The sequence below is a fragment of the Carassius carassius genome, chromosome 6 (assembly GCF_963082965.1).
Source record: "Carassius carassius chromosome 6, fCarCar2.1, whole genome shotgun sequence".
NCBI lineage: Eukaryota > Metazoa > Chordata > Actinopteri > Cypriniformes > Cyprinidae > Carassius > Carassius carassius.
Genome location: NC_081760.1, coordinates 32,448,477 through 32,592,655, shown reverse-complemented (window position 1 = coordinate 32,592,655; position 144,179 = coordinate 32,448,477). Strand labels below are relative to the sequence as shown.

Genomic DNA, 144,179 nt, shown 5'->3' with positions numbered 1-144,179 from the left:
TTAACTCTGCAGATAATGAGGCCACCAGGAACAGAGGCTCATTATTATTCGTAGACACCCACACAGTGCAAGAAAACACACTCACACAAGCACACACTAGAAAAGTATCATCATATTTCTGTTTAAAAAAGGGCAATCCCTGCTTTGCTCTGGGAAATAAATTTATCCTGGAATAGAAGGCATGACAGATGATCATTTTGGCTCCATTGTTAGTTAACAGACATGAAGAGAATAATTGCAGACCCAGGATCTGAAGTTACTGGATTACAGTCCTGATCTTTCACAGCTGTCCCACTGAGCAGGACACTGACGGCTGATTCTGTAAATAGCAGAACTATGAGAACTGCACAAAATTAGTGCTTCCAAATTAAACTGTAACACAGAATGAAAAGGTATGAAATGATTTTTTTTTTAATTTCATATATTCCTCAATACCTACTAAACTAGGGGGCCTTAGTTAACTTTCAAGAGCTACAAGGTGACTTAAAATGAGACAAAACAAGTATTAAATAATAATAAAAGCTTTAATAGTAATCAAGATTAGGTTATTGTTTTGTTTCGGAACCAAGGATTTGTCTTGGAAAACTCGGATATAAGAGGGAATTTTAAAAGTGTAATTTCTAGACCTGAATAAAGTCATACAAATTAATAAGATCTTACAACTGAAATCATTATTATTTTCCAAACACTGAAATATTTTACTTGGTATAAATTGTGAGTAAATTATTCTTAAAAAGTCCTTTCCTGTGATCTTTATCCAGCAATTCACAATGTTCAAAAGGAGTAGGAACCCTGAAGAACATTCGTCTCTTGAAACCGGAATTAACACTATTTTAATTTATTGATGAGTAAAGTTTGAAAACAAGCAGCTTTATCATTATTATAAAGCTTTTATCTGATGTACCAGATGAAAAAGAAAAAAAATGCACACATCCAGCAAAAGCTCAATCTGGATGCTCAATCACAAAAATCAGAAAAAGCTGGCACAGTAGAACTCCAAAAGTAGAAAAATAATGGAATGCATGTTTCAACCATCAGTGACATTTCTAGCCATGTGGTCAGACGAAGAGCTGTTCAGTGTTCACTCTCAGTGATGCTGTAATTCTTCATACCTGCTGTATCCCAGCTGTCTGCAGGCTACAGAGCCCAGCTGAGAATCCCAGCCCTCGAAGCACACAGTCCTCCATGAGCCACTACTGAACACCTGCAGCACAGAGCTCCTGCCACTCACACGCACTGAGAGTGAGAGAGAGAGAGATTACGCTCAGGTTTTGAGGATTTTGAAAGATCTGCTCATAAGGATAAAATTGGTGTCAACGTTGATTGTATATTTCTTTTTCTTTGCAATCATTTTGAATATGGATCACCAGAAACGTGTACTGAAACAATAAATATCGTCGATTTCATGTTGATTTTAAGGCCAAGAAGAGATAGATAGGTTCAACCCACCACAGCTGAGCTCATCTTCTCCATCTCCACAGTCCTCGACTCCATCACACACAGCATGTCTGCTGATACACTGAACCGACGACAAGCACCGAAACTTTCCTGAGCAGCTCTTCAGACCCACTGGAGAAAAAGAGATCAATGTATGATGGTGACAAACACACACACACACACACACACACACACACACACACCTCTAAAAGAAGTTGAAACATCCATCTGTTAGCAGTGAGCTGTTGTCATAGAGCAGGGTGGAGTTCATGAAACATTTACAGTTCCCGCTGCTCAGGATGAGTTTGATAAGTGAGGAGGATACTTACCTTCACACATACGTACACACACGTTGGGTTTCCATGTTTTATGGGGACATTCCAGACATAGATATAATTTCCCTAAACCTACTCCTCACACAAAATTGCATTTTTAGATTTTCAAAAACCTTTTATCATTCTGTATGATTTATAAGCTTGTTTCCTTATGGGAACTGAAAAAGCTCAAAAGGTATGGTATTACTATCCTTCTGGGGACAATTTGTCTCCATAACGTAGGGAATACCAGGTGTACACACACACACACACACACACACACACACACACACTTTCCTGTCATGGTGGGGAGTTTGTTTTACTTCTATTGTCTGTATACTGAGCTAATGATATTTTCCTTTCACTAAGCATACACCTGACCATTTCTGCATTTTTACCCAAAAACCCAAATTGATGTTAATAGCATTTGTGCTGCTTAATATTTTATGGAAACTGTAATGAAAGTGAAAGTGACGTGACATTCAGCCAAGTATGATGACCCATACTCAGAATTTGTGCTCTGCATTTAACCCATCCGAAGTGCACACACACACACAGAGCAGCGAACACACACACACACACTGTGAACACACACCCGGAGCAGTGGGCAGCCATTTATGCTGCGGAGCCCGGGGAGCAGTTGGGGGTTTGATGCCTTGCTCAAGGGCACCTAAGTCATGTTATTGCCAGCCCGAGATTCGAACCCACAACCCTAGGGTTAGGAGTCAAACTCTCCTAACCCTAGGGTTGTGGGTTCAAATCTCGGGATATACATCTACATATAACATTTTGTAGCCAGATTATAAGACAGCAAACAGATTCACCTCCCAAACCTATTCCTAGAACCAAAATCAAGAAAGTTAGCAAACCCAAGATGATGAGCAGAGCCAGCAATCTGCGAGACACATACGGCCAACACAGAGACTTCAAATCTGACAGTCTTTCTCCTGAGACACAGAGAGAGAGGGAAAGAGACGGGTGAATATAATCAGTCTGCTAAAGGCCAGTGTTGCCGGCGGAGGAAAACTGATTAGATCACTGTTAGCACCTCAAGTATCTGTCCTTTAACCCCTGTGTAACTGGCCATTTAAACAATGTGCTGAAGCCATTTCAGATTGTACTTACACAGTGTGACACACCAAGAAAGCTTGCTTACTGTCCAAGAAGGGCTGGACCTTGATGACGGTCACACCTGGGCTGGGTGGGATCTGAATTTTCTGGACTTTATAGACAGGCAGTGGAGCAGACACCACAGTGGGTAGCTCAACGGGGATGTGAAGTAGAAGTGACTGGAACGACTGTTTTGACAAGACTTAGGTCTCTGCAGAGCAAACGTTTATAAACTTGTGGGTGTTTTCAAACTGCTGGGTGTTTCTAAATCATGCAATCAAAATGATCCCCCTTACCCAACCCCACCCCTAAACCTAACATCACTATTACGTCAGTCAATCAGGTATCATGGTCTAAAAACACCCTGATCTAACTCCCATTACTTTCCTGCAGAGACCTATACTTGGTTTTGACTGCTGAAGGAACTCACATTGAATGTGGTGGGCTTCTCGACTACAGGAAGCTCCTCTTCTGTGACAGAGACTAACTCAAGAGCGCCAAATTCAGTGCCGTCCTCTACCAGGTTCTGAGATTGTGTGAGAACAAAAGTAGGAGACCCTTATAGATTATATCAAGGGATACATGATACACCTAAAAGTTTAGAATAATTCTTTTTTTTATGATTTTGAAAGAAGCTAGATATGCTCATCAAGGCTGCATTTATTTGATTAAAAATACAGTAAAAAGTCAGAATGTTAGCATAGACGTTGGAATGGGGGGCGGGGGGGGGGGGGCTTTCCCCCACCCCTCTAGGAGTCAGCCAGCTGTTTTTTTCGTTGTTTTTGTTTTCCGTTTATATATATATATTATAAATACAGAATCTGAATTCAAATGTGTTTGATTTAAGCCTACATTTCAAAATTGTGTGTAATAAAATTATATTGCGCATACAGCTCGACTAATATGATCGTTATAAAGGTGTTTAAACAACAATACACTTCCACTTGCATGTTCCAAAATGTTGTGAAAATAAAACAGCTCGCCCTCGTTCATTACAGGGGTTCTATTTAATTTCCATTTGTGCATTTCATTCATTGCACCTTGACACCAGTTCAAAACTAAGTCCCAAAAGTCTGTGTAAGAAGCATAGCACGTACAGACTCCTTGTAGGCCTATGATTCGCTCTTTTGTTGTCCTGTTTTCTTTCAGGATCAATAATACAACAAATGAAAGCTTTGATCTGTATTTCCGACTGATGAGAACTATGCATATACGTTCATAAATCAGTCAATTTTATTATGAGATATTTTATTCTAATATGATCAGTGACTCAAGCACTGATGGACCAAAGAGCGCGCATTTCGACATTTGCTGTAAAAACTTGAAATATAAATTCTCAGAAAATGCATTTAATACCAATATATTGAAACATCTGTTTATATACTCCATTAATAAAGGACTCAAGACATTGGAAAAATATGAGTCCACATGCGTTTTATATTTAATATGAGGGAAATATACATGCATGCATGCGTCACACAAAAAATCTTTAACTTTTAGGTAGCAAAATGTTTTTTAGTAATTCTGTCAATTACACTAAGGTTATTACATTGCTTGCTATATATTTGCTTCTTGTTTATTAAATACGGCAATTGATTGATAAAACATTGATCAAAATTAAGATACAATTTATACAAAACGAATATCTTTTAAAAAGAGTTTTCTATAAAAACTCAATCGTCTATAAGTTGTTATTAAGTTGTTTTCTCGTCGTCAAAATCATGTTTTACCAAAAACAGCGCCGTTGCTAGGAGGGCGCCAGCGCCTCTGCCTTTCAGAGCCTATGCCTCGCGAGTGGATGATAGCCCTGAAGACGCTTAGCAATGATATACCTTTAGTGATAGTATACCTTTAGTTAAGTTATACCTTAAGAGTCTTCGTAGCGCGCTAAGAGACAATGTTATCGGAAACGCAGTCCAGGTATGATGCGTTTCATGCGTAATGGAGATTCCAAAGCGCTCTTCTTTGGTCAGAACCATGGAGAGCGATCACGGATAGGTCTGTCCAATACACCCAAACTTTTAACAATGCAACAAAATATTTAAAGAGCATCCAGCTATTAAAATCTATATTATGTAAACGCACAGATAATATAACAGTATAGGCTATATTAGTCAATATTTTTTTTATTAGGTTAAGCAGTGATTGGATAACTTTTTTTTATTTTTTTTATTTAACATTTTTTATTTAAAGGCCCACCCACAATTGGTCTGGTCCATCCAAAACTGGAATCCTGGCGCCGTGCCTGGGCCACACTGAGCTGTGCGTAACGCCCACAGACATGAAGTGAACGAGACAGAGGCTGTCCTGTACTGTCTGAAATGGTTAACTCTGTGGCAATGCGTGTGCAAAACAGATTTAACTAATCATAAAATCAATCAGGATACATAACAGGATACATAACACCCTACTATAGGCCTACACTAACAGACCACTCCCCCCCAAGAATCCCGCCCCCCCCTCACAAAATAGTTCCCACGTCCCTGAATGTTAGAATTCAAATTAACGGTTTTCTATTGGAATAGAAAATGTAATTTATTCCTGTGAAATGCAAAGCTGAATTTTCCGCATCATTACTCCAGTCTTCCGTGTCACATGATCCTTCAGAAATCATTCTGATATGCTGCTTTGCTGCTCAGGAAATATTTCTTATCATCTTTCAAGCTGAAAACAGTTCTGTTCATTCTTTGATGAAAACAACTTTCAAAACAACAGTGTTTATTTGAAATAAAAATAATGTGTAACATTATAAATTAAAAAACAATAATTAATGATGATGATGTTTTTGGTGATGATTAAAGGAAAAATGTTGAAGTGTTCAGCAATAAAATTAATTTAAAAAAAAAGTCTTGTTAAAAGATTTAAATTCTTGAAAAAAGAAATGCTGCTGTAAGTTGTTTGGCATGATATATTATTGTTTAGCATATTAAAAAAATAAGCAGTGAGGCTATTTTGTTTTGAAATATTAGTAATAAATGTCCACCAAACCCATTTTGCTGTGACTAGAAACCCACCTTTAGTTAGTTAGTTAAACCAATAACTACTTAAAACTTTGATATTTACATGAAAAGTCATGCTTCATTAAAAGATGAAAAAGAAAGATATTAGCACAAAAAAATACTGGGGAAAAAATGTTTGAAAGCATAATGACCAAGTTGTACATGCAAGTGTATTCATTGCTTAATGACAAAAAAGTGAGCGCATGATGGATAGCATGAGACCGGAGGAAATTGTGGGAGCTGCTGTGATAGAGCCACCTTGTCAACCTTAATTAAATTAAAAAGTGTCTGAAACAAAAGGACACCCACAAACACTATGACATGACATACTGCTGGTCGTGTTCCTTACCCTCTCCTGACCGCTTCCTCCTTCTGAAACGGGCCGCGCCGTCTCTCCTGCTGTCTGGGACGAAGCCATGACTGCTCTCATCTTCTCATCTTCACTCCATCTGGGATGACAGTGACAGCGATCCACTTAGGAAGTGAAAAAGTGAAGTTGTCAATGGGAATCCTAAGCCCACGGTCTGTTTAATCTTTGTCAGAAAGAATGAAGAATGAATTACATCCAGCGAGTCCAAATCCAAGCAACCGCCTGTGAAATTAGCTTTTGTGAAATCGAAAAATGAAGGGGCTAATCTGAAGGTGACTTACTAGAGCGCTACAGATCTGTCCTTCTGAGTGACTTCATATCTTATACTTGTTCCTCTCTGTCTGTCTCTCTGTCTGTCTCTCTCTGTCTGTCTCTCTCTCTCTGTCACACCTGCTCTTGAGCTCTAGGTGACACCTGAGCAGGTGTGCAGCATTGTTTTGTCATGTCACTACAGCTGTGGATCAGGTAATGCTGGTCAGTCTCAGCTTCTGAGTTCCGGACACTGAAAGGTCAGGCAGGAGCGCCAAGCATGAAAAGGTCATCAGTCTTTAGACGGTTCCCTTACTGATCCTTCAGGGCCATAATTATATTCATCAAGGACCATGTAGTTTCTAGATATATGATATCTGAACCTATATGTATATATGTGTTCAGACATTTTCCACTACTCTAACGTATAGCCGAGACTGAAAGACGTATTCTTTTTTTTTTTAAATGGTGAAAATATCCACAGTTATATTCATTTTTTTCTTTTATTGACTTATTTTAAATTATAATAATAAAAAAATATTTTTTATGGGCTTAAAGTAAAATATATCTAGGTTTTCAGATAATTATTTTCAGAAACTATTTTGTTCATAAAGGACATCAATTAGTTATTATTATATATATATATATATACATTGAAATGCCCTTGAAAAGGAAAAGCAAAAATATTTATACATAAAAAATATTTATACATAAGTAAAAATAATACAAAATATTATACATAATAAAATGCAATTTAAAAACCTATTTTATGACTGAACAATTTCAATTTCTGAAAATTCATCATGATATTTAGGCTTAAAGTAAAAAATGTCTAGATGTTGGGAGACTGATAAATTTAAAAAAAGGTTTTGTTAAAAGACTAGAATTTAGAAAGAAAGAAAGACATGTTATTTAGTACAATCTACTACTGCTTAGCATAATAAAAAATAAGCAGTGTGAGGCTCTATTAGTAATAAATCTCCACCAAATCAAAGCCAGCGTTTAGTGTAATGCAGGAAGCCATTTTAATTCAATAAATACCTGTTTGAAAGCTTAATGATTAAATTGTACACTCAAGCGTATTCAAGGTGTAGGGAAATGTGTTTTAGTACTTTTAACTTCATGGTCATAAAAACAAGAAATCGTTGGATTAAATCAGTCTAATACATGCGTTTCTGATTCGTAAACCTGCACTGTCTCTTTCTCACCAGCAGGTGCCACTAAAGTGCTTGAGTGCGTCACGCTTCATTGGTCGGGCTTCATGAGTCAGCGCCTTCTCGATTGTTAGTAGGGATGGGCGATACCACACTTTTAGGATTCGATACGATACCGATACTTTTTCTTGCATTTTCATCGATACCGATACCGATACCGTTCATTTCTTATTGGCAATTTTTGTCAGTAAAAATATTATTACATTTAAGACAAATCACATGACAAATACGGACCATTTATACAAAATTTATTATGGTCAATACATAAAATAAAAATTAAAATAAATAACATAAATATGAATGAAATAAATTAAATATGAACAAAAACATACACATTTTCACTTTTCTTATTTCTCAAAAAAAAGAAAAAAAAGATCAATCTTGGTAGAAAAAGCTAAAAGGAAAAAAAAAAAAAAAAAAACCCCGAATACATCATAACAATGTTATGTTTCGAGCCTCTTTGTAGAAGTAAACATGTAACACTTCACTGAATCAAAAACATGACGTCATAAAGATCATGATAAACTAGGATTTACTTATCCTATAAACCTGCATAACAAAGACAGTTGTTCCCTGAGAAAATGAACTTGGAAAAATGAACTAGAAAACTGTCTGACACCATCACGCTTTTAGTGCACTCAAGATATGTCGTCACACTTTACTGAAGTTTTAGATTGCTGTTCAGAAAAAGTATCATATTCACATTTTTTGCTTTAAGACGATTACGCCTCTGGCTGATTATTTCTCCGGCCTTAGACGGCTTTTTGTGCTTGCTCGTACAGTTTGGGAATTTCACCTGTCATCATGGATTTCCGACAAGGGATCTGGTATCGGGGATCCACCACCTTCATAAAATGCCGGAAACCTTGATCCTCTACCATTGAAATGGGTTGTAAGTTGTAAGCACGTGCTCTTTGATACTCACCTGAAAAGGATAAATTTTTCACGTCACTTTCCAATTAACTGTCATATCTGAAGCTGCAGAAGTTTGTGATATATAATTAATGAAATATGAAATTATGGTTTCCAAATGTAAGAAATCATGTTACAGATTAAAACCAATATCCCAACATCATAGTTTTTAATATTTTCTTTTCAATGGAAAAAATAAAACTGTCATGCAAAGATGAAAAATCCCCCAAATTGTATCTCATATTTTCTTATCTTGTTTTAATACTCTGAGCCAGCAATTTTCAACTTCTGTAAATTCCCCTTTAAGGTGTGGAAATTATTTGAATTTCAGATAATTATTTAAACAAAATATTCAGTAAACATTACTAAAAACCAAGACCTAGGCTAATCAACAACTAGACAGTAACGTTACTGGATATACTTATCCCCTTCACCTGAAGTGTCTGTTAAAATTAGATTGTGATTGTAATATTTATAGACTTTATCACTCCACTGTCAAGTCTGTACCTGGATACACTTGGCTATTTTGCAGACTCTCGTGCAGGGTCTTCTGCCGGACTGCGGGTGGTGCAGGAGACTGGACTTTCACAGCAGCCTCTGCCTGTCTTTTTTCAAGCTCACTGTGGGTCTCGGGGTGCGTCGTCTTTAGATGTTTGAATAAATTGCTTGTGTTGCTGCTGTGGGAAACTTTTTTATCACACACTTGGCACCTTGCCGTGAGTTTATCGACTGGTGAAAAATAACACCACACCACGCTTCGTTTTTTGTCTGCCATATTATATGCTTCTTAGTTCAACTTCTTTCCCTCCGACTCCCGCTTTCGTGCTGGGCTGGTGGCCTTGGCTGGCTCAGCTGTGTGTGTGTGTGTGTGTGTGTCGTTGTCGGCTGTGACGCTCAACAATGACGCTCGCTCATTCGCTCGTCTCCTGTCACGTGACATGGACCAGCTCAATACGCCGCCACTGGTACAGCCAGGGGTGTCCCGGCACATAGTAATTTAAGGAAGTACTCCAAAACAGCTGAAAGTGATACATATTACAATTAGTGATACAATTATAATTTTTTAGTTTATATCGATATTTTTTTAAGGAAATCGATGCCAAATGAGTAGCGCGAGGATATCGATCTATCGATACTACAGGATCGATACGCCCATCCCTAATTGTTAGGGGTTAAGTGGGCTCTGTTGCAGTGATGATTCACGTTTGTGTGATAAAGGAACCGATTTTTACGCAGTTGTAATCCGGTCTCGCGCGCAGTCACGACTACTGGATAATATGAGATGCGTTTGACTCAGCAGCAACACCGTGACCGATGAAAAAACTGCATAGGCCAAATATAAAGTGGCATTTATAGTTTCAAAACTTCACTAACTGTTGCCTCCAGTGGAAACACTGAGGTGTTTAATTAAACTAAATCCAGATCATTCACATTCAGCCGTGAACAACACACTGACCAGTGGTCTGATAATGGTTTGTTGTTGTACTGCCAAAATATGTAAATTATTCATCTCTCAATGAAAAAAAGTAACATGACAATTATATTAGGATTCTTTATGTTCAAAAATAATATCTGTAACCCTGACGAATGCATTATTTTAATATGAGAAACAGTACAGCCTTGAAATTATTTTTTTCAATAACTATTAACTGATCACTTATTAAAATATTTAAAAATAAATATTGGAGTCCATATGTGAGAGTGTGTTTCCTACTTACACTTTAACATACACACACACACCCCATCTGGAAAACTACCTTAAGGGCAATTCAAAAGTGGCTAATAAAAAAAATAAAATAAATAATATAAGAGATAATATTTAAAACACCTTAGGTAATATGAAAATAGTGTGAAGTGACATTCAGCCAAGTATGGTGACCCATACTCAGAATTTGTGCTCTGCATTTAACCCATCCGAAATGCACACACACAGAGCAGTGAACACACACACACACTGTGAGCACACACCCGGAGCAGTGGGCAGCCATTTATGCTGCGGCACCCGGGGAGCAGTTGGGGGTTCGATGCCTTGCTCAAGGGCACCTAAGTCATGTTATTGAAGGTGGAGAGAGAACTGTACATGCACTCCCCCCACCCACAATTCCTGCCGGCCCGGGACTCGAACTGACAACCTTTCGATTGGGAGTCCGACTCTCTAACCATTAGGCCACGACTTCCCTTTAAATAGTGTTTTTCACTCTAAAAAAAAGAAAATGTTTACAATTAGGATTAGTGCTAGTCGCTCAGTATTAACATCAATATTGTTTTTATATTATACTTTATTAAATTTACTTAAAATCAGTAAAGCTTTGACAACAAAATTACAAATGCACCATGACCTGAAGGTAGACATTTTTATAATTATACTAAAAAGGCCTTTTACCTTCTAGAAAAGCGCAATTATAATGTATTTGGTGGTTTAGGCGACTCGAGGGAAACTAAACGACAACATTTTAATTAAAACTATTGATTAAATAAAAGAATAAAGCAACAGAATTAATTCCCCTTGGATAGACAGAATTCAAATTCAGAAAAAGGATAGACATCACAGGTCGCCGACAGCGGTGACGTCAAACATTACTCACTCGCGGCTTGACGTCATCGCTGATATACGCTAATGATTAGAGGAATCTAGAGCGCTTCTTTGTGTAGAAGGACCCCACTTCCGCAACACGACAGACTTCGGTTTATTGCGCTAATGCATCGCTGTATAACAGGTCATTCCTTAAGGTGTGCACAAACTACAAAAATAAGTGAAAGGCAACAAATACATACATTTATCTCTTTAATATAATTGCAACATCTGTTGATACCCATAATTCCCGATACAGTCTGGATTTATTGAGGCTTCTCCTGGGTTTACGTGATAGATTCATGATGATTTGATCAGCCCATTCTTCTCTACCTGAATGCATGGTAAATATAGCCACGGTTTCGAACGCCGTCGTGATGTCACTCAGTGGACTTTAGGTGCCCCCTCAGGATGCCTGAGTAGATGCGCTCGCCGCCAATAAGCGTCTCCGGTGTGAATGTCCTTCATTTCTCTGGTTGCCTAGAGAACTTGCCATCACGGATCCCAATTTGGATGTGAAAAGGGGAAGAGAAGCGCCTCTCCGGTTCGCCGCTGCCCCTCAATCGCGTGACATTCTGGAGCGTCTAAAAGCGCTTTAACTGCGCGCGACATGGAGTGCCGAGTTCTGTCGATCCAGAGTCACGTCGTGAGAGGATACGTGGGAAATAAATCCGCGTCCTTCCCGTTACAGGTGAGCAGCGTTCCTCGGAGGCTCGCGGCACAGTACACTCGTGATTATTATAGTGCATGCCAGGCTTGCTGCTGGTGAAAGGGAAGGTCACATGGTTAGTGTTTCCTTGCATACTGTTCTTGTGCAATTTGAGATATTTATGTAGTGAATTTCCCTCATCCCGAGTCTAGACGGTTCATTCCCAGAACTTGACACCTTGATTAAAATATGTTGCTAATTGTAACTTGTCTAATTGATTGCCACAGAAACTATTAAAGCAGGCTCATTAGGTTTTGAACGGCTCCAGCTGTCATACCTTCATTTGCTCGAGCCCTTCTTCTGCACGCTCGCGCTGACTTACGTCTCCGAGACTGACGTCACAGCCGGGTGGCTCAATTCCAGCAAAATCGTGACTTTTTTATCAAAGGCTTTTCCAGCCGCGTCTAAAACCCACGCTCGTGCTTCCTGCATTTTAATGTTTCATCTTTAAACCTCTGATTGTTTCAGTGACAGAGAGTGCTGTTTTAGATTAGATTACCCTCGTGTTTTGGAATTGTCTTTATATTTGAGTTCCTATGCAAACACCCCAAATCTGTACACGGGAATGCTATTAATAGAACTAATACTAATTATAAGTGAAGTCAACCTTTTTATTTGACCTCAAAATATGTTCCTGTGATTATCTGACATGACCATATTCTAGTATCAGACGAAAGCTTGAAGTTTTCTGGCTCATTTGCATAATGCATCATCTTTTGAGCTCTTGAACATGAAACCAACTATGCCTGTGTTATTAGTGTGATCATTTAGGAAGCTATTGAGTTTTTAAAAGCATATATTAGACACCTAAACTTTATTAATCATAGTTCATTTTTACAATGGATTGAATCTAGCAGGATAGAAAAGTTGTTAAGGTTGCCCATAATAACCATATGAATGTCGAATATGAATGACCCCAAATGTAATGCTATGACTCTTTGTGTAATGCTATGACTCATAAAAGCAACTAATATGCATGTGTTATGTAGGAAGTTAAAAGCATATGCTAGACTTTCAAATATGTGGTGGTCAAGCTCAGACACTTAAAACGGGATATAGCTAGATTATGAACACATTGGATGGAGCCTAGCAGAATCGTAACTGTGTTAAAGTTACCAGGTGCTCAAAAAGGACTGACAGTTGATTTTGATGTTTAACCATTTGATAAAATCATATTGTGTAAGAATAGTATATATTCTTATTCTGAATATCACAGGCTCTTGTGTTATTACATTGAGTACTTTATGTATCTGTGTCACTGTCTGAACAAACTTCTTTTCATGTGTGTGTGTGTGTGTGTGTGTGTGTGTGTGTGTGTGTGTGTCAGGTCTTGGGGTTTGAGGTGGACTCGATCAACTCTGTTCAGTTCTCCAATCACACAGGTAGGCTGACACAAACATTCTGCTGATTTTTGGAGAACAGCTTGTCACAGTGATACAGTGTCATTAGAAAGCATTTTAGATCAAAGTAATTGTGTGGTCAAAGAGTCTCAGTATATTTGTTACTATGATGTCACACATGCACTGATGAATTTAATGTGTTACTGTATGATGTCACCGATCCTTTAAAACATTTCCATGTTCCATGTTTTGATTGAAACCTTTTTTTTTTCTTCTTCTTCTTTTTTTGAATTGTCCCTTTAAAGAAGTCTGTGTGAGAAAGAAAAATGTATATAGTACTAGAAAAGTTCCCTCTGGTGACACAGAACTGGTATGTATGCACAGGTGACACATGTTTATTTGTCACTGCTAAACATCCCAACACAATTTCTGGATCAGCTCCTTATAAACGCATCCCATTTCAAAGCACATAGGTAGAATAACCCCTACTGGCCTCAGATCAGTGGTCTAAACAACACGTGGCACAACCTGCTGTAGACTGTTGCCCTGTGACCGGCCTCCCTCTCTGCTTGGCTGCTTTCTTCTCAGGGCTCTAGTGATGTCTTTAGACACTTGAGTTGGGTTTTTCAAAAGCATTTAAGCCTATAGACAGAGGGACACAGACTCATGCGCTGCTGGCTTATGAAGTTTTTCCTAACCAGCAGCTAACCGAGTACCAGGAGTCGCTGTGGAGAGCTTCTTATCGGGATTAGTGAAGTTGTAGTATGTAGAATGAGTCTTCAGCAGTACTGTGGTTTCAGCACACATGGCTAATTGAAGTCATGGGTAACTGGTTTAGAGTGAGTGGATGGGCAGTTTGAAGGGGTAGGACATCTGAAAAATGTCCTTGATAACTTTTTTTTTGGGGGGGGGGGTCCATGTTGTTACATCAAGCTAAAGAAAACAAAGCTACTTCAGCATTTCATTTTTTTTTATTATTCGAAAATGTTTAATTTATCCTTTTATAAAATTTGATTGATAATTTAGGGTAGGAATGCAATATATTGGCACCATGTGGGTCATTTGATGGCCAATGTTAGATATTTCCCCACTCTACTATTATGAGCACTTTTTTTTTTAATTCAAAGATGATTTTTTTTTCTATAGCACATTTTGAAAGGAATATTTGTCCATCTTCCGCTGCTCACTTTGATTACACCACTAAATAGTAAAATAGTTTTTTAGTGGTGTAATCAAAGTGAGCAGTGGAAGATTTTTTGATATATTTACATTAAAAAAGGAGATATTATAGATTCACTATATAAGCCATTTATTGGTTATTAACCATAACAAAGACAGTTCAAAAGTTTGCAATCTGTAAGATGTTTGCTTTGTTTTTGAAAGATGTCTCTTATGCTTACCAAGGCTGCTTTTATTCAATAAAAAAAAATAAAAAAAACAGTAATATTGTGAAATATTACAATTTAAAAGAACTGTTTTTCAAATTTAATGTATTTAAAAATGTATTAATTTACTTTATTTTCAGCATCCATTAATCTTCTATGTCACACGGTCATTTCGAAATTATTCTAATATGCTGATTTAGGGCTCAAGAAACATTTCTTATTATGCTAAATGTTTTTGAAGTGAAGACTATAATAATAAAAAATGAAAAGTTAATTATTTTCTGCCTGTTGATGTGACAGCAAGGAGATCTCCAAACTGGACCATCCCTCTAGCACTTCATAGTTTGACCTTGGATATATTTTTTACAGGTTATGATGATCTCTGTTCAAGAACATCAATGGGCACTGCAAAGCCTTATGGGAAGAAACAGCATGCACCTCATGCGGCATCTTCTCAATGCTTTCCCTGATCGTGATTTAGTATGTAATCGAGTATCTGCATGATACGTGTGGGTGAAGTGACTGAGATTAGAGGTTTTGTGGTTCCAGCCGAGAGGCTTTGCAGAGTTGCGACAGCAGAAAATGATGACGACAGACACCCATCTTATCAAAGATTTCCCTTTGCAGTCATCCTCTCCCCATAACACACACACATATCAAGGCTACAATGATGCGTCTTTTTCATCCAGCCCCTCAGGCTTTCCTCTGTCCTGTTTCTTAGCAACTAGAAACATACCATGTGACATGCTCGGTGACTCACCTGAATTGTGACATCACAGCTCCCGCGGCAACAGCAATGGTGTCTGATGAAGCGGTGGCGCTTCTGTCCGTAGCCCATAGATATGTGAGAGCAGACAGATGACCAGACGAGGAAGTGACATGTGACCAAACAAGATCTTCATGCTCGTAGCATCTCAAACGTCAGCGGCCGCTCTGCATCACTGCTGGATTTTGAATCTGATTTCTGTGTATTTGATCTGTGATCTGTCTTGATTCAGGGTACTCTTACTGGAAGGGACATGTCTTGGCTGCAGATGAGCTTCATGTCCTGTATGAAGGGATCAAACTCAACAACGTCAACCACTACGACTATGTACTTACAGGTCAGTTCTTTGACTGCCATTCATGCCAATGCATCTCTGTTTGACACGCTACTGTGGATTATTTGCATGCTTAGTAATTTATTGAAAAATATGGAATGATGTAATTCTGTGATGGCATAAAGCAATGCACACAGGCCGTAGTGGGACCCTAGAGGCCCTGGGACAGCCCAGCACCATATCTTAAGGTCATAATATCATAGAGAGGAATATCATAGAGGGCCTATATTATGAACTAGTGAGAGTGGGAGAAAGTGCATGAACAGTTTACATTTCAGTTGATTTAATTTCATTGCTGATATTTTGCAAATATACACATTTTACATATTTGTAAAATATTTTCATACAAATTTATTTTTACAATTTTATTTTGTGTTCATAAAAAAATGTTTGTATAGTTTTTGTCCAATATTTCACGTTTTGCATAATTTGACAAAATTACAACTTGATTTAAGATATTTGTAATATTTATCACTATCATGTTTCATATTTAATCTCAAGCATTGTAACCATGTACACAAAATTTTGATATATCTTGATATCTTTTTTCTATATATATTTTGATATCAAAATTGTTGGTTTTGGATGACACCACAGCTATACAAACTTTAAAAATATATATATTTTAAATACACTACCATTCAAAAGTTTGGGTTTTTTGAAAGAAATCTCTTACACTCATCAAGACTACATTTATTTAATCAAAAATACTGTTGAACTGTAATATTGTGAAATATTATCCCAATTTAAATAACTCTGTTTTATTTTTAGATATTAAAAAATCCTGTAATGGAAAAGCTGATTTTCAAGCTGATTGTCACATGATCTTTCAGAAATCATCTGATATGCTGATTTGCTTCTCAAGAAACATTTCTTATTATTATCAGTGCTAAAACAGTTGTGCAGCTCAATATCTTTGTGGAAACTTAATGTATTTTATGATAGATTTTCCTAGCTTAGACTTTAAAGTCTGGAACAAGGGTAAAATAATAAAATATATAAAGACATGTCAAAAAGTTTACAGTTTTAAAATGTTCAAATTAGATTTATAAAAAATCGAGCTGGTATGTAAAACATGCCAGGCACTGAAGAAGCTCAAATTCAACATTGTGGCATTGAGTATCTCATTGGCAAACCCCCATTTTTTTCAGAAAATCGAATAATCTAGTTGATTTGTTTGTATTGTGCATCCAGTAGGTTTGTGTCATATTGTCTAGAGTCAGAGAGGAAGTGAACACATCTCTCTCTCCTCCTCTAACAACGCCGGGGGACTCTAGAGGACACAGGGTCATAGAGCTGAGACTGAGAGAAATCCTGTGCTCTGTTGAGGGTGTTAGCGAGCGAGACGTCTCTGGTGCATGGGCTCTCCTTTACCATCACCTTGAGAAGAGAAGGAAGAGTGGAAAGCACACAATGGCTAAAGGGGAAAAGGGGAAAATGAGAACATAGGAATAGAGAGCCATGTGAGACCTTTTCACACATTTTTAAACAGTAAAAATAAATTTAGCTCCATCTGAACATAAATAAGATATATAACATGCATATGTATCGGGATTAAATGTAAATAGCTTTAGTTGTTTTGTGGGTTTTTTGTGTGTGCGCTTCTGTTCAAAATATTTGGGTCAGATTTAATTTTAATTGAAAGAAATGAATGCTTCTTTTTTTGCAAGGATGCATTAAATTGATAGTTTGTTGCAGAAGATTTCTATTCTATATAAATGTTCTATTGAACTTTATATTCATCGACAAAAACATGAAGCAGCTCAAACTTTTTCAACATTGATGATAAGAAGTGTTTTTTGAGCCGCAAATCAACATATCAGAATGATTTCTGAAGGATCATGTGACACTGAAGACTGGAGTAATGATGCTGAAAACTCAGCTTTGCATCACAGGAATAATTTATATTTTTAAATATATTAAAATGGAAAACAATCATTTCAATAAGTGTATTAACATTTCACAGTATTACTGTTTTTTTATTCGAATAAATCAGCCTTTGTGCGCATAAGAGACTTCATGTACTGACCCCAAACTGCAGTATCTTTACTTTTAACATCAAAACCAGACCATTTCTAAATCTCAAGAAAAAGTGCTTCTCTTGTACTGATGGTTTAATAAAAAAAAAAATGAATTGATTTTGGAGGTATGAAATTAAAATAATTTCTTCAAGAATTTATGGCAAAAGCAGCATAATTCTGACACTGTTTCACCCACAAATTCTCTGTATTGTAGTAATAACCACAGGTGGCCTGTATCGTTAAAAGATTGTATCCACCTCACTGGTTTTAAAATGCTCAGGCTCAAAGAATGAGAATGACCCAAGACTGATCCTCGTGCTTGTGCTGAGCGGTCAGTTTTTAGTTTTTTTGAAGGAACTTTTTGATCTGGGATGAATGGAGTCAAAGATCAAGAGTAAGATGCTGGTAAAAAAAACCAGAGTACTGATCAAAGGTTTCCTCTCTTCATTACTGCAGGTTACAATAGAGATACATCGTTTCTGGAGATGGTCGTTGACATTGTTCAAGAGCTGAAGAGGGCCAATCCTAACCTTGTATATGGTGAGTGTTTTTCATCCTAGGTTAACAAAAGCTACAGATGAGAGTGTGTTTATATAATACCATCAAAAATGTTGGGATCAGTAAGATTTTTTAAAAGAAATTAATACTTTTATTCTGCCACGATGCGTTGCATTGCTCAAAAGGGACATTAAAGACATTTAAAATGTCACAAAAGATTTCTATTTCAAATAAATGCTGTTCTTTTGAACTTTATTGTTGATCAAAGACTCAAAATGTATCGGTTTCTACAAAAATATTTAGCAGCACTGCTGTTTTCTACGTTGATGATAATAATAAATGTTTCTTGAGCAGCAGATCATCATATCAGAATGATCTCTGAAGGATCATGTGACTGTGAAGACTGAAGGAATGATGCTCAGAATTCAGCTTTGCATCAGAAGAATAAATTACATTTTATGTCATATTCAAAATTCTAATATGCCTTGTTTTTTTGATCAAATAAATGCAGCTTTGGCACATTAATGTACAACTTGTTTTACTCTGTTTTTCTCAGTTTGTGATCCTGTCTTAGGTGACCATGGTTCAATGGTAAGTTAACTCGTTCAGTTGTTTTGTCTTCTGACCCATTCTCTTCATTATATAGGAAGTAGAATTTGGAAAAATGGTGACATGTATTTTTAATATTACTCTTTGTCTTTTGCAGTATGTTCCTCAGAATCTCCATCCTGTGTATAAGAATAAAGTGGTGCCTGTGGCCGATATCATCACACCCAACCAGTTTGAGGCTGAGTGAGTAGAATACCTCCTCTCAACAGCTTTGTGTGTGTTATTTTGTGATTGGCTGATGTCAAACCTCTAGCCCCTCACCTGCTTCAGCGTGACAGAAGAGTGATGTTGTTGTTCCCTCTAGTGGTCAGCTGTGGATTTAGCCATAAATCTTCAGTGCCTCACAGCTGTTCACATCACGCTGATGTGCAATCTACACTTCTTACTCCATCTTCTTTATTCCAGGTTGTTGACAGGGAAGAATATCAGCACAGAGAAAGACGCTGTTGAGGTGAGGTTAAATACATCATGCCCTCATAATAGCCTTAAAAATGGGAGGCAGAAATAAATGTCTAATTATAAATGGTATGCACTAGCAGCAAATGATACACACACCCCAAATTTCCTAAATTAATTGTATTTTTATTATTATTATTATTATTAATAGTAGTAGTAATTCAGTTAATGATTTTATTATTATCATCTTATTATATATTATATTTTATTTATGTTATTGTATTATCATTGAATATTTAGTAATAATACAGGTCATTTTTAAATATTTTTAATTAAAATAATTATTAATATTGTCAGTAATGTTTTAAAACTATTGTTTTATTGTTTTTTTTATTATTATAAGTAGTAGTAGTAATACAATTAATGTTATCTTATTATATATATATTATATTTATCTTTTATTACTGTATTATTATCACTGAATATTTAGTAATAATACAGATGATTTTAAAACACTGTTAATTAAAATTATTATTATTGTCAATAATAATGTTTTAAAATTATTGTTTTATTACTACCTTATCCTAATATATTCTTCTTCTACTTCTTCTTCTTCTTCTTATTATTATTATTACTGTTATGTACTGTAAATAATATTAATAATGATTATAATTGTTGTTGTTGTTGATAATATAAACAAGAACAATAATAAAAATATTTTAAAGTGGCTGTTATTATAATATTATCTAATTATATACTAAAATATATAATTAATAATAGTAGTAATATTAATTTAAAATCATTATCCGTATCTGCTAATATATTATTATTATTATTATTATTATTATTATTATTATTATTATTAATAGTAGTAGTAATTCAGTTAATGATTTTATTATTATCATCTTATTATATATTATATTTTATTTATATGTTATTGTATTATCATTGAATATTTAGTAATAATACAGGTCATTTTTAAATATTTTTAATTAAAATAATTATTAATATTGTCAGTAATGTTTTAAAACTATTGTTTTATTGTTTTTTTTATTATTATAAGTAGTAGTAGTAATACAATTAATGTTATCTTATTATATATATATTATATTTATCTTTTATTACTGTATTATTATCACTGAATATTTAGTAATAATACAGATGATTTTAAAACACTGTTAATTAAAATTATTATTATTGTCAATAATAATGTTTTAAAATTATTGTTTTATAACTACCTTATCCTAATATATTCTTCTTCTACTTCTTCTTCTTATTATTATTATTATTATTACTGTTATGTACTGTAAATAATATTAATAATGATTATAATTGTTGTTGTTGTTGATAATATAAACAAGAACAATAATAAAAATATTTTAAAGTGGCTGTTATTATAATATTATCTAATTATATACTAAAATATATAATTAATAATAGTAGTAATATTAATTTAAAATCATTATCCGTATCTGCTAATATATTATTATTATTATTATTATTATTATTATTATTATTATTATTATTATTATTATTATTATTATATTACAGTCATTTAAATCATTATAATAATAATGAATATAATAAACTTTTGAAAATTCAAACAAAGTACATTTTTGCTCACGTGTTACTGGCCCCCGATCAAGGTCTCTGACTGTGTGTGTGTGTGTGTTCAGGTGATGGACCTGCTGCATAAGATGGGTCCAGACACCGTGGTCATCACCAGCTCTGATCTGCCCCCTCGTCTCGGAGACAGATTCCTGGTGTCTTTCGGCAGTCAGCGCATTTGTAAGTGTGTGTGCTTCCTGTTCAACTCAAAATTGCTTTGTCATGAATTTATTGGAATGCATATGAATTAAGATATTTGTAAATTTATTGTGTAGCCTAGTGGTTAAAGATCAGGGCTGGTTCATGAATGATAAGTTCTTGTGGAGAAATAACCATGTTTCTGCAGTGATGCCGGACGGTTCAAGGAAGACCCAGCGGATCCGAATAGAGGTGCCGAAGGTGGACGCCGTGTTCGTGGGGACCGGTGATCTGTTTGCTGCTATGCTGTTGGCCTGGACTCACCATTACCCAACAGACCTGAAAGTACAGCATATTAAATCAATATGCAATAAATGCATCACAGTGATCCTGCAGCATAGTCTCTTTCTCACTGTTATTCTGTTCTTCGCAGACAGCATGTGAGAAGACGTTCTCCGTCATGCACCATGTCATTCAGAGGACTATATCTTATGCCCATGGTAAAACACCAGCTAAAAGTTGTTTATTTTATATGTATATGCATGGAGTAGGGTTGTCAATATAACATTTTCAGCATCAGGTGATACCAACAACAAAAACTAATATATTACTGAACACACTCTTGTATGTTAAAGGGTTAAATAATTTAGCATTAACAAATTTAAGCCTTCAAGTACTTTTAATTTAAGTAAACTAAATTTTCCAGTAATTAAGTCAATAATAAAACAAAAATACAAATAAATAAGCAATGCTCAATGTTTTTCAGGTATCTTGCAACAATATGAAGTAATGAAATCCATTAAATAATTGGAGGGGGGGGGGTATATTTTTAATTGTATTCTATATTTTTCGATATAGAATTTAATATTTCATATTTTTTTAACTATTAAAGTGATAAAATCTTGATCACAACATAGAAAATTTGTTTGGTTAACAGTTGGCCATTGAAAAGTCTTAGCATGTATTTCATACCTCACTACCATTTTTATTTATATACACTAACTACCGTTTGGGGTCAGTAGGATTTTTTTTGTAAAGAAAATAATATTTATAATTAGCAAGAACCCATTAAATTGATCAAAAGTGACTGTAAAGTCATTTATAATGTTACAAAATATTTCAAATAATGAACTTTATAGTCATCAAGGAATCTTGAAAACAATACATCACAGTTTCCAGAAAAATATTAAGCTGCACATCTGTTTTCAACATTGATGATAATAAGACATTTTTGTTGAGCAGCAGATCAGCATATCAGAATGATTTCTGAAGGATCATGTGACACTGAAGACTGGAGTAATGATGCTGAAAATTCAGCTTTACATCACAGGAATGAATGAATTTTTTCACAATATTGTCTAGTTTTTACTGGGGGATTTTAACCAAATAAATGTAGCCTTGGTGAGCATGAAAGGCTTCTTTCAAAAACATGACAATATCTTACCGACCCCTAACTTTAAGCAGTAGTGTATGTAAACGAATGAGTCACAGTAAGCTTGTTTCATTGAAATGCTTTCCTCTCTCTCTCTCTCTCTCTCTCTCTCTCTCTCTCTCTCGTATTTTCAGAGATGGCAGGTCCTGGTAGAAGACCGAGCCCTTCCCAGCTGGAGTTACGGATGGTCCAGAGTAAAGCTGACATCGAGGATCCAGCCATAGTCATTGAGGCCACTGTTATATAGAGCCGCCACATGCCACATCTCATCCACACATCTCACCCTCCGCTCACAACTGCACAATGTATAGATGTTGTACATTTTGATATGTAATGTGACATTGCCTTAGAATCTCAGCTAGAGCACAACAGTTCCATTTGAAGAGATTCAGCAGGGTACAGCCAAACAAGCGAGAGGGAGAGGGAGAGAGCCATCGCGCTCCTACAGAGTGTAATGCAGAGAAAAGAGAAGGGAAGAAGAGAGTGGGAGAGATGATCAGCCCTCTCTCATTCACACTTTCTTTGTGCATCTTCACCATCTCTGTCTCTCTCTTTCTCTCAAAGCTCCTCAAGAACTCCGGTTCGTCCTGCACATAAAGCCCAGTCACTGACATTTCCAGACCAGGTCAGTTATATAACTAAACTGCCATTGATCTAGCGAGGACCAAAATTAATAATTAACATTAATATAGGTGTGTCGCTTTGGACACACTATCATTTTTAAATCAGAGCAGTTCAGTAACAAACACAGAAAATAAAACCTAGATGGTCGAGTCTCACAAAAACTGTCTGGGTCATATTTGAGCCCAGAATCAAAAGATCAAATTAAGATATTTATTGCATAAAGGAAAACAAAGGATCATTTTAATTATATATTATTTGTTATTTTCTATTTTTATATATATATTGTTGCCAGACAGGATGAAGAAATTTTTTTTTTCATTGATGAAATGTGATTATTTATCACATTGCAAACAATGTTGGTACTAAACATAGATTTTCTTTATGCAAAATATAACTCTGTGCTTTTATCTTTTGAGTTGGGTGTTTAGTATGACTTTGACTTTTCTTTGTGAGATTTACCCAGAAAGCCTTGCTAACTCGGTTCTTGATAAGATACCCAAATCTGGAAAAGATGTGTTGTAGCCAACCTCGAAAATGAAGAAGTACATTGTCTAAAATGTGTATTTTATTGTTCATTTCTTTGTGACTATATTCTTCCGAAAAGGGAGATTTTATTGAAGAGATGCACTGCTGTATTTTGTGACTTTTTGATGTTTTTGGTGAGAGATACTGTAATGATTTTTGGCCTTGCTCAATGTATGATTTAATTCTCGTTCCATTGAATTCATTTTACATCGAGCATTTATAAATGCGGAAGTCTGAGCATTTCACTTCATGTTTGTTTGTTTGTCAGTGAAACTAACATTTTCATGTCATTTGCTTTTTACTGATTGTATTTGCATTGATAATCTACTTGTTTTTACAAGCAGAAGAGACTTTAAAGTAGTTTTACATTTTTATTTGATAGTATTTTCATATCTTAAAAGGAAAAGACTTGTATGAAGTTCGGGGGAACTTCTTAAAATGCCTTGATTAACAGTAGCTGTGTGTGTGCTAGTCTGGTGACCTGCGCCTGCTTCTCTCTCTCTGTGTCAGAGAACATGGTGTCTCTCGGTTACAATGCTGTGAAAGATAATAAAAGGCAGATGAGTTATATATTTAATCAGACTTGTTCTCCTTTGTTTCGTCTTCGACTAATGCTCTTCCAAAACTAGTCACATTTCTTTCATCCATCTTTTCATCCTCTGATCATTTCTGAGTTCCATTCGTATTGTAAACACTCAAAACTCCTTCTGACGGAATCTCACGAAAACATACCCATGTCACATTTAACTCCAAAGTCAAAAGAGAAAAAGAAGAGGGAACAAAAAAGACCGAGAAAAGGCAAAAAAAACTTTCACTTGAAGATACAAAGCCTATTTTAGGACCATTATATTTTGGGGGGATTTGTAACATTGTTTTTGGTGTCAATTTTGCACATTTTATTGCAATACAATAATCGATTACATTTAAATCAGCATGAATTAGTTCGACAAAAAAATTATTTATTTATTATTTTATTTTTTTGCATTACCGAAATGATACATTTAATTGTGATGGAAATAGTTTTAGAATTTAAAAAAAAGTAATAGCTGAAGTTAGACAGCATTTCAGGCCTACAAAGTGCTCAGAAAATCCATGTTTTTATTTTATGTACATATTTTTTTTTCTTTTTTTTAAGTAAATTCATATCTCTTGTTTATTTTTATTTTTCTTTTTTCTTTTGGAGTGAAATATGACCCAAGATATGTTCTTTACTGAGATTCATCTCTCTTCATCTACTCGGCTTCTAGCTATTCATCTTATTTTCCTTAGCAAAAAAAACAAAACAAAAGATGGCCATGTGCAGGACTAATCAGGGGTCAGCAGCAGTGGTCTGAGGGACATGTGCTTCAGCTTTTCATTAGTTACTGAGCTGTAATCGAACTTCTTATGTGTATTTGTACATTGTGTATATGTACGTGTGAATGACAAAAGAGTGGCTCTGCTGTGAGTGTGTGAGGATTTGTGTTCCCTGAATAAACGGAGGAGGGAAGGAAAATAAGAAAAGCCAAGTCTAGTCTTTGTCAGTAAAGACAGTGAGGTGGTACACGGATGATCATGACACCACTGAATAAATGCTACTGGTACCATTCACTAATGCCACTTGTTCAAGGGCACCTAAACAGCTTTAGTTTAGAGCAAAATGTCCACTTCTGCATGATGCTTTGGTTAACCTCATCGTTTGCAGTTAAATGTTAATGTTAACTTTATTTAAAGCGAAAGTATGTACGTTTATATACCTTGAAATATCGGTTTCAAAATCATTCTGATGGTAAGCGGACTCTTAATAAGGCGAATCGCTTCCTCCCAAACATCGGTTCTGTGTACATTTGATGAGCAGGTACGGATTCCCGCGAAAATTGCTTTACAGCACCAACAAATACACAAAACTACATACAGTTGCTTTAAATATACCAGCAACATGCTTGCAATGAAAGCACACTTGTGCTTATTGGTTATTGATAAACGAGTGTGTCCTGAAAACCCAGTCAGAACATCATACTGACTAAAAAGAAAAACCCACTCTATTAGTGGGCAGCCAAATATTCGTTATCACAGTGATGTCTAGTGCATTCCCTGAGGGAAGTGTTGTCAGGAACTGCATTTTTTTTTGTTTGTTCTGTATACATAATGTTTGTAAATTATAGAAATTGTGTGCTGTCTGTTGTAAGACTGTGGGTCAAAGATGACCAAATGACGCTGAGCTCCTTCTATTGGATGGAGCTTCTATCATCTGAGAAAAACTAGTCCACTTCCATTATTTAGGCCATAAACAAATATAGGTCCCCTAATGCCATTTTGTTTTTGAACTGATGTCCTGACTCCATGATACGGTTAAATAGCTTGGACCTATAAGTATATGTCTTCATATAGTTCACAGAGTTTTGTATAATCAGCTGCCTTCCATTACAAGGCTTTCAATGCCTTACAGCATGAACAAAAAAGCATTTCAGGCCTACTAGTGCTCAAAAAACCCAGCTATTCTTCACGTTAGATGTGACTTCCATTGCTCTGCCTGTTTCAGTGAGTGCAGGTGTATTATTTAATTTGTTTCATTTCATTTTGACATAGAATAGTTTCCGAGGATGTTTTCGTAATGTAGGATGAAACATCTTTAGAAAATGATGGAATTTGACAGAAATGAGTCATTGTGTCTTGGTCTCTCAGTGTGGATCTTTATTTCATCTGTAAAATGAGTGTTTAAAATCACTGTGCTTGCTGTCCACAACAGTACTGTTTAATAGAAGATTCTACAGCAAGAGTACATGAGAACACACTTGAAATGTGTGACAGAACGCCAAATATGAATTTCAGTGATATCATAATAGACAGTTTGACGTGCTGCCAGGGCAACAATTGCAAACACTTCTCTGTAAATATGTCTGTCTCTCTTAACAGTACTAATAGTGTCAGTGCTTCATGATTCATTTTGATTCCCTCTCTGTTGAAATGGTTGGTATAGTATCAGAAATCATACTTGTCTGTTTTTTTATGTTCTCTCTTTGATTTTCCATTCTGAACGGGGTCAGAAAAAAAAATAAACAATAAATGTTTGGTAAAGTTTTTAGTGCTTTGTTTTCATATACTGAATATTTTATATTATATATAACAATAAAGATTGTAGTGTACAAATCCACATTTATATTGTATGTATGTTATATAATGCAATAAAGGAAAACAAAGTATTATATTAGATTTTGAATGTGTGTTTCAATCTTTGTTGTTGTCATAATGGTGTAGTGTATATACAGTATGCTATTCTTTTTCATGTGTATATACTCACAAATTCTCATTATTAAAATCAGTGTAAAGACATGATGCCACAAAAATCAGACTAAATCATGCCTGCTCTAAGCCACTGTGCAAATGCATAATGCCTCTGTGCAGTAAATGCATGGAATAAATGCAACTGCTGCACCGCCTTTGAGGCAAAGTACATTTTAAAGAAGACAAACTGAATGTCTAAAACACTTACAAATGTGTTTTGTAATCTTTATCGATTAGGTAGGTCAGCGTCTTACAGGAGGCTGAGAGGAGCGGTGGAACTACTAAACGCCATTGTTTCCAGTCGAAGAGGAGAGGTAATCGGACAGGAAGTCCCACGACTAGATGCAATGTGTGTCTGTATGATGTGTGTGTGTCGTGCGTGGATAGATAACGACACGTCTGTGCAGCAGCCCAGAGACTTTTAGATACCAGTTTCCGACAACATTGTCATATTACATCGCATTAAGCCGACGAGCACGAATCCTCTACGCAGATCCACTGATGACATTTAAGCAGGTAATGCACGCGCTAGATGATGACTGTACTCTTAACCCGATTAATAAGCGTTCTGACTGCTGTTGTTAACGCTGACAGGCGGTTACATGCGTCCATTGCATAATCATGTGTTTTCTCCCTTTATTTGATTGTTTTGCACCTGTATTGAGTGTATGTTTTGGTGTTGTGCACGGGCTCGAGGTTTCCCCTGTGCTGCAGTGGCAGGTGTTCTGCCGAATTTCGACTCCCTGCTAGTATTCGACTGCCCTCCGCGTGCACGCGCATGGCGTCATTTGTTGGTGCTTCAAAATAATTTGAATTTATATTAATTTCATTGTATTTATTATGTAGTTACTACATCCTTATGTGGACAAACATTATTTGTAGAATTTGTTAAAAACTGTGATTTGTTTTATATTTATGATATCCAATTTAACGACGAATACAATTAAATAAATGAATAAAAAAATAATAATAATAAACTCCTGCTCCGTTTGCTCCGTAAAAAAAATTATATATATTTTCCACCCAAGTTGCGCCATAGAACATTTAAGAGAACTAATTGGAAGCTTCATAAGACACCTTTTTTTCACCTGGATTCCAATGTTGAAGGATTTGATGATTTTACTAACCAAATACAATGGAACATTTATTCCCATGTGTAATTTCTGTTAGTGCAGTATAATCCCATGTGTAATCAATTCTGCTTATTTCTGTACATATATTATTCTAGTTTCTGCTGCATATTAATCCCTGCCATAGCATAGCAAATGTAAATCCATTATACAACAATACACCTGCTGAAATTGTTGCACTGCCCAGATCCACCGTATAGGTTCACAAGCACATCACATTCACGCTGGTGATATCTGGCTATGATACAATGGAAAGTGTTTGCAGAGCAGATACAGAGACAGATACAGAGTGTTTGATGAAAAATTGTGACTTAAGCTTCAAAGTCTCTTATGATCGGTCACCTTTATATATCTATATATGATAAACAGATATTTACAAAAATATTGTAAAATGTCATCATTACAATACAAAATAAATATTTTAGGTTTGATGTATTTCAAATGTAATGGTTTCCTGTGATCAAAGCTGAGTTTGCAGCATCATAACTCCAGTCTTCAGTGTCACATGATCCTTCAGAAATCATTCTGATATGCTGATTTGCTGCTCAAAAAAATAAAATAAAAATATCATTATCAATGTTGAAAACAGCTGTGTAGCTTATTTGTGTGGAAATCGTGATACATTTGACTTCCATTATTCTTTGAATAGTACTGTCTTTTATGATAAATTCAGTCTATCAAATATATTTTAATGTATATTAAAAAACTTTCACAAGAAATACTCAATTTTTTGTCTGCAAATAAATACGTTAATTTAAATTATTTGTCAATTCCCAAAGACCCATTACTCAAGTTTTAAAGCTGACATTTCCTCAGTGTGCTCATATTGAACTGATTTTGCATACAGTCCTACACATGGATCCTGTTATTTGCAGCCAAGTAATAGATTACAAAACCTATGGCTCATATGATGCAACTCTGCTCTGAACATTGCAGACATTTTTAAGTTATTCGTCATTAAAAAAAAAAAAAAGTTAAGTATATTCTCACTACATATAACAAACAATGTTTATCCACATAAGAATTAATTAACTACATTAGATACTATTAAATGAAAATGAAAGGGCAACACAAATAAATATTAAATTCATTTTGCCGCACGATTTCAGCAAATGCATGTGTGTGCGGAGGGCTGTCGGATTCTGGCAGGGAGTCGAAATTCAGCACTACACGGGTTTATAGGAACCGCATGTTTCGGGCACTTCATATAGCTCGCTGGTTAGAAACCAATGTTTGACAGCGCACAGAACACCCATTTAAGATTGTCCTCCATTTGCATGAGCTGAAGTTTATCTTGTTCAATCAGCAGTCATGTGCATTTGAATGGCTTTAGAATTGTTGAAGATAAATGGTGTTTATGACTCGTTTGCCGTGTGTCATTCCCGACCTGCGTGCACGTCATTGTGGTGTGATCATGGGGGCTACTAGAGTTCAGATGCAGTGCTGGGCGGTTGCCTTCAGTTTAGTTGATGAGTGGTTTTTACTCATGAACAGTGGTTAATATTTGTCAAGTTTTTGTACTGAACACCTTACTTAAATAATCTTCCAAATCAAGCCACTGTTGTAGCATACTACCTTTATTAATTTTGCCATATTGAAAGTGAAAGTGAAAGAGACGTGACATTCAGCCAAGTATGGTGACCCATACTCAGAATTTGTGCTCTGCATTTAACCCATCCGAAGTGCACACACACAGAGTAGTGAACTCACACACACACTGTGAACACACACCATGAGCAGTGGGCAGCCATTTATGCTGCGGCGCCCGGGGAGCAGTTGGGGGTTCAGTGCCTTTCTCAAGGGCACCGAAGTCGTGGTATTGAAGGTGGAGAGAGAACTGTACATGCACTCCCCCCACCCACAATTCCTGCCAACCCGAGACTCGAACTCACAACCTTTCGATTGCCAGTCCGACTCTCTAACCATTAGGCCACGACTTCCCGAATAGCTGGGTTTTTTGAGCACTAGTAGGCCTGAAATGCTTTTTTGTTCATGCTTTAAGGCATTGAAAGCCTTGTAATGGAAGGCAGCTGATTATACAAAACTCTGTGAACTATATGAAGACATATACTTATAGGTCCAAGCGATTTAACCGTATCATGGAGTCAGGACATCAGTTCAAAAACAAAACGGCATTAGGGGACCTATATTTGTTTATTTGTTATATTGCTGGAATAGAAATAGTATGCTATTCAGCCAGTGTTTCCTACACTACTTGAATGTACAGCAAAACCAGAGTTGCCCGATTCAAGAACCAAACACTCTTCTGCATCATTTCTTAATAGTCAATCAGAAACAAACAGCACAAGTAGTGTAATCTGATTCATTCCAAACAGGTGAAGGTGCGCTCACATTTCTTGTTCGTCGTCGTCATTAACAGTTCTTTCTAATACGTCTAGAAGTCTGTCTAAAAATCGGATAGAACAGTTGAACAAAATGAATTTGCTCACTATAAAGATGTTATTGGATCCGCTCATTTTGACCAGGTTCGATTAGAAAGCACATGTAAATAAAGTTGTTTAGAATAAATGTATAGTTTTTTTTACATTTTAGTACTTTTTGTTTGTGCCAGAACAATGTGTAATTGCTTATCATTGGGAGTATTTTTAAATGGGATATACATTTTTTTTAAATTCTTTTATGTCACAGTATAACCATGACACTGCTCTGTTTCAATCCTTTCTAACCCTACCTTAAATCCGATACAGGTTGTTAATTAAACCTAACACTGTTACTTTGCGCCTGAGGTAGATAACAGCAGCCCAATCCACCATCTTGATTGGTGGCATGTAGTCATATTATTTTTGTCGTCAACTTTATTTTTTGTGATTAGAATGTTGGACAGAGCAGAGGTTTGTAACTGTGACGCCTCGACATTATCCTCTTAACAGCTCCCTGCTTCCTTTGGACAGCAAACAGAGCATTTATCTTCTGGTTTGTAAAAAGGGCTTGACTGACATGCACCATAATGGCTTTGGTTTTGTTTATTTCAGCCACCACAGGAGGTTTTTTTGTGTGTGCTGTGGAGGGGGTTGTTTTGTTTCTTATATGGCCGTTGGTCTGTTTCAGGCTAGTCGGGTCGGGGAGGTTTGAGATATTAAGGAAGTAATGTTTTAGTGCGGGCGATAGAAACCGTATCAATTGATGTCATCAAACACTGTAAGTGGATCAGTGGTGAGAATAATGTGCTGTTATATGCCTTTTTTACGTTAATTTTTAAAGATTATTTGCAATATACTATGTCTGTATTTTAGGAAAGTAACTGAGTTGGAAATCTCCTCACCACAGCAGGATTCATCCAAATGCTGTTGATTTGCTGCTGCATTGATCACAATGTTGGAAAGACCACAAGAGATGAGGTTGTGATTGGGAGGGAAGGAAAACCAGTAATGTTGTGCAGTACAGTAAATAGTGGATTGTACAGTACCGTTAAGTTTTGAGTCTGCAGTGGTTCATTCTTCTGATAATATCTATTTCTCGAGATCGGTGAGCAGACTGTTGAATAAGTTACAGGTTCATCTGTGTAATTTTAACTTAATTTAAAAAAAATCTAGTTTATCATCGAGACGAAGCTGTTATTTATAGTGCATTATGGGATTTGTAGTTCATTATTCAGATGTTTTTTGTTTTTTTTTAGCCAATCGCTGGTTGACTTTCCAAACAGTGCGAGAAGGGTCTGGCTGCAGACTTGCACTTGCACTCTCAGACACTTGTGCTTCCGCTAGCGACCTCACTTGCAGTCTTTATTTGTTTAATTTTGTTCTATTTATTGATAACTTTTTGTTTAAATCTTTCAACATTTTACAACAGTAGCCAGGTGGTGAAGACAAGAAAAAAGAAACTAAATTACAATGTCACTTGCAATCGCTACTTGCTCTCTCCGCTACCTGTGACGTCACTTGCAATCAACACAAATCTTGCGTGTTGCCAATGGAGACAAGACGCTGTGGTGGTGATTAAACGATTAAAACTAAATTAGTAGGCCTACTACTATAATGTACAGGGTCCTGCAAGAAAAAGACAAGACCGGCAAATCCGTGGCCACAGAACAGCAGAATATGAACGCAATGCACAAAGACTTTCGTTAAGCGTTTTCCTCCTGTAGAAAAAAACAAACACTTAATATGGCATAATGTATTAGGATACGTTAAGTTCAATTAAAAGACCAAATTCGATATAGTTATTATTTAATGTACTTACAAGGCTAGCAGATGAACACAATGCAAACGCTTAATGTGGCCTAATAACAGACTAAGATGATAAAGACAATTCAGTAGGCCTAGCCTATATGTCTTGTTGTTGACTCAATGTATATACAGACCAGCAAATATGAATGTGCATTATGAAATGCATTAAGTTATTTTAAAAGGATCAACTCCGTACAGGCAAGCAGACGAGTACAGAACGCAGTGCGTTAAATTCTACATTAAACGTATTCCTCCTATAGAAAATCATTATAAATATTATAAATAAAACACATAATGTAGCTTAATGGACAAAGACAGTGATGTATACGAGTTGTAGACAGTTTATTCGATATGGAAAAATGCTTAACGTGAAACTTTGCGCGTTGCGTTTATTCACCACCACAGCGTCTTGTCTCCATTGGCAACACGCACGATTTGTGTCGATTGCAAGTGTCGCAGGAACAGAGAGTGCAAGTAGCGATTGCAAGTGACATTGTAATTTAGTTTATTTTTTCTTGTCTTCGCCACCTGGCTACTGTTATAAAATGTTGGGAAATTAAAACAAAAAGTAAAAAAAAATTCAATAAAATAAAAAATAAAGACTGCAAGTGATGTCACTAGCGGAAGTGCAAGAGTGGAAGTCTGAGAGTGCAAGTGCAAGTCTGCAGCAAGACCCTCTTGAACAGTGCAGACATTGTAGCCCAGTTGTGGTAAGGAAACCTATTTAGAAAATGTCACCTTTAAAAAATTCTTGCATGGCTGTGGAATTCCTGGAAAGCCCTTTTTGCAGCATTCATTTCAGTTCAGTGATAAGCCACTGTAGCTGGCAAGTTGCCAAAAGTGAGCATATGCATGGTCAGGTAACAAGATAGTTTGTTTGTAAATGCCAGTGTGTGGGTGCTAATTGGCATATGTTGTTGTGCTCGTACAAAGGTTTAGGCCTATGTGTGAGACTCCGGGTGTACGAGGACTGAAAGCACACTGCACTGGCCCACTGAGAATTATTGACCACTGAGTTCCTTATAATGATGGTAATGTTCAGTCTGGCAAAGCTAGAGACCTAAAGCACAATTCCTGCCTGTTGTTAATGTTAATCATTTCTATGCATTTTTGATGAGTTTGTAGAATTTGCTGAGACACAGTAGCAAAGTTAACTGTCATTTTCTATTAAATATGCAAGTCAGTAACAAAGGGGAGCTCTTGTATAAATTGCAGTTGAAAGGATATAAATGTATGTACAGAAGAATATTTATAATAAAGTTTGGGGAAAAGCAAATGTTTCTGGTGGTTGAAATTTGGAATGATAATGTCTTTGTTCTTTCAACGCATAAAAAGTTTTGTGAACTGTTTATTGTTCTGTCAAGAATGTATCAAGTTCCCAGTATTTATAAAAAAAAATTCCACCATTGCATTTCTTTTTAACTAGAGGACAACTTAAAGGAGTAGTTTACCCAAGACTACAACAGTTAAAGTAGTCCTTATTTACTCACCCTCCTGTCATTTCCAACCTGTATGATTGATTTACTTTTCTTCTGTGGACCCAAAATCTGTGGCAGCTGTACTTATGAATCAATATCTTTGTTTGTGTTATAACATGAGGATGAGGAAATGATGACTTAAAATATAATTTTAGGTTGAATTATTGATTTGATTTTGGTTGATTTCACCAGTTGTTTAAATGATTTTTAGAAGTGTTTGTTTATTTGTATGTATATTTAAGATACTGATTAGATTATAGATTTAGACATCTTGACCTCAGCTACAGTTCGGTAAGCTGCTTTGGTCTAATATGGCTCATAATGTATGGGTTTTATGCTACACACCTTATCAGGCGAAGTCTTTAAAAGATATTGAAGAAGGCACTTTAGGACAGGACATTGCACATTCAAGAATGTGTGGACTCTCTGAAAGGGTTTTCCCATTGATTACAGAACAGCAACAAAAGATCAACTCACATCACACAAACTATAATTACCCCTAGTTTCACATTTTGATTCATTGCTGCAACATTTAATATAACTTGCAAGTATGGCTCTTTTGCTCCTTTCTGTCCTCACATTTCCCAGGTGGTCATCACATCAGAAAGGTGATTATTCATAGTCTTCTTTTCTCCAAGTATGGATTTAGGAGCACCAAGGTATTTTCCATGAGTCTTTCATTTGAGAAACCACCATCATTGCACATAAATTGGATGCAGTTATGCTGACCTCTCTGAAATTGGAAGAATTGAGGAATCGGAGTTATAATGCAGGGATCACCTGCATGGTGTAATAAAAGACAGACGAACATAGATGACAGAAGAAATAATGAGATGAAAGAGAGCAACAGAAGCAGAACATGTATAAAATAAAAAAGGAAGCGCTCTAAGGACTCTGTTTTGTGATGTGTAAGCCTGTAGCACATTCTGTTCTCCGTCTGTGCCAGTAATGCAGTTGTGCATTCATGACTTTGGGCTACAACCTGCCTGATCTTCTCTGTCACCACCTCATCTAAACTGGATTTAGGGCCTTTTCGACCTTGGATACCAAGAACGAGTCCAGCATGCTACAGCACCCACTAGTCGCCAAAACCACTACCGAAACATATCATGCCTCCTTGTACAAGATTTTTTAAATGCCAGAGAGGGGCCTTGTCCCTAGAGGCTCCTCCTGGTGGCTAAAGGAAGTCACCACTGTCCTGTCCCACTTAGCTCAATCCTGAAGTTGATGTAAATGCGATGTGACACATCCAGGGTGCTGCTCCATTGTGCTAATCATTGGTAATCTGATCCAGAGGAGATTAGAGGAGAGGAGGGAACACAGGATGCTAACCAGAACTGTTTTGAATTTGGGCCAGCAATTCACGTTGGAGTACAGCATCGGAAAACTCGCTTTTTACATCCGCTGGTGTGTGGTTTTGAGTGGTGCATCCACCTTTATAGGCTCTAGTTTTGATCCTGCTTGCATCATCATAAAAGTGCTCTCCTTCTGTGGGATTAGCTTTAGCATGTGGTTGTAGGCAAAGCGAGACCTGGCGCCTCGTTCAGCTTTTTAAAAGGATTTCTTTGACAAATACTTTCAGGAGCACTTTCTGTACTTTCATTCACCTGTCTCCAAGCTTGTCGAGACCAGAACCACCTGCCCATTTTTGAACGAAGCCAGAGGCGGCTAATTTCATAATTATTCTGCTTTGAAGGCCCATCACCAGAAGCGGAGATGCTGAACCAGGGGGCTGTGATGATCTTCACAGGGATCTGTGGGGCGTTAGTGGTCATGGCAGTGGCCTACTATGCCTACTGGTGAGTCCAGCTAACGGTTATCCAAAGCAACAGTGGATTGGTTAGGCCACCTGCAGCTTATGTAATGGGTTATTGGATGGGACACAGGCAGAGGTCAAAAGAGAGACTCCTTGGCTAAGACTTTAATTTGTTAGTTTGTAGTTATTTGCACACCTGTCATGTTTGAGGGAGTTTGGGCACTATGGTCACACCCTGTTGCTCTGTTGTCTCTAGAACGACTGAAAGGCCACATGGTGTCGTCTTTGTTTATCTGTATATTCTTTTCTTTAAAACTTCTCAGAGTGTCATACAGGCTGATAGCAAATGTGCCTTTTGTGTAAAAACCACCCTTTTGTGGGAAAATTGAATTTCCCCATAAATCAGAAATGGTATCTCATAATAATCTGTTCAGGATTGTACTCCAAAGTGACATCACTTTGAATAGGCCCCGCCCACTACTGGTAACGATACTGTGCAATGTCTTGTGAGCGTGACTGTTGCTGTGTCCAAAACCACTCCCTATCCACTATATAGTGCACTATATCGGGTGTTAGCCATTTTATAGTGCTGTCCGAATTCTGAGTGAACGACTTCATTCCCTACATTCTGCCAGTACTTTTTACCCACAGTTCATTCTGATTTCGAGTGTACAACCGATGTACACTTGCTGAAGCACTATTTCCCACAATCCAATGCGGAGAACCGGCGAGCTGGAAGTGAGAGCGCGAGCGAGCGAGTTTGGATGGGAGATGACGTTTACATCTTTATTATTTCCGTTTTAACGTTTTTTCATACATTATTATATTAAAATGTTATGTAGGCAACGAATCAGTTTATTATTTTACTAATTTACTGAGGTGGCATCGTTGTTAACTTACAAAAATTAGGATAATTTGGTGGATATTTTAAAAATGTTCATTAATCTCAGTAGTGTTTTCGTTCTGATGTAAAATTAACGGTTGCCTGAGGGTGCTCTACAACCATCTTATCTGCTCAAAACGCTGCTTGAGCGAGTGTCAAGATAATACAAATAATGCATAATTATGAACGTGTTTATTTTTTTTCTCAGTATTTTAATAGCATTTAATGATTATAAACATAAGTGTTACAAACAATTTTATTATATACCATTGATGAAACCACAGCTGACGCGGAGGTATGTATAATTGCAATATAAAGTTATTTTGAGTAAATAAATAAATTTTACATTTAAATAAATTTATGCATTTAGCAGACGCTTTTATTCAAAGCGACTTACATTGCATTCAGGCTAACAATTTTCTTCTAACATGTGTTCCCTGGGATTCGAACCCCCAACATTGCTCTTGCTAACATAATGCTCTACCACTTGAAGTACAGGAACATTATATGTATATAATGGCGTATTATTGCGATTAATATTATTTTCTAAAATTAGGTACATGTAATATAAAAAAGTAAAAATATAAAAGTACATATGACAATGTTTTTGCAACAGTTTTTTTTTTTAAGTTAAAGCTAATTTCACACAGAGCACACAGTGAATATGACGGGAATACGACATAGCGGCCAACTGGATATAGTGCATCATAGTTTGAAATCAAGGATTTAAAGTTTGTCAGTTGTGCAGACCATTGAACAGGCTACAAATGAACATATCGAAATATCGACCTTGTCGAAATGTTACTAAATTTCTAGGTGTCTGTATTGCAAATGGTTTGGTGGAGAAAGCGGCATGTACTATGAAGTGTGTCTTAGCCTCTTTCACACAGAGATTCTGGAAAATATTCGGATATTGTGTCCCTCGATTTGTACCGGGATTGTTTGATTTTGGTTCATTCACACTGTCAATGATTTTCCGGAATCCGCGTGCATTCACACACACCCCATAAAGACACATGACATTATGATGTGACCTGTAATGTGAAAAGCTTTCTACTAAGCTGTCGAACAACCTCCGCTTTAGAGCAGATAGTGAGGAGCTCACTGATCAATGCTTCATTTCAGTTTGCACAGACTTTTTTTTTTCTTTGTAAATGTTTATCTGCCTTCAAAACACCCAGTAAAAGAGTCGCACAATAACATGCGTCATCCGTCCGACACACCATTGGCCCTGCCTTTTGTTCACACAGAGCTCGTTCCAGGACTGATCCCAGCAATGTTACCAGGTCCCCATCCAGGGATCGATCCTGGGACGAGTTTGCGTTCACACAGAAGGCACTGTGGCAATTGTCCAGGATCAACACGTGGTGTGAAAGAGGCTTTAGTGTATTAGTCTACTGTTGCTCATATAGTTGTTGAGAAACAATATCTTGTTGGCTGAGAAAGTACTCTGCTCTAGCAAGTTGATCAGGTGATCTTTCATAAATCATATACACACTCCACCCTCAGCCCTCACACACCTAGTGCAACACACACAACGCTGTTACGAAGGTTTTTGGCATTTAGAGCACTTTGCCATTCTCTTGATCTCAAACACACACAAAAACACACTTTGGTAGGCTTCCAAAGTTTACATAAGTTTGTGCAGTAATAAATAGCAGCACAGAGTTCAACTCTTTCCATTCGCACCTTCTGTATTTTTTCTGCACTCAGATGGTTTTCGTGTGAGGTGTTTGTGTTTGGTTTGTCTCGGGCTGATGTGTTGGTGCAGGAACCAAAGCTTTGTAGGTATACATTTTTACTCGCTGCCCACAAGTTAACATGATTGTTTTGTGTTTGTTTGAAAAGGAACGTAGATTTGGCATAGTGTTGTCACGGTACCAAAATTTCAGTATTCGGTACCGATACCAGTGAAAATCCACGCTTCTCGGTACAAATTTCGGTACCAAAGCAAAACACAAAAATATGCTAATTTAAAAAAAATTACTTTTTAGCACTAAAAATAAAACCAATGCCATTCCTTATACTTATTGACAATTGTGTTTAAAGTTTTTCTACAAGTTATATAATTATGAAAAACAGTAAACAAGTTTCACCCAAATTTAATTTGTCTTTTAATTTATGAAATTTAAACACATTTTATTTTTTGTAAATAAAGTGGATTTGCTATTAAAATTAAAACATGGAAGAAATATTGTGATTTATTTCTTTAAAAAATAAAGTTTTATAAATTTTTTCAACAGTAGTAGCAGTATCACATACATTTTACTAAATAATAGTAATATTTCTAGCACAGTGCCTTTATGTAAAAATTAACTTTTAGGCCTAATGAATGCATATTTGTCATTTTAGCTGAACTTAAGACTGGTGGTGATGCTTAAGATATTTTTGGTCATTGAGGGTTTCTGTAAAAAAAAATAGTAATAGATCATATTAATTATTATTAAAAGATAATACTACTACTAATTCTACTATCATACTAATGTATATACAATGCACTATGAATTGATGAGCTGCTGGGTTCATGAATATTAATCACGTTGTCTGCGTTCGGTCAAACTGATTTGCTGAAATCAAAACAGGGACGGTACTAGATCAGCGCCAGCCAATGAAATTGCCATTTGCGCATTAGCTCCGCCCACTACCGGAGAAACCGGTATGTCTTCTGCTTGTTCGAAAAATATGAATAGTTCTAAATGAACTCCATTATTTTGACCGGAGAAGACAACAAAGAATAGTTTACATATAGCGTGTCGATTCAGCGTGGTAAGACTCTCGCTCTCTCTCTCTTTGCATGTGTGAGAAACAGCGCTATCAGTAAAGCGACGGTGAGTCGTGCGCCTTCACAGAGTTTACAGAGCATCAAATACAGGTGCACTGTGCGTCCACTGAGATGAACTGAAAAGTTCAGATCGCTTGATGGAGAGAGAACTCTGAAGCTCAGATGCTGAAATTAATGCAAGAGTCATGCGCTTCAGTCTATGTAGTAAACAAACCCGCTCGTCTCTGCCATTCATTAATTCACACAGAGACGCGCAGAACACGGATTCATATTTCAAACAACTTTTGCGGCTTAACATTTACAGATACTGGTCCATATGGACATTTGATTTGATTAATTTATGCTAACTTTAACAAATTCCATGACTGTCCATATTAAAATGTAAGTTTCATTTTCATGACTGGATTTTGAGATTCCGTCCTCGTTTTCTGCTTCGCGGAAATCATAGTGCTGAACTGGGTTTGAACGGGGCCTCGGTACTACCGGTACTTAAAGAAACCTGGTACCGTTACATTTAAAATTTTTTAGCACCGACTTGGTACCGAAGTACCGGGTCTTTTGACAACACTAATTTGGCAGATTGAGTTCAGAATCATTGTTTATTATTGTAAGGCATCGTTCTGATTAGATCTCAAAACTCTTCTAATCCACCATCAACATTTCGCTAGCTGCTCGCTCAACAGGGATTTTTACATATAACAGCAGGTGTCTGATTATGCTGGCCTGAATGTATGGGGCGTTGGGCTGAATTAGTGTTTTACACTTTGAGATGATGTGAGTTATTGTTTTAGGATGGTTGACTTAACTGAACTCTGTTGACACATACTAACATAGAAAATTATCGTATTGATGTGGTCAGAGTCAGACGGGGCTCCTGCAGGTTACGAGATGGCCAGGTGAAGTAGTCGTGTTAGGCAACTTCATCCTGAGTATCAGATAAACCTGCAAGGAAGCATGGGGTTCAGTCCTCTCTTTTCATTTGGTTAAGCAGTGCTTTAAAAGATTATTTGGCAAATAAATTTGCTGAAGCACTCTTTTTTTTTTTAGAGTATTAATCCAGTCTTTTGCTTGCAATTGTTGTGTTGTTATCGGATTAAGTGGTGCTGGGAGATTAAAGCTTGATAAGCTTTCAAAATCGTTTTGAAACCAGAGACCTTCAGATCCAATGAGAGCGTTTGTGTAATATTGTTTTTTTTTTCAGAGTGGGATTTTTGTACATGACAAGTCACGTTGAGATGCTGCCTGCCATATAATAATGGAGTGAGAGATACAGTTGGGCAAAAGGGGTTGCATAAATGAGGCAGTCAGTGCATGCTAGAGAGTGAAATCGGAGGAGGTGTTTGGAGTTCCTCCAAGTGGGTGAGAGGGTGTGTGTTTGTGCAGTTCTTGCTGGTGCATATGGAGTTTTTGGTGCCCAAGGGCTTGTGGTCATGAACTTTCGCCTACTTTACAGTGGATTTTCATATCTTGGAACAGGATGTGGATGTAAAAATAAACAGGACTTAATGTATTTTGGTGACGGTTGCATTCACGGCTGGTCTGCCATGGATTCTCTAAATGTGCTCGGTCTCATTTTCTCTCAGGTCGGTGGTACTAAGTGAAGGGCCGTGTAAAAGAGGATTGTAGAGACAAACCCGCTGTGGTGAGTAAACATCCATTCATGTCCGTATTGATCTCAGGATAACAGAGATGATTATACTTTATAACAAGTTAAACACGAGTTTGAGAGGACAACAGTGGATTGACTGATGCAAATTCCATGATTCTCGGTCAAATGTTACCAATAATATATAGATCAGCACTTATATTTGTGTGTTTGTATTCATATGTATTCATATCAGAATGATTGAAAATTTGATGTTGCGTTTACATGTTAATTAATTTTGAGAAACTGACACAGTGAGTAGCTATGTTGTGTATTTTTGCTTGGTCAACTAAGTAGTTTAGTTATGAATATATGAATATTTTTTATGGATATGTAAATATATATACATTTATAAATATTACTTTTTAAGAATAGTCTGATCTATCCATATACATTTTGTTGGGGGGAAAACAATATTACAACAATATATGTTTTTCAAAAATGTACAACAAACCATGTTTGGTGTCGTCTCTGTCTCTCTTGTCTTCCAGCAGTGTGTGTGGGGGGGTGAGTGTGTGTGTGTGTGTGTGTGTGTGGAAGGGGCTCTCAGTCATGGGTGTGGTGGCGTGGCTGAAGAGCCTGTTCATACTGCAGCTCTTGATTGGCTTCGTGTTTGTGGTGAGCGGCCTCATTATCAACTTCACCCAGCTGTGTACCTGTGTGCTGTGGCCCTTCAACAAACAGCTGTACCGCAAGATCAACACCAGACTCGCCTACTCGCTATGGAGCCGTGAGTCACTGTTTTGTCTCAGCTCAGTGTTTTTACAGACCTGTATAGCAAGTACATTTGTGTTTACCTAGTTAATGAGAACATTTTAGGTGCTCTTAAGTGCATTCGTTCCAGAGCCGGGTACCTATTACTGTAATATATAAAGCATTTGTGAATGGATATCACTTAATGTTTTTTAAAATGTCTTTAATTTAGTCTTTATTTCTGTGCCCCCTGGGAGTTCGATCCCACGGGATTGAAAACGTTCAGTGACGTCACATAACTGTCAGATTCAAGCTGTGCTTTCACGCTTTGGCTGGCATTGAGCCCCGAGATGGACGAGCTCAGCATTTGTCATGTAATCACAGCTATGCAGTTTTTCAGACATTTAAATAAACATAAGTACTAGTAAAACAATACATTTAGACTTTGAAAAATACACACTGATGTATATGGAGGCAGCAATAAAAATCCATTCAAATATATTTTGTCCACGTGTTTTATTCATATTATATAAACAATGTATTATCCTCCCATTTCACTGGCCTCTTACTTGCATGTGTTTTGGGATTGGGAGAAATGTATTTGCATTTACATTTGTTCATTTAGCAGAAGCTTTTATCTGGAGCAATTTATAGATGAGAATTGGCTACAATTTGCATGGCGGTTGTCACAATATAGATCATTCTATTGCACCTGGCATCATAACACCTGCTTGACACACTTTTCTACTGCTTTCTTAACAGAGTTGGTGATGCTGTTAGAGTGGTGGTCTGGCACCGAGTGCACACTCTACACCGATCAGGCCACGGTGGATAAGTTTGGTAAAGAGCACGTCATCATCATCCTCAATCACAACTATGAGATCGACTTTCTGTGTGGCTGGACCATGTGTGAGAGATACGGCGTACTGGGGGTGAGTCCTGACAAGCAGTGAAGACGACGTAGTGAAGTGGGAAGTTGTGAAGGATGGTGTTAGCTTTGAGGGGTGACGGTCTTCGTGTAGGCCTGTATCTCAACTTTGTGAGCTGAATCACTCTCGACTTGCATCCAAACTAAAGTGGATGCTGATGAATGTGTGACTAGCTTCTTTGATGTGGTTCCTTCAACAGAAAAGTGTGTATTCTGCACACAATTTCATTTGCATATTAGAATGTGGCTATGATACTATTGTGAAGAACAAAAATCATGTCACACATTGACATTGGGTGAAATATTTTTTATTATGTGGAGTTGTTTCCCATCAGTACTTGCATGCAGTGAAACTAGTATTGAGATTGAAGTTCATCACAGTATCTTTTGGAATTTCATTTGGCTGAAAATACATTCATGAAAGAGCATAATTCTGCTATTTACAATATGAGACATCTGTGATGGCCAGGTTATACTTTGTGCAGTGCCATTTTATTATATAAGTGTGTGTGTGTGTGTATGTATTCTGTATTTATTAATATTTTGAAATGCCTATTTTATTTTTTGTTTTAATCAAAGTACCTAGGCACATAATAAATGTCCTAAATTCATTATAATTGTAAATATTTCTATTCTAAATTCTAAATATTCTAAATCTCTTTTTTTGAATTCAAGATTTATTTATTTTTATTAACTTTCAAATAAAAAACTTTTGAAACTTTTGTATTCAAATAAATATTTATTTCAGTTAGTTGCCAAGGTAGCATTTAACATTTTTATTTAAACTTTGTTTTTGTTTATAATTGTATTTTATTTAACTGAACTACAATGCTTTTTAGTAGTTTAAGTTAGCATTAGCAGAAGCTGCAGTCATCATCCATTTTGTTCTGTGTTTAGAAATCGTACTCATCATGAGGATCAATCCCAAGAGATCAGTTAGACTTTTCTCTCTTGGATGAGTTCTAATTTTGGATTTGTTTTGATTGAGTGGCTGATTTGAATTCTTCTCTATCCTCTCTACCTTCATCTCTGATTCCTTTCTTGCATTTTCTATCCACCCTTTAATTATTTTTATTTTTATTTTATTTTTTCTCATCCAGAGTTCTAAGGTTCTGGCTAAACACGAACTGCTGAAAGTTCCTCTGATCGGCTGGACGTGGTACTTCTTGGAAATCGTTTTCTGTAAGCGGAAGTGGGAGGAGGACAGAGAAACTGTCTTCAGTGGGCTGAACCGTCTCCGAGATTACCCAGAATACATGTGGGTGAGTACACTGAGCGATAAGGATGCTCTAATGACCTGATAATTAAGCAGAGCTTTATGATTGACTTAAGCCTTTTCTCTTTACCACGGTGATGTGTACGGAGTATGCAATCAAATGTAGGGCCAACCACAACCTCAAATTGACCAAATCTCTAAACCCATGCAAATGTTCTTTAAGGGTTCAGAACAATTTAATTTGTGATAGGCAGTGTTTGGTTAACCAGTACTTCAGTCTTTTTCCTTTTTGTGTGCTTGTATTAAATGTTTTCAATTGTAGTTTTTGGTGAATATGTTTTTACACTTTGAAAGCATACGATGTTGCAGTTCCTAATAAAATTACTTAAACTCAATTCGCATTTGGAGCTTGGTGTTACTTTTGTCCTGTGCTTGGGCATTATATGCACATAAACTGCAAACCAAGGCACAGAGACTGTAAAAAATAAAAAAATAATAATGAAATGGAAGTCACAAAAAAGTGTGAATGCAAAGCAAACTTTTCCCCATACTCAGTTTACAAGAAAACAGTTTTCTCTTCTTTTTTTTTAAGATTGCAAAAACACCATATTGTAATAATTTCTGACCTTGCACTATAACCTGTAGTAAAGCACAATTACAGAGGCGGAAGTTTCCGTTGGCAGGGATTATGAAGAGATAGGATTAATGTGTTTATCACCGACCCGGGAGTTAACATCCTCTGGTGTGTGTGTGTGTTTTTGGCAGTTCCTGCTGTACTGTGAAGGAACAAGATTTACAGAAAAGAAACATGAGATAAGCATGCAGGTCGCTGAAAGTAAGGGCCTTCCAAAACTGAAGTACCACCTGCTGCCCCGCACCAAAGGATTCACCACTACACTGCAATGCCTCAAGGGAACAGGTCAGATGAACGTTTCCACACACTCCATCACTGTCACAGAGCTGCTGTTTATACAGTGCTGCTGTGTGTTACCCTGTTAAGAATCAAACATTGCTTCCTGGGTGGGTGGTCCTGAATGGACCGGAGTCAAGAAAATACAAATGGTCTTAGTGTCTCAAAGGAACATGTCCAAACCCATAAACTGACCCCTTTCTTGATGCTTTTTATGGATTTCCTCCTGACCGGTGTCTAATAATAATGTCTAAGTATGAGTGAGTGACCCTAGACAGAGTGCAGTTATCTGTAACGTGATGCTGCTGGCCCATATGGTGATAACTAATGTTTTTCCTAGAATTTGCATGACCCCAGAATACTCTTGACACCTCTTTGGTTGAGAGGCTCTTCTGTATGTCACCTGCTATCTGCATCTGAATATAGGCTGAGAGTTTACACTATTTTTAGGTATGCACTACCGGTCAAAAGTTTGGGGTTGGTAAAATATATATATCTTTCCATATCTATATCTATATATATCTCTATATATATATATATAGATATAGATATAGATATATAGATATATAGATATAGATAGATATATATATATAGATAGATATATATATAGATATAGATATAGATAGATATATATATATATAGATATAGATAGATAGATATATAGATATATATATAGATAGATATATATACCTATATATATATATACCTTTTTTTAAGGTATGAAATGATATGATTTCATCTAAATACATGTCACAATATGATGCTTACTACAATTATTTAAGTGTGTGATGCATATCTAGTAGTGTGACTCTGTTCTGTGATGCTTTATAATTCACCAGTAATTACTTTTATAGGACATCACTTACTGATTGCTTGTTTGTTTCACAATTGTTCTTTCCCCTAACGAGGTGACTGAAATGGACTCGAGTACCTGATTTGACTGCAGATCATGCCATCATGAATGTGTGTAGTCATGCTGCACTGCTTTCCATCATCCTGATGTTCATGCCAATTATGTTCAATTCTTACTCTATTGAGATTTTTCCTCTCTTATGCTGCCATGAATGATATCTGCTGCTCTGAATCTCTAATTACATTAGAAACATTATTTAATTTAGGAGTTCTCCTAAAAAATGGTCATTATTTTCAACCCGGTTTGACTGACTGACTTTGTTCCTTGGAACACAAAAGAAGATATTTTTAAGAATGTATCGGTCTCTCTTGTCCATTCAATGACTGAAGTTCTCAAGCTAAAAAAGGGTGCCAAAGCTATGAAAAAGTGGTCCGTGCTACTCATTCACTTGATTTACAATATTTAAATGATTATGGCTTTGTGTGGGGAAAAGACTGAATATTAAAAAAAGAGAGACTCAAAAATGGAAGTTCTTTCATCATATACACTGTATCTTTGGAACATTCAAACGTTCCATTTTGTGACTTCAAAATGTATTCGTTCTGTTTCAATAGTGGAAGCTGTGTACGATGTCACGCTGAACTTCAAAGACAAGCAGAACCCGACCCTGCTGGGCATTGTTAACGGCAAGAAATACAAAGCCGACATGAGCATCAGGTGAGTCACAGCTGAAGTTCACTAGATTTTAATTTAGTTTAATAGACTAGCTGCTTTACTTCCAAAATCTGACATGAGGTTTAAATTGAAGGTGGATGTATTATGATAAATGACTATGAGTGTCCAGGTTTTGTGTTTTACTGCTGACCTGAGATCTCCTTAAATATTTGGATTAAGGTTGTAACTAAGAAGCTCTGTACATTGCTAAGTTCCAGCACCCTCTATTGGAGTCTATCTTGTGCTGCTCTGACCCCTCACTGTTCTGTTGGCAGGCGCTTCCCTGTGGAGGAGATTCCTGATGATGAAAAGGAGTGTGCTAACTGGTTACATAAACTCTACCAAGAAAAGGTATAAAGCTCAGGCTTTAGATGAACCGGCCTTTTTAAGTTTAATTTCTTTATTTGAACTTTTATTTCTGATTTATTGGATTGATGTGTGCTGCAATTTATCCCACATTTCTGTCTTTCAAGGATGTGTTACAAGAACACTATGAAAAGGAGGGCTGTTACCCTGGCCCCACCATCAAAACCAAACGTCGAGTTTGGACACTGCTGAACTTCCTGTTTTGGGCTACTCTCCTGCTTTCTCCGCTTATTAACTTCGCCTGGGACGTCTTTGTCAGTGGCTCTCCCCTCCTCATCATTGGCTTCAGCATCTTCCTCATTGTCGGTCAGTGGATGTTTTCTCAGCCATAGTGGTTTGAAGTTTTTGTAGCTTATTCATAAAAAGCCCATGAATTGTAGATTTAAATAATGTTATGTTATGTTAAAGGGATACTCCATCCCAAAATGGAAATTTTGTCATTATTCACTTACCCCCATGTCGTTCCAAAACCGTAAAAGCTTTGTTCCTCTTCAGAACACAATTTAAGATATTTTGGATAAAAACCGGGAGGCTTGAGACTTTTACTGCCAAATAAATAAAACTGTCAAGTTCCAGGAAAGTATGAAAGGCATCATCAGAATAGTCCATCTGCCATCAGTGATTCAACCGTAACGTTATGAAGTGACAAGAATACTTTTTGTACACGAAGAAAACTAAAATAACGAGTTTATTCAACAATTCCTCTCCTCTGTGTTTCTTCAAATCAGCGTAGTGCCATTTTTGCAAATCTGAGCTGTACGTAGATGGCGTGTATTTACGCTTTGGTTTGAAAGCAAGCAATGCATCGGCGCAGCGCAGAGCGCTGAAGTGAGGTGAGCTAATCATAGGCTAAAGACCCAGGTAAATAATGATTTGATCTTTTCTGTTTCTTATAGCGTTATAGTTTTCTATTGTTTTAGTGTGATCAATGTTTGTGTAAGTACTAGATGTGTTAGGGAAGTAACACGTAACATTTTAATTACATTTTGCAAAAATTAACTAAAAGACTCGAAAAAAAGATTTGTTAATTTTGCTAAACGAGACTCAAAGGACCGAGTCACTAAAATGATCCGAACTTCCCATCACTACTGCTGGAGGCTGGGTGTAGATTAATGTAAATGTGTCACGATGCTCGAGCCTATCCCTTAAACAAAACAACAATTAAATGAAAAGGTGTAGGCAATCTAGGAGTGAGACGGACACCAATGGTCAGAATAGTAAAGACAAAAGAATAGTGATTAGCAGCAGTTCAGAGTCAAGTATCATGTTTGCAATACAAAAGAACCATTCCATAATCAGTCCTTTACGGGAAGTGTGAATGTCTTATAGTCTGAAAACTTTAGCATGATGTGGGAAAAAAATATTGGAGTGAGTTTGTTACTTTATTTTATTAGTGTTCATTTATTTTATTAAACTGGATAAATTGTTAAATCTTTTTATATTTTATGTGGTGTCATAATTTACTTTTGATAAAAACAAAGGTTTATTATTGTATGGTCGTTTGTCATTTCATTTACTGTATACCCTTTAAATTTGCTTATTGAAAGAACAACAGCAGCAACAGTATGGTGTAACATTTATTTGAAACATGTATTTAGTAAGCTACTTGCTACCTTATATCTTTACTCTTTCCTTTCATTCTTTTCATGGCTTTGGAAAACTGTCTCGTATGTTTCTCTGCCTAGCTTTTTGCATAATCTCGGGTTGTCGACACCAAGCTTCATTGTAATTTCTCTAGGAATTAAATACTTTCTCTGAATCTTTAAAGACTATCCGCGAGCGATCGTACTATATTTGTGCAGCTCAGCTATTCGACACTCCAGTGTATTCAGGAGATGTTGATTTACTGTTGGACCTCTGCAGAATGAGGAACACACAGAGAAAATAAATGCCCATCAGAGAAGGTGATGTTTCAGAAAACACCCACCAAATGCATAATCGCCACGGACCAATGAAAGCTCAAAGGTGTTTAGGAGCCAAAGCAAAGTCCCCCAGAAAGCTTGCATTGGTGAGCTGTTTGGAACTACCGAAATGACCTCAAAACACACTTCTTTTCGGCCTGTTTTTGTTCTATATGACAAAATCTATATGACCCTATTCTTGGATTTCATATACCAGGGCCTTTACTAGTTTGTAAGTGGTGTAGAAAGATCCCAATAAAATGCTATCTAGAATGTCCCTTTTCTTTAAATTATAAATATTGTTTGCCTTGTCTAGCAATAATCAAGATTCATCTGTGTGTCCTTAGCTGTCTTGATGATTGCCCTATTATTGTTTTTCTTCTCAAAGCCATTCCTTAATTGGGTGGTTTTGCCATGTTTAACTATGGCACAAACTAAAAACTATTTACCACTAAAAGTAATAACCTTCAGTGTGCACCAAAACATGAAAGTAATCTGCAAGTCTATGAGGTAAAATTACATACTGTAAAGGAACAAAAGATTAAAACATAAATAGAGAGATATGAGATAAGGATACTGAGTTGATTTCACTAGCTTATTGTTCTGTCACCGTTTCTCTCTCCGCAGCTTCTGTAGCAGTTCGTCGGCTCATCGGTGTAACCGAAGTGAAGAAGACCGGATCCAGCTACGGCAACATAGAGGCCAAGAAGGAGAACTAAACATTTTCACCAAGTCAACACCGTGTGGCCACTATAACGCTCACCCTGCAGTCCAGCCTCAGGCCCAGAGCTGCCCTGTGTGCAGTTAGCCTTCTTACAAAAAAAAAGCAATAAAAAAAAAAACAAATTAAATAAAAAAATTCTCAGCATTGGGAGGTGTATATGGATAAAACTATAGATTTAACTTAATACGCTAGTCTATAAAACATTATGATAATTTTTATGAACCAACTAAATGGGAAATAGAGGAGAAGAAACACTCGTCAGCTGTGGATCGATGACGAAACGCTGAATCGATGAACTAGAGAGACTAACCACTGGTACTAATCAACCTGTCAGTGACTTGTCCCTCCTACTTAGCCCCGCCCTTTAACATCATAAGACCCACCCATTTCCCAAACAAGCCCACTTGTTGTCATAGTTCTTCATTCTTATTTATCATCTCTGGAAGTGCTTTGTAACACTCCATTCTCTGCATCTACAAAATAAGTAACATTCCTCTTTGGATCTTCACCCAGAGCCACACAAGAGTCACTTAAACTGGTTTTCTACGATCAGAATTTCACTCCACGGCAGAGCATGCTGCAGTTGAGGAAGACAAACAGCCCATCCGATCAGCGATGAGGTTCACAACACGGTCCCCACCCAACAAATGAACTGTTGTTGATCTTTGGTCTGTTGCAGCTGGAGTGATGTGGTGAAAACTGTTCAGTGTGGCCAACGTGACGGTAATTGAAATGGATCGAGCAGGATTTCTAAGGAAAAGCATGTCTTCTGTAACTTTACTCCCATTTTTGAGACCTTTTTCGCAGTTACCCACTATGTCGCCATTGTGTTATTGGCTGTGCTGAATAAGCGATACGTGTTTTCTACCAATTCACCTAGAGCATCTCTTTAGTCAGTCTGCAGTTTTGTCAAACAAATTGAAAGCCCATGGACCATGATTCAGTTGGCCAACCTCTCTAGCCATGTGTAACTAATGAAATAAAGGCGCTGAAGTGTGAGATTCTGATAGTAGCTGAATGAACAAGAACTAAACTATCAGTTCTGTAAATAAAGAAAGAGTGTGAAACCTGTTTAGTGTGAACTAAAGACACTAATGGTTTGTAAATAAACTCTAGAAGATTTTTCTCGACCCAAATCCATCTGTATTCACAACACCTTTGCACTTCATTTAAATGTATCTCTCAATATTTGTCACCCACTGTTTTTAATGTGCAACTTGGTACTCTTTTATGGTGAAACAGGAAACGACCCACGCAAGCCTTGACAGAACAGTGCGGCTTCGTTTGGTGTGCACTTGCAGTCCCGTGTGGTTTTGATTTCTGAACCTTGTGCAGGTTTGCTGACCCTCAAATCATGTTTAGATCACAGAAACTTTTCATCAGAAAGAGCTTCAGATGCAGTGACATGGGTTTGGAAGATCTGTGGAAGATCTGCATGACACGAGTGTAGCAGCTGTGAGGTTCATAACTTGGGTCAAAGACCATTAAGCTAAAATATCATCGTAAAAGGTTTACTTTTTACCATAACCTGGTTGAATGAATATTAATTGATCAGTTGCACAAAAAAAGCAGTGGTTCCCACATTAAAATTTATTTTTTGGAGAGAATACTGTTGAAAGAAAAAATCCATGTAATGTATTGGTGACATTTCAGAGTCTGATCTGGGATTGGCTGATCTCTGAGCCAAGATCAGTTCTTGTACTCTAATGCTGTTATGATACATCACACCTCTTTTTGAGCCGGAATTCCCACTGCTTTTAATAAATGTTGCTGCTGTATACCGTAGTATAGGACTGACACGATTGAGTTATTAGAGCACAGACCCAGTGGTGGGCTTTGGAACAGATGCTAAATGTTATTGAGAGTGTGTCTGACTTGCTTTCAAGTACAAAAAGCAGTATGGTAATGAAAACGGAGTAGAACTGAAAATTTAGTCTTTTAAAATCACAACTTTTTGTGTTTCATATCAATTAAAAAGCTCCGTGTATGATTGGAACAGGAGTTGTCTCATTTCCTTCAATGATTAACCAGATAGACTATAGGAATGGGCTGTTTATATATGACTATAATGAAAGATGCATTAACTGATAACACCTTGTAATGACTAGATCTGAAAGAAGAGCAAAAGTGGTCAACTTATTAATAACTAGGATAGGTTGCTAGACAAGTATATATAATCCAACTAAAACGTTTTGAATTTACGTCTAATGAAACCTTATGATCTGAGGGCATACATGTAAATTCCTTGAGTTATGCAGAAAACTTTTTTTTGGATGACATGAAATAATCTAGATGCAGGTATGAGTAAGTGCGTTTACATTTTTGACACTTTCCATCGAAGACAGCATTGGATACTTCAATATCCGATGAAATCTCATATTTTGAGTATTTGTGTTGCGAAATGCAAGCACCGGCAGTTGACGGTGTCAGATGTGATCTCTTCTCGAGAATTGTGTGGCTTGGGTCGCATGAGGTCATGTTTTTGAGTTTTTTTTTTTCTTGTCATTTTTCTTTTACAGAATAGCAATAAATAAATAATAACAACGGTATCAAGAGCCAGGACATTATTAATACATTCACCAAATGTGCTGACGGGGAAATAAAACTTAAACCTGCTTGATCTGGCAGCAAAATAGTTTAGGCTTAAGCTTTTTTCCCAACAGGGTAAACAATAAATTAAGGCTTTAAAATGCTAACTGTGTGTGATTAGCATTTAATAGCTTTTTCTGAGCACCTCGATAGTGGAGGCAGGACTAGCAGGTCACATTAGCATGTGCAAGCAAGTGCTCATCCATCCCAAACACAAACAATGGAGGAGTCGTTAAAGAAACAGTTTGTCCCAGCAAAGCAAAAACCTTAAAACCGGTAGTTTGTCGCATCAGAGCCTCCTGTACGCCCCCCCCCCCCCCCCCTCTCTCTCTCTCTCTCTCTCTCTCTCTCTCTCTCTCTCAAGGACTGCTGATCTGTCATTGAGCAGGTTGCAGAGATGGGGCTCTGCTCTTTAACACATCAGATCGACGCTTTAAACATCCTCAATGAATTGCAAGCTCACGCGACGGCCATAAATAGAGATGGCGAGGGTCCGTGTTCAGGGGCTGTACCGGGCGATGTGATGAAGGAGCCCCGCAAGCTGAAGACGATCGCGGAGAGAGCGCGAGAGAGCTGCATCACGCGACTGCTCGAGATTCTCACGCGCCTCATTTCTATTGAGGAAGACTTAATTAAAGATGCGTCTTACGGAAGGAGATTGCTTAAGCGTAAGGTAAGATGTTTTTGATAGAGTCTATAGGCTCTAACTTTTGTGCAGTAACGGTTGTGAAATTTTCACGTTTATGACCCTGTATTGTATTAGCATTTTAGTCTAATATGAAAGGCAGTTTAAACTATCGTATAACGCAAATGTACGTATGGGAATTATACAATTTATACACACACACACACACCAGCTCAGCAGGTGATCCATGAGATGCTTTGTTAACAATAAGAATATAACTCTTTTGTGTTGTCTGCTTTTTCCTAACCAGTTTGTTTTCAACCATTCATATCTATAGCCATACATCAATGTATACACACACAAAATAATAATTTATTAAAATAAATATTTAGTGAAGTATCTCCAGACATTTGCCGGTTCTGTATGTGGCAGCTAAACTAATTTGCCATTGTTTGCATGTGATTTTATTTATAAGATGTTTTAATTAAAAGAAGATCAAATTTGGCACAGAACAACTCCAAAATTATAAAACAAATATTTATGTTCTCACCCCAGCTGACGTTTCAAGCCTCATCAGTCTTATAAAGAGCTTTTAAGCTCGAAATGTCACCTATAGTGAGAACATTAATAAATATTTGTATACTTTTGTTGTTGTGATGTGCCAACTTTGTTCTTCCTTTAAATTACATTTATGCATTTAGCAGACACTTTTATCCAAAAGGCTATGAGTTTTTACCTATCATGCAACTCTTTGTGGTTGAACACCCGTACTGAGCTTGTAGCCTGTTGGATGTGTGCACTTGAAACTCTTTTTTTTAAATGAGCCATATCTGAAAATTATCTTTTTCAGGACAGTGTTGACCTGAAGAACATATGCTTGAGAATGGCTGTTGCAGAAGGTGGTTCTCACTCGGACAGAGACTTGAGAGAACTTCGGGACTGTCTTCGACTTATTGTGGGTAACCTACTCACATTTGTGCGAGAGGAAAACAATCTCTCATCCACTGAAACAACTCTCAAACTGAGGGAGCTTTCAAACTCCTTCCCTGATATCTGAAAATTAGTAGATTTCACTTTGTGAATTTATAAGGAACATTCTCAGAGGAAATCTAAATAAACAGACACTACTTTTTTTCTAAGGAAATATAAAATGGCATGAACTATCTGTGAATCATCTCATTTTTGATAAGTGTGATGCTTCACATTCTGGTTGAAGGTGTTGATCTTCACGAGGAGTGTTTTTTCATGAACGCTGTCTGTAGAATTGTCAGTACTCAAGCCTAAGAACAACATTCTCTCGTACATATCAGTATCATGTGTCTGTGCTCAGCTGACTACAAGTAAAACAAGTCCAATAGATGATGATGGTGGTGAATTCACTCTCAGCTCAGCGGGTGGGATGGCTGTCACACCTCGGGGTGGGCTGGTGTGGCCGCCCTTTGTCACCTGCTAAAAAGAAAGTGTTAAGGAGTGAATTGGTTGGGGAGGGTGTGTGAAGATATGCATCTGTATATGTGCATTCCAGTGTTATGACATCACAGTGTAATGATGTTCCAAATAAAATCATTTTCAGTGTTACAACAAACATACTTAGTCCATTCCGAAAATCAATATATGTTTTTGCTGTGTGTGCAAATGATGTGAACTGCAGCATGTGTAGAATCATCTCTTGTCACTAGATGGTGCACAAAACCAGCTTTTTACCAATATAAACATCTCGTGCTCCGCTTCCTGAAGATAATTCAAGTATTTTTCAGGGATGCTCTGGGCAAAAAAGTATTAGATAATTTCATATCAAACAAAATAGCAAAGCAGAATAAAATATAAATTCAAGTGGTTTTTATTTTAAAGAAACATGAACAATTCTAATTGTTCGTAACAAAGAAAGTTGTTTTAAATTGTGGAATATACAGTTTAGACTAAAAGTAACCTATTTGGATGCTCTGTGGTCTAGAACAGTAACTATTCAGAAGAAGCAATCTTGAATTATTTGTAACAGAAGAACTGTTATGTTATGTAATGTATGTTTTAACCTCTTAAGGCCAGAGAAAAAAGTTTTAGGAAAAAGTTATTTTTTTCCATGTCTTTGCATTGTTTAGAGCATAAAAATAATTTAAAACATTTTTTAAATAATTTTAAAAAAGATAGTTCATACATAAGTTATGATATGTCCTCTGTATTTTTTTTTCAATTTCTTTAAAAAAATAAAAAGACAAAAATGAACATGCATAGGCATAAACAATTTATTTTTAAAATCGCCAATTTAAGTGGCCTTTTATTGTGGCCTGTGTAAGGCACACCTGTGCAATAATCATGCTGTCTAATCAGCATCTTGATATGCCACACCTGTGAGGTGGATGGATTATTTTAGCAAAGGAGAAGTGCTCACTAACACAGATTTAGACAGATTTGTGAACAATATTTGAGAGAAATATGCCTTTTGTGTACATAGAAAAAGTCTAAGATCTTTGAATTCAGCTCACAAAAAATGGGGGCAAAAATAAAAGTGTTGCGCTTATAAGACTTTCGAGACTGTCGATATCAAGTCTGATCAGTAGAGGACGCCATAGACACATTTTATGTGCTCTGTGACTTGACACTGTGACACGAAACCACTCAGACAGACATTCAGTTTGGAGAATCCTTTAGATGACATCACGTGTCATCTGAATAACATCTTAAATTGGCTTATTATGTGTGAAAGCTGCTATGATTCCTTTACTTGTGAGTATTAACACAAGTAAACGTTTTTCAGAGTCAGTTAAAATTTAAAACTTCTCATTTTACCTTGTAATATCCTTTAATGTTAGAAAACTCTTGATGTGGGTTCCAAGTGGTTAACAATCAGAATAAATAAACTGCTTTTACTATATAAAGATACTACTGTAAGTTACTTGTCAAAAGTATTTGATTTCTTTTAACAGGATTTTCCCTCCAAAACATCGCTTGTAAGATGCATATTTTGTAAGTAAGTACACCTTCATTCTTTTTTGAGGCCCATAACAAACTTTCTGAGCAGTGCATTTGATATTTTGTGTCCTAAGGCTGGTCCCTTATGACGATGTTGTTTGTTGTAATTTAGCATCTACTTCCACAGGACCCTGACCCCAGGCTCGTGGAGATCTGGGTTGAACCACTGTGGGCTCCTGACAGGCCAATGAGAAGCCAGCGTTGCAGCTGCAGACAGTGTCTAGCAGGACCGATGGCTGGGGTCTTATGTCACTTCCTGGGACATGACGAGAGCAGACCCAGACAGATGAGTAAAAGGATGAGTGTTGTATGAGAAGAAGACCAGAGGAGAAGGCCAGGCATTGTTGGGGGTCCATGTCTTTGTCTTAAAAAAAACAACAAAAACAATGTTGGCGAAATAGAGGCATTGTTGACATTTAATTCTTGTCTTAAATGAGTTTCTTCTGACTTGTGCTTGATTGTCTTGTTTTGATTTTCCCACAACATTGAAAAAATGAAAATTCAGCTTGAAATATATTCAAATGGAAAACAGTTACATTTTAATATTTCAGAATATAATGGTATTACTGTAGTTTTGATCACACACACATGCATATATATATATATATATGTCTGTGTTTGTATAAACAATGTAAAAAGTGTCATACAAAAATCTGTATCATAAATCAGTTATTACTTAAATTAATAGACTTAATTTTTTTAAATAACCTATTTAATCTTATTTATTTAAAATTTACGTTGTATGTTTATATTCACTAGCAGCTACACTGCAGGTAAAAAAGCTGACACTTCTGTACCTTTTTTGTCCCTAAGGTGTATATTATTACCTAAATTGTCAAATTTTTTGCTGGCCATGGCAGCTTTTTTTTTTACTCTTTCTTTCAGTGTATAACAAATATATGGTATTGGAGTTGTAGTTCACAAATCTTTCATTATTTATAAACAATCCAATTTTAGGACATAGGTGTTTGAAACCATCTTACACAACCATTTGATATTATGGTTTAATCCGTGATTTAGCGGCCTTATATTTAGCAAGATACAGCCACTGTGACAGTTCAATCTGTGAAACTTGCCCTGGTCTTCATCAACTTAAATTCTTTATCTACATTTTTTTTTCTTTCGACTTTCACTAATTCACCCTCTGTTTTCTCATGGCCTGTCATACAGCAGACACTATGTGTATATTCCTGTGGGGTCATGTTGTTCCCTCAATTTCTTTTTTCTTTCTGTTCGTCTCTCCCCTCTTTATTTTTACTCTGATGCAGAGCCAGTTGAGGACTCTGGGGTGGTTGTGAGAGTGGGGGGACTGACTGGAAGTGTGTGTGTGTGTGTGTGTGTGAGAGAAACCTCACCCTGTGAGTGGGTGGTGGATGATGACCCCTTCCTCTCCGGCACTGTGTGTGTGTGTGTGTGTGTGTGTGTGTGTGTGTCTGTGTGTCTGTGTGTCTGTGTGTGTGTGTGTGTGTGTGTCTGTGTGTGTGTGTGTGTGTGTGTGTGTGTGGTGTCCTCGGTCCCTAGACGTCTATCTCCGGGGCTCAATCTCACGCTGAATAGAACCTCCACTGTGTTTCACTGCGGGGCTTTCCCGCACGCTTCACTCTCAATGTATGATTCATTATCCAATCAGAGGGAAGCTGACGCATCCGTGAGTGATCTTATCGAACCCGGAGCCCACGTTCAGCCTTCCTGATGCTCCCTCTACTAAAGAAACAGAATTAATAGAGTTATTTTTAGTTCTGAGAATCTTAAAATAGGCTCTGAAGGGTGTGGTGGGACCTCACGATCACGGCCTGCAGCTGAAATGAAATGGGCTTGAACGAAGTCACGAGAATCTTCGTGACTGGTATGTTTCGTGGTTTTGAGATTTGTGATGTTTTCGCAGTGAAGGTTTTTATGTTTCTTTAAGAAAATGATGTGTCTTGTATTTAATACTTACATAACTTTGAATCTTAGATATTTATTGTACTATATTAATACTTTATTATCAGTCAGTAATTGTACAATATCTTTTACCTAAAACAGACTCTGCTTGATGTTTTCATGGAAGCTGAAAAGGAGAGATTAGGAGCCGGTTTTGAGGGTTTACACATTCCTAAAGGTTCTCGAGTGCTTTTTTCAGTTGTGTCAGCTACAAAGAACCCTCTTGCTATCAATAACCATTTTTGTATAATATATGCATTGAACTCCAATTTGGCATCCAATCCAATTCCAAATTTTTCCTAATCTATGAGATGTTATGTAAATTCTAATAGATCATAGGTCATTATAGTAAAATTATTTAAACTTAACAAATTTATATGTATACTGTAAAGTTTGGATGTTTGTGTGTAACCCCGTTACATAAAAAAAACAATAAAACATTCCATAAACTCGCAAGAATTTATGTCATTTGGACACTTTCGACATCAAGGCAGAGAGACAAATAATTTATCTTGTCCCTTTTTACAGTTAATACTCAAATTGTGTCTATTTAACCCTGTTATGCACGAAAGAAACAAACAAACTAACTAACAAATATATTCTACCAAAATTATGTCCTTACTGAGTAATTTAGACCAAATTTGAAAACTATTCTGGTTTGAGTCGACTGTATGGCTCGTAAATATATTTCTGTTAGAATGTCTCCATTCTTTAAAGCACCAGTGTATAGATGGTTAGAACTAAATAATAAAAAGATCTTTGTGTATAAGTTAAAAAGGTTCTCTTTTGACGTCAGACTTTTTTTTTTCCAAGGAAGGAATATAATGCTTGCATTTAAGTCTTCCCTTCAATCCAAAGCACATTTGTTTTTCTCTTTTTGAAATCTGTGTGATAGTAATGTTCCCATTACTATGGGCTCACTTCCCATCAGAATGGCCTCTGACTCTTTTGTGAGTAAGTCAGTCATTCTGAGAAAACAGGAAACTAATGGCCACTATTGTGCTTGGACTCACGAAGGGTCATCACAACACTTCTTTAAATGTTTTAATGAGGGATTTGTGGCTACAGTACTTTTTTTGTTGTTGTTTAAGGAACTTTTTTAAGGAACAGTTAAAAAAATCACTAAAGTCTAAATCCTGAGTTTTCTATATATATATTTATATATAGAAAGAGAGAGAACTTAAATTCTCATGACATATATTCGAACTATTCTATAACTTTCTAAGTATTATTAAGTATTATTTATACTTTGTGTCCCTGAATTGGTTGTGAGTCTTGAGTGGGAGGTAAAGATTTGAAGGCTCCTGGTTTTAAATATGGGAATATTTTTGACATTTAAACTGAATTATATTTTGAGCTTTTGGAATGGATATTTTGAACTCTGAACTCTGATTTCTGTTTTTTCCAGTTGGGATCAGGATGAAATCGGGTCTAAACTGCAGCCGTAAACTGCTTTCAGAGTTATTTGCCCGACTTGACTCCATCTGTGCAGGGTCAACAGGTTTTCTTGTCTCTCTCGCTCTGTGTGTGTGTGTGTATGTGTGTGTGATTGGTTTCATACTTGCATTATAAAAGCAGTGCACTAAAAATGCAAAACAAGTGACACGCAGTCATAGTCGCACAATTGAGATTCATTATCAGCATGAGTCAAGTTTAGGGAAGAACCCTTTTCTCTGCTTGAGAATATGATGTAATGCAGTGCTGAGGTCATTCTGTGGTTGCCATGGCATCACCTTGGGAATGTGAATCTGAGGTATCAAACCAAGCTTTCAATCAGTATCTCATAAATCAATTAACCTTCACAGAATCTCTCTGTTTCTTATTGTTCATGTTTCTTGTATTAAATTGAGCCTTTAAAACTGGTTTCATCATCAATAAACCTCATTCTGGTTACATGTATCGCTCTCTGACTAATCTGACCACAATCCAGAGGCTATGACTGTGAACTCTTGTTTTGAACCACAGACTAAATTTGAGCTCAGCACCTGTGAAGGATTTGAAAAGTGTCCAGGGTTCAAAAAGAAGAAAAAGAAAGAAAAAGGTGAGAAACTTTTGCATCCCTATCACTCTTAGAAATGAAGGCTCTGAAAAGGGGGTTTTTAGCAGTGATGCCAGAGAAGAACCTCAAAAAAACCTTTCAGTGATCAGGCCTTTCTGTAGTGTGAAGACATTTTTCAAAATTAAAAGAACCTTTTGTGGAATGGAAAGGTTCCATGTTAAAAGTTTTCAAGCAACCACAGATGCCAATACACTCTCAGAAAAAAAGGTAAAAAAAGATGTCATTTGGGCAGAACCTTTGTACCTTATTTACCACTAAAGAGAGCATATTAGAACCTTTAAAGTACATATTACCACCTAAAGTGACAACTTTTGTACTTTTTTATTGTATTAATTTTTTTTGAGAGAAAGGTACCTTTATTTTGAAGTGTGATCTTTGCTGGCAGTGTGAGCTTGTGGTATTTTTGTCATCAGTTTTTGTCTAAATACAAGTGATTCAAGGAGTGTTGGAACACCAATCTTATAAATGTAAAGTTTATCATATGCCCGTTCAAAGTTCTGCTTTTACAACCATGACTTATTTTTTCACCTCTCTTGACCATTGCAGTGTTAAGAAAGCAAATCAGGTTACACCAATCCTCTTTTTGGATTATTTTCTTAGGGTTATAACTCAAATCACTCCCTGTCTGTCTGTCTCTATCTCACACACACAAACACAGGCTCAACAAATGATGGAATATAATTTATCTCACAGTTTATATTGCGTACACCAGCGATCAGGTGACTGCTCTGAAATTACGCCTTCATGTCAGGAATCGTCCCGGATCAGATTCTAACACACTCCATGTATGTGCAGTGCTGTGTTCACTTAAGCTCATGCAAGAGCATTTAACTGAAGGCTTATGAACACTCAACATTGCCCCTTGCCCCTCTTTCTGACACAATTGGACCGGCTGAAGGTGTCTCCTGGGAGACATTAGTCAGTGAAAAAGCAAATACTCAATTTTGAATCCATGTTTTCAATTTGGAGGCACATGGTTTAAATTAGGGTCATGCTTATTGAGGTGGGTGAGTGGGAGGGTTAGCCTCAGGACAGAGGTTTACACCCACAAAAAACACACCCTCATTTACACTTTAACAGTCAGCTTTGTTTCAGACTGTTAAATAGAAGAAGGTTATGATTATTTGTTTGTTGAGTTAGCCTATTTATTTATTTTACAGTAATTATTTGTGCAGCTAACACATTTAAGTAGAAAATCAGTCATCATTTTATTTACTCTCTATCGTTCCAAACCTTTATGAGTTTTTTTTCCTCTTTAGAACACAAAGGAAGTTACTTTAAATAATGTTTTTCTCCACAAAGGTCAATGCAAAAACTGACCCCACTGAAGTTTAGAATGACACGAGGGTGAATAAATGATGACCGAATTTCCATTTTGGCCTGAACAATCCCTTAAAATGGTGTGTAAAACGTTTAAGAAATATAACATATTTGTGTACTATTTTATATTTCGAATGTTTGCACTGCAATACATTATATAGGCTATATATTTAGCAAGGATTACAAAAATGGATGCATGGATATTTGAAAACTTTTTATATCAGAATCAAAATGTAGCATCATTGTCCATGTACGTTACACACACACACACACACACACACACACACACACACACACACACAAAAATGTTTCCAAAGTTCAAATACACTTTGCATTCCAAGACATAATAGAAAAATATATAAAAAAATTATTCCCAGTGTGTAATGCTGTAGGCCTATTATTCAAGGTTGTAGCCCCGTTTATAATAGCACAAACCTATTCTGTGGTTTCCATTTAAAATTTCCATTGCTTTCACTCATTTGGCAAATCACCCGCTTTTGGCATCTAAATTAATTTTTCCGTTCTAATTGAGGGATTAGGATTTTCCCCACCCTAGGCCTACTCGTTTGGAAAAGTTTTCTGATTCTGAAAATAGGCACGAGGGCTAGTCTGGAATGCTTGGATTACATCATCCGTTATGATATCATCATCACTGGGTGACTTTGGCACGTTACCGAACCGAACGGGTGAAGTCAGGCGGAATATTTGCCGTCGCTGCCCAGTGCAAACCATTTAAAAACAGAGCTTCGGGGTCACTGTATAGCCTACGTACGGACAACTTTTATCCCTCCATCCTCTCTCCTTTCCTTTTATTATTTGTCTCTTCAAGGGGACAGTCGAGAGAGGGTGACGTCTTCGTTTAAAAAAAAAGAAAATGAAGAGGAAAAAAAGAGAATGGAAGCCTGTGTTTTTCTCTTGGGGTACATCATAATGATTTGATTTACTGGCGGTCATTTGATCAACATCGTACGCTCCGCTCCCTAAACACACACTCCTCCACGAGAAAGTAGACGCGCGCAAGAAGGCGCAGGCTGCCGGACATCTCGAGGCTGGAATCACATTTATTCTCATTAGACTGCGATAGTGTCAGCTGGAGGCAGGGGAGGCGCGTGCCAGGGTCGTAAAAACTACCTCACTACCTTTTCCCGCCATTACCTCATACCGATCACATCACACCCAGTCAGTCCTCCTCCAGTCAACGCCGAGGCTGCACGCCGCCTATGTTTTTAATGTTCAATCGCTTTTCTTTTTTTGTCTTTTTGCCAGTCAGATCTACCGGCTGCTTGTCAAACTATACTCGTAAACATTAAAAAAGAAAATGGTCTGTTGTCAACCTTCAAACATAAAGCAGTTTTCAACAGGTTTTGAGGTTGGGTGAGTCATTTGCATTATATATATATATATATATATATATATATATATATATATATATATATATATATATATATATATATATATATATATATAAATGTGCAGAATAACAACACCTTTTATATTTGACCAGTTACCAGTTTTTTTAATCAACATTATTATTAAATTGATAATGATATTTCAATCATCTTGTGTTATGAGAGTTCAGGTTCGAAGATACATTAAATGCATAAAAAAAATTAGTTGTTTGTAAGTATTTTACATTTTTGGTGAAATGGTGACTAGTTCATAAGAATTTGTCCCATCTCATTTGTACATTTACGTGCAAGATGCTTACGTCCCACTGATGGTTTAGCTTTAGTGTGGTGGGGTTAGACAGGGACCTTAATGCTTACTTTATTTATTTATTTATTATTTTTTATCAAAATCATGTTTACGCACAAATCACATCATATGAAATTGTTACCATGTAAAATGTTTTCTTTTTAATGAAGGGGAGGGGCTTTCACATTCTAGAGCATTTGATTGGCAAAGGTGCAGGATGAGTCATCAATAGTTTCGTACAGCTTTCCCTATCTTAAATGCATATATCTACAAGTGAATTTTGTTACATCTAAGGCAGTGGTCTCAAACTCAATTCCTGGAGGGCCACAGCTCTGCAGAGTTTAGCTCCAACCAGCTCCAAATCACACCTGCTTGGACGTTTCTAGTAATCCTGAAGACCTTGATTAGCTGGATCAGGTGTGTTTGATTAGGGTTGGAGCAGTGGCGGCTCTAGACAAATTTTACTACGGGGGCCAAGGAGGGGCCAGTGCTTAACCAGAGGGGCACATTAAAAATGGCAACATATTTTATTTAAATGTAATGCAAATAAATACAAAAAGTAATTCTTGAAAAAATCTACACAGTAATTTTACACAATCTAAACATGTTCATAAAAACATATTACTATTAGTACTCTTATAAAATTCGATCAGACAATCATACATTTCACAATTTAATATTTATATATTTATATATGAATGTCAAGAATTCAGAAGTGTATATATTTATAATGCTTACACTACACTACACAGAAATAATATACAATTAAATTATGCTTATTTTAAATGTATTGTGCAGGCTAAAAATATAATAAGCTTTTAATAATCTTTCAGTGTGCAAAACCATGATAATATGAAACGCTTCAAAACTGAGCTCACAAAGTGATTTTAAAAGTTTACGGCTTTTAAAACGTGTGTGTGATCTAACAGGCACACGCCAGTCTTTTAAAAACAGCAACAAACATAAAATACAAATACACAAAATAAAGTCATTTTATGCAAATCCACAGCCTTTTTATCTACAGATCAAGCATTATAATGTGAGTATATAATATTGGAGAGTTTTACCATGCATCCTGCTGTAAATGGACGAGGTGCACGCTATTTGAATACTGAATGGAGAATGATTGACAGCCGCAGAGGAGGGAAAACAAGGTTTCCTTAAACTTTAATTTAATGATGTAAATAGTCTTCTGTCCATAACATTAAGCTATGGAATTGCTTCAGATGACTTTGAGAAATTATAATCAGACCCAAGTCACCCAAACTGATGTGAAAAAGCGCGATGTTTGTATCACTGAATATGATTAAGTTCCTAAGTGTTTGGGTGCGCTGCACTAATTTACCCGTGTAGAACGTTGCTTCACATTAGTTCTGCTTTTGGCGCTCGCGTGTAAAATCATATTACTTTTTTTTTTCAGCACGGGGGTTGCCACAGGGGTGGCCAGGGACATGTCTACAGAGGCACGGGCCTCCCTAAGCCTTCGTGTAGAACCGCCACTGGGTTGGAGCAAAACTGTGCAGAGCTGTGGCCCTCCAGGAATTGAGTTTGAGACCAATGATCTTAGGAGTATAGCTTTAGGATATTAAATCGAATTTAATATCCTAAAAACTAAAACATGTACTAAAAGACAACATTTCATGGAGTTCTCAATAAAAAGAGCTAAAAGTAATTAAAAAAAAATGCCATGAAAAAGAATGGTGACATAATGGGGTTGTGAACTCAAGGTTGAGAACCTTTGGTCATCAGAGCACATTTTTGTCACCAAACCTCTTATCTCCCAGTTATACATCAGTTTCAATCTAAAGACATCCAGAAAGTTTCTATTTCAGTTTTGTCAACGCCACTTAATGGTAGTTAACTGTTCACAGGCTTTCCTTTGGCCAGCCAAACCCCACCATCATACCCCCCCACCCCACACATTTATCATTCACAGTAAATATTTTGTCAGGATGCTTTTTACAGATGGCTGTTTGTTTTACAGCGACAGCAGAGGTCAATAGAGATGGCTCCACGAGATGAACTGGCTCTCTCCCCTGAGACATGCGTTCTCAGCGAGGCCCAGTGATAGATGAAGTGTGCGAGAGATTGGTTTGGGCCCGTGTTCAATCAAACTTCATGTCTTACATTACAGTGGATGAGGTACGGGTACTTGATGGGAGCTGTTTTATGTACTACAGGCCATGGAGCTTGGCATTGTTTGCGCTGGGGAGTGTTTAGTAGCTATTAAAATGAAGATTATTTTTTCATTTTGCATGTCGTAAATCCAGTATAAGGTTAGATGGAAATGAATGACAGATCTGTCGTTTTGCCACAAAACCCTCCAATATCCAGTTCTCTATCCATAATATTGATTTCGCCAGTGAAGCTGCCTCATTTGAGAGAAATTTCAGGTGAGGAATATGTTCAGAATTGACTGTTGCTAGTAAATTTCACAATTAGTTACAAGAAACGGCAAGTAACAATTTGAATTAAATGCAAAAAAATTTTTTTTAATGTGACTTTTTAAAAATTATTTTTAAGAAAGTCATAAAGGTTCGGAAAAACATGATGATGATTAAATAATGAAATACTTTTCATTTACGTTGAGCTATATTTTAATATTTTTATCATAATAGTTATCATAAGGATATTTGGACTTGTAGCCATCAAGCCTAAATCAACAGTAGTGAAAAGACAACAACAAACTCTCCCAGTATAAATGGCATAAATCAAATGAAGCAGTGAAGGTAATAAATTAAAAATGTATTTTCTTTTCCATCAGAACATGCTTTTGCTTACTGATTGGATTTATTGTGTCACTAGTTATCTTTCTTTTTGTCCCGTGCTCTTTTTTTTGCACACACGCACACAAAGTTACTTGCACACGCAAAAACATGAAAGCCAGACACAAAAACCATTGAGGTGTTTCTTGGGCTCAAGCCACATACAGTGATGTCAGTGTGCTTATTCTGAGTCTTTTGCTCTAATGTATGCTGACTTAAGCAGCCAAGAACACACTCACACACACAACCACATACACACAACACATAGCTATAACCTTAAATACATATTGTATCTTATAGAGTTTTACAGGCTGCAGTTTAGTGAAAAGGGTGCATTGTTAGATTATTAGTATTTTCAAGCTGTATGTCATTGTACTAGATTGCATCTTGCTTTTATGTAAGGTAGATGATAATGATAATTGTAACACATTTAGGCTTCTCCTCAAACATTTGGGCTGTCATTGTCTGTAAATACATGTAAAGTAATACAAATAAATGCATTACTTAATATATTAACATGTCAGATATAATTACACTAGAGGTAGACAAAGACCGATGCTGATTTCATTACACCACAACATATTTTAAAAATAACAGAAATAGCTCTGTAATGTAAATTTATATTTATTTACCACTTAGAGGAGACTTACATTTATACAGGGCCTTCACAAATGTTTTTTTTTTTTTTATTATTGCTACCCACTCAGACCCCACAAATTGTAAAAATCAAATGACGACTAACTGAAAAAAGAAGATTTATGCATGTATATACCAATATGTTTTCAATGAGCTTGCTGTGCTTTAAATTATTACTCAACATTCTCAACAATTATCCTGCTTTACAATTCTGACTGTTGTATTACTTTCTAGAGTCTTGCATATTTAATGCAAATGTATGCTGTCTTACCAAACCAAGTGGCATTTGTTTCATAGGTGCATGTATTGTGCTTGTTTCCCAGACACTGAAGTTAATTCCTGGTTTAGACTAACCGGAGTGTTTAAAGCACATTTGTGGTGGAGAATTTTAGAGCAGACAATCACGTAATGACCGAAGTAGAAAATTATTTCTCAGAGGATTTCTCTGTTTACCGTTTCTTTACTTAGACAAAACACACACTGTTTCATTTTAAACGGATAGTTCATCCAAGAAAAAAAAATTCTGTTATCATTTACTAACCCTTATGTTGTTTTAAATGTATTTGACTTTCTTGTGTGGAACACAAAAGTAGATGTTTATCAGAATGTATAAGCTGCACCTTTTCACACAATGCAAAAATAATTACTTGAATTTGACCCATTAAAAAAATGTCGCAAAATTGCGTAAAAGTGGAAATATATTTTATATATTGTTCTCTATTATATTACATTCATAAGTAAAGCTGGTAAATGTGCTTCAGTTGAAATGTTGTAAAATATTTCCTGTCGCTCTCATTCTTTTTTGTTTTCAACATTTGAAATAAACAAATCCATGTTACCGCAGCTTTCTGTGATTCTGAAAGGAGGAATTATGCATGCATATGGTCGCGGTGAGAGCTTTGTTCCTTAAATGATTCCGCAACATTTATTAAGCATTAATATTATCCTGCTTTCCCCTACTTTTCCATTTTTATATATTATATTTCAAACTAAGGCTTGTAAATATGCTTCATTTGAAATGTAGTTTGTCTATAATATCATTTGGATATGCTAATATTTCAAATTCTCTCTGTCTCCTTTTTTTTTGTTGTTGTTGCCGGCAACACTTGAGAGTCTCTGGGCTCTAAACAGATTCCGAGTCCCCACAACTACTCCTGTGGGAGTTGGACATGCTGTATGTTTAGTCTACAGTATGACCAAAAAAGACAACGAGACAACAAGCATGCAAACACTCACATACACATGAAATGCACAAATAGAAAGTGGAGTAGTACGTTTCTGTTTTACAGTCCATTGACAGTGTGCAGGGTAGTGTTTTGTGCACGTGCGTCTGGCTGTGCTGCACGTCTTTGTATTCGGAGGTGTGTAATGATGATGACATCATCCTCCCCTGACTGGCACTGGGGGGGGGGGGGGGTGTTTTGACAGTCTCCTGTGCTATTGTTTTGTCCCGCATCTGCCCACAGATTAGGGCATGTCAATTATGGGCATGAACGTTGGTTACAAATTATTACTATTTTACATGTCTAAAACAGTGGCACATAATAGACTCATGCTGTTGTGAGTCTGATGAAATCGTGAAGTTTTAGTTGTACCAGCCATCCAGTCGGGGTCCTTTCCTCCTTTGTAAGATCACGTTTGGCAGGGGTGGGCAGTGGTTCCCTGTCTTACACTTGTCTGCTTTGGGGTGGCCACAGATGTGTCAGTCCAACATATGAATCATAGTGATTTACATGTGTCTTTTCAATTCCCCTGAGTGGCTCATTCAGTGAATTAAGAGCAAGGCATTGAGACAATCAATTTTATCACAACGGGGCCCGTTCCAGGGTGACATCATGGCCTGCTCACGGGAATGAGGCGGAAGAAAGGAACAAAAAGAAAATGATACCTCCAGTTATTCGGTATGTTATAGAGAGGTGTACTGTTATTGTTTTGCATACAAATTTTTTCTTCCGGATGATAAAATCTGCTAAAAAAATGATCATAGAGACGGCAATGGACTATGCTGTCTCGTCCTAATCTATTTCATATATGTAGGCTTGATGTATAATAATTAACATGATGCATGATGTATAATAATTAACATCTATCTATATACTGGTCTCATTTTTCAAAATATATATTTTTTTGTGGTCCTTATGAACAATGGCAGTGATTCTTGAAATAGCAAACATTGCTTATTTTTCAAATATACCAGTTAATGTTTTTGAAGGTGTCTCTTAACATCTCACGTAGGTTGCATTTATTTGATAAAAAAGAAACAGTAACATGGTGAAATATTATTGCAATATATAAAAAAAAAATTCTTGAGCTCAAAATTAGCATATCAGATTGATTCCAGATTTCACTCTAATATATATATATATATATATATATATATATATATATATATATATATATATATATATATATATATATATAGTGTGAGAGAGAGCGAGAGAAGGAAACAGGAATAGTCATATAGTTACACCCTTATTGGTGAGTCTAGTCATTGTCTCAATCATCCTGCTTTATTTAACATGGGTCTGGAAACCATAATGTCAGTAAAACATCCCTCGCACAAGTTCTCTGAGTGTTTGATGACATCACTCCACCCCTGCAAAGGTGAGGTGGGAACATCTGTGTAGGACTAACGGGAAGAATGTCTCGAGTGTTAGTCTGGAAATACTTGGGATAGTTTCGCTGGCACTGTTTCACAAGAGGATGATGCCTGGTCGGTTGCATTATTTGAGATGACCTCAGTGGAATGTTATTAAGCAAATTATGGGGGATTCTGAGGTTTGTAAGGTGTGTGTGTGTGTGGAGTATTTAGACGATTAGTCATAAATGCAGACTAAGACCTCACAGAGAGAGACATAACAGTAGCATATTGAGTCGTTTCATGTCTGCGTATTTGAGTGATAAACTACTTTCATCACGTTTCCATTCAGAGCAGCTATGAATCAGAGACTGGAGTCTGTAAGGTAACAGGACCCTGCTAGACATCCAGCATTCTGGCAGACAAGGGCAGAGTCCTGTTCCTCAGCCCACAGAGAAAGCTCTTAGTCAGGCCTGGAAAAGCAAGGGGAACTCCCCACTTTTGGGAAACCACAACTGCAATTCCATTATCCCTGACTGCTGGTTTCTGGACTCTAAGACAGCAGAATCCTGCCAGGCAGCAGGTCAGCGTAAGGTCCAGATGTGGCTCTTCTTATCATACGGTGGAGAGCTCAGATTGTGTTAACGCAGATGTGTTCAGTTCTGTTGTGGGATAGAGTTCGCTTTCTCTTTAGCGGTAAACTGTATTAAGTGACTGTAATTTGCAATGTCTAACATTTTATAATAATACACTATCAGTCAAAAGTTTGACAAATGCGGTGAACATTTTAATATTGTGAAATGTTGTTAAAATTTGAATAATAGTTCATATTTTAAGATATTTAAAAATGTATTTTTTTTTCAGAATTTTCTGAATCATTACTCCAGTCTTCAGTGTCACATGATCTTCCAGAAATGATTCTGATTGGGTATGCAATAATTTAAAAAAAACAGTTATGTTTATATTTATAAAACAATATTTTAACAATATTACTGTTTTTTTTAAATATAATAAAGGCAGTCTTGTGTGCACAATCTTTTAAGAATCACTACCATTGCTCATATGGAAAGATATTTTCACAAATGTTGGTAACCAAACAGGTTTGGTGATTGTTGACTTCCATTTTATGGACAAAAAAACACAGCGACATTTCTATCTCTCTTTCTCTCGTGTGTGTGTGTTTCAAAGAAAATCACACAGGTTTGATGACAGAATTAATTTTTTTTGAGTGGACTATCTTTTTAAGAGTTTAAGAGTTAACATAAGTCTGCTTATGAATTTTATTTTATTCAAAAAAAAAAAAAAAAAAAAAAAAAAAACATATATATATATATATATATATATTAAATAAAAATCCCAAAGACACTGAATGAGGAATCTGAGCCATGTCTATGGACCAAAATATCATAGAAACTTGGGGGTGGATTTTTAAAAAAACTTGGGCCAGTAAGCAACCACTTAGTAACCACATAGCCATGGGCAAAAAAATCACTCAGATCACCTTAGCAACCACATTGCAATGCCCTAACAACCACCCACAAGATCATTGCATGGGAAAGCACCACTCACAGTTTTATTCAGAAAATGTAAAAATGCAATGATAGTGTATAACAGATCATTAATACACATGTCCTGATCATTAACATACATGATCATTAATTTTCAGTACTCATTGTCTCTTTATGTTTGTCATATAAGCCAAGAAAAGGCCAAGAAATGATAGGCTTATGCAAGTTAATTCTTCCCTTTTTTACACAAACTCATTGTTACGATCAAAAACAATAATTCATGCACATCCGGCTGGACTTGAAGATGTTAAAGACTTGTTAACACACCATTTTCAGAGTTAGATCAAAGAAACAAACAACACTCTTGAAATGATTTGCATTGATAGCTCTGTTTAATGACAGCATCAGAGTCTCTCTGCTCTCTAATTTTTGCCATGCGTGGTCCTTTCTGCATCTCCCATGGGGCATTTGGGTCTGTTTGCTAGCACTCATAATTGCAGTGGTGAAAGAGAGAAAAAAAAGGCAGTAGCAGTAGACAAGAGAGATGTAGAAAAACAGTAATTAAGATGGTAGAGAGCCAGTTAAGAAAGAATGATCTTTATGTTATATAGAAGACATACAGTCATGTGTACATGCAAAGTCAGTCTCAATTCTCAAAAATTGATGGAAAACACTTGAATTTGATAGGGACTGATTGAATTTGAAAGTCTGGCAAATCCAGTAACTGGAAAAGTGAGTAACTAAAGTCTTACTAATAAAGCATAAATAAATCTTTATATGAGGCTTCTAACATGTAGGCCACTAATACAGCCTTCCATTAAATTATGGGTGTTTGTGTATGAAGCATTTGGAATACTGTGGATTTCTGTAAGAATGACTAAGAAATTTCATTATGCAAAAAAAAAAAAAAGATCCACATCATTCGGAAACTCATCTCACTTTTCTCACAAACATAGCTCAGACTTGACATCATATTTTTTTTTCTTTCCACATTGTGTAATCAAGTTTTTTTGAATGAAGGAATGAATAAATGAAATGCTGGTCTAGACTTGATTAGTGTATTGTCTATGATTAACTTTGCATTCAGTAGATGATGTGAGAATCGGAAGGAATGATATTGTAGGCCCGGACTGCTTTTGACTGTTGATTTTGTTCTTCGTTTCGTTTACACACATCAGATGGAAATTGCTACCTGCTGCATCCGTCCAGAAGAGCAGCTAACTGTGAAGTCTGTGAAGACGTGACTCATCTCCAATCTGCAGTCCAAGGCAAGTCAGAAGTGAATGCTATAAAGTCAAGTCTCAAAGAGTCTAACATTTGACAAGTTGGATTAACAATATCTCTGCTTGAAGATACATTTTCAGATAATAGCATACTGAGAGAGAGCATATTAATACAGTATACGCTATACAATTCAGATTTTGGGTAAATGAATACTTTTATTCAGCAAGGATGTGTTACATTGATCAAAAGTGACAGTGAAGACATATAATGCAACAAAGGTTTGAAATAAATAAATGCTGTTTTTTTTTTTACTTTACCACTGATCAAAGAATCTAAATATATCACGATTTCCACAAAAAGCTGCCCAAGTGTTTTCAACATTGCTAACAATAAGAAATGTTTCATGAGCAAGAAATCATAATTTTAGAATGATTTAATGATGCAGAAAATTCAACTTTGCATCATCTGAATTACATTTAAAATATATGAAAGCATTTATTTTAAATTGTAATCATATTTCACAAGTCTGTTTTTACTTTAAGATAATTCCTTCAAAAAACATAAAGAAAATATTACTCAATGGTTAGTGTATATTTAATATCAATTCAGTTTAAATAGTTTTTTTTAATACGCACAACCGGCACATCCGGGAATGTAACTGTCAATTTCGTCACCACCCTTTTTTAGGGGAAAATAAACTAGATTTCCCGTAGATTTCCATATAAATTAGCGTCAAAAAGCAACGTCCGTACACAGCCGGGAGCTGTGAATAACTTAAGAAATCCTTAAGACTAAACGTGTCAAGTAATTATATGTCCACCCTGCCTGCCACAGAGCATGAAAGATACATCTCCAAACTTAATTTGGTTAATTTAAAAACACGTCCCTTCATTCTCCCAGTGTCCCAGTGTAACAACCTCACCCAGTGGCCAGAGTCTTACCCTGACATTTACTCATACCTCATCAAGTCACCAGGTAAATCAGTGAATGATTTTACTTCGTATTTGAAAGTAAACATCTTTAAATGTATATATTATGTCTTTATATTTAGAGTACTGAGTGCACTTTTCTGTCCAGCCATACAACTAGCCTGGCTTAGCTTTCGATTAGCATCATATGTAATTCATTATATTTCGATAACAGCAAGATATGGATGATGATGGCAGGTAGCCATGAATTTCAAATTTGGGGTTTTACAAACATTATTGGTGCACCCAACCATAGACAGTAAAAGAAATGGACACGGCAACCCCATTGGAACTCAATTGAGACAAGTGAAGCCCATTGTTAGCGATTTAATAGCACTTCCGTTTCTGACGCGCAGACTCAAACTAAGCTTGATGACGTCAGCAACCTATCTGACAGATGTAAATCTTCTAGTAGCTGTGCGTGCAAACTGCCATCCTTAATCTTGCAGAGACGGCGAGCTTGAGCGGAGCGGGGAGTTCTTTGGCGTGAGTGAGCACTGCAGGAGTAAGTATTCTGATTAATTATTTTGTATAGTATTTTAAAATGTAACGCCAGTACGCCATATTAAGTTAATGCATACTATTAAGAAGTTATGTAAAATTATGTTCAAGAACTGATATGAATTCATACCCAATAGTTATTTAACCGCCCAGGGATGGAATATTTTAAATATAATTAAATTTTTGATGCACATGATGTTGTATAACGTTAATGGGCGCAGAATATAACCACAAAATGGCGTTAACTGTTATCACATCTACATCGCAAGAGAAATAGACGAATCAGTCATATAAAAAAGTTATTCAGTAAATCGCTTGGACAAAAGTGTCTGCTTTCGCCTGTTAAATAACATATACAGTGGTGGCCAAAAGTTTTGAGAATTACATAAATATTAGTTTTCAAAAAGTTTGCTGCTAAACTGCTTTTAGATCTTTGTTTCAGTTGTTTCTGTGATGTACTGAAATATAATTACAAGCACTTCATACGTTTCAAAGGCTTTTATCGACAATTACATGACATTTATGCAAAGAGTCAGTATTTGCAGTGTTGGCCCTTCTTTTTTAGGACCTCTGCAATTCGACTGGGCATGCTCTCAATCAACTTCTGGGCCAAATCCTGACTGATAGCAACCCATTCTTTCATAATCACTTCTTGGAGTTTGTCAGAATTAGTGGGTTTTTGTTTGTCCACCCGCCTCTTGAGGATTGACCACAAGTTCTCAATGGGATTAAGATCTGGGGAGTTTCCAGGCCATGGACCCAAAATTTCAACATTCTGGTCCCCGAGCCACTTAGTTATCACTTTTGCCTTATGGCATGGTGCTCCATCGTGCTGGAAAATGCACTGTTCTTCACCAAACTGTTGTTGGATTGTTGGAAGAAGTTGCTGTTGGAGGGTGTTTTGGTACCATTCTTTATTCATGGCTGTGTTTTTGGGCAGAATTGTGAGTGAGCCCACTCCCTTGGATGAGAAGCAACCCCACACATGAATGGTGTCAGCATGCTTTACTGTTGGCATGACACAGGACTGATGGTAGCACTCACCTTTTCTTCTCCAGACAAGCCTTTTTCCAGATTCCCCAAACAATCGGAAAGGGGCTTTATCTGAGAATATGACTTTGCCCCAGTCCTCAGCAGTCCATTCACTATACTTTCTGCAGAAGATCAATCTGTCCCTGATGGTTTTTTTTTTTGGAGAGAAGTGGCTTCTTTGCTGCCCTTCTTGACACCAGGCCATCTTCCAAAAGTCTTGGCCTCACTGTGCGTGCAGATGCGCTCACACCTGCCTGCTGCCATTCCTGAGCAACTCTGCACTGGTGGCACTCCGATCCCGCAGCTGAATCCTCTTTAGGAGACGCTCCTGGCGCTTGCTGGACTTTCTTGGACACCCTGAAGCCTTCTTTACAAGAATTGAACCTCTTTCCTTGAAGATCTTGATGATCCTATAAATTGTTGATTTAGGTGCAATCTTAGTAGCCACAATATCCTTGCCTGTGAAACCATTTTTATGCAACGCAATGATGGCTGCAAGCGTTTCTTTGCAGGTCACCATGGTTAACAATGGAAGAACAATGATTTCAAGCATCACCCTCCTTTTAACATTTAACCCAATCAGCCTGACATAATGATCTCCAGCCTTGTGCTCGTCAACATTCTCACCTGAGTTAACAAGACGATTACTGAAATGATCTCAGCAGGTCCTTTTATGACAGCAATGAAATGCAGTGGAAAGGTTTTTTTGGGATTAAGTTCATTTTCATGGCAAAGAAGGACTATGCAATTCATCTGATCACTCTTCATAACATTCTGGAGTATATGCAAATTGCTATTATAAAAACTTAAGAACTTTTCCAATTTCCAATATTTATGTAATTCTCAAAACTTTTGGACACGACTGTAGATAATAAATGGACAATGTCACCAATAACATCTATAACTGATGGTTTCCCTTTTCATTTTTCTTTCCTCATAGGTAAAAATACAAACTTTTCTTCTGCTAACACCAGAAAAAGAAGAAAGAAAAAAAACTAAAACCATGGCTAACTACGCTACCAACAAAGGTAAGCCATATTAATATAGTATCATTTAGAATATATAGTATAAATATGGAAAGCAACACTGTAAGAGAGAATAAAATAACAAATTAACTTTGTGTAATACCTATATTGTTATTATTATTTCAATGAACAGATGAGAGCAATTAATTTGTGTTTTATTGTATATTTGCATAGACTTTTTTTCTGTTTTGTTCGGATATAAATAAATCAATGGCCAGAGACAAGTTACTTGTGTGTTAAAATCTGTTTACTCATACTGACAAAACAGTGTTTTGATTGTGATTGCTGTATGCTATTAACAGGTCCAGTGATTTGGATCATCGTGCGTAGCTACATTCGTCGTGGGGAAGAGAGGGCCAGAGAGACCATCGGGGCCAAGGTTTACTGGTTTGGCCGGGGTGGACTTCGATGGCACGGACTCCTTCCTTTCTTCTACCGGTCCCTCAGAGGAAGAGCAGCCCCGGATGTCCTGCTGATTCACTGCGGCGGGAATGACTTGGGATGCAGGAAGAGCATCGATCTCGTCGCAGCGATGAAGCAGGATCTGCAACATCTCTATCGGCGTTTCCCTCAGATGACCATTGTGCTGTCTGACATCACCCAGAGACGTCGGTGGAGACCGGGCCTTCCGGGGCCTTCCCGTAAACAGTGTCATGGCTACCTTTGTCTTGGGAATGCAGGGGGGTATTGTGCATCACCCTCAAATTGTATTTAACAAGCCTCAACTGTTTCTAAGGGACGAATTTCATTTTTCACCTAGGGGTAATGATATTTTTTTAAGTAATTTAGCTGAAGGCTTGAGAGTCTTAATCCAGTAGGGGTGATGCTGGATTAAACCTCTCAGCATGGTTTTAACTTGAAACAGTTGAAGGTTGTTAAATTGTTTTGGGGTTGTGTATGTGCCTTTTGTCTTTAGTTTAATACATGTTCACATTGGTAGACATAACACTGTTCAATAGTCACTGCTCTTTCTCCCCCCACCCTTCTTTCTCCCCTATGTGCCATTCATGTATCACCCTAGCCATCCACCCCCATGGCCTCTCACTTTTCTTCCCCACGACGAATGTCAAAGGGGATAACAAAGGGAAGTCGTGGCCTAATGGTTAGAGAGTCGGACTCCCAATCAAAAGGTTGTGAGTTCGAGTCCCGAGCCGGCAGGAATTGTGTGTGGGGGGAGTGCATGTACAGTTCTCTCTCCACCTTCAATAACATGACTTAGGTGCCCTTGAGCAAGGCATCGAACCCCCAACTGCTCCCCGGGCGCCGCAGCATAAATGGCTGCCCACTGCTCCAGGTGTGTGCTCACAGTGTGTGTGTGTGTTCACTGCTCTGTGTGTGTGCATTTCGGATGGGTTAAATGCAGAGCACAAATTCTGAGTATGGGTCACCATACTTGGCTGAATGTCACGTCACTTTCGTCCCTTTCACTTTCATATAGCTAGAGAGGGGATCAGGTTTAAAAAAAAATAAATAAAAAGGATTACTTTTTTAAAATTGTTTTTGTGTTTCAATAAATAAATATTTGTTAATGAAATGATTGAATATTTATTATCAAAACACACAGTAGACACTTCAAGTAGACATACTTTGACAGAAATGTCATTAATGGTACATATTCAGTCAGTCAGTAGTCTTTACAGTGAATATTGATAAGGGAGATGTCAAGACACCTTTAGATTACATTAGATTTATCTTTATTGTCAATGTGTAGAGTACAAGTACAGAGACAATTCAATGCAGTTAGTGTCTAACCAGAAGTGCAAAAAAAGTGTGGTATAGACGTAGTGTATTATAAACAGTAAATGACATGAAAGTAGTATACAGTTAACCTAGTGGTACGGTTTACAGTAAGGATGTTCATTTCAAATTTATTTGTATAGCGTTTTTCACGATACATATTGTTTCAAAGCAGCTTTACAGAAAATGCATTTCAGAAATGTATTAATTTAGTGCATAACATATCGCCGGCATCGAGTCGTCTCTTCACAGGTGTTGGGGCATCTGAAGTTTCCATGAGAGGCTGGATACAAACTGGAGCTGACATAGTCTATAACAAAAAAGCAGATGGGAAATAATTAGCATAGCTGCTTTTCATAATATTAATGCATTTGGTCTAATTTGGCTGTAGTATAAAAGGTATGAGATGCATTATGTGAACGCTTGGCTAAAGAGATGCGTCTTTAATCTAGTTTCAAACTGGGACAGCAAGTCTGAGCCTCGAACAATATCAGGAAGGCCATTCCAGAGTTTAGGAGCTAAATGTGATTTTGGAAATTAAATCGCATTGTATAGTAATAACATAATATAATAACATAATATAATATAATAATATTATAATAATTATATATCATATCATATTACGCTATATATAATTACAATATGACATCTTACATTAAAACATTATAGGCCTAACAAAAGAAGTGGCTAAAATCGACTTTTATTATTATTATCGACTCTGAAATTATAGCCTATTTTTGGATTGTAATTGTTTGCCTTTCTGCAGTACTTAGTCATTTTAGTTAGTTTAATTAGCTTATTTTGAACACACACACACATAATAAATATATATATATATATATATATATATATATATATATATATATATATATATATATATATATATATATATATATAAATAACAGATAACAAAGAACATGTACAATCATCCAAAATCATTAAAAGTGATTAAAATAGCACATGCACACATACATGCATAAACGCACACATTAAAAAATTTTTTGTTTCCTTCTATCTACTTCAAATCGAATAGTAACCCATCCAAAACAGACATATATAATCCCAGGAACCATACTGTGAGTATACAATATCCCCTCGAGTCATTTTCGTATCGATTCAATATAGGCTGTTCATTTATAGTCTCTTAAAATTGCTTATTGTTCTACATGATTTCATCTCTTCATGTAACACATTTGCCCATAGGCTAATATTCAAAAAATTGTGCTAGCTAGGTGTTAAATCATGCAGTTTTGGCTAATAAATCATGGTCAAAAACACTTTTTTCTTTATTTCATGTTATGTAGGCTATGACATTTTGTAGATTGCTTCCGACCAGGATGAAAGGGATCACATTCATCTTCAAGCGTAGATCTGTAAATAAATAAAGGAACGTTAACCGCGATTGACATTGAGATTTTTCTTACACTGCCTGTATAATTTCCTGATAATTTCTCCATTCCCCGTCAATATACCGGCTGTTACCCTTACTTCATTATTTAATGAAGTAGATAAATTCAAGGTCGTGGATAAAAGCTACTTCATATGTATTCACTTGCCACATACCGAATTATTTCCAATTCCCCAAAAACGTTGTTGAAATATTTTGTCCCGTTGCTTTTATGGACTCTATATCTATGGGCTTCTCTCTTGACGTCTCCCCGATTGCCTGCGAGCTTCTCCTCCTGTCTGTACGGTAATTTCTCTACTGTGCGACAGAGAGTCGAGTGGTTATGACGCAATCGTTAGCCTATTTTTACAAAAACTGTTTCTACGGGGTCATAATTTAACATAGAAGGTAATGGAGCCCTTTATACATTGTCGTGTATCTTTAGAAATAAATAATGGACAAATGGAGTCTTTAAACGCCTCAGATGTAAAGTTATTTGCTGTCAAAGTGACGCCAAAATGAATGGGAGTCAATGGGATGCTAACACAAGTGAAGTTCTGCTACAGGATGGCAGCACTCGGCCGACTTCAACTTCCGGTCGACTTCCTTCCCGCCTGCACCCAACCAGACAACAACTCTTTGGGATGAGTCTCAAAATTGATGATATAAGAAATGTAGCATTTTATATTTATACACTCGAACTTCGTTTCCTGTGTATAAATATAAAATGCTACATTTTTTATATCATCAGTTCTTATATCACTCAGTCCTTCTGGCCTGATGTTAGTCAAACAAAAAGACTGACTCCAGATCAGTCATTCTCATTACTATCACAACTTGATGTGTTCGCCACGAGTATCACAGATTCTTTCAGATGGCTGGAAGATTTTAAAAAGGCAGAGCTGAAATGTTTTAGGTAATGCTGGTGCTGTTGTGAAGGTGAAGGTATTGTGGAGTAGTGGTTTTAGATCTGGGCTGTTGTAGGTTTAAACTCTGCAAGGGGCTGTTATCATTGTGCCTTCCCCTTTAAGGGGAAGTCGTGGCCTAATGGTTAGAGAGTCGGACTCCCAATCGAAAGGTTGTGAGTTCGAGTCCCGAGCTGGCAGGAATTGTGGGTGGGGGGAGTGCATGTACAGTTCTCTCTCCACCTTCAATAACATGACTTAGGTGCCCTTGAGCAAGGCATCGAACCCCCAACTGCTCCCCGGGCGCCGCAGCATAAATGGCTGCCCACTGCTCCGGGTGTGTGCTCACAGTGTGTGTGTGTGTGTTCACTGCTCTGTGTGTGTGCATTTCGGATGGGTTAAATGCAGAGCACAAATTCTGAGTATGGGTCACCATACTTGGCTGAATGTCACTTCACTTCATGAGCGGGGCAGTAAACCCCAGGTTGCACCTTTAATAAGTGTACTGTGTGTAAAGTATATGCAAAATGACTACTGACTAGACCACTGCACTGTTTATGTCCTTATATATACACTTTGTATTTAAGCAAAGGCTTTACACTGTAAGTATCCACTTCAAATGAACATGAATTTATTGCTGTGACACCTGAAGAGCGACTAAGCCTTACGGGAAATGCGACGTGACTATTTTAAGAGCAGCTGTAATAGAGGTCAACCATGTGGTTCAGATTGGCTGAAATACCTCACAGATGATTAGTCTAAAATACTAGACATTCTTTGTCAAATTGTCCTGATGATTTCCTGGCTGCACAGTGTGAAGCGCGCCACAAACACGAGGCTGCAGTGTTACAAATGCATTAGCACACCCCCTCGCCAAGGGCCCCAATCAGCATTCCTTCCTAAAAACACTCCATTCTTCCTGCCCATATTTGGGAGAGAGGGGTAGGGAATCCCTCACCATGACTCATCGAGTTTCTCCGACTGTAAGGGGAGTTCACGGGATGGAACGAACATGACTTGTTCATTTGTGGATTAAGGGATGTGCAATGCAAACTCCCTGCTAAATCATAAAGCAGGAGAAGTTTTTAACGCTGACTGCTGCTTGCTGTGGCGAAACATGTTTGTGTTGCTTTGCTCTCAAGAATGTCTAGTAGGGATCCTATATGTTAATTAATACTTTGTTTTTATAGCACTGTGATTGTATAATGAATATAACTGTCTGTGTGGTATTTTATTTAGTAAAAGTAACTTATAATTGTACATTGTTAATGAATTGTTAACGATTTTTGTTTTTCAGAAATGTAGAAAGAAATTATAACTTTGGAGCAAACTTTGGCAGTTTGACTGTGTTAGTGCACAGTGTTCACTTCAGGTGCAAATATCTCTAAATGTGCTTTTGTTTGCAGACATATGAATAACATATTCTGTCCCTTCCAGTCCTTACAAACAAACTTTATAACCACGACAATAGGTAAGAACAATCCTGAATGCTCTTTTTTTCTCCTCTCTGTTTCTCTTTCTCTCATTTCCCACACTTCACTTCTTCCACTGTTAACCATAGTGGATTCAAACACCAACAAACAAGCAACACTGACGATTGCAATCACCACTGATTTGGAGGCCCAGCTCTCCACCCCCACTCTCGTCTCCTGGACGCACTCCATCCCAGAAACCCTTGGGGCTCCAGATGGGTGTACTGGATGTCGTGAAGGGGAGAAAAGGACAGAGGAGCTGGTAGGTGTTTTTGGAGAGAGTGCAGATCTTTTTCTTTGAAGTGAATGTTCATAATACAGCACTCATCTTTAAAACAAGAACGGTTTTATAACAAAGGCTGGTTTTAAATTAGAGATCACGTTTAAGATCAGCCTTAGGACTGGATCAGTGGTCAACCACAACAAAGCATGTCTCAGAAAACAAGTCTTTTACTGCTTAGCTAGATCTTTGCATTTGCATTGTGTCATACTGCAACCACTGAAAGCACAAATCCTGGCACGAGACCAGTGAAAAATTGCCCCAGCCGAAAGCATAAACAGAGGAGGGCAATGGAGGGAGTGGCTGAAGTTGTCGTAATTGGTGTAAGTTTGGGGGGGTTGCAGCCATGCCACTGGGTTTTGAAAGAGTGTGCAAATGGAGCCCTGTCATTTACCAGACGCCCGTTGGGCTGGGCTGTGTGAACGCAACTCACAACTGTTCTCTAATTAACCCCTGCTCAGAGAGAGAGAGATGAAGCACTGCTCTGCCAGAGCTGACTAAATGCAGGAGAAAAGAAAAACACTCTGTTTGGCTGCAGTTGATTTGATTCAGCAAAGTTCATGGTCAGTCAGCGGATTCAGATTGTTTTTAGTGGTTCCTGATTCGTTATCCAATTCAGATTTGATTCTCGCAGCAGTGCTTGAAATCCAAACAAACAAAGATCACAGCATGATCTAGCATTTCCGGCCCCGGAGAGCTGAAACAGTGTCCTGGAACAAGAAAAATAAGGGTGCATAGAAGCACTTTGTCATACATTTTTTTTAATAGTACATTTTTATTAGCGCCATAAAGTCAGGATAAAGGAAGTGTGTTTATACATGATGGAAGCAACAAGCCATTGTTCAGGAAGCTAGTTTAAAACTGTGTACGTAGCATGTCAAGATAATAAGCTAGTCATACACTCTGTAAAGTCTGTACATGTGCGTCCCAGTTGGCATAGTTATGCATTATTATGTGCTGTTTTTTAGTATAAATAGTGTGAGCAGTGTGTTCACAATGAAAATTGTATAGAAAAAGTGCACTTTAAAGACTCAGATGATGCATTTTTAAATAACTGAAAAAAATGGAGTGTGGAAATGTTGGACACTTTATGCACTCAATGTATGACAGATATGACAAATATGAATACAATGGAAGCTTCTCCAGTTGTCAAGCAGGTGTGTTTGTATGTGATTTAAAATTCATGGTCTTTACTTCTTGTGTAGATTTATATTGTATTTCTGCAAAAATGTGGGGAATCAAATGAATCCGTGAATTGCTGTGTTCATTTGGTTCATTGAAACAGAACAGATTCACTTAGATGAATCAGACTCCTCAAAGATTCATATGTGAGCCATGATATTTTTCAGGATACACTTTATGTTGATGCAACTATACAGTATATATACAGTGACTTTGCAACTCCAAAGTTAAACTGACTCTGATTATAGTATTAGTAAACAGTTAGGTTAGTAGAATAAGTTAACATGTACTTGCAAAGATACTTAGTCAGTAGAATGTCTTTTGGGGGACCATCAAAATAAAGTGTTAGCAGATATTAAAGGGACAGTTCACCCAAAAATCTAATTCTGTCATCATTCACCATCATGTCATTCCAAGCTGTTGACTTCTGTAGTACGGACCGTCTCTTTAAGTTAATTAGCTTAAGGCCTTGAGTGAAGCTGAATCATATTTAGTCTGTTTTTCACAGCTCTCTGGGATCCAGTAGGAATCAGTAGTCTTTTCCTTTCACACATGCACACTCTTCAGAGTAATGTCATTCCTGCTGTGCTTTTCAGCAACTCCCCTGGCCCATGTCAAGCTCATGATCAAGCTGGCCAGTGTCAAGCTTTCGTCAAACGTACACGATATGCAATAACTGCATCAATGAGGCTAAAAGCTGTTGAAATCAAGCTCTGTTCAGCAGACAAATGAATCAATCCAGTTCATCTAGCAGACACAAGCCTCCCTTTAAGAACTATTGTGAGACATAGTGAAAGAAAATGCTTTGTGTTTGATTGACCGAGGTTCACTGGCTTCACAATGAATGGAGAGGTCAAAGGTCAAACTCAGGCCTCCGACTATAGCGACTTGCTAACGAGATGAACTCTGTTGGGGAACACTGTCACCAAGATTTTAGCACAGCGAAGAATGACTGTCTTTGTTTTTTGACGCAGAGAGAAAATGCTGTATCTTTTTAGGGCATAACTGGCCTGTCCGAGCGCTATCCCTACTGCCATCTTTCTCACTTTTTTTTTTTTTGATCGCTCCATTTAAGAAGTGCAAACATTTTCAGGTAACACTTTATTTTAAGGACCATTTCTCACTATTAACTAGTTGCTTATTATAGCATGCATATTACTAGCATATTGGCTGTTTATTAGTACTATAAAACACATATTAACTCTTATTCTCCATGACCATATTTTAGATCTCTTACTTCTGCCAAATACCTAAACTTAACAACTACCTTACTAACTATTAATAAGCAGCAAATAAGGAAAACTCCTAATCAATAGCGAATATGTGTTCCCTATTCTAATGTGGTACCCTTTTTCATATTAGAGCTTCTGTTTGGTCTAGCATTAGCACTGTAGTTCACAAACAGATGTTTTGTTACATATGTGTCTATATAAAGGTTAAAGGTTTTTTGACTGGGAAATTATTAATTCTGTTTGTGTTTAATTTATAATTGTAAATAATTCAATATTAATATATATAATTATTTTATAATCATTAGTTTCATTTAAAAACAATATACACTACTGTTTAATAGTTTGGATTCGGGAAGAATTTTAAATGTTATTGAAAGGATTCTCCTATGCTCACAGTGGCTGCTTTATTTGATCAAAATAATTAGTAATAAAGTAATAGTAATATTATGAAATATTATGACAATTTTAAATAATAGTTTTTTTTAAATACAGTTTTTTAAATTTAGTTTTATATTTAAATATATTTTATGTTTTATAAGTAATGTATTCCTATAATGGCAAAACTGAAATTTCAGTCTTTAGTGTCACATGATCCTGCTAATTGTTGTTGTTGTTTTTTAATACTTTCAGGATTCTTTGATGAATGGAAAGCTCAAAAGAACAGCATTTTTTTTTGTTACCTTATAAATGTCTTCACTCTCACTTTTGATCAATTTAAGACCTTGTTGCTGAATAGTATTTAATTCCTTAAAAAAAAAAAAAAATATATATATATATATATATATATATATATATATATATATATATATATATATATATATAAGCTTATTGACCTATAACTTTTGAACAGTAAGTCTGTGGTACAGTAAATGCCTGTTTAGTTAGCTAGCTAAACACGTGTTTGTATTTGTGTTTGTATAAATTAACTATGTGGGCTACAATGACACAACTGAGAACGAAAAGGGGGATTTACCAAAGAAATAATAATAAAAAAAATATCTATAGTCCATACTTTATTATATTTACACAGATGTCTCATTTGTGCATTTCCAGTCACATGCGAGACCAAAGCATTCCAGCAGAAGTTCGCTGAACTTTTCAAAGCCTTGACCGTAACTCTGTGGTCAGAGTCATTTATACCTTGAAGAGCTCAAATGTTTTCGGAGCACCACATATTAATGATAAATGCTTTAGTTTACTAGCTGCTTTAGTTACTGAACTTCAAAGCATTTTGGATTACATTCTCCCCCTCACTCCGATTTCCTCCCTTGCCCTCCACATCCCTGTCTCTTCCCCTCTCCTCCTCCCTGCAGGAATTCTGTGTAATTAGCATGCTGTTAATGGTCCGTGCGATTAGAGCCTTTTAGATAGTGAGGTTTTACACATTGGCCCAATCTAATCACTAACAGGCGTGTGGAGTCGTTCATTTGAACCTTGTGCAGGAGTTGTGGAGACTGAGAGAGAAGGTCAGATACTGTTTAGTAAAGTGTAGCATGGTTGTCCTGGTTTTCAGACTACATGCTTTTCAAGAATTACAGTGGATAGTGTCATTTCAAAATACCAGCCTGGTATTAAGATGTGAATATTTGGTGTGAAAAGTTACAGGATACAAGTTGGTTTCCATCCTTTGGAACAACACAGTATTGATTAACATAATCATTAAATAAATATTAAATGAATATATGTGTGTGTGTGTGTGTGTGTGTGTGTGTGTGTGTGTGTGTGTGTGTGTGTGTGTGTGTGTGTGTGTGTCCACACAGTAGTTTACTACTACTGTTGATAGAATTTATTATTATTATTATTAACATTTTCAGAGCAGCTTTGCTTTCATTTATATTCATTTTTGATAACAGGTTTTATATTGGTTCTTTTGACTCAGGGTGACAGATGCTGTAGAATCAGGAGTCCTGGCAGCAATGCATCTCGCTTTCTTCCGCTCACTGTATCTCTCTCTCTTTCTCTCTGCCTTCCTCTCTTTTTCCCTTTTCCCCCGTCAGTCCAAAACCTCCTGCTCCCCTGCCTGGCCCAGTCTGGAGAGAGTTAGTGCCATCCCAATGGATCAGGTCAAGCAGCCCTTTTGTGCTGATCCAGGATCTGCTGGGTTTATTTGAATCTTCACCTAATACACTTGAAGAGGAGACACAAGACTGATCACAAAACTATTTCAGGCAAACCCTTGTTGTACAGCTTAATGTAGGAACTGCTTTTATTGTATTTATTTATTTACTTATTGTTTGAGTTTACAGCAGCCACATTTGGTTTCATCAGAAAAGAGAGAAATGTTTAATAGTTCAACTGCATGACTCTTTTTTTTCTGGGGAATGTTAAAAAAAAATATATATTTTGAGAAATGGTTTGGTTACCAACAAGTCTTTAATATATTTTCTTATAAAAGAAAAAAAAAATGTCATACAGGTTTGGAATGACCTGAGGGTGAGGGCTTTTTTATATATTGTATTTTTTTTTTATTTTCATAACGCCTCTAAGATATTAATCGAAATCTCATGGTGATGACAACAATTACAGTAATGAGGATGATTATCATCTTCATTCAATTTGAAATTAAATTAGTTTGTATCATTGCATTTTTCAGGATTTTTCATTGTTAGCTTATTAGGAAAACATGACTGACGTAGATACTTCACTGTCCACAGTTTCTACATTGTGTCATGTTTCATGTGTGTGTTTTCATACAGAACTGAGGAAATGGTTAGCGAGAGACCACCCCTCCCTGTGTCTTGCATGAGTGTGTGTGTGTGTGTTAGCTGTTGGTCCGTATGGCAGAAGAGTGGCACTGAGAAATGTAATTAAACTAACCCACCCCCTCCCCATCGCTATCTCTACATCTATTTTTCCTTCTTGCTCTCTCTTTCTCCTAATGTACAGTGTCTCTCAGTCTCTTCCCACTTTCCTGTCCTCTTTTATTTACCTGGCATACTAGCTGTATTATCTATTCATTAATAGTGGTTCATCAAACCTAGGGCTAGGTTTTTTTTTTATGCATAAAGTTCACAAATTTTTTTTTAATGATCTCATCATTTACTCACCATCATTTCTAAATAAATACAAATTTGTCCTTTTTGTATGTCCATAAAATGAAAGTCCACTGTTATTTTTGACCCCACTGAATTCCATTATATAAACAAAAACAGACTTAATTTGAAGAATGTTTTAATTTGTGTGTTACTCACCCTCATGTTGTTCCAGAAATATATATAAGATTATTTTTGGAATAAATGTCAATGGAGTCTAATGTCGTTTTGGACTTTTTTTATATAGACAAAACCAGCCGAGATAATGTGAAGAACGTTTGGGTGTGTGTGTGTGTGTGTGTGTGTGTGTGTGTGTATGTGTGTGTGTGTGTGTGTGTGTGTGCATGCGTGCGCATGCGCGTGTGTGTGTTTTACTCAACCTCATGTTGTTCTTTTCTTTATGTCAGTACAATGTAAGTCAGTAGAGTCCGTTGTTGTTTTGAACTCCATTGACTTACATTAAAAAGATGAAAGCAGGTGAATCCCTCTTCAATATATCTTCTTTTGTCTTATACAGAAGAAAGAGAGAACAGACTGAGGGACTCGCTCGTCGTGTCTAGAAACCTGGCGGTCCACTCAGGACATCTTAGCAGCTGCATACCAACATACTAGAAAACACTCAAAACACCTTTGTGACCTCATAGCAACGCCCTGGCAACCATCCACAACGCATTAGCACCGTGGCAGCGACTTCTGCAAATGCAAGCGTTAGTTTGCCTTCATTGTTGTCTTCTTTGTCCATTTTTTCCATCTCTCTTTCTCTCTTCCTCACTCTCTCTTATATCATTCTGGCTCGGATGAGTGAAGCAGCACCTTCTCTGTTAGGGAGTGTGGAGAGAGGAAGAGAGAGAGAGAGAAAGGGATGCAGGGAAGGAGAGAGTGGGAGGTGGGGGGGGGGGTGCAGTGATGACACTGCATGGTGAAGTCATACTCCATGACATCATCCTCTGGAGCGGAGCCAGCTCTCTCTCTCTCTCGTCCTCAATCTCTTTCTCCCTCTTAACACACTCTTTCAGAAGGAGCAGGAGTAAAACTCTAGGAGCCCTTTGTTCCCACAATCCCCCACCACAAACAGCAGCCCCCTCCCTCCAGCACTCTGTCTCTGTCTCCCAGTCTTTCTCTCTCTCTCTCTCTCTCTCTCTCTCTGTCTGTCTGTCCATCCGTCCATCTCTTGTAGAGCCTCAGGGCTTGTGCTTGTAGATGAGTTCTGGCTGCAGCACGATCGATACAAACCCGGCAAGTTGTGTGTCCCTGGTTCCCCTCCGTCTACACACACAGACACTGTTCATTTACTACTCGCTTTTATTCAACATGTGGTTCAGCGCTCGGCAGTTTTTGAAATGGACATGGACTTTCTTTGTTAATGAAATGTATGTTTCATGCCTCACTTTTCTGGTAATGTGAGTAGAGCTTGCCAGTGCAAAAGCCACCACCACAATGCAAGGGCGTTGCTAAAGCGTTCTGAGTGGCTAAAGGGCACTTGCTTGCAAGTATATTCCGGGTGGTCGCATATGGTCCAGACATATGAGCCAGAGTCTTTAGGATTGTTTCAGACAAAAATTGAATGTCTGGTCACTTAGAAATGCATCTAACAAGCTGCTTGATTCATATATGTAGCACAAGTGGTTCAGGGCAAGTTACACACCTAAGTTAAAGGTAACGTTACTTGTTAAATTTACACTATAATGGTCGAGGTATTTGAGCAAATAAGTGAATAACTCAATTTATTTATTTACTAAGCAATACAACTGAAAACCTGTCTGTTTGCCATTATAGATTTTTCTTTCTGTTGATTGTGCACATTAACTAAAGGTAAGCACTCAAATAAGAGTTTAGAAATGGAATATTCAGATTATGGCATAGAATAATTAGTTACTTTTAGAGTTTAGAACCAGCTTTGGTTTATAAGATACTAGCTTTGATAAACCATATGCTGTTGATATATTGTTCAATTTAAAGATGCTGTAAGCGATTTCAGCTATCAACAGCAGTCCTCTTTACAAAAACCTATCCTTCAAAGACATGTCAACAAACCTCTTGCAGAGAGCATTTCTGATTGGCTAGTTTTCTGTGTACCAGCATGCATGTGTCATTTCTTATGGATATATGTCAGCTGTTAACCTTATATGACAAGACATTCAATAAATAAGCTAACGGTTCATTTAAATACATGTTTGTTTTCTTTTCTATGATTCGCCTTTCATAACTTTGACATAATGAGTGGCATATCACAATATCAGCACAGGGACCATGCTGTCAAACCTGTTCCTCAGAATGCATTTGCAGAACCAGATCACCAAGGGCACTTCCACAGAGACCTGCCATGACGATGGTCTCTATAGCAATAGAGTCACCACGCACTGTTTGAGCTGCCTTTATGTGATTGTGTCAACTAACTCCAGGCCAACCTGCCCTGTTTAGGCTTGAAAAGCATGAAAGCATCAACCAAAACTAATTTTTTAAAAAAGTGTTTATAAGGATGTATACACTGTAGTAGGAATGGTTATTTATGTTTGAGTGAACACATTTCTTTGCACTCCTTGTATACTTTGTTTACATATCACTAATGTAAAAACTGACATTTTGATTGGATGTGGAGAAGTCTTGCATGCCATTATGGACCTTAATGCTGCTTGAAACGCTTCTCGTAATGTTCCTCGTAAAAGAAAGGGGACCTGGCTTTCCTGTGCTAGGGTACAAACTCTCACAAACCTGTAATTTTGTTTCGAAATGTCAGGCTGCTTTCTGCACCTATAATGATAGAGAGAATGTGCTCAGTGTGTTGTGTTTAAAAAGTAGAGCCAAGATCTGAAAAAGATCACATGAGAGGCAACAGACACGAACACAGGGCTCATCAATAAAGCTCTTGTTAACTGCTCTGAAACATCTTATAAGTCTGCACACAGGATTATGTAAGACCAAAACCCAGATGTGCTTATGCATACTATGCAAAATAGAAAGCAATTACAGTAAAATCAGACATGACTATAGAAGTTTAAAATACAACACAATGCATGTAAAAATACTTGTATTTTGAAAATACACATTATCAATATAACATATAAAACCTTCAAATATTAATATAAAGATGAATTTAGAATTTGTGTTTAGTATATAATCATAATAATTTAATATTGTATATTATAAATTAGCTAACATATAATTCTGTAACACAAAAATAATGAAAAATTTAAATGATTACTACTACTACCACTATTATTATTGTTATGAATATACTTTAGTCCTTTAGTGTATTATTAGTTTACATTTGAACTTGGTGTGAATCATTACTGATGGTGAGTCAGAAAAGATAATACATGTGGTAGACACAAGCGCAAAAAAGAAAAAGAAAAACCTTCAACAAAATGTAGTACTTTCCCTTAGATTTGGATGATTCCGAAATGTAGCATAATATCACCTTATGTACTTCCACTGATATTTTGGCAAATGGAAGTTTGTGGGAAATCTTACATTTGAACATTCTTAGAAATAGAAAACAACAGGAAAAATCTCATTTGTGTGTGTGTGTGTGTGTGTGTGTGTGTGTGTGTGTGTGTGTGTGTGTGTGTGTGTGTGTGTGTGTGTGTGTGTGTGTGTGTGTGTGAGTCATTATCGATTGTGACTCATGTGTGCAGTACTTTGGATGAAGAGCTTTCAAAAATACACGTACGCAGTGCACAGTCCATGTCACTGCAACCGCATCTCAAAACATTTCTTGCTTTTATCACTAAAATGCAATTAACAGTTGGGTTGCGAGTGTCATTAATCTAAACTTTGCAGTCTGGCTGTAGATCGACTGTCAGTTCTTTTGCATCTGTAGTTTTTCCACTCATAAACTTGCTACTGACTGATTTATTTCTGCGACACAAATCACAGCTTATCTCTCGGTTTGCTTTCTATCAGCATTTCAACCAGCGCCGGTGCCGTGAATTAGCATATGTGCCAGTTCACGCTGTCTGGTCTCTCCTCATGTTTTCATGTGTTGGATGCATGTGGGAGAAAAGGCAAGAGGGTGTGCGTGTGACCAGCAGAAGAGTGTGTATCTGAAGTGCTGGGTGAGTACAAAGGGACATTTACGCCTGTGTCCACCAAACACAAAGCAGAGCCTTCAGGCTGCAGGCTGGAGAGAGCCCCCTCCTACTCTTAGACTCAGCGCATCATCCACACCTCTTTCTCTCTCTCTCTCTCTTCTTCCACTGTAATCCCTAATGTTGATTCTGGTCCATCATGGATCCATGCTTGGCCTCCTCCCATTGCTCATTCTCCACACATGCACACATGCTCACCCTCACTCCCCTATGCCTCTTGACTGACAACACAAAATGGTTGTGGACATTATACACACTGAGCGGCGGTCACACAATGAGACAATAAAGCAAAACTAGAAAAGTTTCTCAGGATGACATTGGTTTGACAAAGCCTTGCTAAAAAGTTTAAAATAGTTTAATTAAAGAAATATTCTGGGTTCAGTATGACTGAAAGCATTAATGGCATATGTACCACAAAAATCCATTTTCACTTATCCAACCTTTTGTTCAAACAAAAGAAAAGAAAAAAAAGGTTAGGCATGTCCAGTGAAAGTGAATGACATCAATTTGTAAACACTGAAATATTTACTGTTTCAATAGTTCAGCCACAAGAAATAAACAATGTAACTGTGCGATTTTTGTATGAAAAAATTATATCCAATTCTGACATGACAAACTTACACCATAAAGTCTAAAGAAACACCATAGAGTAAAAAGTATAATTTAAACAATTTCACAGTACAAATAATACAAAATGTTAACAAATGAATAAATGCAAGTGTTTTTTTGAAATTATAAGCTTCACATTTCTGCTTTCAAATTTTATTGTAAGTGCCTCATTGCATAATTTTTTTTAAGAAAACAAGGGACAAGTAAAAATGATAAAATTATTATTATTGGTTAAAAAGGCTATACAGGTCTTACATTATACCTAAATATGCTTTAGAACGATAGAACAATAAACAGAATGACTGACAGACAGACAGACAGACAGACAGATACAGCTTTGCATTTGTCAGAGGTGGTCTCAGTGATTTTACCCACTGTCCTCCACATGGCTGTGCTGTGGGCTGCTGTTAGCATCAGTACTGTGGTTCTGGATCCACAAGTGCTGACCCTCGATTAGCCTGGACCTGCATGTGACTGTCCTTCCTGTTCAGGAAATACTAATCAAACCTGCTCTCACGGTGGGTATGAAAAGCACAGTTCTAGCATTGAGAGAAAACTGCTCTGTTAAGATGACACTCCCTGCTAACCTTATTTGTGCTGCTGTTCTCTATAGCTGTTGCATGCATCAACAGGAATTACAGACCAATTCTGATGGAAAAGTACATTTAGACACTTGCAATCAAATTTTATATATTATCTATATATGCATGATATTTTGTTTTAAATTGCACACTTTATGAAACATCTGCATGGTTGGGTCACACTATTACACTTGTGTGTATCATGCGGTCATGATTGTTTTTCATGTATATACAGTGTAATCACTCTGTACAGTTGTAGTGTAGTCATAACTAACACACAGAGGTTTATAATAAAGAGACAGGTTATATAAAATATGACCTTTCACCTTATTCTTATACAGTGGTTGTTTTGCTGTAACAAAAAAAAGTCTGCCACTATAATTATCTCTCTCTCTTTTGTTGTGTGCTAGAGTGGGTTGCAGGCTGGTGGAGGGTGATTCAGTCTGCACTGAATGACTGCTCTAACAGAACGGCACCAGTGACCTTATGGAAGCATCATCATCTCACCCTGTGGCCATCTGGTAGTGTGATCCTCTCTCTCTCTCTCTCTCTCTCTCACACACACACACACACACACACACACACACACACACACACACACACACACACACACACACACACACACACACAAGCACCTCTCTTTTGAAAGCATGCATGCTCACACAGTCTTACACAAACACACAGGAACACAGTCATAAATGTATGAGCTCATATAAATGAGCAAGAACTAAAACACATGCTTGCACACTACTATTCTTTCTCCCCCTTGGAGGCATCTATACACATTTGGATGAATGTGCAAGACTAAAGACATATGCTTATAAACTATAGCATAAAATCATACAAATACACACTTCTATACAAGTATGTAACCAAACGATGGGTACTGAGGGGGAGCAAAGGTGAAATATTAAAGGAAGAGTACTTCAAAAAATTAAATATTTGTTATTATTTACACATCTTCATTCACCTGTATGCTGTTCAGAATGAGAACATTTTATTGGTTTTACTGGCACCATATTTAATGTGTGAGTAAAATAAACATCAATTTCAGTCTGTTATTTACAGCTATCATATTACTTCATGGTTGAAAATTAATTGTGGTTTGGGGGACAATGTTGCCAAAATTAACATAAAAGTTCCCCAAATTCAAGATACGAGTACAAAAAATGCCTCTGCACAATTAAAACTAAGACATTTGCAGATATCGTGATTAAAGTGAAATGTAAAATGAATAAAATGTGTCAGTTGAAGCATTCCATTTATATCGGCTAACGTTACATCAAAAATGTGTTGTGTTTGAGCATTAAAATCAATAACACACATAATAATCTGAGGCATCTAGGATTAGTCATCGGTAAAGAAGAAAGAGAAAAGATTTATTTTACAGTACACAGCTTCATTAGTGATAACAGGAGTTCTTGAGAGAGACTCAGCTTCAGATGACTTGAAATGTAGTAAGCAAGTTGTATGGAGTACTTTTATGGTACTATATGGTGCTTTTTGTTCGTTATTTTGTTGTTTTTAGGCAACCCATGGTCACTAAATATATAGAGTACTAAAATCAATGATACTAAAACAACACTGTTCCTTTCAGTTAATTTTTATTTCAAGTAATGAATGTTTTTTTATGGATTTAGTTTTAGTTAACGATTATCACCCTGCTGCTCACCGGCCTATTACATATAATCATATAGGCTATTACACATATACATGTGCTATTCCAGAGATCAGGCTGGCTATTCTAAGCACAAGCTTAGTTAGAGCTGGCATGTACAAAGAGTCTCTGAATTCATTCATTATTCATATTTCATTTTTTTACCGCTACCTATGCACTTATGTCCAGTTTAGTAGCTCTGCCAGTGGATAAGTGTCATCACGTCTGAGCTGAAAACATGTTTGCAGGGTGACGCGTGGTGTGGCTGGCAAGCCTCACCAGCAAGTGCAAATGACTGGGATGCCATGAAAGCATGCCCTGATCTGCACCAGACATGGACACACAAACCTTTGCGCTACAAACAATCATACCTGCACAAAAACTAACAGACGCATGCACACACATACGCCCACACAGCAGGTGTGTGAGAGTCTGTGGGTCTGATGGGCGAGCGGATCAGAGAAGGAGAGTCAGGCAGTATGTGAGGAGTGTAAGTCTCTGGTATTCACTCTCTTTCGCTTGGAAGCTTTGTCATCCAGTCAGACAGCAGCTGGGCACGGAGGTTACAGACAGCAAGTGTCTGTATGATTTAAACAGAACTGCTGTTTTAATTCGCTCAGTTCAGTAGACACAATTCTCCTCCAAGTTTTCCTCCTCCACCCCAGCTAGTGTGGCTCAGAAACCATAATGCAGGGCACCTGACACAATACCTTTTCTTACACAGTGTTCAATGATGTAGATCCAGGAACATGTGCCTCTTGCAGCAGTGATTTCTTCAGTGAAGAAGTGTCTTCCATAGTTATTGATTTATTATATAATAACCAACCAAGTTGCTTTTTTCCTATACATTACATTAACTTTTTTTTATTGTTACTAATTGTTTTATTGTTACAAACATTAGCAAGCAGACATTAGATGACGCACTCACAATCTTGTATGTATGCTGTATGGAAGAGTTTGCATTTTTTATTTTTGTTCTGCTCTCTAGCCATCTCTTTTTCAAAGGTTATTTACTGCACTGTAAAAAAAAGGGCTATTTTGCACTGTTTGCTTTTTCTACTTGATCTGTCCATTAAAATTATTTGTTAAGATCCAATCATTTAAGCGTTACCACAGGAACATTTTAGAGTGTGTTCACCATTATTAATTAATTTCTCTCACCATTAATGTCTCCGATCTACTTCAGGCAGTATTGAAATTGCAGTGGTTATTCTTGTAAATTACTCAGAAAATGGCAAACTCATTAATGTCTTAATGGGCCTATCATCTCTTACAGAACATCTTCAGACAGAAATACACAAGACTCAAGGACTCTCCTGTCCCGTCTACCTGACACAAGCCAGGAAACTAGGTATTTTAAAGTAAAATCAAGAAATAAAATCAATTAATAGTTATTAAATAGGTTGATCAGTACATTTTCAGTGGGTTTATCAGCATTTCAATTTTCCACTTTTTTCTTTGTCACTTAACATACATTCATGTCTAAAAATAAAAGAGATTTTTAGCCAATAGGGTCAGAATATATATTTTGGGCATAGTATTTAGTAGACACACACCCTTCTGAATTCCCCTCTGTGGCCATTTTCTTGTTTGGTTTGACAGGGCAGTCGAGGGAGCCTGGATACAGAGGGGATCTGTGAGAAGAGGCAGTGGGCTATGTAATCGAAGAGGCCAGCAACTCTTTATAAATAGGCTTGGGTCGCTGTCATTGTAAAGTGAGGAGGAATCTGATCCTAGATCGGTTTCCTCAGACTTTCATGAACACATGCACACCCAAGATGAACTCCGAGAGGTGCAGACAACCGTTTTACTTGATGGTAAGGGAGAGACAGGGAGCATGAGGGATGGATATGAGGATATAGATAGACAATCTGTGGGTGAGGGACAGTCTCACTTCTTTTAAATGTTCTTCTATGACAGGTGTGAGACATTGAAACGAGAGGGTGGTGCAAAACTTCATGGATTAGATCATCACATTGAAAAGGATTGTCAAGCCTGTACTAGTTTGAAGTTAAAGATGAAAAATGATCTAAACACAGATAAGGTCTAGTACAGCAATAACAGTTTCATCACTCCAGCTTCAAAGCAGAAGTCAAATAAACGACCCACAGGATTAATAAACAGGATAAAAGACCCACTGAATTAATAAACATGGATTAATATGCATATTGCACAACGTTTTTTAATCGTTCAGTCATTCGCATTACACTGCAAATATGACCCTGTGAACACTAAACAGTCAACGTTTTAAGTTTTTTCAATTTCATTGTCTTCCATTTTTAACAAGAGGTTTAAAAAAGAAAGAAAGAAAGCTCTTAACCTTTGATTCGTCTCTGCTTTTTATTTTCAAGTCTCATCTGTACAAGTTTTACTGTCCAGCCCATAAATCAACCATAAATCGATTTGAGGATGTTTCAGGCAGAAAAACATATAAGACAGAAATTATTCCATTGTTATTTTATGTTTGGCTCGGGATGTAAATGATTCTCGATGCCAATGCCTCCAGTAGTTTTCGTGTTTATACCGAATATAATAACATAAAACTACGTAATATATCACACGGGTTTTACATAACCAAAGAGAGCGTAAAGTAGGCTATATCTCATTAGGTGTATGGACACTATTTATATTAATTGCGGTTCTGCAGAGTCTCTGTTGAATAAAGTAGGCGACAGTCCCACACGGAATAGCTTTATATCTTTAGATTGCGCTCAGATCACTCGTCCGAAACTTTACTACACATTTAATTCGTCTAACATAGCCTATGCTGAAACCTAGCTAACATTTTCTTCATGAATCTGCGTCAGAGACAGACACAACATCGTAGCATAGGCTACCTATTTATTTTTGACATTATCATTAGCCTAAAACAATTCCCTGTATCACTAATAAAGTTTACAGACTGATTAATTTAGCGGGTACAATTCAATTCTTATTAATCGTTTACCTGTAATTATAAAAATTCTTATTAATTTTTAAACAGATTCCAAAAAAGCCATTCCTTTTGTTAAAATAAAAACATTCGCTTAAAAACCTGTTATTGTTTTAATCCCCATGAAAGCCTATAGTTAAGCTCATAGCTGTTATAAACTGGTCATTGTGTAGCTATCAAAGAAAGGTTTTTGTTTCATAGAAATACAGACACAACGCATTTGACGTCACAATGTCCTTCAGCAAACGAATTCACATCTGTTCGTTCAATTATGGCAAGAAAATGATCTTATTTGCAGAGATTGCTGTTAGAATTGTTGACACTATATTCTTATAGATGCCTTTTCAATTCTTTGACTGCAATTTACATTAAGCGCTTTGCTCTCTTCTGGAGCAATTATGAACTCTGTATACATCGATAGTTGTCCTTTTTAAAGAAATGATTTTTGTATTAATACGCATTTATATAATCCTGTCATAGCTGTCAGTTTACGGCCTTAGAAACACGTGTTCAGTATTTTCATTTATTACAAAACATGGAGGAAAATGATCACATATTAGTTATATCACATATAACACATGTTTTTTATAAACATCTGGAAGAATAGGCTAGCTATTTAAATTACACTCGTAAACATTTTGTAAGGTGATCGCAAATAATAGGCTATTTAATTTTCTATTTCATTACCTGTTGCACTGAAATTTAAATAACCAGATTATTCTGTTATAGCCTATACCTACCACATGAAGATTGTCTCGCACTGGGATCCTCAATCCTGTTGTGATGCAAATGCAAATATATTGAGATTCTTTAGTTCTCGTGAGTTACGTTTACAAGAGAGGTCGCGGGTAATTTATTCTTTTTAAATCTTTACCACAAAATACATTGTCATAAACCAGCATAGATGATCTCCTATTAAAGGAACGCGTTTGTTCCCAGATGAACTTTTGCGTCCGTGTCGAGAAACGGGTGACAGCTCTCTGAAAGGTTCACCCGTGGGCCTGTTTCACAAGAGCAGAATCCTGCCATTTATCAAAGAACAGTCTTTATTAAATGGCAGACATTTCATTTTGCAAAGCAGTATGAAAACTTTAATACTTCATTTCATATTACATTTTTACCGTGTGTTTTCAAATGCCCAGTAGATATCTAGAATTGAAATTATTGCTGCGTAAAAACTTTGTTATTATTATTAATAGCCTATTATTTAATGTGTTGAACATAGACATTGCAATATAAAATGTTACCAGAACGTTTTTGCACATTTTTAACTGTAGGTTTTTTAACATAATGGATAGCCTACCTAGTTGACCGTCCCTTGGGTTAAAAAAGTTCACTCGCCGTTAAATTTCTAATCGTAGCTGTTAGCCGATTTGCATGGGTACCACAGTACACAAATTACTTGTTAAGTTGTAACATCATCTAAAAAAAAAAAAAAAAAAAACACGATGGGTGATAGGGTAGGTCAAGTTTTGGCCCAAGGTCAACTCCAGTAAACTCAACAGGCCTACTGTCAAGGCTGATAGTCCCTCGGATAGGTCTAAAAATAGTATTAGCTACTTAAATCTGACTGAAAATCTATTTGTCCCATCAGCAAAGTGTTTTGTTGAACTATCAACAACTCTTGACAGTAACACTGTCATTAGGACACCTTTGTTCAGTAGCCTATATGAGCCAACACTTTTAAGTAGGATTTCAAATAATATCTGAATTAAATCAAGAAGATGGCTTTGTTGAGATTAATTACATACGATCTAATTGAGGATCTATCGGACTCTTTATTGGCCGTGGAGACAAGCAGAAAAGCGACAAGCAAAACGCCGTGATGCAACTCTGTTGTAACTGGAGCAATGGTCCGGTTGATTCAGGAGGACACGCATGCATCACTACAAAAAGTAGCCTAATTGAGTTCACTGCAAAATATATTGTATGCATGCATCATGTATATATTGAATCTACTTAGCCTATATAAAACAAATCTCTTTTAATGTCTTTGTGAATACACCATAGCAACATTAAAGCGTTCCGCCTGAACTTTGTAGTCTACAACTGGATCGCCATGCACCGTGCAATGACTAAATGTTCCAAAAGCTCCAAAGGCATGGGCAAATGATGAACGTTGTCACAACATGATTAAATATATTGTAAAAATATGTATACAAACACATAGAAAAGTTATCCGTTTTCGCTGTCATTGTATCTCGAGCTTGTCGTAGCGCTTTGAGGAAGACTTGCCTGGCACTTCGCGGTTCCCACCCCAGCGAGCGCACGTCTTGCCCCGTCTGAGTTGAGCTGTACAGTGAGGGGGGACACGTGATCGCATCTGATCCCATTGATTTTGTTATAGGGTGGAGGTCTGGGTTTTGTGTACATAAGATCGTGTGCTCGATTCTTCCCTCTCTCTCTCTCTCTCTCTCTCTCTCGTACTCCAAGTGCCACAGCTCCGCCTCCTCTTTTCGCAACATTGACGCAATGTATAAATGCTGGAACAAAAGGACAACTTCCTTGAAGCTTGGCGTAATTGCAATAATAGAGAGCTTCAGTGACATTCTGATGGGTCCTGCATTCTACCGGAATATCTTTCCAACAGCTTCTCTGGCTCGACGTAGGCTACGCGTAAAATGGATTTGCACTTTCCCAGGTTATTCCAAGCCTGAAGTAAGTATCATAAACCATCCTTTCCCTTATCCAATCTCTCCAGCTCCGCTCGCGCTCCCCTGCTTCATAAGAGGAAATACGACGGACCGAAGCGTTGTCGATGAGTTGCCATTCACAGTGTGTTATCTCGTGTGTTGGCTGTGCGATTTAAATGTTTGAGGACGAAAGTTGTCGTGTTGTTTACGATTCATTATCGGGCTTATCTAAAATTCACATAGGCTATGTATGAGCGGAGGTGGTAAACAACCGCGGGTCGCACAGTTGTTATTAATAGGACGGAAAAGAAAGGCGCTAATTTTCTGAATGAATGTTTTTGTGTTTCGTGAAGGGTTTCAACAAAAGGCGATGTATGCGCTCTCGCGGGGGGTGGGTGGTTGGGGATTAAAGTAGAAGTATCCTAACGTCAATGACACTTTCCACAATTAATTAATTTCGTGCATTAGCTAAGGTTGAATAGCATGTCAAAAGAGCGGCTCGAGCGCGTATACATTCATCACCGAGCACAAAAAGCTGTAGTGAAAGCCAAGCAGTGAAGTGCCGGGTTGTATTATGTTCAGCTACGCTGAAGCTGCATTCCGCTTTCATTCCGCCGCTCCAAAATTATACGAAGATGTGGTGTGTGTCTCAAAACCAATATATTCTCACATGTTGCTCATTCCTACAGCTGAGATTAAACAGTCGCGTTTTATTTCAGCAACCAAACGATGGCTGTGCTATTGGTGTTAATACCGATCCGATACTTTGCGAACAAAGGACTGGGGGAGAATTTCGTGAGGTGGAGAACGACAGTAAAAGAACGGCTTGACTGTTTACAATAATAACAGGATAGCCGTGACGTCGAGTGATCGACAGCGCTCTCAGCCAGAGGAGAAACTTCTGAAGCATCAACAACATTCTAAATTTGGACAGGGGTTACATCATCGAAGTTAACGCTGCTGAGGGGCGGGACTTCCGGTTTGATTTGAGTTCGTACCGCTGAAGCGGCTGCTCTTTCTGTTGTGTCTTTGTAGCCTATCCATCTGTCTCTGCACAGTCGCCTCCCCTTCACTGTCAAAAGCAGAGCATTGGTTAACATTCTGACCGGTTGCTCTGCTGGATGTATTAACATGTTTCTAGATGCTCGTAAATTGTTAGTAATAATGACGTTGATGTAGCTATCGTGTGGTCCAAACTCACCGCATTCAAATAATATAAATGCCGCAACCCCAACTTAAAAATAAGTAATGAACTCATATATTATGACTTCAGCTATTCAGAGAGCTTGTTTGCAATGATCAGTTCATTATATCTCTAAAAACTTGTAATTTTGTGCTGGTGCTCTTCATAGAATGCCATAATTATAGATAGTGGTAGGCTATGTCATATGTTTATACAGGGTTGATGAAATATCATGTAATGACTTGCTACAAAGTCAAGACAGTTAGCTATCACATAAAATTACTACATATAATCATTGAATGAATATCAGTCTCATGCCATACAACATACTAAATACATGATGTTAAATTTACTGAAATTATATTGCCAGTGCACTCCATTGCATATAAATAGCATCCTTTTATCTTTTATGATAGGTACAAAATTTTACAGGCTATAATGCCAGAAACAAAATTTCAGATAAAGTGTGTTTGTGCAGATTCTGTGAGGTGATGTCAAATGTTTTAGGAATAAACCTGACCTATTTTGTGTTCATACTCTCAGCCTTCTCTATATTCTATAAGGCATTTAATTAGAGAGGGTTTTTATATTGTAAAGCCATGTGGAAAGAGACCATTCACTTTAGTAAGATCTCTTCTGCTTTGGGTCACTAATAAATTAAGTTAAACCAAACAAACCAGCATGAGCCCTTGGTTGTGTCTTGTTAGGCCAGCCCACTTAACAGGGGTCAAAGGTTGCGGTTTTATTCTCAGACTTGACTTGCAGGCATCTATTGGCTATTGATGGATGTTGTTACTTAAGTGTGTAGGCTCTGGCCTCTGTAAAAGTGGGGGCTGTCCCCTCACATGCTCCCACCCCCTCCCTCATACTAAAGAGATCATTGGCACAGCTGCCTCAGACAGCTTTGGGGTGGGTTGGGGGTCCGAGACCCTTCATTGAGAGAACAAAACCTTTTTATAAACACACACACTCAAGTTCACCCTTTACAACTGCCCCTATTTTCACACCCCTACAAAAAAAAAAAAAAAAGGTCTGAAGGGCACTGGGTGCACAGCACACGTATTTGTCCTTACTAGTGCACAGCTAATTACTAATATGTTAGGATCATAAATTCGAAAAACAGAAAAGTATGTTTCATTTTTTTTTTTTTTTTTAGGTTAGAGTTTATCGTCATGAATAAGTAATCCAACAGGTCAAGGATTTAAAATAAAAACTGTAACAGATACTACGTACAACAAAACACAACTTTTCTACTTTCAGATATCCAACAAGTGTAGTCTGCCATAACATACTTTGCTGACTCAGCAAATTTTCAGCTTATTTTTTTTTATTTTACACTGATAACATTAATTTCCATCAAACTGCAAAATAAAACCACACATCTATTTAATGGCAAAACAGATATGCTCCACACACCAACAGAAAAATCAAAGAATGAGTTAATCAGATTAACATCCTGTATCTTTTCACTGAATGTATCGAAATAATTTGAAGCCCTGTAGTGTGTGTCTATTTCAAAAGTTGTTTGAGGTGAAATGTGAAGGAAGAGAGTTTAATTTGATTCAGAGATTTAAACTATGAATGGAGAGTGTGTTAAACTTCAGTAGGAACCTTGTTGCTACACTTGCATTATGAGATGATACAGGAGTCATGGAGTCAGAAATTAGTCAATAATGTAGATAAAATGTGCTGTGAGACAGGGCCTTAAATATAGGCCTGCATTTGTTGTATTGTTTGCCAGTGAAAATAGCTCTATATGTGTATACAAGGGTCTTTGAAAGTGTGCATCTGGTTATTATTCATATATGCTTCCAAAAGCGTCATGCTTCATGTATTTGACTGTAATTCATGCTGTATTAGCTCAACATCTTTTAGCTGATTACACAGCCCTGTAATATTCATATGCAATCGAACAATTACAAAGCTGAGATCCATGATAAGGTTGATTCTGACATACACAAATATAAAATGTGGATTATTAGTATCTATTGGCTGCAAGGTGCCTTAGGTGTAATGTAGGTTCGGTCAGATTATTACAGCCTTTATATTGCTGCATATGAATGTTAGTAGGTTAATTAATCACCCAAACTACAAAAATGGGTTAAATCTTGTGCTGGTATCTACTACAGAGTGTCTGTGTTTGGATAAGTGGGCAGTATTAAGATTTGGGCTTTCAAGTGTGTTACAAAGCAGTTGCTGAAGAAAAACCAGGTCATATCACCCTCTCTTTCTGAACAGAATGGATATTTTACAGCACCACCGAGGCTGAGCTATCACTTTGCATAGGGCGTATATAGAAGAACACCTTACATAAGTTTCTCTATAGCGAGCTGGAAGGGAAGTAGTCGATGAAATAGCTTAAATGACAAGCATTGGATAGCCAAGGGCTACTCTTTATTTTAATAGGCTCCTTATCTCTCCCGATTTGGGTGCCTCCCCTCAATTGGCAGAGGCACACGGTATTCTTCTCCTTTAAACACATGCATGTCTCTCAACGCACAGTTTAAGAGAATATTGTAAGATTGTTTCGTAATTTAACGGTGATGAAAAAAATGTTTCTTTCAGTAAAATCTTTCTAATCTCCCACCTTCAAAACCGCTCTCCAAGTCGATGTTCCCGGCATGCACACGCGAGCTGGGGGCGGTTCTTACAGATTTGAATGAGGAGAGTCACTTTCGGCGCCATTTTCGAGTGAGCGGCGATAACATCAACACAGAGCGCGCGCGCATAGAGGGACAGTGCGCGCGACACATCGTCTTAAACATTAGACTTGTTATCTGAATGTGGGGAAAACTGCATAGTCGGAGCACGTCTAGAGAGCTAAACCGCCTGCGATCTGGTGTCGACGAGCACAGAAGTGACCAATACGATCCGACCGTGGAGCCGAAGGAGAAAAGGGGGCTATCGCTCAGCTGCGTAATATGGAAAACATGCGATTTAAAACAAATAATACATAAAAATAACACTCGACCCGGGGAAAAATATAGAAAAATTCTGAAAAATACCAGAGGGTCTTAGGATTGGGATTCAGCGCGGCGGTGATGAAGGTTTTGTCATTTTGGTGCTTTTTGACGTCGCTTTTTGAGCGGGAGTAACGGACGAGCAGCTGCGCAGATACACGCAATTCAGTCCGAGTCTGTGATGAATCACACACTGAACTCAGATCAGAGAGGACACACATCAGGCATTTTACCCGGTAAGATGTTTGAAACTGTTAATTCGTCGAGCTTGACATACAATAGTTGACTTTGAATGTCATTTGTTTTGTTTTTTTCAGACCACGTTGTCGTGAAACTGCCTTAAAGCATTTTTTAGGGCAACGTTAAATACTTTGCGCCATTTTATAAGTCCAAGCACGAAAACCTATATTGATTTAAAAAAGTTTTTATTTTATATTATTATTATTATTGTAAGACGACGCGGTCACAGTGTAATGCTCTTGATTGAGACGTCACAACGTAATATGTTACAATTAGACTGAATGGACAACTGTGGTCTTTATTTAACTTATAAAAATCGACACCATTTACCCATGAGGCAGAGTCTTGTGCTGACATTACTACTTGGATATTATAAATCGTCGAGTGTCGTTGTGTTCAGGTGAAATAATAGTGTAATGTAGCGGTTTTTGTGCATCTAGAGCTGTGAGGGCAGAGGACGCGTTTTCGTCTGCAGGAGAAAGAGAGATTCTTGCTTTTCAGCTTTTATTAGAAATGTGAATTGGAGTTCAGCAGTATAGTTACAAGCAGGGCAGTTTCAACTTCTTGTGCAAGTTGGTGGACGTACGCTCGAGTTTGGCTCATATTATTCACAAAATAAAAAAAAAGAAAACGTTTATTCTGTCCGGATCTTCAATAAATATCTGATAAAAAACTACGTTTATTATTAGTGTTCAGTAGCACCACTTGTTTTTTTCAGCTTCTTTGATGAATTTCAGAGGCTGTTTCCATTTTTGAAACAATAAGTAACTTTCTGTGCAGTTTTTCTATGCAACTGGATGGAAAAGTAAGCATTGAACCACTGTGGGGGTGGATTTGAAAATGCAGGCCTGTTGAGAAAAAGCCCTTGTCAGATGCAGAATAGCTGAGGTGTGTGTTCCTCTCCCCTCTTTCAGTCTGTGTGTGCACTGGGTGTCTGTCTCGTGGAGGGTGTGCTGGACCTGGAGATTCAAATGAGCCAAAGTTATGTTATGACTTTTTTTTCATTATGTTTGATACAGTTATGGCATAGGCAAACAAGTCATCAGACAAATTTAACCTACAGTATACAAGAGATAAATGTTTTAAATATATATTTATAAGTCACAAATATAAGTCTCACAGACCTTTATTTAAAAAAAAAAAGCTATTGGCATTATTGGTCCACAGCTTGTTTTCTGTAACCGTTTAAACCAAACAGCTGTAGACACTTTTCAAAAGTGTAATTTTGTTTAGTCAGACTTTAATGTAGTGTAAGTCGTCCACTCACTCTGTAACTATTTTTGAGGCCAAGTGTGACTTTAATCAGAGTCAGAATTGATATTTCTTTGGTTATTGCTCTACATTGTGTCAGAGGGACAATATTGTTGCCTTGAATGACTTTTGAGTGTTTTTTCATCACTCAGGGCAATGTATGGCAGTTTACTTGAATTATTGGAAAAAAATATTAATAGTTCTGATAAGCTTTTAAAAGAAACTCATTCATTTAGGCAGTGATCATTTTCTTCTGTAGAGCAGTAGTGGACTTTTTATTGCAAATTAATATATAAATGTTTTAATATATGCCTAGTCATGATGCGGTGTAAGAGCTTGCTCACCAATCACAAACATGATTTTTACAACAAAAAAGTAATGAAAATAAAAAATGACTGGGCACAAGTCATGGGAATTCCTTGTATCTGTGCATAATTATATAAATATGATAATTACTGTGTAAAGTCTTTATAATTATAGTATGATTTTACAGTGGATATATTGTAAAACTGGTAATAGTTTCCTATTAAAGTTGGCTACTTACATGTTCAACACATTGCACACACACACATTCAATCACACATTCAATCTTTCATTTATTAAAAAAATATTTAAAAACGACAGTTGAACGTATATCTTTTAATATAAAGTGTCAGTGAGATTTTAACGTTGTCATACGGCTTCCAGCCAGCTAGAAAAGGAATATCAGGATTGTATAAAACAGATATTGTCATGGTGACATGCCTTCGTTACTGATTGTCCAGCCACAACAACAACTGTTCAGTCTCTTCATTCACTCCTATACAAAGAAATAAATATGAGTAATTATTTGTAAAAAAAAATAAATAAAAAAAAAACAGTAACTTGCCCATTTTACACAGATATTTCATTGTCACACTTGTAGCTTGTCTGTGTGAGGAGGATTAAAAATACCCGGTTGTGTGTGTGTATTTATATTATCATGTCAGTGTGTAGTTGTGGTCATGAGGCGATCCCTTAGTGGTCTATTGTGAGCGAGGCTGGACATTATGACGATGACACACTTCGACCACTTTACATAGAGTTTGTCTTCAGATTAGGACTAAAGTTTACAGCATTATACAGGGCTTGTGTTTTTTGTTTTTTTTATATCAACCACTCAAGACGTTTGCTGATGTGTGTTAAAGTACGATGGACAATGACAAAAGCATGCCAACAAGGCCCAAATTAATGCACATTCTCAGCCAGCCACTCATTTTGAAATATTAACGTAGTTAGTTTTATTTTTACAAGCGGAACAGAGTTTGGGACAGTCCTATATTTATTTAGTTTATTTACAGACATTAGATAACAAGGTATTTAATAATAAGAGGTGACTTCTTACAAGAAAAAAACTAACATTCCACACATTTTATTTTAGCACTTTTAAATCCTGCTTTTAATTTTAATTTAGCATTCACTAATATAAAGGCAAATATAAATGCCTTTATATAAATATAAAGGCAAAAGATTGTATTATTGGAAGTCATTTTATTAAAAGCAGGTTGTTACATTTTTATCAACAATGTTATATTTTGTAAAACACTCTTTCTACACTTTTCTACTTGAATCTACCCTTTCAAGGTCCAGCTGCATTTTCACCCTGTTGCAACAAATTTGCTACAAAGAAATTTTCCAAATTTTGCCGTAACCTTTGATCATAGTGAGCGTTAGCTTGTTCTCTCGTGTCTCTGTGACCATGACACTCATCACAATCATGATAGTTCTTTATGACTTGTACTAGTTCATCATGATGTGTATTGCAAGTGTCATTCATTCCCATAGTTATAATATAAACTTGTAACCTCTTGGCCCAAATCCAAATGGAAACCCTTATATGTGTTATCTGTAGGAGCTGTGTGTGTCACATACAGCATATACCACTGACACTGTTGGTCCCTGTTATATGCCCAGTGTTTAAAGCATTTTTTCCCTTATCTTAACGCTTATGTAATATTGCATTTGACTCAGATCCCCATCCCACACCATTATGAAAAACTCTGTACATGCAGGGCCTGTTACTTATCTTTATTATTTTTCTCTAATCATTATTTGTTCGTTTTAATTCTGATACCATGAAAATATATTAACAAAATAAATTTAAAAATATATATATCTTTGTCTATTTGGCTTCCTTAGCAATAAGGTAATGCCCTTTTTGTCTTACACCCTGAATAGCATTTAGTATACTGCATGAGAAAAAGAAAACAAAATGTGTTAGTTGTTTTTGTGCTGCTGCTGCTCATGAATTGAGGCACCATCACGGGTTATATTATTCATGTTGATTCTGACATGAATAATATTGTGGAATTTCGCATTGTGTTATACTTTGGTGCCATATTGACTTCAATGGCATCACATTTTCATCTTTTGAGTAGCAGCTGTAGATAATATTACAGGCCTGTACTGTTCTAGCTAATTTTTATGTCTACATCTCTTTGCCTGTAAACATCGTATAGTGGCTTTTTGAAGTAAATGCGATAGCAGAACTGGTCCCAAAATGAGTTTGAGGTTTCTGCTGTGTTTTCCCCCCTCTTTGTGTTAGCTCACTTCAACGTGCCTCTTGCCACAAAGTTAAAGAAAGGCCTTTAGGATTCAAAGAAGTGGGTTGATGTAGTTTCAAGTAGTAGTAGCTTGAAGGGAAAATAAGAAGAGTCACTTGGCTGTGTTATTATCATGAAACCTGAATGTCAGGAACATTTGGGGCGGGGGCTTTTGATTTCATAACCTCACTTGCTAGTAGTAAACCTATCGGTATGAAACATAATTTTCGGGCCTAACTCGGGCCTCAGTTGCGTGTGTTTGTTTGCCCAGCAAGATCACAGGACTCTCGATTCTTGGTGGGTGTGTATCTGTGTGTGTCCTTTTGTAAATGATCATTAAGATGCAAAACACAGAAATGAAAATCTTGATCTGAGTGTCAATTACAAAGCTATCTGCTAAGAGGAACACAGCGCCAGTCGAGCTGTCTGATGCCAAACAGCAGAGCTCTTCATTGTAAGCTCTTCTTAGTACTACATGTGCTGCCAGGGGCTGCCCCTATCTGACGTTACCAAGGCAAATGCACTTGTTATGGGGACTGGCGCTGTTGTCAAGGTATTAGGCCAGTGAAACCCCCCCACCTCCACCCACTCCTTCCAGTTAAAGTGCTTGAAGTGTTTTTGCGAAGTTTGGTTCATACAATATGAAACAACTTGTATATTGTGTTTGTAGTGTACTGTGATGTTTCATGTACAAAGTCAATCTATAATAATCTGAAGCTTTACTGTACATCTAAGCACAATTTGTAAAGAAATACGAATGAACCTTGCAAAATAAAAAATAACAACACAGAACTGCAAATTGAAAATCAGAAATGTGGTGCATTTAAGACAGTAATAACAGTAACATTTTATAAGCTGTGTATTGAAGAATAAATTGTGGAATAAAAATATTAAATCATGAATATAGCATCCCCTTTTTGATATTTACAAGATTAATATATTTTGCTTGTAGCTCCAAGCTTCCAGTTCTTTGTTTTGAAATTTATTATCAAATCTTTATTTACACTATACTTTTTTTTTTTTTTAAATGTTTGAAATATTATATTTTCTACTATTTTAAGTATAGATGTTTTCAAGAGTACACTGTGCACAAAGATTATTATTTTTTATTATTTTTTTTGTCAACAGTGTGTAGAGTGGGATTAAAAATGTCAGACTTGGTTTCTTTAGTTCCAGGATTGTTTTATGCTGTCCCATTGGGCAGATCTTGTGTGTTTAAATGTTCTTTCACACACACTTGTGTGCTCTCGTGCCCCTTTGCTTGTTACTCTTGTAAAAGCAAGTTAACTGATGGGAGCAGCTTCCCCTTTCTGTGGTAGGAAGCTAACTCCTGGCATGCAAAGTTACATGGAACAGCACATCTAGCTGCAGCCTCGTAAAAATACACTAATCAGACTTACTCCTTCACATCACCAGTGTGTCATTTCGGTTAGCAAATAAACTATTGGTAATTCATACACCACTATTATTTTATTAACTATTGTTTTTATTATTTATTTATTTTTTTAATTGATGTACGCATGTGCCCTGAAGTGTAAAATTCAATGTATATTACTTGAATGTATAAAAATAACTAAATACATTTTGATGGGCTTTTATGTTGTTGAATTCATTGTCCCTTCTAGGTTTTATTACCCTATAATATACAGTCACTGTGAGTCAGTAAATACTGAGACTATACATTTCAAGAAAGCCATCACTGAGTTTTATGCCTTTATGAATTTAATTTATAAAATGGACTTAATAGTAAGTTACAATTTTAAAATTATTTGTTGGTATAAAATCATTTTAGTCTGATGTTGCTTGTTATTTAGGCTGAAATAATGATTCATCTTTTTTTCTTTCTACATTACTAACCCATAAAAGTTATTTTATTTCAGGTGTGTCTTTAAAGTTAATTATTAGTACTACTGCTTAAAATTACATTTATATTGTGGGCATCATTAAAATGTACTTTGTATTGTTTGATTTTGTCCTTTGTATTTGTAATTGACAAGTGTGTTGTTTTTAAATATAATACTTTTTTAACTTTACATTTAATTAAACCATGTTTTATTATCACACATTATGTAATTTCTAGAAAACACCTTTTCGTAGGTTTGGTACTGCTCTGGTCTTGTTTGTTGGGGATGGGTTTCCATTCTTACACACACACACACACACACACACAGTAACAAACAATAACACTAGGATTTATTTACTAGAAGATTATACAGCATTCATTTAAATATTTCAAATAATGTACACGTGCAAAAAAACTACAGGTAAAAAAAAAACACTGCATGTTATGTGGATGGTATATTTACTTGTCATTTTGTTAAGGAACATAAAAGCCAGAATTTGTGCTTCATAAATTTCCCTTTAATTTTGATTTCTCCAGGAAAGGAATGTAGAACACACGGCATGACACTGAGCTGTGACACTGTCAAAGAACTGGAAGTACACCACTAAGTGTAACCATGTGTATGTGAACCATTTTAACTATAAATCTTATAAGAAGCATGGTTCAGCTGAATTATTATTTTAAATTGAAAAATACCATGAAGTATAAAGAAAAACAAACAATTTTTTTTCTATATTCTCATTAAGTGCCTAAAAAAATAGAAAACAACAAGAATGGGAAAAACATACAAACAACATAAGTAAATGTTATAATGTTGGAGATTTCAGGCTTTTGTCAGGGGGCTCTTTTCATAACCTGTAATTTTACCCTTATAGACAGCAGATGCTTGTCCTCTTGCTTGTTACACCAAAAGTTTATTGTCACTGTTGGGTCACCTGGTACAAAAGCACATATGTGTTTACTGAATAAAACAGAAACCCGGGGGCTTACATCAGAAATAGAACATGATAAATATTGAAAGTTAGTCATGCGTGAAATTATTTTTTTTAGCGTGATTATTTTGCACTTTGCACACATCATGTAAATTATTTCTTACACTCCTACATAACAGTCATTTCAAAGATGGTTTAAGACACAACTGTATGAAACCTTGTTGTTTAGATTACTCATATGGCTCTTTAAAAATGCATGTCTTGACTGATTTGAATTACCTCAATGAATATACTTGCAATTTTTTTCTTATATTGAATATGAAAATAATTTTGAAAATGTGATTCAGTTCATGTTTTAATAACAGTTGCTGGTTTTCTGAAGTTTCCTGCTTTTGTCAAATTCCTCTAAATAAAGGTTTGATACAGTTCAGTTTTTAATCACAGTGCACACTTACCTGGTAATAGTGATTTGGTCAGTGAGAGACAGGCAGGTCGTGTAAGCACAGTGAATGTTTTTCTCAGAATAAGTACCAAATTACCCCAACTGACCAGAGTTAAAAGTATGCACAAAGATTTTGAGCACTGTGTACTTCTCCAGAAAAATCCGCCCGTCGCTGTGGAATAAAAATGTACAATTAAAAATAGAAGACAGTTATAAAATAAAAGTGTTAAGGTCATATGAGTGTAAGGTGTGTAAGGCATTTGTGGGCTGCTTTTCATGATGTAACAGACTTTAAAAATAAAAAAACAATGCATTTGACCTTTAAGTTGGACATTGGCAGCTGCAATTTTTTGTGGTTGCCAATTAAAACAAAAACAAAAAATGAATACCTTTACTTGACTCCTAAAATCTTTGGAAATAAATGCATTTTCATTTTTTTTCATACATGATTATATCAGTTACCTATGACATGCTGTATTTGCATAGCAAAACCAAAAGTGAGAAATAAGGCCACAAGCCTCAAAGTCTGCAGCTTGGTATTTATCTCTATTTTTGATTATTGATTCTAACGTCCTCAACAAGTTACTTTTGCCCGCGAAGTCATTTTGTGAAAATGTCATTAGAGCTTTTAGACATATTGACACTTATAACTCATTGTCTTGTATTGATCCTGTGTTTTCAGGTTGCGAAACGAGGAGCGTGTGTGTGCGGCTGTGTGGGCGCGCGCCTCGCGTGAGTGCGTGTGCGCGCGCTCTGTGCGGGGCCTGTCGGTACTGTAGCAGCACAGAATGGTTTGTGAGTTATAACGGGGATGCAGGCCGTACTGTGCTGCGGCAAGAACGACAGGACAGACGCGCACTTCAGATTCAGACGGATGAAAAGACAGAAGAGAAAGGTCTAGTAGGTGAAAACAACAGCAGCAGCAAGACTCCGTGTGCCTGTGAGTCTCCTGAACTTGGCCGTGTGACTGACTGGCTGCCTGGCTGTAGCAGCACGTAAATATTGGAGTCAAAGCACTAGCGAATCCTCCAGTATTGACCGTGCTGCTGGAGTTAGGCGGGCCGTTTCCCGTCTGCGGGGGCCTCGTCAGGAGAGCACGAGAAGATTAACGACGGACTAATGACATGCTGTCGGTGTTTTAAACGCTTTTGATCTGAGAATCGTTAACATGAATTGTGATAAAACATCGCATAAGCTGTATAAGAGTTTAAGTTGAAATTAATTTCAACAATTTATGTACATGTAAAAATGCAATAAAGGAAAATACAATTTAAAAAAAACATTACAATCAGCATTTTTTTTTACAGAGCCACGTTGTGCGAGAACTGCAGTTTCTGTCAAATACATACATCTACCACATTCATTTCTCACCAAATTCCAATAAAAATATCTATTTTATTTTTAGTTTACTATTATATATGACGCTTATCGTAGAGAACAGTTATAAAATGTCTTAAGCATCATCCTATCAGTAGTGTACCTTCCGTCTTTATTTACACATTTTGAATTACGCAGCATCGCCATCTTCTGGGAAAATGTAAATGGTTTGAAGTTTTCAGATCACCCCGTTTCTTTTAGGTTAAGATTAATGGGAGGGGTGCTGACAGAATCTCTTCTAGATCGGCTCCTTTTGGTATGTTTTATTGTTTGCGTTGATTCTCGCGTTTCTTTCCCTTGGTAAGAGTCGTCAATATCAAGTATATTTACACTCTCTGCTGAAAGGCTCAGGCGATACTAATGAAACCAAACCATTCTTCAAATCGAGTCCAGCCTCAGGCCAAGATTAAGAAAAGTTTGCGTTCATCTGGATCAGCAGTCCAAAAATGTCAAATAAACGAATGAAAGACAAAAATACGAATCTATATAAAACCATTAAAGGCACTTCAACTCGAAACACTAAGTTGTTGCCTCAAACAATAGCTTACGAATGGCCAAAAATTACTGAGACAAACCTAAATGTTTGCTCAGATTTAAGTGATCTGATTTCTTAAGTGACTGATTCCTCTAATATCCAGCCACACCACGGTTCGCTTTTGAATGAACCTGAAATGAAATAACAACTCAAGTATGGACGTGAAGCGATGAGACGTATTTTGGGTCGTTTAGTACAGGCAGATTTTATTGCCTTAATAATTAAAAAATAATAATTTATTGAAAGAAACCCTGATTATTTTGAACGACGAAGCGCAGCTCCGGGACTCACATTTCTGATGGCAGTTGTTCTTAACGCCCCCCCCCCCCCCCCACCCAAAAAAAAAAACTACAAATAAATAGATAAATACGTGCAACTGGCCATAAACTCAATTTAAATTGATCATTCACTCAAAATCCGCTTGACACTTTCATAGTGAATATCTATCTGTCCGTAGAAAACCGTTTCGTGCCATTAATTACTAAAACTGCTCTGAAAAGCTGCACTGATTCTCCTTAATGGTTACTGATTTGTATTAAAGACGCATAATAATAAATAAATAAAACACTTTTTAGATCCTCGGTGGTAGGATGCCATACAGGTGATTTCAGTGATTAAAAATCAACGCAGGTGTCCTTCTGTACAAGAGAAAATGTCTGTACAAGGAAAAAGGTTATTGGTGTGGGGCTATGCACTGACTCTTACTGTTCTAGGTAGAACATACATAAAACCTAAATCTATAAAATTATTTCATTGTGTGTCATTTTAATTGGTCATTTAGGATTATTTAACACTGTTTTATTTTTTATATATCGTGAAACTTTGGTTTAAAAAAGATTTGGTGCCACTGGTATTCTTGGATGTGTTGTCTTCTACAGAATCTGAATATAAAATGATTCGTTATAATAATAAACCAAAGCCGAAACTGGTGCCCTAACTTGACCGATCATAAGTCCTTTGATGGCATATCAACTTCTACATCGTATTACGTAATATAACATGTGTAATCAACGATGCTATCGAATGACATCCATGACGGACATAATTAGCGAACCGATGAGAGAAAATAGAGCAGGAACCACGTCACTTTCTTTTGCTCTTACTTCACTCCCTTCCCTCGGCTGAACTAGAGCTTAAATACTGTACTTATGAATTCGCACTCAACACTTTCTGAAGCTAAGTTGGCCTTGTTTCATAGTGAAGTTCATAGTGCACCCAAACTGGCTGTATAAGGTTTTTTTTCGTACTGAGTAAGCTGTTCTTGGCAGGTAAGACGAGATCGGAGCCGGTAATTGCCACAGAAACATCAGTTGGAGTGTCAGAGCTGAGCAACGCGCAGGTTTCTGGTGAGATCTGATTGGTCAGTTCTGAAAATAACGGTTTTGTTATCATTCAAAAGGCTAGAGGCAGCGGATAAGTGAGTGGACCAGTGTTCATCATCTCTTCGCTGTTTCTAAACTAGTTTATACAGCGACAGCAAACAAACGTCGCTATATAACATCACTTCATATGTCATAACCTGCATTTCAAAATCAAAACATGGCGAGTCCGGTAAAGTTAGTGTAAGTCTGTACCCTGTACAAAAAGTAGTAAATCAAAACGTTCTCTTGCCATTACAAGACAGCGTCTATTTATGAATTATTAAACTAGATTAAGCTAAATAATATATATAACGTCTATAAATAAAAGGTCGACAGGAAGAACATGATGAGACACTGTGCCTACTTTACCTACCGTTGGTCCATTTACCTCGACATCTGCTTACTAGTCACCCCAAAGGACGAGAAGGTGATGTCAGTCAAAATAAAAATTTTTTTTTACAATAACGCAATAATCCTATGAAAAGCAGGGATGTTTGGTTAAACAGTTCCTCCGCGTAACTGTGAACACAATCTCACGCGCTCTTTTATTGGATAGAAACCGCGCGCGCCAGTAACCAGGGCACTCAGAAAACTCAATCATGGCGCTTGTTGCTGTGCAGATTTCAACACTAGCGCACGTCAAAAACAACAACCGTTTATATCGAAGTTACGAATTACAAGTAACAAACAAGCGTCTTTCAAAACGGTTGTTTTAAAGTGTCTTTGATATGAGAGCGAGAAAACATATGAACACAAGAAAAGATACATTTTCGTTTTTGAAAGAAGTTGGTCAGTTATAGATCCCCCCTTACGTTGAGCTGCACGGTTGTTGCTATGCAAACATTCACAGCTGTGACTGAGGGCCACAGAGCAGGTTAAAAGCTTTTAAGGTCACATCGATCGTTATCCCTCAGATTTGCTTCGCACATTCAGTGTGATTGCACACATATTCAGACTTGTACACCTAATGCTATAAACCCAAAGTCTAACCATTGGTCTATCGTATCATGCTTTCACCCTGTTACCTGTATGGTCTGATAGATGACAGATTGATGTAAACATGGTGTCTCCTAAAGACAGCAAGTATTTGGCTGTGAGAAATTCAAACAGGTTTGGAACTACTTTAGGGTGAGTAAATTATGACAGATTTTTTAATTTGGGTGAACTTTAAAGAGATAAATCGTCCAAAATTATAACGTTGTCATTATTTACTCTAATTCTTACACAACAGTAAAGCACAGCCTTGGTAACCATTCATTTTGACAGTATAAGACGCAATGAAAGTGAATGCTTAACTTTCTTCATAATCATAACATCTCGATTTGTGTTTCACAGAAGAAAGAAAGGATTGAGGGAGTAACTGACGACAGGATTTTCAGTAATTCCCAGTCTGTCGGATACTCACAAGAGGTCGCCGTTGAACTATAATATATATTTTTTTTTAAAGTGAAAGGAAAAAAACTTTCACAGCTTTTACAAATATGTGGCAAGAGAGGTGGTTAAACGGATATAAAGCACGGCATTCGCATAATACACAAAACAAGTTTAGTTAGAGTTAGTGGTGTAAAGAGAGGAACAGTTATATCTCGTCTGAGAATTGGTCAAATCTGCTCTCAACAAATCACTTCAGATTACAGGGAAACATGATTCTGGTCAGTGTTATAATAAATGTGGACTCAGAAAGCGCAGAGCATGTGCTGATCAACTGTATTCATATGAAAGACAAAGACTACAATTAAAGAGGATTTAATATATGCTGGGATAAACTCTTTAACTTTGCAGAATGTACTACTAAACGGTAGTCTTATAAAGGTTATAAAGCTCGTTTAAATTTTTTGAACGCAATAATGTTATATAACAGTTTTTTTTCTCTCTCTCTCTCAATTTATCATCAGTAGGCGGCGCAATAGGCAGCTAACGCTGGTTTGCCAACCGCCATTAAACGTTGAAGAAGAACCTTCACGTCATATCCTGCCAGCTTATTATGTAGGGGGAATGAGAAAATGATCTCCCATGATTTGTAGCACAAATAACCTCGTATAACAACTAAATAGAACATAACCACATCATTTAACTGTAAGGGTATACTTGTGAAAGAAACGCTATAATGGCGGCTTATGTTTCATGCTGTTTCAGCTGTTGTGAAGACAATAACAGCGGCCACGTAACACTGAAGGAGATGCCCACGGTTCAGCTGGACACTCATCACATGGGTAAGGGTCAAGATCTGACATTTCAGACACATTAAATTCACGGAAAACATTTTGAGTACGGCTGTCCTTAAAAAAAAATACAAGGATTGAAGTGTTATGATCTTTTTAATGCTACCAGATTTGACATAGCAGTGTATTTACAGTTCTTTGAGTTTGAGATTTGTAATGACATGTATATAATTCAATGGCAAGAGGCAAGGGGACTTCATAAACAATAGTTAAATGACAGAAAATGTATAGCATATATGAATAAGGATGAATATGTGCACAATTTCACAACGTCATGAAGCAGGAAAAAAATTATAATAAACTATTTTGATTTGTTATGCTGTTAATTAAGTATGTGAAAACTGGACCCCCCCCCATTATATTTCAGGTACTGATGTTGTCATTGTAAAGAGTGGAAGACGCATATGTGGAACTGGTGGTTGCATCGCAAACGCCCCTCTCCATCAAAACAAGAGCTACTTTGAGTTCAAGATTCAGTCCACAGGTAAGACATGATGCACGCAAGCATTTACATGTAAATTAGACAAATCACTCAATACTTGATTTTAGTCGTTAGGTGTGACTTTGTGAACCCGGTCTCTCGCAGGTGTCTGGGGAGTAGGAGTGGCAACGCAGAAAGCAAATCTGAACCAGATCCCTATGGGTAGAGACCTGCACAGCCTTGTGCTCCGGCAAGATGGCACCATGTACCACAACAATGAAGAGAAGAACCGATTACCTGCAAACAGCTTACCACAGGAAGGAGACATTGTGGTGAGTCTTAGCAGCATTAAATAAATATGGGATTTGTTGCTAAATAAATCTATTTATGTGTGCTTGGTAAAGGGAGAAGCATTTAATGTTGGACTGTGCTTCCATTTGGGTTTTGCTGTTTATAATAACAAGAGATCTTAACTGTGTTGTTACAGACTCATTAAATACTTCATTTTGGCATACCACCTGACTAATTTCATACTGAGTTTACTGGGTTATCTGCAAACTGGAAACCTGTTTGCAGTAATATGTATGCTGACAGGAGCTTTGATGGATTTCATGAAAGCAGTGTTTAATTTTCAGTATAATAGCTTCATGTATCAAATTTTCTGGCTTGGCCCATTTTTGTGTGTAGGGTGTTACGTATGACCACGTGGAGCTGAATTTGTACCTAAATGGGAAGAATATGAACTGTCCAGCATCAGGTATTAGAGGAACTGTTTATCCTGTAGTTTATGGTAAGTATTTTTCAGCATTATTTCTTTTTTTTTAATGACTATAACTAACCACTAACATCTTCTTTGGTTGCCAGTGAGACAGAAATTGATCTGTTACATAGTAACACGATTACAAAATTAGATTTGTATTCTCTGTTACCCTGTAGTTAGTGATGAACTGCATAGAGATGATCAGTCTTTTAATGTTCTTTGATTCCAGTGTTGCACAATGTTTACGCTGGGTCTAGAAAGAATCAAAAACACACACACACACAAATAAAAAAAAAAATCACATTTTGTTGCTTTGCAGCCTGAAATGAAGATGGACACACTTTTTGTTTTATCTAGCTGTAATTACTCAGTGCAACTTATGACATCCACGTGAAAGATATAACACCAACATGTCAGAAAAAAATTTAAAAACAGAATCTCTGAGTTTGAAAAAGGATCACCCACCTCCTAAAAATGATTCGTAAACTTAATCAATTCAACTGTGATCATCTGTGGTAATTTGACAGCATTTTGACTGAGCCTTTCTGTAACCCCCTTCAGTCAACGGACACGGACACAAGGCGTTCTCGTTTACGGGCATTTATTGGTCAATCCTTAATGTCATCAAACATGCCGAAAGTTCAAAGAAAAGTCAATCTCAGAAAGGGTCAAGTTTGTGCAAACTAAAGGACTGTGTTTTGGATGCTTGAAGACAGGACACCGTTCTAAGAACTGTGAATGGAGGAGTGTCTGCGACACATGTAAAAGGAAGCAACCTACCTGTTTGCATGAAGACCGGGTCAGGGATGATGGAAAGAAGGATCGCGGAGATGACGAGAGAAAGGAGGGTCTGAAACAAGCCAAAGAGAAGGAGAGGTCAAAGGAAAGGACTGATTCTAAGCAGTCAAAAGAAGCTTCTAAGGAAGCCACCTCTAACCATGTCTGTTGACTGAAGTAGGTTACAGTGAGAACTCATTGACTGCGTTAACTCCAGGGAGTGAAAAAACAGGTAATAAAGGCAACTTCTCTTCCATGCGTCTCTCGATTACTTACAAATGTAATAACATTACCAAAAAACTTAACGAGCCGCAGATAGCTCGGCTTGCGCTACATTCTCCGATGCTGGTGTGACATCAATAAAGGTCTGAACCAACCGAACCTCAGAACAATAGTTCCGCTATATAAGCCTACATAAACAAGTCAGTTTGTACACATATTTCAAAGTAAAAGAAATTCAGATAAATATATTATGATATATTTAAGCATGGTTACTTATTAAATTAAAACTATTCTTTTATGGAACTTAAATTATGCAACTGTCTCTGCTGGCAGCTACACTTTCAGTCCTTGGTAGTGCAACTGAAGCAAACAATCAACTATGGGTGACAAGTCAGGAGATGGATACAAAAACATTTTTAAGGCTTTATCAATGTCTAGAAGCAGAGTGAAGTCAATTATTTAGAAGTGAAAGGTATTTGTTACAACACAGACCCTCCATGGATCAGGATGGCACTCCAAACTGGATGAAAGAGCCAGGAGGAAACTGCTCAGAGGCCTACAGCAACTCTGAAGCAGGTGCAGCAATATATGAAAGAGTGGTCACTGTGTGCATGTGACAACAATATCACAAATTCTTCACAAATGTAACTTGTATGGGAGGGTTGCAAGGAAAAAAGCAACTCCTCAAGAAAGATCACATGCAGTCACGACAAAATGCATCTTGAAGATTCTCTGCAGCAGGGACTGAGGCACTGGTCAGGATAGAAGGAAAAATGGGGCAAAATACAGTCAAATTCTTGAGGAAAATCTGCTGCCCTCTGCCAGAAGGTTGTCAATTGGAAGAAGGTTCCAACATGAAAGTGACCCAAAGCACACAGCAAAACTGAGCACACAGTGGTTGAAAGAGAAAAAGGTGAATGTCCTCACATGTCCTGGTCAGAGCCCAGACTGAAACCCCATTGAATATCTGTGGAACATCTTGAAGACCGCAGTCCACAAACGCTCACCATCAAATCTGACTGAACTTGAGCAGGTCTGCAAAGAAGAGCAGGCAAATATCACAAAGTCTAGATGTGCAAAGTTAGTAGAGACAAATCCCAGCAGACTAAAGGCTGTAATTAAAGAAAAAGGTGCTTTAACGAAATACTGACACAAGGGGGATATCTTTTTTACAAATCAGTGATTCTGTTTTTTTTTTTCTGGATGTTATAAATTGCACTACGTATAAATAATTATTGATTAAAAAAACTGGATAAAACAAAAACTGTGTCTGTCTTCATTTTAAGATGCAATGCAACAAAATGTGATTATTTCAAAATGTGATTTTATATAACATAGATAGATGACAACCTTTTTTCTTAAATAATTTCCCAAATTGAGTTGCCTAAGAATTACCTAAAGCATAAGTCTTTTGGTAGCTTTTCATAATTCTTGCATTTTGAAATAGAATTTATTATTAAATAACACATCTGAACTTGTGTGGCTTCGTCTTGTCCCTCACAGTTGATGATAGTGCAATTCTGGATTGCCAGTTCAGTGACTTCTACCATCCTCCTCCGCAAGGCTACCAGAAGATTCTGTTTGAGCAACAGATCTTCTAAAGTTCATGATGTGCTACTCCACAGCTGGGATTTGAAGTGCTATGGTCATGAGTGACTTCCAAAGATTGTGTGGCTCAAAAAACTGAAAGAAGTTGAAGTAATGTCATCTGTGATTTTGACTCGTGTAAAACTGTCACATATCTGGCCATTACTACTTAATTGAAAAAGTCATTCTACGTTTTTCAGATAAATTGTATTATATCATCTGCCCAGTAATGGTCTGTGCACTGATCTCAAAACATATGTCTTTAGTTTACCCTTAATCAAACACTGTACATTTACTCATATACAGTATTAACAGTGCACTTTTGTCCTGCTTTAATCTATGCCCTGTCTGTGAAACCAGGCCATGAATTTGTGTTTTAAGGCTGGTTTGAATACAAAAACGGGCAATAATGGAGTAACATATTACAGCTGACAATCATGACTTTATGCTTTATGCATTTCAAGAGAACTAAGTGATGCTGACCAGAAATGCTGATACTGACTTAAAATACTGTCTCTGTTCTTCTTATTGTTTGTCTGATTTCTTTTTTGTCTGTCTGATGTATGACCTGCAGCTGCACTCTCCATATACATCATAATGACTTGGTTTTACACAAGCTCTACAAAAACACATATATAAAAAATTTTATGGAGTTTATATTTGGTTGTATTTTCCATATTATCTTGCGGTTGATATACACTGTCTTCTCATTATTGCGGTTTCTGCAAAGCATTTAGTGTGACTAATACAGTATATTAAGAAAATGTGAGACAATACAAGAGGATAAGAAATGTAAGGGTTATTTACCTTAGATATTTAATAATGTATTTTTTCTCTAATTATTAATTGTTGCAACTGATCACAAAACTGTTTTTAATAAGGGAATATTGAAAATAATGTTATTTTTGTATGTTATAAGCTGACAGGTCTTAGTTGTCTAAAGGTTTTTCTTCTGTCATTTGTTCAGAAACACACTGTATTTACCTTACCATAATATAAGACTTAAACATGTTCCTGTTACTATTAAAATGTGAATTTCTGCTCAATGACTCAAATGCCTTTCTGGAGCGCACTGTACTGCGCGATGACGCATTTTTACGTACGTTACTGGCGTACGCATCATGTCAGATGAGCAAACTTGCGCAATCTCTAATCTACTCACGATGACGCACATCTACTGTACGGGTCGGGTCCGAAGAAACACCTCGCCTTAACTCCAGTAATGTTTCACTGCAGAATCACTGCTCCTTTTATCATTATCCTTTACCTGGAACCCCATAATGAAGTGGCGTAAAACTGTAGGATGCATCCACAAGACCTGTTGTCAAAAAAATAAATAAATATAATATATATAAATCATATTACAGTTACAATACAGGAGTCGGTGTCCCGTCTGCTCTGCACCTGCTCTACGTACATAAATCGAGTCCCCCCATAGTGATGAGGATCCGACTCATTTCTGGGATTCGGCTCTTTACCAAAATGAACCAGTCCAAAAAATAATAAAATAAATAAATAACGATCCAGCAATTATTTAACTAATCACGGTCACTAACATTTATCAGTGGCATATTACTTGTCTAAAAAAGTTAAAATAAATAAATACGTAAATGTATATTTCATCACAGTTGACTGTTCAGAAGTATTAATAAGCAATTTAATATATCTCGTTCTCGTGTGTTGCATGTATGATTCAGGTCAAAATGTGCATAAAGTGATGAAGAAGTATGATTTGCATATACAATAATCAAAACTAAAATTCGGCTGATTTTTGCGTTTGAATAGAAATAATAATAAAATAACTATATACAATAACTATAAACAAATAAAAGAAAACGCTCGTATGCGTGTTTATAAAACTGCCAAACAGTCAGGTCATAAACCTTTCCTCTTCCAGTACAATATATTTACGAAGATTACTGTTTAATGACTCGGAGAGTTATTGACTCGTTAAAAAAAGATCCGACTCAAATGGACGATTCAATCACGAATCGGACAACGCGACTCCCCTCCACCCCCCTCCGCTCCCCTCCCTCCCTCCCTCCCTCCCTCCCTCCCTCTGCCTCCTCCCTGAGCGGAGCTCCGCGCGTCGGTCGGGACTGCAAACACACACACACAGAGCCATGGCCGAAAACGCCGGCTTGGAAAACCATCGCATCAAGAGCTTCAAAAACAAGGGGCGAGATGTGGAGGTAAGCCCGCCAGAGACTTTGGACTCTGTGCTGTTTGACACGTCGGTTTCCCCACTCCGAGTCTCGGTGGTTCTGCTTCACGGTGTCGGATCGGAGCGAGTGTTTGTGGATCGAGCGGAGCGGGCGCGGCCTACACAGAGGCCTCTTTAAACACACTTCAGTATTCACCAGCTCATCGCGGCTTATACACGGACTTGAGTTGTTATAGTCGTGTAATATTAAGACTGGTTTGTCTATAAGGTTGGTTTGGTGGCTTGGCTGTTATTTTTACATTTTAAAGTACGCTGGGCCGAAAACATGCAGATTTATCGTGTTAGCACGTATGCTAACGGCTAACTTGTTAGCAGGCGGCAGTTTAATCGCCCAGCAGCCCGTTTATTCGTGTTTTTTCTTAGTCCTACTTTTAACATTGATGTATAGAAGATAAACACCCTAAACATGGTCTCATAATAGGGAATATAACTTGCGAACCAGGTATATGCGACAGAGACAGGTGTTTTAAACCGGCTTTAGCAATCTCTCTAGAACTGATCATGACCGGTCATAGCTCAACAACTGACCTCTTTATTGCTCGTTTAGTGGCACCAGGTCAGCAAGCCTGCTGTAGTAGGTTTTAATCGACGTATTCAATGATTAGAGCTGATTGTGGTGTTTTAATAAAGACGTAAATGTGAAAAGACTACGGCTTCACATCTTTTTCTCTTCAATCAGATTGTCCTTTGGTGGGGCAGTTAGCATGTAAGGATCACCAGAGTTAAATTAACCTGATTTTATTGCCTTCACACTGAAATTAAGATATACATATCTGAAATTAAGATATACATTATACATAATCTGAAAGCAGAATAAATATGGTTTGTGGTTAGGACAATATTTGGCTGAGATACAACTGTTTAAAAATCTGGAATCTAGGGGTGCAAAAAAAATCGAAATATTGAGAAAATCGCCTTTAAAGTTGTCCAAATGTTCTTAGCAATGCATTTTACTAATAAAAAAATTAGTTTTTATATATTTACAGTAGGAAATTTACAAAATATCTTCATGGAAAATGATCTTTACTTAATGGCCTAATGATTTTTGGCATAAAAGAAAAATCAATCATTTTGACCCAAACAATGTATTTTTGGCTATTGCTACAAATATACCCCAGCGACTTAAGACTGGTTTTGTGAATCTCAACTGCTTGATTGTTTATATCAGACAAATCATGTATTATTGCCCTTTTATAATCTGCTAAGTATGACTATAAAGCATTAAAATATTAAAAACGTCATGATATTCTTTTGCATTTTTGAAAAAATGAGTATTGTAAAAAGCACTATACAAATAAAATTGATATCTATAACCAAACACAGGCAGTTAAGTTGAAACATAGCAGCTATCTCATCAAACGTCACGTCTTACCCAGAGGACCACCATAATGAGTGTTCAAAGTCACTTTCAGATGAGTAGTATAAAAGTTAAGGTGCTGCGATCACATTTATAATGAACTCATTTACTCTCAGACCCTGTTAATACTAGAAATCATTATCATCTTCTGTCATGGGCTTGTGCGGGTAACCCCAGAAGCCTCCTTTAAGATTAATGGTGTGAATTGAATGCGACTGTGGGGTGCTGGTGTGACTCAGCCGTCAGACACACATGGCTCTGGATCAACCGGCAAAGCTGCTGCCCTTATGCAGCTACTCACAAAATTGGCAAACCAGATTCAGATTTCTCGTCTTGTGCTCCTAGGGTGATTTATTTGATGTGGTCAGCAACGAACTGTGGGATACTTTGACTTATTAGCTGCTAGATTTAATCATTATCTAGTACATTGTTTGTATACACCACAATATGCAAACAATACATCTCTATAAGCATTAAAATATTATAAGCATTAAAATATTAAAAACGTCATTATATTCTTTTGCATTTTTGAAAAAATGAGTATTGTAAAAAGCACTATACAAATAAAATTGATATCTATAACCAAACACAGGCAGTTAAGTTGAAACATAGCAGCTATCTCATCAAACGTCACGTCACGTCGAAGCGCGGATGCGGCTTGAAAACAACGTTCTAATGCACTGCAAATGGCGAGCGGGCATCGCTTGTAACTTCAAGCAGAGGCGTGCATTAATTCTTAACTCTGACGTGCTCATGGTCATCTGACCAAATTTCTATGAGCCTCCTCACTACTCCAAGTTTGTCCACGAGCTGCCATGCTAAAGTGCAAACTGTCAACAAACACTTCCTCATCCCATAATGCACATAATGAAACAAACTCTGGTACGATTCAACAGAACTAAATGAGGCAGGTGTGAAAGCACCCTGAGAGAGTAACAAGTGCTTCTGTCTGTGTCTTGCATTTGCTAAATAGCTGTGGAAAAAGACACACAGGCTTTGATTAATCTGCCGTGTCATACTTTATATACAAAGATCAAAGAGTTTGTTTACATTTGCACAATATAAAAAAATATTTAGGATTATAGGGCTGAGAGTTGACATTTCACTATTTGATTCGCAGTCATGAGCTCTTTTTTTTTTTTGATTGATTTGCAATTCAGCGCATATATTTATTGAAATAGTGTTTTTGACCTTGTTTACAAGCTTATATTGATGTTTTTATGTGGTTGAAACACTGAAGAGACAAAATATTTCAGTAAGTTTCTTTGCATATTTATTTAGTGCTATAGCTAATAATATTAACGAAGAAGAGATGACCATTGACGTTATAAAACGAATAAAAGGAACAAAATTTGAAAGCTGAGACTGTTTCTTATCAAAAAAGAGAAAATACTATGCTTATTTGGATTATTGAATTACAGGTTTGCTAAATATAATGTTGAGTGAAGATTTGTTTATGCATTAACGTTAAACAGCATAGTCTTAAGACTCCATTTCGAGATTATTATAATGAAGATCAATTAAAATTGATATTGTCATTGTCAACCCAGCTAAATTGAATTACTTGAAGTCCTTCCCTCAGTAAGCTTACATCCTGCGGTTTTGCATTTTCCAGATGCTTTAGTGAAATCGTTTGGGTAATTTGTGTATTATTTACACTTTGGAACACATAACCTTGGTGTTGCAAGCTGCATGGTCTAAAAAGATAGTCAAGCCTGATGTTTGTGGCTACTATGCGGTTAGCCTGTCTATTAGTATGTCGTGGACCTTACAGCAGCGAGACCGCATGTCCTCAGACCATGCTGGCAACCTGTCAAGCACATGCACACATACGGTGTCATTATGGTTTCTAGAGTAGCAAGCTGTCATGGCACTGGCGAAGCAAGGGTCCGCTGACTACTAGAGTGCTACCTCTCGGTTCTGCCCTCGTGTCATTCTGTTTTGATTCATATGCACTGCTAAAATACCGTACATGTTGAGGCTCCAGGAATCTGCTTTGTGGTGAGATTTTTTTGCTTTTATTTGGTTTCCTGAAATGGGCCAAGTTGTGACCTAGTGTTAGTTTAACATTGAGCCATGGTGCTTGTGCAGGAGAAACAAATTTGAATTTGAAATTAATTGAAATGCAGTTATAAGTGCAATGCACTCTTTGTCACTTTGAATAAAAGAATGTGCCAAATGCTTAAATTGAACTCTTGATTTGAGTGTCAAATAGTGCTTGAACCTCCTTACATATATCGCAAACATAAACTCGCAATTCTGAGAAATAAAGTCATAGCTTGGATATATAATCTCAAAATTCTGACTTTTTCTCTGAATCGCAATTCTGACTTTTGTGAGATATAAATAGCAATTCTGAGAACACATCAGCACCCCCCCCGCCCTTTAACTCTCATTTGCGAGTTTATATCTCACAATTCTGAGATAAAAAGTCAGAATTGTGAGGAAAGAAAGTCAGAATTGCGAGAGATAAACTTGTAATTGCAAGAGAAACTTCTGATTTCATAGTGCAATTTAAAAATTTTTTATATCTTACAATTCTGTGAAAAAAACTGAATTGTGAGATAAAAAGTTGCAATAACCTTTTTTTATTTTTTATTCAGTGGCAGAAACAGCTTCCGTAGATCCTCTTGCTTTCTCCTTTGGTTTTGGATTGCATAAGGCACAGTGAGGATTTGCTGTAACATGAACTAGGATGCCTAGTCACAAGATCAAATCTGATCCGTCCCACCGTCCCCACCACACAGCAAGTGCATTCTTTACATCATTGGCTGCTGATTCTCCTTCTGTGTCCCATTGGAACTGTATAAATATATATATTTTTTTATTTTATTATTATTATTAAGTTAAGGTACAAAATCACTTGTGATGGGTGGTCTGTCTATTTTTGCCATAGTGTAGAGTTGACAAAATCAAAACACCCTGTGTATTTTTGTATTTATTTGACTTCGTAATGTTTAAAGGTACTGTGATAAGTACATGTGTGAATGCAGATGTGTGTTCTAACAGTTCTAATAGAATGTCCACAAAATGTGAGGAGTGAGTGACAGCTGGGTTCTGCCATCACCATGGTTACCACGGGTGACTGCCTCTTTGTTCTGCTGGAGTGGCCAGACTTTAGTTGCCATTAATGTTGCATTTTGTTTCCATTTTTTTCAGCTCATTCAATATTATAGGGTGTCACCTTCGCTGTGAGTGAATGAATCACTTGTGGCTTTGAACAAACAGCTAAACCAAAGTATTAAACTTCAAGCAGTAATAAAGCCATACTCTGCCAATGCATGGGAGCCTTTTCCTCATACGACTTTATATTTAAGGAGTTTTCTTAGAATTGTTCTTCCTTTTCGGTCACTGTTTGTCTTAGATATGTTGTACTGTACAACGTTAATCTATTTCTTTCATTCTTTTTCAGACGATGCGAAGACATCGTAATGAAGTGACGGTAGAACTGAGAAAGGTAAGTTCACGATAAATGTGAGGTCTAGGCCTAAAAAAAAAATTAACAATATACAATATATCGCGGAACAGAGAGGGCACTGACAACATGCTGACAGACAGGACATTAACATTACCAGCTTACTTTTAATATGAAACAAAGTCTCATTTGGGTATTTCACCTTTCAAATGTGGTCATTTTTTTAAGAAATGTAAACAATAAATACCGTTTTGTGGCTCTTGAATGTGTCGAACAGATCGCTGTAAGTTAGATCATCAGTTAAAACTAACTGATCGTCTCTTGCTTCTAGTTAATTTATAGCATCAAAATCAAATAAACCACATAAATGAACATCATAAAGAATGTTGTTTGACTACAAAAAGATGTCTGTACACTCCGTTTTTCAAGTTCAAATTCTCCATGTTAATCTACTATGAGATCGCCTGTCAAACTCCCGCGAAGGCTTTTTGTGTGTGTGTGTTTTGCGTGTCTATGGCAACAACAGACTTTAAACGGGAATACAGAATCACTGTCGTAAAAGTACCGGTACACACATTTAAAATCAGCGCGTGTGTGTAAAACTGCCACTGGAGAAAAAAAAAATAAATAAATAAAAATAATAAATCCCTACCGACCAATGACCTCAACTGACAACCAACCGGAACCAAACTTTTTTTTTTTTAGGCCCTATCATAGTTACAGGTGTATTTCCATATTCACTGTTCATTTACAGGCTTTCTCAGGATGGATGTTTTAAAGCTACAGTATGCAGCTTAACAGTTCATTCTGATGCATTACATGTGATTCATCAGAGAATGTTAGTTGAAATAAACCAGCCTTACAATCTGGATTCTCATCAGCTTTAGCTCCCCATTCTTAAATAACTATGTGCACTCTCAGTGACAACGTTAAGCTCCGTTTATTGTAGTGATTCAGTGCACACTTGAGATTTGTATTCACTGAATAGTTTCTCCGTCTCATTTAGGGCCGGGCTGTAGAGCTAAAACAATTACCATATTTTCCGTACTCTAAGTCACACTTTTGTTCATAGTTTAGCTGGTCCTGCGACTTATAGTCGCACCTGATATTTATATATATATTTTTTGCCAGTATTTGCTAGGAATTTTTTTGCTTTTGCTCTGAAATGGTATAAAATGATTTGTGAACTTGTAGTCGCTGACTCATTTAAAATTTATCAAAATGATTCACAGGTGTTCTAATGATATCTCTCGTTTATCAGTGACAAAACTACTATATATTACCGTTTCAGTTCTATCAAACTAACCTAATAATGCTTAAATGTAGCTTGCCAGTGAAATTACCATAAATATGCAGTACATATTCATTGTATATATCGCAATATCATTCATCAGATATTGCTAGTGAGATGTCACATGTGTTTCCTGCTAACTATCCCACCTTGTGATAACTTCTTGGCATCACTTTGAGAATTTATGTGCAGTTGCAGTGCTGTGTGTGAGGTGATGCGATTGAGGAAACAGAAGTAGTTTAAATCTGGCCTGAGCATGGAGCTCTCTAGAGTCTCTTCATGCATAATAGTAGAATTAAGCAGGTGGTGATGCATGTAAGTGTGCATGGATGCTTCGTTCTTGCCTCAGGACACTGCATTTAGGATTTTCTGTCAGACTTGAACATTGGAAGCAAGCCATCTCCGTATGTTTAGTGTAATTTTGACCAAACACTGAGTGTCGAGTGTAGTATTGTCATTCTGGTGTAATTTTGGAATAGCTCATGAAAACTAATATTTAAATGTATTTGGTATTTGCAATGTGTTTATTACTATGTATGCCATGAAGTTTTCTTTCCTGCTAATTTGGCAGAAATAGATTGTCTAGTTGACTATACAATAGTAATATAAATATAATTGATTCAAATGGGTTATAAAACATCAGAATGTCTTGCTGTCGAGGCCTTCTCGTGGCTTTGTTCTATCATCTGGTGATCCGTTTCTGTTGGAGATCTGTTTGCGCTTGCTGTATTTGGGTCACGCCATCCGTGGTCACAGGGCCCCTGGCTGGCTGCACCCCAAGAAGAAGGTTTGTCATGAGGGGCTTCCCTCGTCCCACATATCTTTTGGCAAGGAACTCAGGACCTTGCTAGAACTACCTGCGTTTTTATGGGTTTCTACACAGCTGTAGAATCTGAAGTGTAGTCGTACAGCCTCGATGTTGTTGAATAATTTGGGCTGGATTGGGTGACACAGCAAGTCCTGTCCATATTAGGCTGTTAGACTCTCAGCCCAGAGGAATGGGACAGAATGCGGCTGTCCTGCTCTGTGTGTGTGTTTGTGTGTGAGACATTCCTCTTGCATTCCTATTTGCTCCAACATTAGAGTCACAGACGGCTCACGCTCACATTATTTTCTCACACTGTGTATAGAACCACTAGTTATTTTGTGTTCCTTTCGTTGGTTGCCATTTTCAAGGGTTCAGTTATAGTGCTTTTTAATTCTATTTAATTGACATTAGTAGTCAAATATTCATTTAGGGGCTGTATCATGAGAAAGAAGATTGAAATATTTAATCTTTAGTGAAAAAAAAGACTATTTTTTTTTTCGGATAAAGCTGCAAAAGTGAAATATTAGCGCACAACTGTACACATTAATTTGTCAATTTATTTGGTGCTCTAAAATTGCTAAACACTAGAACAACTAACTATCACAATATGGCGAAGTCCATAAAATATGGTGTTTGTCTTTGTGTAGCACCTTCCACTCTGCAGATCCTTCTAAAGGATCCCAGTGTTAAAAACAAGCAACTTATGTTATATTTAACAAGGTTTTTCCGTGTGATCCACATTGAACCACTGTACTGAAGAAGTTTGATATCTTAAAGGCACAGCTTAACAAAAAACCTCCTTAGAGGAAATGCGTGTGATATAACGTCTTTAAAATAATTGTCCATTAAAAATAAATATAGCTTTGTTAAATATACATGACATTAATAAGATGATGCGTTTTCTTACTTCCTCAAATGCATTGAGTCTAAAGTCAGAGTTTGCATTTGTTTAGGTCTTTATGATCTCATGATGCATTTATTAAGTGCAAAGTATCACCAAGGACCTGCTATTTATCTGATGTCTCGATCCGTACAGAACAAAAGAGACGAGCATCTCCTGAAGAAACGAAATGTTCCACAGGAAGAGAGTCTGGAAGATTCCGATGCGGACTCTGATTTCAAAGGAGTAAGAGGCTTTCTTCTTATTTCATCTTACTCCACATCTTCCATTTTCCTTTATATAGTTTATTAAGATACTCTTCCAAATTCAGCCAAAAAGGCTTTTTACATGTATTGCTCAGAGGTCACAAAAATATGAACAAGAATATAGTTTATATAGTTTGTCTTATCTTTTTCTCTCTCTATTTTCTCCTCAGCAAAATGTAACGCTAGATGCCATCTTACAGGTAAGATTCTGGAGTGTGGTGTTATTAAATGGTGGTGGTAAGAGAGGCATTGACTCATTCTCCATTTCTCATCTTTTTCACTACAGAACGCCACCAGTGACAATGCTGTGGTGCAGCTCAGTGCAGTGCAGGCAGCCAGGTAAAGTGTTGTAAAACGTATATGAAAAGATTTGCATTTGTTACACAATGCCTTCTAAAAACATCTCTCATAGCCTCAAGTCAACATATCTGAATGGACACTTTTTGCTGTTTTAATTCACATTGTTGATCAGCTGAAAGTGAACAGCCTAACTCAAAACAGAAAAATTGCATACTTTGTTAATTATGCTTGCAATTAAATATGATTAAATATATTCGGCTGCAGTGGTCTCTTAGAAATAAATTGTGTTGACACTGCTGGCATGTGTTTGGAGTGCTGAAAGATGACTGTTTTTCTCTTTTCCATCCTTACAGAAAATTGCTCTCAAGTGACAGAAATCCCCCCATAGACGACTTGATAAAATGTGGAATCCTTCCAATCTTAGTCAAATGCCTGGAGAGGGATGACAAGTGAGTGACTACATGCCACTGAGTGAAAGTATTCCTAATTAATGGTATCTTTTTTTATTGTGCTGTCTGTGTACAAACGTGCATCAGAGTCAGTGAAGTTCTGAATGTCATCTTGAATAATAGTTGAGAAAATGTGTTTGAGAGAGAGAATTATTTATTATTATTAATTCAGCACATATGGAATTAAATTGATCAAAATGTATGTTACAAAAATATTAAGCATTATAATATTAACTGTTCAAAATAGGAAATGTTTCCAAATCAGGCAGAATTAGAATGATTTCTGAAGGATCTTGAAGACTGGAGTAATGATGCTGAAAGTTCAGCTTTACCATCAAAGGAAAATTACTTTTTTAAGTATGGGAAAAAAGCATGCATTTTAAATTGTGATAATGTTTCAGAATTCTTTTGCAGTATTTTGCAGTATCAAATTAAAGCAGCCTTGAAGAGTATAAGAGTTTTCTTTCAAAAACATCTTACCAAATTTTTTACAAACTTTTGAGGGGTTGTGTGTGTATATTATACACAAGCAGCAACTTTTAAATGCATATCTATGAGGATAAATAAGGATTGGTATATGATACAGAAATGGAAATCCACCTTTTCAACATCTGTACAATAAATATTAAAACCTTAATCATTTTGTTCACAAATTACTGGAAAAGTAATGAAAATGAAATCAGAAAAAAAAATATAAAAAAATAAATAATACATTTTAAATAAATACAGGACAATGAATGAACTTACTTGTCTTCTTTCTTCATCAGTCCTTCATTGCAGTTCGAAGCTGCCTGGGCTTTGACCAACATTGCATCAGGGACGTCTTCGCAGACACAGGCAGTGGTCAAATCCAGTAAGTTGTTTGGACAGGCTTTTGTCTACTTGATCAGTCTGTTTTGACTTCATCCGTTAAGCGTGTAGCTGATCGGTGTGTATGTTCTCTCATTCTCTCTCTCTGCCTGTGTAGATGCTGTCCCATTGTTTTTGAGACTGCTCCACTCTCCTCATCAGAACGTGTGTGAGCAGGCCGTGTGGGCGCTGGGAAACATCATTGGTTAGTAACTGAGAAAGGTCCTCATACTGTTACTGCCTCTGAATTTTGTAACTCAAAATGAGAACAAGAAATTAAATTGAAACCAATGAGAGTAATATGTGTAATACGTGTACTTTTGGATGTCGTGCCAAAAGCAGCTGCTTCATGCATATTGGAGGCATTAACACACTGAAAGCTGTTGGTTCAACCAACATTAAAACACCAAAGGAAGAATCTGTAATTTTACCTTTTGTATTTATTTCTTTACAAATTTTGATGGTTCACGACCCATCATAGCTGTACTTGCATTGTGCCACCTATAGTACTGGAGTTTATTCGCTTTTTGTTCAACGAATTTGTTTTGCTCTCGTTGCAAATAGGTTTCTTCTTTTTTCTTTCATTATTGCCACATTTGAATTTCTTTAGTAAGAAATTGTCTTTAAATGTATCCCAAAAATGCTGGTCCATAATTTGAGAGTTGTAACAGCTGAGATGCTCATCAGAATTCAACACACGTGCTTGTTTCATGGGCCCTGTGCAGGTGATGGACCTCAGTGTCGAGATTACGTCATCTCGCTCGGTGTGGTCAAACCTCTGTTGTCGTTTATTAATCCATCCATCCCCATAACCTTCTTGAGAAACGTTACCTGGGTCATTGTCAACCTGTGCCGAAACAAAGACCCACCACCACCTATGGAAACAGTACAAGAGGTGAGGAGTGTGAGTGTTTGTATGTGCCCTTCATACACTATTTCTTTGCATTGGTAAAAATAATGCTTGGTCTATGGCTGTTTGACTTATTTGTATGTATGAAGGACTTTATAAACTGGCATTCTATCCAGTAAAGCATCACTGCCACAATATCTTAAAGATTTTGTACGATATTATGTCAAAATTGTATTCTTCTTTAGACTCGGCCTCTCTCAATAATATGAAATGTGTTTCCTTTCATTTAAGTATCTATTCAGTCTGTGCAGATATTATGCTGTGTAAACGACATGCCAGTATTTTATCATTTTTATTTTCTCCTCTTGTCTGTAATGTGGAGGTGTAGCTTTGAGCTGAAAGGAACATATTGTACCTCCTGCTGCTAGGAAATCATTAGATTGTGTTTTCACTCTTTGTTATTTTGTGTGTGTGTGATATAACAACTGTTTCGTAGATGGCAGGCCTAATGAATATTCTTGTTGTCCTGCAGCTAATTTCATGTTTACATGCTGTTTGCTTATTCTTTCAGTCTGGTGGTTTAAAATAAAATTTCTAATTTCTAAACAAATTCCGTTTTTCACTCACAGATTCTTCCTGCCCTTTGTGTACTCATATATCATACAGATATAAATGTAAGTACAAGAGAATTACATTATTCTTTAGTTATTATTACACAATAAAAGGGTGTTCTATTGCCTTGAGGGGATTTATTTTGCAAAAACTGTTATACGGCTTCTTGTCAAATAAGTACTTAAACATAAAATATGAATTTTGTTTCTATTGCATTATTTTAACAAATCCTCTAATAAAAAAGAAAAATGGTCAATTTATCTCTGTGTTACGATAAACCAAGCAGAGAGCTGTGTAATAAATGGTAGAAACTGAGTCTGAGGCCGGCGGCACAACCATCTCAGCCGCGTGGCGTGTCCGTTTTTAATTCGGATCCCATTTTAAAAGAGTTAGAGCTTGCAGACTGCCTGTGTGAGACGCGCGGCTCACGCGTGCATGCTAGAAATAGAACCGACGCCTATTTTTCACGCGACACGCAAGCGTGTTGGAAGCGTTTCCAGGCAAAATAGAATAGGAAAATGTTTATATGTAACTTTGTACACAAATACATATTAATTCATGACATTTTGATGTTTGAAAGTCTATTGGTTGACATAAATTCAGATATAAATGTAATAAAAAAAAAAAATAATAATAATTATCGATTTTCAAATATTGCACCTGTCAAACATCTATTTTGCCGTCAATACTGTTGACAGTGTCCTTTATCAGTAGGCTTTATATTTATACTCAACATGAAGTATAGATATTGTTGTCGTGAAGACAAGATCCTGGTCTGTCGGCGGCCTCTCTCCATGTCACCTACAGCAGCAGCAGCGCCTCGTCAGGCACGGTTCTGGTGTGTAAAGACACAGAAAACGCGAGGCAGCCGCCACGTTACTGATACGCAGCAGACACGCCACGCAGCCAGTGTGTCACCGGCCTGAGTTTAGAACACTAAAATCTCCTCTTTCCTCTAGATCCTGGTAGACACAGTGTGGGCTCTGTCGTATCTGACAGATGGAGGTAATGAGCAGATTCAGATGGTAATAGACTCCGGTGTCGTCCCCTTCCTTGTTCCACTGCTCAGCCACCAAGAGGTCAAAGTTCAGGTAAAAATACAACCATTTATGTTAAAGACCATTTATATACATAAAAAACACACACAAAGGCATACTCTAAGTGTTTGTGTATCCTCTGCTCAGACCGCAGCGCTGAGAGCAGTGGGGAACATTGTAACAGGGACGGATGAGCAGACTCAGGTGGTGCTCAACTGTGATGTCCTCTCTCACTTTTCCAACCTGCTCACACACCCCAAAGAGAAGATCAATAAGGTGAGACAGACGACACCCCCTGTGTGGAATGTAATCGATGATGAAACCCAAACATTTACTTGCATAATTTCATAAGTGTCTACCGAAATCTCCCCAGTCCCAGTATAAGCTCTGTGCCTCATGTTTAGAATGCATCTGAGATGCGTCTGTTCTTCCCTGCAGGAGGCAGTGTGGTTCCTGTCCAATATAACAGCAGGTAACCAGCAGCAGGTGCAGGCTGTAATAGATGCTGGTCTCATACCCATGATCATTCACCAGCTTGCCAAGGTAAGACTTCATCTGCATAGTCTGCTCTATGCCCACTTTTCATTTTAGCGTTCATTAAAGCTCCTAATTTCAGCACTGCCACAGTATATATACTGTGGGTCCAAAAATCTCGAGACAAGTTGTGAAAAGGTTTCTACATTGCGTTTTTCCTTTTTTTATATATACAAATAGAACAATAAGCAATAAGGGGCCAATAAGTAACCACTTAAAACATCCTAGAATCAGATTGACCAACTCATATTTTCTTGAGAAAATGTAAAAAAAAAAAAAGTAATTAAGTAATTTAGTAATAGTAATTTTTTTTGTATTAATAATGTTCTTTCACTATTAATAATCTGTTGTATGGCATCAGAAATAAATTCTAGGGCTCAAATCTAGTCTCTTTGAAGAGTCCAGTTCAGACACTCTATAAATAAACAGTGCTTGATCTTCAATTTGATGTCTGATATGTCTTGGCCTTTCCAAACAGGGTGATTTTGGAACACAGAAGGAGGCTGCATGGGCCATTAGCAACTTGACAATAAGTGGAAGAAAGGATCAGGTATGAAGCATTCCAGATGAAGCTCTTATTTTGAGCTACTTTTCTTTTCATGCTTGTTCATTGGTTACCTTGATGTAATTGGCAGGTGGAGTACTTGGTCCAGCAAAACGTGATCCCGCCCTTCTGCAACCTACTGTCAGTGAAAGACTCTCAGGTGGTCCAGGTGGTTCTCGATGGACTGAAAAACATCCTCATCATGGCTGGGGAGGAAGCCAGCACAATTGCTGAGATCATCGAAGAGTGTGGAGGTAATGCATACAAGTACAGAAATTGGTAGTCTTTAAATTTAGTACATTGCTTTTGGTTGTATTGTGATAAATGACCAGCAGATTAGTCCAAAATGATCTCACATGCACGTTCACTGAAGTTTTTACTTATTTTGTAGAAAAAGATCAGCAGTAATCTTGCTTCTGTGTTTCAGGATTGGAAAAAATTGAGAACCTACAGCAGCATGAAAATGAGGACATCTATAAACTTGCTTTTGAAATCATAGATCAGTACTTTTCAGGAGACGATGTGAGTCTCAATCTCTCAGTTCTTGGCATGTTTCTCTGTACAGTGCTTGACGCATGGATGTGTTGTTGCTTGTGGGCTTTATTTGTTGGGGGTTCTGTTCTAGATTTGAATTATCAGTTGATATCTGGTTAATAATGTCTGGTTCGGCTTGTAGATTGATGAGGACCCCAGCCTGATTCCTGAGGCCACCCAGGGAGGCACATTTAACTTTGATCCATCCTCCAACCTACAAACAAAGGAGTTCAAGTTCTAGACATCCAGAGCTTCAAACTTAGGAATGGTGGGTTTCCCAGCTGCTCCTCAGCCCCTGCCACCTACTGACCCATCACCTACCAACCACTCACTAACCAGAAAAACCAACCAGTCACCATGCTCAGAAACGACACTCACTCACACAGAAGAAACTAGCACTGAAGTCTCAATGCCACTCAAAACATGGATGGATCTCAGCAACTTCAAGACGTGGAAGAAAAAAAGAGTCATTATACTGCAGTTGCCAAAATAAAAAAGTATATAGATTTTGCTCTTTCACTCACTCCCTCACTCACTCACACTCGTAGGTGAGCATGAACAATAATAGGAACTTCTGTTGTTGTACCAGCCATCATATCAGCCAAGGAAGATGAAAGAAAGAGATATTCCTAAAATATAAAGGCAGGGATTTTCTTCTGTTTCCAGGAAAGTCCTTCCCTCAAAATGTTGCATTTCGGGTCATGATCTTAAAGTCTCAGCCAAGACACCCAACTCTATACGTCCAGCCTTGACTGTGTTAAGCCATTTGGACCCCCCTCTCTCATTCATCCGAAATCTGTGAACTAGCCTATAATGGGTCATCCCTGGAATATATCTCAAATGTGGGAAGGGAGTGTCTATAAATATGTGGTGTGTAAACAGAACTTAAATTATCGCCACCAACTCTTGCTTTTTCTTCATCCTGAAATTATGGATATTTACAAAACACTGAAGATAATGAAGAAAAAATTACATCAGAAGATCACACAAACTTAAATGGAGAAAATCTCATTTAAGCCAGACAAGCACCCTCATTTTCGAACTTCTGCAGTGATAGTGTAGTGGACATTCATTGTGCTGATCTTTTTTGGTTTGCAGTGGGACTGTCGGGACATGTCAAAGGAGGATCCTATGCGATTTGGTCAGGACTTTTAAAGGGCCGCCACAACCTTTGGAAGTTCTTTGAGATAACATTAACTGGTCTTTCTGCTTAACAAGGGTGCTCTGGCAGCGCTTTATTTTCTGGATTCATCTTCTCTGCTTCCTGTCTAACCATAGTAATAAGTTCATTGGGGATAACCCCAGTTGTAACCGGTTGGAGAATATTTTCACTGAATCAGTTCATTTCGTCACTCGGTAGTCAAAACCACAAGAAACTTTGCAACAGTGATTGGATTGTGAAATCTTTTTTTTTTTTTGATCGGTGGAGCTTCCTCTTTTTGGAGTTTTTCCAGTCTTACGTGCACACTTTTGGTTTTCCCATTTTATTGCTTAATGTAAGTGAAGAGCGATGTTCGCTTAATTTTGACTATACAAGCAATGGGAAAGGAGATCCATGACATAGTGGTTACTTTTTTTGTTTAGTTGGTTTTTAATCTTATTTCACTTATTACAAAACCTAATTGTACCAACTAAAATAAAAGTATAGTTCTTGTTTAGGTATATAATGCGAAGCTACCACACTTAGACATTGTTGGGATGCTACAGAACAATATTAACATTGTGATTATTGATTTACAGCCAATAGGGGTCATTTTTGTTTTTGTTGTCTTTTGATTTAACTTTTGTTTGTAATGGCAAATGATTGCCAATATTTGGAAATTGGGCTTTCTTACTGTTGTGACTGGATGTTTTTTTTTTTCCTTTTTTTCCCTGTGCATTAACTTGTAAAGGGATGTATGGGGAAAATGCATTTGAACTAAAGTAGTTATGTTTGGGCCACAAACTGCTGAAAAAGACAGTAAGGAAGCTGAAGGCAGCCCTGATGATTTTTGAATTAGCCATTATTGTTGAACGAAAAGAAAAAAACTGGTTTGAAATTCATGAACTTATCTAGGCAACTAGAAAACGAGCCACTTTAAAGAAGTTTTGTCTTGTATCAGAAATGGATACAAGCTTATTGCTTTTTGCAAGATTTTTACTTGCTAAAGAAAAAAAAGAATCTAAAAAAGCGACAGATCGCATTTTGGCCTGATTGTTTGTATGTTTTTATAAATTTTAGAACTGAATTTCTCTTTAAGGTGGCTCATCAGTATTTTTTTTTTCAACTCTTGTGCATATTAAAGATAAAAAAATGAGTTGAAATTCATTGTGCCTTTTGTTTTTCATTTCAAAGTAACTAAAAAAGGTTCATAATGCCTACCACGTTGCATTGGAGCTGCTTCTAATATGGGGTCTTTTGGGTGTTATGTCTGCTTATCTCTGGACTTTACGATAAGACGTTCTCTGGAGTATAATTCTTATTAAATTATAATTCTTATTTAATTCTCCTCTAGTCTGCTGGCTGACTTGTAATTGGTCCCCTTAACTTCCATTTTGCTCCCTTGTCATTCTTTTCATATGGATTACAATTACCCACAATTCTCCACCAATCCATCTCCCCTCCCCACCGCCACCTTTCTATGGCAACACATCTTTCACTCATCACTCCCTCAGGACGTGCTTAATGTATCAATGAACCTAACCAAAATAAACTTGCTGTTAGCCATCCTTTTTATTGCTCTTTTATAATTGACCTTGTAATGCTTTGGTGTCTCTTCTCTTTCACCCGTTTGCTTTCCTTTTTGACCCTGTTCTGGCATTTAATTGGGCTTTTTCTATTCAGAAGTCCTTATATCTCTCATTCTTATAAATACAGTGCTCGATGTTGTTTCTTGTGAGATTACAGAGAGATTAAATTGGATAAATCGGAACCACACCAGTCACTTGTGTTGGTGACCAATTTTGGGGGAGATCTGCAGACAATTAGCATTTTTGAGACATGATTTTAAATAAATCTATTTCTTTACATTATTTACTTAAAACTTAAATACACATAAATGAGACTGTCATACCTCAAACATGAAATTTAAAACCATTATATGTACTTATAAAAATGCAATGTTCTTCATAAGGAATACAACTACCAAAGGGGACAACAGGAGTTTGTGCATGAGGGATCAACTTATTACACATTGGTTTTAAAATTTGCAGTTTAGATTGAAGAGCAAAATGTGTAATTTTAATCTTAAATCGAACATTTTACAAATATGAAATTCGTAAGTGCATCCATGGCTAGAATTAGAATTTAGCAGTGGACTACAACTCACCGTCATGACTGATAAGCTCTATTGCAAATGTTACTGTTGATATATTTTCATGCTGTTACTAAATGGGATATTTGTACGTTTGACAGGTAATTCTATGATGGCTACATATATTATGGCATTGGATATGATTATTACATGATTGCAGAAAAGTACTTGGTGGAATAAAAAAATTTGCCGCCAAATCGTATTCTTCTCTGTGACGTGGACGGCATTGAAACCATGGGCGGGGCTTGGATATGTCACTCAGCCACTCCACTGAGACAAATATAATTGCAGAAGGCAAAGAACCTTTTCACAAAAGTAACGGTTTGTTCTGTACTCACGTGGCTCAGTTTGCTGTCAGGTTTGTTTTTGGGGTTAGGTGTTAAACAGTAGCATTAATAAAGGAGTAGTTCAGCCAAAAATTCACCCTTATATCATTTTCAACACGTGTGATATCTACTTTTTCTGTAGACCACAAATGTTGCTGTACTACATACAGTGACCATAGTTATTCTATACGACTTGTTTGCTAAATAATCCAAGATTATTATTATGTCTGTTCTTGACAGACATTTTAATTTCTGGGTGATCTATTCCTTTAAATCAGTAGTTCTCAACCAGGAGACCGGCAAGTATGGCAAGGCAGAAGAGCGCTGGTTGTACTCAGACCCGACAATAGTATCTCTGGAGCTTCTGACAGTGGTTTTAGATGGTACTTTGGCCCTGCTTCTAGTCTACGCCACCATCAAAGACAAACACTACAGGAAAATCAGGCAAAATGATTCATTCTGCAAATGTAAATGTAAATACAATCCATTTGAGATTCAGTCTAAATATTATTTTATCTATTTGTGATAACGCAATGTTTCATAACCTATTTTTTTGCCCCACAATCTCAATAATCCAGCTTTGATTTCCAATTCAAAACTCCATCCCACAATCTGCAAAATAAAATAATTGTATTTGTTTGGGTTCTTGATATTTAACACTGTTTTATGCTTTTTTTGTAAATGTCTCACATTTCTTTCTGAACCAGGCACTTTGTTCATATCACACTAGATGACCTTCTGTCCAGACTGGCTAATTGGTAGCCCAACCCTAAACACCAGCAACTAGCTGTACTTGTGTGTTTACCTTTACTGTTTACTTGTGTGTTTGGGAAGTCGTGGCCTAATGGTTAGAGAGTCGGACTCCCAATCGAAAGGTTGTGAGTTCGAGTCCCGAGCCGGCAGGAATTGTGTGTGGGGGGAGTGCATGTACAGTTCTCTCTCCACCTTCAATACCACGACTTAGGTGCCCTTGAGCAAGGCATCGAACCCCCAACTGCTCCCCGGGCGCCGCAGCATAAATGGCTGCCCACTGCTCCGGGTGTGTGCTCACAGTGTGTGTGTGTGTTCACTGCTCTGTGTGTGTGCATTTCGGATGGGTTAAATGCAGAGCACAAATTCTGAGTATGGGTCACCATACTTGGCTGAATGTCACTTCACTTTCACCTGTTGTTTTTCAATGGGATCTGGGTGACTCCTCCTCCGGCAGTCATGGAGGGATTTGAGAAGAATGCAGCAGTATTCAAAAAAGAAGAACAGATAAAATCATATCATTAGTGATCAGGCATATAATTATCACAGTTATAATTAGCCTTTCAAAGTCAACAGACTAAGATGTGGAGAAGATGTACTGCAGTGGATGTATTATTAACATTTATTACGTACACAGAATATTATAGGAACATTGGTTAAGGCGTATCTTTGCATAACTGCAGTGGTAAATACACAAAGGAAGTCCACTCCAAACTGACTCATAGCAACAGACGTTTACTTGTATTGTTTTCCTGCCATATGACACCTAAACAGTGAACCCTTTGGTTAACTTTTTTTTTTTACACTGATCTAGGACCAGATTTCCTATTAATTCCCCTTACCAAACTTCTTTATCCAGTATGATAGGAAGCACAAATTGGATCCAGATTATTGTAAATAGTTACGTAAATTCATGTTTCATCACATTCTTCTTTTTACACAGACTGTGCTACTGAGTTGACTACTTGCTTGCCAAGTTATGACAGCATAACAAGTTAGCTGCTATATTTTGGTCAGTCATTTATATATGCAGGCCTGAACAAGGTATGTAAGAGTTAAGGTATTACTTCATTATTGCAATGTCAAAGATTAGTTCATTGCACAATTTAGGCATTGTAATTTCACTACAGCTTCATGTGTAAACAATATAAAAGGGGAACACTTTACAATAAGTTCCCATTATTTAACTTTAGATAATCCATTAACAAACATGAACTACCAACGAGCAATATATTTTTGTTTTTTATCTTTGTTAATGTTAGTGAAAATATAACTGTTTATTGTTAGCTCAAATCCATGAATATTAACAGAAATAACTTTACTTTGTGTAAATGTTTTAAAATGAACATCAACTAAGATTGATAAATGTTTAGATGTATTTTCTACTGATAGTTCATGGTAACTAGTGTTAACAAATGGAACATGTGGAAAGTGTTGCCTATAAAACAAAAATTGAATATAAATTCACCTAATTTCTTATCGATTCGACTTAAAGTTTCCAAATAAATAGTTAACTAAAAGTTGAACAAATTGAACCTTATTGTAAAGTGTTGCCTAAGACTGAAAATGCATTTAAAAGCACCTGATTTCTATGAATGTTCCTCAAAAAGTTTCCAATATCAAAATGTATGTATCACAAGACAGGACTCTCATCAAAATCACTTTAGTTGCCAAATTAATCTGGACACAGCAACATAGCATGCAATTACGCAGGAAAAGATGTTTGATTCCAGTACACATGCTTGAAGTGCAGAACATGAAGACAAGCACAAAAAGATAAACAAACTATTTACAGCAAATAACAGCAACTGTGAACAAGTGCAGTAGTTAAATCAGTCAATTAGTTTCTCAACATTCTTGGTCTAGTTTTAGAGTGATAGTGCCATGATCAAACCTCTTAATTTTGCTTGTTATTGAGGTTCTACTGAAGTCAAGTTTGCATTCTTTGTATTCCGTGGTCAGCTAGATAGCATCTTACTTATCCTTTGTGCATTAGCTTAGCTATAGAGAGAAAGGCTTGTTGGATACCCAGTCCCTTCAGGGCGCTGCAAGCTTGGATCTCCCACACCCGATTTGTGTAACTATCCAGCTCCAGCAATGTAGACACCTCTCTAATAGTCATTGAGTTTGGCAGATCATTTTTGTTTGCTAGCACCATCAGGGGAACTCCTTTCAAATGTTCATCACTCAGAATCTTCTTCAGGGCTTTCTGAGCTTCAGCCATCCTGGCATGATCACTGCTGTCCACCACGAAGACCAAAACCTTACACTCCTCTAGGTAGTATTTCCAATTGGGCCTCATGTTTCCTTGTCCCCCAACATCCCACACGGTCAGTGAGGTCTTCTTGTCCAGCTGTACAGTCGCAACATTGAAGCCCACAGTAGGCGAGGTCTCCATCACCACACCACGCTGCTGCCTGTACAGCAAAGTCGATTTTCCAGCCGAATCCAAGCCCATGAGGAGAACACGTGGAGTCCGTTTATCCTGTTTAGACGTAATGGCGCCCATCCTGATTCGGACTCTTGTTTGTATCTTGGCAGGGTCAGACTGGCATTTGGTGGAGTCTTTGATTGCACTCTTTGTTTTATGTGCGTATGCTAAGCAGAAGCGAAAGTATGTTAACGGATATACGTAGCTGAAACTACAGCTGAGGACTGAGGGTGCCACTACTAAAATAGAAGAAGAATATAATAATAACAACAATAATAATGGACCCACTTTATATTGTGTCTTTACCTATGCCAACATTAAAATTAATAAATATATATAATGAATTTATTGTATACAGTGTTTTTCACAAATCCGGAGTGTAGTTACCAGTTATTCATGTAATTAATTTCATGTAATTATTAGTTACACTGTCGACCCTACCCTTTAAACCTAACCTAGACCTACATTATGAAAATTAACCATTTACTAAAACGGTTACTACTACAACCATGATTAATTTTCGTGCATTTTCACCTAATCCTGACCCTAACCTTAACCATAACCCACAGTTTAAAGTCCCGCCCCCTTTTTTCTCCTGGCTTCTGCTTCTACCAATCCATGAAGTAGCAGTGACGTACAAGCAGTCTCTGATTGGACAGTTGAGCAGGCGTTCTTGAAGCCGTAGCAACCGTGATCAGGAAACAAGTGAGTTTGTTGTCTCTCTGATGTGAACGCTTTTCTGTTGACATAGCTGGCGCTACAGACTACTAGAGGTGCTGGATAACTCGCTAATGGCATGCTCCCAAACTCCTGTAGTTACTAGGTAGGTTTTGTGGGGTTGTCTTGATGTAAACCGTTTTTCTGTAGTCTCCTGTCCCGATGGAGCGATGCAGTAGCTGTCAGGCTAACTGAGCTTGCTTATACGTAGAGTAACGCGAACCTGCAGGAAGATTAAATTAAAAAATTAAATGTATGCATTTAACAGACGCTTTTATCCAAAGCGACTTACAGCGCATTCAGGCTAACATTTTTTACCTAACATGTAAAGAAAGGAAGATATGTTTAAACCAATCCTGCTGATTTAACGATTTCTTTCAAGTGCACATTACACAATAGCTGACAGAGCAGTCTTCTGTTTGCTTTTGCTTCACGGACGTGACTGATCCCTGATCAGCTGTAAAAGTGACACAGAGGTAATTAAATCTGTAACTAGTGAGTTTTAGCAGTTGGTCCTTTATAAAGGACTACACTGAAATGTTTAGTAACAAAACAACAGACGAATAGGCTTTATGACCCATCAGTTCAGTGCTGTTCCAAACACAAAAGCCTTTCTGTGTGCTGTGTAAATTGTTGTGAGCTGAGTTTTCATGAGATATAATATCAAACCAAGTGCAGTGGTCATCTAACATCCTTGTTAAGGTAGTTTACCTCAGATTGATCTTCAAATAATAATAATTGAGCTGAGCAGAATATCAGAATAAATCAGAAAAAATCATTTGACACTGAAGACTGGAGTAATGATGGTGAAAATTCAGCTTTGTCATCACAGCAATACATTATATTGTAAAATATATTAAAACAGAAAATAGTTTTTAAAATTGTTCTATTATATAATATTAATGTTTTTAATGTATTTTTGATCAAATGAATACATGAGAGCGTGAGAGTCTTCTTTTGAAAACATTTCAAAATCTTAATTATTCCAAACTTTTGAGTGATAGTATATGTGTCCAGTTTACAAGGCACACGCTGCAGGTATTTTGTGTCCAAACCCCATCCCCTGCTCTTACGAAGGAGTGTTGCCATGGTGGATGTGAGTAAGTGGCCTCTCTTCACCCTCTTGAGCGCACAGGAGCTCGCCTCCATACGACAGGCATGCATCTTTGGAGCATCTGCGAATGAGGCCATCTATATCACCCACGATGACGAAGTAAGCTGATCAAGAAACTGATAGTCTCTTCTTTATCTGTGTGAGTCTTGGTGGTGTAAGCTTACATGGCCTGTTTTAGTCATTTGTATTGAAAGAATTAAGGTTCGCGAAGGGCTTCTGTACCATCATATGAAAACTAATCTGGATGTCCTGACACAGGTGTACGTGTTGGGTTTGAACTGCAGTAATTGTCTGGGCACTGGAGACAGTCAGAGCACAGTTGTTCCTAAAAAGCTGGACTGTCTGACAGGGAAGAAGCTGGTTAGTTTAAGCTATGGCAGTGGCCCTCATGTTCTGCTGGCTACAGAACGTAAGTACAAGCTTGAATTCATATATTCTACATAAAACCGAACGTTTTTTGTGGCTTTGCCTATAGTAAGAGGCATAAAGCGAAATATTTAAATGTTTAAACATAGCAATGGGTGTGTATTTTATATTATTGCCTTATTCAAAGTGCTTTCTTCTCTTTACAGAGGGGGAGTTGTATGTATGGGGGCATAATGGATACAGTCAGTTGGGCAATGGGACGACCAATCAAGGTGTGTCTCCTATTTTGGTGTCTACTAACCTGCAGAACAAGAGAGTGACTGAAGTTGCCTGTGGTTCTCACCACTCTTTGGCTCTAACCCATGAGGGTGAGGTGAGGCTTGGGAACAGTTTTTCGTCACATTTTAATTGAGTATGGAAG

At 37.1% G+C, this 144,179-nt stretch overlaps 7 protein-coding genes, 3 long non-coding RNA genes and 1 pseudogene across 19 annotated transcripts in view; 7 read left to right on the top strand and 4 right to left on the bottom strand.

Annotated features, from left to right (window-relative positions):
• Positions 1–6,548, bottom strand: part of LOC132141995 (transmembrane protease serine 3-like) — a 10,869-nt pseudogene extending 4,321 nt beyond the window's left edge.
• Positions 6,549–11,330: 4,782 nt separating this feature from the next.
• pdxkb (pyridoxal (pyridoxine, vitamin B6) kinase b) lies at positions 11,331–22,834 on the top strand. The gene is made up of 11 exons (XM_059552713.1): positions 11,331–11,868; positions 13,214–13,268; positions 15,610–15,714; positions 18,189–18,272; positions 18,787–18,821; positions 18,937–19,022; positions 19,245–19,290; positions 20,912–21,023; positions 21,190–21,326; positions 21,415–21,481; positions 22,548–22,834. Exons 1-11 carry the CDS (start codon positions 11,788–11,790, stop codon positions 22,658–22,660), a joined length of 921 nt encoding a protein of 306 aa, XP_059408696.1. The 5' UTR covers positions 11,331–11,787; the 3' UTR covers positions 22,661–22,834.
• Positions 11,487–12,493, bottom strand: LOC132142671 (uncharacterized). The gene is made up of 2 exons (XR_009434098.1): positions 12,164–12,493; positions 11,487–11,939 (listed from the first exon to the last, which is right to left on the bottom strand). It is a non-coding gene; the product is annotated as an uncharacterized LOC132142671 (long non-coding RNA).
• A 4,345-nt stretch (positions 22,835–27,179) lies between the features above and the next one.
• Positions 27,180–50,988, top strand: agpat3 (1-acylglycerol-3-phosphate O-acyltransferase 3). Of its 7 annotated transcripts, none has more exons than XM_059552722.1 (10): positions 27,180–27,342; positions 40,626–40,681; positions 41,182–41,417; positions 42,143–42,312; positions 43,409–43,570; positions 44,290–44,443; positions 45,902–46,004; positions 46,277–46,352; positions 46,475–46,673; positions 48,896–50,988. In XM_059552722.1, the coding sequence occupies exons 3-10, from the start codon at positions 41,240–41,242 to the stop codon at positions 48,985–48,987; spliced, it is 1,134 nt and encodes a 377-aa protein (XP_059408705.1). In that variant the 5' UTR covers positions 27,180–27,342; positions 40,626–40,681; positions 41,182–41,239; the 3' UTR covers positions 48,988–50,988. The 7 variants fall into 7 exon arrangements, with proteins under 7 accessions (XP_059408705.1, XP_059408703.1, XP_059408701.1 ...); XM_059552720.1 differs by having other exon boundaries at positions 40,626–40,684; XM_059552718.1 differs by having other exon boundaries at positions 40,626–40,684; positions 41,179–41,417.
• Positions 50,989–51,894: 906 nt separating this feature from the next.
• On the top strand, positions 51,895–55,746 carry dleu7 (deleted in lymphocytic leukemia 7). Of its 2 annotated transcripts, XM_059551635.1 has the most exons (3): positions 51,895–52,254; positions 53,057–53,161; positions 55,304–55,746. In XM_059551635.1, the coding sequence occupies exons 1-3, from the start codon at positions 51,979–51,981 to the stop codon at positions 55,487–55,489; spliced, it is 567 nt and encodes a 188-aa protein (XP_059407618.1). In that variant the 5' UTR covers positions 51,895–51,978; the 3' UTR covers positions 55,490–55,746. The 2 variants fall into 2 exon arrangements, with proteins under 2 accessions (XP_059407618.1, XP_059407619.1); XM_059551636.1 differs by lacking the exon at positions 55,304–55,746 and having other exon boundaries at positions 53,057–53,791.
• A 5,248-nt stretch (positions 55,747–60,994) lies between these two features.
• On the top strand, positions 60,995–87,430 carry LOC132141992 (uncharacterized). The gene is made up of 5 exons (XR_009433990.1): positions 60,995–61,852; positions 64,164–64,566; positions 80,001–80,173; positions 84,603–84,798; positions 86,155–87,430. It is a non-coding gene; the product is annotated as an uncharacterized LOC132141992 (long non-coding RNA).
• A 21,580-nt stretch (positions 87,431–109,010) lies between these two features.
• On the bottom strand, positions 109,011–113,353 carry LOC132142669 (uncharacterized). 2 transcript variants are annotated; one of them, XR_009434097.1, is made up of 3 exons: positions 112,709–113,353; positions 109,563–109,721; positions 109,011–109,110 (listed from the first exon to the last, which is right to left on the bottom strand). It is a non-coding gene; the product is annotated as an uncharacterized LOC132142669 (long non-coding RNA). The 2 variants fall into 2 exon arrangements; XR_009434096.1 differs by having other exon boundaries at positions 113,192–113,353.
• Positions 113,354–114,786: 1,433 nt separating this feature from the next.
• LOC132142668 (SPRY domain-containing protein 7-like) lies at positions 114,787–119,822 on the top strand. Its single transcript, XM_059552712.1, has 5 exons — positions 114,787–115,035; positions 115,412–115,528; positions 115,631–115,797; positions 116,153–116,255; positions 118,728–119,822. Exons 1-5 carry the CDS (start codon positions 114,930–114,932, stop codon positions 118,823–118,825), a joined length of 591 nt encoding a protein of 196 aa, XP_059408695.1. The 5' UTR covers positions 114,787–114,929; the 3' UTR covers positions 118,826–119,822.
• Positions 119,823–120,868: 1,046 nt separating this feature from the next.
• Positions 120,869–137,491, top strand: LOC132142666 (importin subunit alpha-4-like). Its single transcript, XM_059552711.1, has 17 exons — positions 120,869–121,003; positions 125,805–125,849; positions 128,943–129,032; positions 129,223–129,252; positions 129,339–129,391; positions 129,706–129,801; positions 130,569–130,654; positions 130,769–130,855; positions 131,376–131,545; positions 132,130–132,174; positions 133,072–133,203; positions 133,297–133,425; positions 133,588–133,692; positions 134,162–134,233; positions 134,319–134,481; positions 134,655–134,749; positions 134,904–137,491. Exons 1-17 carry the CDS (start codon positions 120,935–120,937, stop codon positions 135,000–135,002), a joined length of 1,566 nt encoding a protein of 521 aa, XP_059408694.1. The 5' UTR covers positions 120,869–120,934; the 3' UTR covers positions 135,003–137,491.
• Positions 137,492–140,777: 3,286 nt separating this feature from the next.
• On the bottom strand, positions 140,778–142,030 carry LOC132142665 (ADP-ribosylation factor-like protein 11). Its single transcript, XM_059552710.1, has one exon. It carries the CDS (start codon positions 141,637–141,639, stop codon positions 141,109–141,111), a length of 531 nt encoding a protein of 176 aa, XP_059408693.1. The 5' UTR covers positions 141,640–142,030; the 3' UTR covers positions 140,778–141,108.
• A 98-nt stretch (positions 142,031–142,128) lies between these two features.
• The window catches only part of LOC132142664 (RCC1 and BTB domain-containing protein 1-like), a 9,745-nt gene continuing 7,694 nt past the window's right edge, over positions 142,129–144,179 (top strand). The window contains exons 1-4 of one of the 2 annotated variants that reach the window (XM_059552709.1): positions 142,129–142,266; positions 143,304–143,491; positions 143,651–143,801; positions 143,965–144,131. In XM_059552709.1, the coding sequence (XP_059408692.1) occupies positions 143,366–143,491; positions 143,651–143,801; positions 143,965–144,131 (444 nt within the window). In that variant the 5' untranslated portion in view covers positions 142,129–142,266; positions 143,304–143,365. Of the gene's footprint in view, positions 142,385–143,303; positions 143,492–143,650; positions 143,802–143,964; positions 144,132–144,179 lie in introns of both variants that reach the window. The other variant, XM_059552708.1, reaches the window with a different exon arrangement.

What these genes read in the sequence shown, in the direction of transcription:
- pdxkb (XM_059552713.1), top strand. Translation starts at nt 11,788, where the DNA reads ATGGAGTGCCGAGTTCTGTCGATCCAGAGTCACGTCGTGAGAGGATAC. An exon ending in CAGAGAAAGACGCTGTTGAG is followed by an intron (nt 19,291 to 20,911) that starts GTGAGGTTAAAT and finishes GTGTGTGTTCAG; the next exon opens with GTGATGGACCTGCTGCATAA. An exon ending in ATTACCCAACAGACCTGAAA is followed by an intron (nt 21,327 to 21,414) that starts GTACAGCATATT and finishes TGTTCTTCGCAG; the next exon opens with ACAGCATGTGAGAAGACGTT.
- agpat3 (XM_059552722.1), top strand. Translation starts at nt 41,240, where the DNA reads ATGGGTGTGGTGGCGTGGCTGAAGAGCCTGTTCATACTGCAGCTCTTG. An exon ending in AAAGCCGACATGAGCATCAG is followed by an intron (nt 46,005 to 46,276) that starts GTGAGTCACAGC and finishes TTCTGTTGGCAG; the next exon opens with GCGCTTCCCTGTGGAGGAGA. An exon ending in CAGCATCTTCCTCATTGTCG is followed by an intron (nt 46,674 to 48,895) that starts GTCAGTGGATGT and finishes CTCTCTCCGCAG; the next exon opens with CTTCTGTAGCAGTTCGTCGG.
- dleu7 (XM_059551635.1), top strand. Translation starts at nt 51,979, where the DNA reads ATGGGGCTCTGCTCTTTAACACATCAGATCGACGCTTTAAACATCCTC. An exon ending in GGAGATTGCTTAAGCGTAAG is followed by an intron (nt 52,255 to 53,056) that starts GTAAGATGTTTT and finishes TATCTTTTTCAG; the next exon opens with GACAGTGTTGACCTGAAGAA. An exon ending in GGGACTGTCTTCGACTTATT is followed by an intron (nt 53,162 to 55,303) that starts GTGGGTAACCTA and finishes CTACTTCCACAG; the next exon opens with GACCCTGACCCCAGGCTCGT.
- LOC132142668 (XM_059552712.1), top strand. Translation starts at nt 114,930, where the DNA reads ATGGCGGCTTATGTTTCATGCTGTTTCAGCTGTTGTGAAGACAATAAC. An exon ending in CACAGGAAGGAGACATTGTG is followed by an intron (nt 115,798 to 116,152) that starts GTGAGTCTTAGC and finishes TTTTGTGTGTAG; the next exon opens with GGTGTTACGTATGACCACGT. An exon ending in TGTTTATCCTGTAGTTTATG is followed by an intron (nt 116,256 to 118,727) that starts GTAAGTATTTTT and finishes TGTCCCTCACAG; the next exon opens with TTGATGATAGTGCAATTCTG.
- LOC132142666 (XM_059552711.1), top strand. Translation starts at nt 120,935, where the DNA reads ATGGCCGAAAACGCCGGCTTGGAAAACCATCGCATCAAGAGCTTCAAA. An exon ending in TGACGGTAGAACTGAGAAAG is followed by an intron (nt 125,850 to 128,942) that starts GTAAGTTCACGA and finishes CGATCCGTACAG; the next exon opens with AACAAAAGAGACGAGCATCT. An exon ending in AGTGCAGTGCAGGCAGCCAG is followed by an intron (nt 129,392 to 129,705) that starts GTAAAGTGTTGT and finishes CCATCCTTACAG; the next exon opens with AAAATTGCTCTCAAGTGACA.
- LOC132142665 (XM_059552710.1), bottom strand. Translation starts at nt 141,639, where the DNA reads ATGGGCGCCATTACGTCTAAACAGGATAAACGGACTCCACGTGTTCTC.